Source organism: Onychostruthus taczanowskii, unplaced genomic scaffold (assembly GCF_017590055.1).
Source record: "Onychostruthus taczanowskii isolate IOZ18803 unplaced genomic scaffold, ASM1759005v1 scaffold24, whole genome shotgun sequence".
In the NCBI taxonomy this organism is placed as follows: Eukaryota; Metazoa; Chordata; class Aves; order Passeriformes; family Passeridae; genus Onychostruthus; species Onychostruthus taczanowskii.
Window position 1 is genome coordinate 1 of NW_024499684.1, and position 105945 is coordinate 105945.

Below are 105945 nucleotides of genomic sequence, written 5' to 3' on the forward strand. Positions count from 1 at the left end.
ACAAAATTCATGTTTGCACAGACACCTGCGTGGACACGCACGTAGTGTGCTAACAAAAATCCGCTTGCGTGGACCCACAAGAGCTTGCACAGACAGGTGTGCCCATGGACAGAGATCTCACAGCACAGCTACACAGATCACAACTAACCTGGCTGCTCCCAGGCTCTACCCATCAGGGCTGCAAGACAGCTCTCCTCTGAGAAGGCAGCTGGGTCTTATACATAGTTGCACTCGAATCTTTGGTCTTTGAAATGAGATTTATGAGGATAGATTCTGGTAGCAGCTTGTGACATCATCTTCATGTTCTACAGTCTGCTTTTTAGTCCAGCATCAAAATCTTGCTTGGGCTTCAACACAAAGCTTTGACAACTGATGTCATCTGAACCCAGCTAATGGAATCTGTCAACATTGCACACCAAATCCAATACACAAGGAATAAAGTTGAAGAAAAGAGTCAAATTCTAAATTTCTCAAAGCACGTGTTTCAATTCTTACAAGGAGTAATGGCTGGGGAAGTTCTGGAGTGGTCAAATGTGCTGTCCAGAACTGAATTGCCTCCTTTGCCTCCACATGGATGGACAGAAGTTACCCCTCTGCACGGGATACATTTTATACCTTGTGTGTAACTACAGGGTGGCTTGAAAGCACTTTTTTTTCCTGAATTCTTACAGTTCTAGAGGCCGCACTGTTATTGACACAGGAGAGCCTCCTCACCAAAATGAAAAAACAAATATTCAGTCCTCAGTAAAAGTACAATTTTAAAAGTGACTATGTCTGTGCATGTCAGTTTTCAGACCCATAGCTTGGCTGAGCAAATGAACACTTAGGAAAATCTAAGAAGAATTTTCAGATGTTTAAAAATTTATTTAGATATAGATAAGAGGCATACTTGTTTATTGTTATTTCAGCCATTAGAACAAGAAAGGTAATGTTATCTAAGTACTGAGGGTTTTTAACATCATGCTAAAAGCAAGTGCAATGTAAGATGTGCTGTATATAGACCCACCAATAATTGTTTCAGCTAATTCCATTCCTTTATTGGAAAATGAGAAGTAACTCTGTTAAGGAAAGATGGAGCAGAAAAATCTAATTGAAGCAAAGTGGGATGTACAGTATCGTGCAGCCTTAGTGGCTGTACGCCAGTCCAAGCAAAACTGCTGACTGTAACTCTCTCTTACATATCGCAGTCCAACGGGTTCCTAGCAAGGTCTTGCTATAAGGAGGCTCAGCTAATGCTCTTCTTGTTTTCCACAAGTCTTCAGGGCAGGTTTCAAGAAATACTGCCAAATATCCATACCTAAGAAAGCACTCTAACATGTCTTCAGACTTCTGCCCCAAATAATTTGTAGCTTTCTTATTCTCTCAGCATTGAAGCCTTTTAAAAATTCATCTCATTTACTGTCCCTGATTTACAGCCAAAGTCCCTGATTTTCTCTCCCCGCTTCACTAGGTCATTGTCATCTCCTTGCCAAGAACCCAGAAGAAACATTGTTTTTATTTTTGCAGGTTTCTTCCTATTCTAAAAACTCTTCAGAGCTGAAATTCTTTTCAGCCTTTTGTGCCTTTCAATTTCACTTATTCTCATTTATGCTATGGCCTTTTCCTTTTTTCTTTCAAGCTTTCCTGTCCTTTACAATCCTTTCCTTTACAGCTTTTCCTGCATTCTCCCTCACTATATAGATGCAGAGAGAATGGTTTTTGCCCCACCGCAAGCCCAGCAACTCTGCCCATGTAGTTCAGCTGAGCGCCATCATTATTTGGTCTGGCTACTCTCTTCCATTCCATAATAAAAGAAGTCAGGGAGCTAGGTGACAGCCTACAGCAACTATTATCTGCTGATTTTGTTCTCTGTCTGTTCTGAAAAGGAACATTGAGAAATCTAAATAGAGAGCTTCAGCTGGCACTGTAAGGGCTAAATGTACAGCAAGATGTATATCTCCCTGTGATTAAAACTGGGGTCACTTTTAAACCAATAATAAAAACTTTCCTGGTGCAATATCCTAACATCCTGAGTCATTCAAAGACTGCAACACAGCAATATAACAGATTCTGAGAGGCTTCAAAATAAGGAAACACTCCTGGTTTGATAATATAAAGGACACATTTATCATAAGTGTTTGTCAATGAATGTATTCTTAGCAGACTCAATTGAGTGAAACAAATTTTCAAAGAACTACAAGTCCTGCAGTGGAGTCCCAACAGAAAGTTGAGAAAAGCAGGTAGAAAAAAACAACATTGGATATCTATATGACTTACGCCTTTTGCCCACTTCACTGGTTTGGTCTGATACAAAAGGTCTGGCAACAAAGAAGGGCTGGAAACAATCTCAGTGGGGGCCCCCACATGGGCGCATGTGTTTAGTTGTCCAGGTTTATTCATAATGTACTTGAGAACCGAACTAGGGTCACCTAGCTGCTGCCAGGAGTTGGTGAGAAATGATCTGTACAAATACTGAGAGCCTGCCTGGTCAAATGTTAATAAAGGTTTGTTGTTTTACAGGAGGTTTACTCCTATAAATAGTGTGACTGAATAAACAGTACTTAGCTTTAGAAAACCTGGGATGGTCAATAACCTTGTTGCTGCAAAGGAGAGAAACAAAGCTGTAGAAATTGCACTAATTGCTCCTCTTATATCCCAGAACACTTCAGAAGACTGCATGATGGAAGGCAAAAAATACAAGCTTCAGTCCCGCTAAGCTCACCAGCATACAGCCAAAGGTCTAAGTATCAATGAATATGTGTAAGGAGACAAAAGGTGAGAAATGCACTTAGACCAGAAAGTGATACCAAGATCTGTCACAAAAGCTACATGGCCCTGGAAATGTTTCTGCCTTCACAATCTGCAGAGTAAGACATTCCTATATTAGGGGCTATGAAGATCAGCATTTCTGGCCTGCTTCCTTATATGGTAAGGAATTTTAAGGCTTTGAAGAGAAACATAAAATATAATAGCTTTTAAATCAGTAAAACTCATGTCACTGCTCTTTTCAGTACAGTGGATCCAGTATGCATTCAAGTTTTTCTTCATTCATGTTCTCATCCTTCAAAAATGAATTGTTAGATTTGCAGATTATCATAGAATGGCTTGGGTAGAAGAGATCTGAAAGATCATCTGGTTCCAACCCCTGCCTCGCTTCCACCACGGGCAGGGATGTCAGCCGCTAGAACAGGTTGCTTAGGGCCCCATCCAGCCTGGCCTGGGAACACTTACAGGACTGGGACATGGGGTATGCTGCATCAAACCAGTAGCTAAAAAAACCCCAAAAAAACAAAAAAACAAACCAAAAAAACCCCCAAGCTTTTTAAAACATTCAGAGGTCTAGAGGTCTTGATTGGGTTCAAAAATGATGTGGCAGACCTAAATAAAATTTGCTGACCTATATACAACTTGAAGGCAATTGCTCAGAGTTTCGCTAGGTATATATCAGCTACATCATCTCTGAAAGAAACAGAGCGGACAGCTTTGAAGTAAAGGAGGAGTTAGTAAGGGGATGACACTGGAGATAGTGTTAGGGAACAGAAACAGGTAGTTTGCCTTATTAACAGAGAAGTTTAAGAGGAGGTTTATTGTGATATGCCATAAAATGAGTAAGGCTACTACTGAGTCCATGGTTTTATTTGAGACTAAAGAATGTCTTGTGTCCAAAAGCTTGTCTATTTTCTTCTACTAAATCAGCTGATCTAGTAAAGACTAGAAATTGCACTGTGATTATTAATTGCACTAGAAATTGCACCTGTGATTTCTGTTTCTTGTGTCCTGCTGTATTGTCCATGGTCATGTTTCAATGTCACAGAGATCATATTGAAGTAAGGGGATTTCCACAGCTCGCTCCCCCATACACTGCAACTGGCACTAAAACTCTATTTGTACCAGCCATGATTAGCTGTGAAGACACACTTGGACACAGGTCTTTGAAGGATGTGATGAGCAACAAAACAAGAATTATAGAGATTTCCCTATGAGAGTTCTTTAATATAAGCAGCTCATAAAAAGCTATATTAAAAATTGGAAGACCCCTACTTCAATATACAGTTTGTGGTCCTGTCCATCTCCATTTATCATCTTAATACTTAATGGCCACATTCTCCAGCATGACTCTGCAGTGCATAAGAGCACTCTTACTGACTATCTGACATCTCCCAATCCTTTCACCTATCACAGATGTTCCAAGTTGCTACCACTGCTGCTGTGTCATTTCTTGCTCTTTTGCTCTTCTTTCACCTCTCATCTGAACCAATGCATAGCTTTGATCTGTCTTAACTCTCCAAGTGCAGTTAAGAAGCAATAAAAAACAGAAGAGCAGTGTATAAATAGTAATTTTTAGGAAAATGCAGTGCTTTTCCCATCGTTTCTATTACTTCAGAACAAAGCTCTGCCATCTCTAATACAAGTAATCACAGAAGGGTGTCATTACAAGTTTACATATAATATTTGAAGACTACCAGTGGCTCCACATATACCTAAGATGTTAGAAAGAAGAAACACATTACTTTAAGTGAACTTAAAAATATTAAATGTTCCAGGGATGAAGAAGATAATGGAACCAAAACATTTTCTACTATGCTATTCATAAAAGAGAGAGGTTTCCTCTTAAAATAAAGAGAGGTTTACTCTTTGCTGTACCCTTTTCTCAATGAAACACTTTTTCTCAACATGTATTGACATAAATGATTTTGTACTTTATCCAAATGGGCTTCTTGAACATAACCTTTATTGATGTTAAGTGCTTAATAACTACAAGCTAAATGTGATGGTCTCTCAGCTGGAGCATTATACCCATTAAACCTTTAAATAAAACAATTTTCAACTTAAGGACAAAGTGGGATGTTTGTAGCATTTTTTTTAAGCAAGAATCATGCCACAAATAATTCTGTAGTATAGCTTTTTTAAAAAGCAAAAAAAAAAAACCCAAAACATTTAAAAGAAAAATATTGTCTGGAGATTTCTACTACAAATTTTTTTTCCTTTTACAATAGAGAATACAGCAATGAAATCCAGAAACTTCGTAGCAGTCATCCCTATGTGATCTAAAATATTCAGAACATCCCTTGATAATGGCTATTAGAAGAATATATGGGATCCCTTAAAAAACAAAAAGTATGCCTTAAACTTTTCCTGAAACACTAAAATTTTCATTTTAATCAGGGCTTCTGTGGAAGATACTGGGGAATACAGAATGAGAAAGCTCTGTAGCCTTGACTTAGTGCTAACAAAATGTTAAAGTTAACCACTGAAGTTCACTTAATACCCAAGATGTTATAGTCAGAAGCATTGCAGGGCTTGTAGAAAATTTAAGTAATCATGGAAAATATAAATTCAGCCACAAAAATAGTACTGAAAAACTCTAAGGTTCAAAATGCACTCAAATCCACCTGCTTTGTATCTTAAGTGTCACCCAAAAGAACTATATCAGTGTGAACTGCTATACCAAACTGATCTTCATAGGCAATAGCTGCATCAAAATATAAACAGTCACTAGCAAAATTGTCAGAAAAAAAGCAAACAGAGCTTAGGCCTTCTTACTGTGTCAGTCATGGATTTTAGAACAACCAACCAAGTGTCCTTCCATTCCCAGTTTGTACTATTAAATTTGTCTTCCTATGAGCAACTAATGTAAAGAATGCAGGGCATGGGTAATGTGATTGCTGTTGCCCAGCCCAATGAACAGAACTGCTGCATCTGCATTGTGAACAATCTGGAAGCTGTGGGGAAACATTGATGAAAATCCTGATAAAAGACAATGAAAAAATAACCGGACTGTACAGTGAGAAAAGCATGAGTGTTGTTTCAATGTTTGCACAGGATAAATAATGCTATGGCCTGCATGAACTATGCTGCTGGAAAAATCATCACTGAGCCACACCTGATACACATGGATCAATTAATAAGAGAAGACATTGTCAAAATACTTATGTCCAGCTTCCTAACATAGTCCCAAAATATTTTTAAGAAACCCATTTCATACAGCATATACTGCAAGGCAGCTATATTTGACAGCTATTGTAACTATGAGAGAGTGTAAAACTAAGGCTTAATCTTTTAACATGTGCACATTTTCTTGGAATGATGCACCTGAGACAGCAAACATACCCAGCACAGCCAACATGACAGAGCAAGAAGTTGTTTTCCACAGAATTTCAACAGAAAAACAATTCTTTATCTCTTCTCTAAGTGAAATACTTCTTTCTCTAAGTGGAATTTACAGCACTACAGCACACAATCAGTGGGATTGAGGCACTCCTAAGACTGACTCAGCACTCCTTTAACAGTTCACCAAATACATTTTTTATGCCCAGCCTAAGTATTTTTTAGTACCGTGACAAAACCTCTGTCCTTTAGCACTTTTGACATCAGATTTAGCAGAGAGATGGGATTTCATACCTACAGATCATATTGTGCTATGATGGTTTTGACAACAAGGACTTCTGATCAGCATCTTATATCCTAGTCTAATGGCCTTTTTCTAATGCAAACCCACACATCTTAAGATAAATCTCTGCTTAAAGAAGACCTTACTAACTAACCCTTGAGCACACTTAGGCATTCTTAGGTCAAGAACCCAGGAATCTGTACCTCTAGATTCACATCATTCAGCTCTGATGTCAGTGAGGTCAGGTGCAGAACTTGTTTTACACCACAGATCTATACTGCTGATGTTCTGTAGAGTCCTGAGGAATTAGTGTAATAAAGACCAGCGTTACCCAAACTGATGGGGTCATGCTGAAACAATTTCTTTGACGTCAATTAAAATGACCCCTCCCAAGCAATGTTGCTGTTGCTTCATGCTAGCAGAAACTGCAAATTCTCTGCCCATTTAATCTGAAAAATTAGACCTATGATCACTTCAGTAAAAAAATAAATGTAGTAATGGTTAAATGCTCAGAGATGGGGAATACTTATGTAGGTTTTTGACAACTATAATTGATGAGCATTATTATCTCTATAGTAATAGTCTAGTCCTACACAAAGCCTCTGGCTTTGTCTAGTTCAAAGAGGAGACTGAGGAGCAACTTCGTTGCTCCCTGCAGGTTCCTGAGGAAGGGGTGTGGAGGGGAAGGTGCTAGGCTCTTCTGCCTGGGAGCTGGGGACAGAATGCCTGAGAATGGCTCAAAGCTTTTGCAGGGGAGATTCAGACTAGACATTATCTGAAAGCATTTCTTTACTAAGAGAGTGGTGAAACACTGGAACCAGCTTCCTAAAAGATGGTTGATGCCCCAGGTACGTCAGTGTTAAAAGGCACTTGGATTGTGCCCTTAATAATATACTTTAACAATGTTTCAGCCCTGAAGTGGTAAGGCAATTGAACTCGATGATCAGTGTTGATCCTTTCCAAATGAACTATTCTATTCTAGTCTAGTCTGGTCTAGTCTAGTCCTGATGTTATTACACTTCACCTAGGGAAGAGGTCAAAGCATCTCAACTTGGTGATACTAAGGTTTTTCAAAAGGGAGTAACTGTATTCACTTAATATTAATCATAAATGCCATTCCCAATATATCACCCTGGTTTTTAAAAAAAAAATTTAAGTTAATTGCTTGGCCTAGCCTGGAGGAAGTACTAGCTTGAAATTCAACAAAAATCTAGCATTTTTGAACAGAAGCACTGCTGTAAGTCAGAGTAACTTGGTGGAAGTACTGCCACTGCTTCTTCTCAAATCCCTGATGTAATTTCTCGAGAACTTTGCATCTCCAGGAATTCTAGCATCTGCTAGTTTTTTAAGTATTAGAAGTTTTAGCACTTCCTGTAGTAAGGAAGAACATGCATGTTCAGGTGAGATACTAGAATTTTCCTATTTTGAGAGTTTAAAACTCTGGTCTGTGGAGGTAAGAAATTGTAAGAGTTATTGTTTCCTACTGAGGTAGAATACAGCTAGAATTTGGATACATGATTTCAACTTCCCTGTACAAATATAGAGCAAGAGAGTGTTTACTGTTTCAAGTCAAGTGGTAAAGAGAGCAAACAAAGAGAAATACATAGCTGTCCTGCCTGTACTTATCACCATGGCAAATGACGAGTGGAACTGGTAATAAACCCATGCTTTCTGCTCTCAGCCACATGTCCTGGTCAGTAGGTCTTGTGGCCTCCCATCCCAAAAGAATCACTAGAAAAGGAGAGCAGGCAAAGATAAAGCAGAGGTTAAGTTAGAAGAAAAACACAACACACATCTGCCCTATTTAGCGTATTTGCCAAAGGAAAGGAGGCTCATAAATCAGTTGTACATGGTGTTCCTCAGTGATACTTAACCTTTTCATTAAGCATAGGAAAGCAGTGGGAGCTCTCAGCATCAGAACTTTTTAACAGTCTTGTAAAGAGAGGTGAGAGAGGTTACTATTGCTCCAATGCACCAGTTTTCTTTTTAATAGATGCCAAGTTAATCATTCAACCAGGAGAACAGCTTCTACTGTAGCTTGCTTGCATTGCCGATCACTGAGAATCCACCCAAAAGACAATACAAGAGTAGCTGAGATCTACTCACTTCCCTGCTTAGAGGAATGTTAATTTTATTGTGCTAGCTAGAAGAAATTACAAGAATTCCTCAATCCACTAAACCTCTGTTCACTGAAATGCATAAATAACATGAACCAAACAAATTACAGAGCCTAGCTTTTTAGAAAACTATCACATTTATCTAGCAGGTGAATATTTTTTTTTTTTTTTTTTTTTTAAGAAAACAAGGCCAGAACTATAATTGGCCCTGGGATGGGCAAAGAGAATATGGGAAGGCAGAATGTGAAAAGCTGAAATAAGTTAGAGTGACAACATAATATTTTGATTATTCAAATAGAAATGTGAAAGCCTTTTCAGTCCTATTGGAGAAAGTTACATTACATTGAAATCGTAGCAAATTTGTGCCACACTTTAAATTTTATGCAGAGTACTGTAAGTACTCAATAACTGCTCAGTCTAACTTCACAGTAAGGTCAAAGTGAGAAGGGCTTCAAAAAGAGGAGGGCATGACCCAGAACAGTTTTTGTCATCAGGGAAGTTTGTGACAACTTCAGGGCAAGAGAGAGATGGCTGGACAAAAATGAAATCAAATCTCTCAATACCGTGTTGAATTGGGCTACATTCTTTTCACCTATCCACACACTTCACACCATTGAGGCCTCTTTCCTAACCAGACAGATAACCATTTTGATGTTGTAAAAACTGAATTCTAACACTTTAAACTTGGACTGGATATGTCAAATTGATTCTTCTGGGTTGTTTTTTAAAATTTTTCCCCCTGGATTTTGCAGAGGCAGAAATAATGTTTAATTTTGAAACTGTCTCTACAATGTTTTATTAACTTAATGGTTGGACTAATTGTGCATGTTTGCAAAATTATAATTGTAATCAATCTAAGTGGCTAATCATGTACTTTAGAAGTTTACACTAAACAGTCCTGTTACAGGGATTGCAGTTTCTGTTAATGCTATGTAAATCCTAACTATATTTCAAAGCTACTCCTTAGTACTTGGTGTTTTGAAATGCCTTTTTAATTACACTATAAACAAGTTCCTATTAAAATAACACTATTAGTCATTAAAAATAGGACATTCTATAATGTATAAGGGTAATTGGACTTCTGTGACATGCACGGTGATCGAATTTTTTAATTGCATGATGACAGGATTGTTTTCCATAGGGCTTTCACTTGTTCAGTGTGCCAGTATTCACTTAATGAGCTGCTATGCAGCACTTAGTACATTCTTCCTGAATCCTGTCTCTTAATCCAGCAAAATCTATTCCTTCTCCCTTCTCACTAGGTTTTTATCAAGTCTTATTGTGTGCTGACAAGTAACAGTTTCCCTGGTTAGTTCCCATCCTCATATGTTATTTATCTTTTACCTACTCTTAAATTTATTTCCTTCCATAAACTGAGGCCTGGCTGGTTTTTTTTGCTCAGCCTAACCTAGGCGTAGATGCATTCCTATCCTAGTTATCATCTCAGAAGAGCTTTTCCTGAGCATTCTTCTATTTTCTGTGAGCTTTTTTCCATCTATCCTCATGATATTTTCTTACATTTGTACTGGAAGCCAATGAGATACCTGTTTCTCAGGTTCTTCTTGTGACTTTTCTGTTCAGGTTATAGAGAAAGAAGTATAAACAGTCAGTAAAAAGGCACAGATGTACATGCAATCAAGTCACTCAAGGGAAGCATAGAATTTACAGCCTGTTCAACCATGAACATTGGAAAAATCACAAAAGTGCATGTGCAAACAAGTATTAGCATAGGGGTGGATGCTGCACTTCTCTGTCACACTATCAAGCTGAACACTGGCAATCCTAGGGATTTTTTTTTTTCTGATTGTTTAATGTAGAAACCAGAAGGAATTATACTCTTTTGCTCCACTCTAACATAACACAAAGGAAGCAAGGGAAGGGGGAAGGGCAGTCATCAACAGTGGCTATGCTATTGTTTTCTCTTCAAAAACTTGGCAAAGCAACAAGCTAGACACAGCTGAAATGTGCTGGCTAAAAACTTCTCAAAACTTTCATCTGAGACAGACACAAACCATGCCTAATACCATCATAGGGAAAGTTTGTCAAAGCCACAGATACCTGAAAAAAGGGTTGCATTAAAAAAAAAAAAAAAAAGTAATCCCTATATACGTACAACATTACCAGCATTGCCTTCAATTCTGATTCACATGCTTTTATACATATGATGCTAATGCATGAATTGGAAATTAATGGTATGCTCTAAATGCATATTTTGGTTTGGGGTTGTAATTCTGTGGTTGGTCAAGGAACACTTTCTTGATTTTGGTATTTTTAGAAGTGAGTATTTTGATTTCGAAATAGGTCTACAAAAATTGTCTCAGCTCAAAAATGATCTCCCATACCGGGGAAGTTAGGAGTTGGACTACTCTTTGTTCATGAGCTTGCATTTGAGTTTTATTTTTTAAATCCGTTCATGGCTCATTTGCCAGTTCAAGTCAGAAAGAAATCCCCTTCCTAACGGTCTTCCCTCCATTTATTGTGACCAAAAAGCGGTTTTATTTCATTGTCTTGAGGAAGGTAACGGATCACAGGAAAGGATCTGGGCCTCCTGGGGGACACGAAATTAAACACAAGCCAAAAATGTGCCCTTGCTGAAAAGGTGAATGCTATCCTGGGCTGCACGAGGCAGATGGAGGGAGGGGACCCCTGCCCTCTGCTCAGCGCTGCTGAGGCCACACCTGCAGGGCTGTGCTGAGTTCTGGGCTCCCCAGTGTGGAAGACATGAACACACTGGAGAGAGGGCAACAAAGGGCCATGAGGATGATGAAGGGACAAGAAAGCATCTCTCCTAGGAGGAATGGCTCAGAGAGCTGGGACCGTTGAGCCTTGGAGAAGAGGCAGCTCGGCGGATCCCATACACCTGTACTAACGCCTGCAGGAGAGTGCCAAGAGGACGGGCCCAGGCTCTTCCCAGTAGTTTCAGTCCTTCTTCCCGCAGGGCTTAGCGGCCACAGCAGCAACGCTCCTCCAGTGTACCACCGCCGCTCCCAGCCTGACCCACAGCACCCTGACACGGTCCTACCCTCTACTGGCGCAGTGGGGCACTTTAAGCATTTTCAAGCTGCGCTTTACCCGAGGGGCACAGCCGCGGCCGGGCGCGGGGGTCGAAGCCTCCCGGAGAGGGCGCGATGCCGGCCCCGGAAGGAGGGGGGTGACGTGCCGCCGCCGCGGGAGGCCATGGCGGGGGCTCCGCCCGCGGCGCCGCGGGGATTCCTCGGGGAGGGGCCTCCTCCGGCCGCCACGGACGAGCCGCTGCTGGCCCCGCCCCTATATAAGGGGCGGCCTCGGCGCGGCCCCGACGGCGGCTGTCGCGTCTCCCGCACCGAGCTACGTTCGGGCACCATGGCAGGTCAGTGTGCGCCCGCCCGGCTCGCGCCGCCCTCCGCGAGGGCCGCGGTCCGAGCTCCCGGCCGCGGGATCGCCGCGCCCGCGCCTGTTTCTAGGCAGCCGTCCCGGCGGCGAGCTGGCTTCGACTGGCGGGAGCAGGGGCTGCTCGCGGGGGGTTCGGAGCCGTCCCGCCGGGCACCGCTGTGCGGTTTGAGAGAACGCGTACGGTACTGGCTCTTTCCGCGCCAGCTCGGTGCTCTGACCCGGGCTCCGTCCCCTAACGGGAGCGATGTCGCCGGCGTGGCGGGGAGCGGCATGGGCCGGAGAGGCCGCTGTAGGGGTACAGCTGCTCACCGGGGAAAACCCAGCCCTCTCCTGAAACGCCGCAGAGAGCTTGTGATTTCTGTGATTTTGATACTTTGCAGTGAGTAGGTCCTTACGGCTTTCCACTCCACGTACGTGTCATTTCTTTCTTCCGTTTTTTTGTTGTGGTTTGTTGTTTTGTTGTTTTGTTTTTGGTTTTTTTTTTTTTTTGGGGGGGGTTTTGGGTTTTTGGGGGGTTTTTTTTGTTTTGTTTTTGTGGGTTTTCTTTCTTTTTTTTCTTTTTTCTTTTTTCCCCCGTTTTTCACCTGAAGTTGTCAGCAGAGTCGGTTTCATTTTCAGGTCTGGAAGCCTGCAGGAAGTCTGCCCTCCGATGCATGTCTTGATAAGATGCTCCTGTCTCTCTAGGAATCCTGTGCTCAAAAAAAATCAGATATACTAGCACCTAACTCAGAGAACAGGAGAAAAGGCAAGCACCTGTGAACTCTGGCTATGCCTAGGATAAATCTTCCAGGGGAATTTTTAAATGATCTGGGGCAAGCACTCCAGTAACGTCCTGCACGCCATCAAATGAAAGATCGCTTCTAGCTCAGACTTCCAGGATGTTTGTGGGTGTGTAAGGGCTAGCACAAAAACTCTTGCAAAGAAATATTATAGCCTATGATCTGGGCAGCCAAAGAGTTCTCTGAAGTAGCATGGTTTTGTCTGGGTAAGTCAATTAGGAAGCTGTACAACTGCCTCTCATTCTACGTGGTTTTGAGGACATACTGTCACCAAGAGTTCATTATGTTTCAGGCCTAACAGTGGCTGCTGTGTAAACACAAGATTCTGTGAAGAAAGTGTTAACAGAGAAGGAGAAAAGGATGAGAAGGGAGAACCCACACAGCTGAAATACTTGATGTTTAGGTAGAATGGACTAGTCTTTTGCAGATGTAACTTCTATAGTAAGCACCAACTGGTCTTGCCCCAGTTGTAGTACGGGCTCATGTACTTACAAATTATATAGAATAGAACACTTAGATATGATATATAGAGGATATTGAACACAAATAGGATGATATAGAATAGATGCAATAGACACTTTAGATATAGAATAAAACATAGTTTAGTAGAAACTTTGGAAAATTATGCTGCCCTAGATGGTCTCCATGTCGGCAATATTCATCTCCTGTCAAGCAGTTGTGAAGTTTCCTCCTAGAGACGGAATGCAGTAGGGGGCTTCTTAGCCTTTATTCCATCATTAAATTGACCTTATTTCCCTTTGTGTGTGTGAATATTCAGTTTCAAGAAGATGCGACAGAGTAAAAGTGTACCTGCTAACAGGTACAGAAAAGATCTGTCTAAAGTGGCAAGGTCACTTTAAGAATTAGTGCTACACTGCTAGGGGAAAAAAAACCAAACCCAAACAACACTCAGATGAATATTGGGCACAATCCCACTTCATCTACAATGGAATTTTAGTGAGCTGTCTGAGAGCATAGTGTCAGACTTCCATGTATTGAATAGTAACATGCAAATTACCTAGTGAAAAACCCTGTCCTATTAGGAAGATGTTTACAGAACTTAAAATATTACATCCTTGCCCTTTCAAAGAAACAAAGTTGTTCTGCAGATTTGCTGAATATGAACTAGTACAAATAGGCAGCTGAAAGTGAATTGAAACAAAATATCTTTATTCCTGGCATTATAGAAGCTTTTTTGATCTTTGTGATTGACCACTATAATCTAAATCCCTTGGGACTAGTTGGTTTTGCTGCTAAGCAAAATACAAGGTTTTGTAGCTGGTCTATAGATCTTGCAGACCAGGTTTGCAGAGCTTATAGGCAATTACGGTACATGATTGTCTGTCATCAACTATTAAGCAGGAATTAAGTTAAAAAGATATTGATGATGGTTGCCTTGTGAGCTTAGGCGTTGTGTGAAGCAACAATTTTTCTGAAAGGAGTCAGTATTTTAATCTTACTACTAGGCTTGATAGTAAGCCTTTAAGTGGCCAGAACTGTCACTCTCATCTAACCTAGTTAACACCTTCTGTAAAGAAATCAAAGTTGCTAAAATAAATTTGACTCTTGAATTTCTTAGGAAGAAACTGTTTTGTTGATGGAGTGAAAATAGATTGGTAGAAAAGAGCATGCTTTGTGAAGTGGTGTAACTTTGAAAGGAGGGCTACTAACAGTGAACTGAAGAACTTTTATAAGTCACTTTGCTTTTGTGAGTCCCCTTCTGGCATGAGGAAGGCAACTCTTGTATAATATGGCTTCAATAAGTACTATAGGGCAAAACAATCTGTCTTAAGCTATATTTAAGATACAGCTGGAGCAGAAGATTATAGTACCTCTTTTTGCTAAAAAAGTAAAAATTGTTCCTGCAAGTTCAGGAACAATTGCTTTTTGTATTACTAGTTACTTCCCATTTAAATCTTGCATTCTTGTGACAGAGCTGCAATCATGGGTTGCAGAACAACTCATCTGCAAAATCCTGAGCTAGCAAAACTTAAAACTGTTGTCTAAGATATAATTCAATGCTTACTTTCATTTGAAAATGAATTGAAAGTTTTATGCTGCTTTAGTTTCAGGGCTGAGAGCTGAACCTAGAGAAACTCTAAAAAACCCTACTAACTTTAGGCCAAAAGCAAGCCCACAGACTCCAAACACTTTTTGCATAATAGCATATTAGTGGCCCAAGTACAGCTCTTTAGAATTTTGGACTGTCTCTACTTTTGGCATGACTTATTTAACCTGTGGGCAAATTTGAAACAGTCTTGATTTTGTGGGTCATTTTAATGCATTTTGCTATGTGTCAAGTTACCAATAGCAAATACAGCTATGCAAGCCATCTGCTTCATTGAGTCACATAGGAAGGCCCTATACACAGAATTAAAGGGCACATCTTAGAGGTCTCACAGCAAGATTACCTAACAATACTCAGTTTCTAATGTAGCTGTCTCAGAATAAAGTAGCGGATGGTGCTAACTTGACCACGTTGATTTCTTCCAGACCAGTCTTTTGTGACTCTAGCCACAAATGACTCCTATGTGAAAGGAGCACTGGTACTTGGTTCATCCTTGCAACAGCATAGAACGACAAGGAAGCTGACTGCACTCATAACTCCTCAGGTGTCAGATCTTATGAGGTAAGGTCACTTAAATGCTTTGGACTGCAACAGTTCCTGCTGATGTGCAGGTTGAAAAATGGAAGTTAACTTCCTTAATAGTAACCTTTTAAAACTCTGGAAGCTAAATAGCTAATTTCAGCAGAACTCACCTTATCTATACTATCTGAAGTTCTGTAAGTTCTTCAAACATGAAACTGTTTATGTTTTGGTGTGGTTTTTTTTTTCTTCCCTATGATGAGTTAAACAAGTAGTCTGCAGTTAGAGCTCTAAACCATGGCTTGATACTGATATTTCTGATGGATCTTTGCTCTTTTGTAGTCCTGCTTAAAATTGTCCAACAATGTGATATTCCCTGTGCATTTGTTAGTACTATGTGTATGCATGTGGAGGTGGGGGCAGCAAATTGGTATTTATTTGTTTTGCAGAAGTATTCCCAATTGACATAATATAACACAAGCTCTATTGAAATCTAGCAGACACTTCAAATTTTATCATGGGAGAAGCGAGCAGAACTGAAGTAGCACCAAGTATGTCAAATCAGCAGCTGAACAGAGGCATCTAACAAGGTCACCACAGTACATCAAATGAAATTAAGAGGCAACTGCTTCCTACAGCCTCCTTAGAATAGTCTCACTATGGAGTGGACTGGATTCTTTCCACATGTAAGAGGGTAAAAAAAAAAACCAACAAAAGAGTTGATAACTATGGGGAGCTACAGATGATAGGTCAGGATTCTCTGCATGGGGAAGTAATTCTGAAAAGAGTTATCAATATATAGACACAATAGAGAGGTGACTCAATAAAAAAATGCAGTGACTTTTTCTGGAGTCTCCTGGCAGCTAAACAGTTGTATCACTTATTAAAATGTTGCATATAGGAATATCCGTTTCAGCCTACTAGGTGAGTGTGCTCTTCTAAGATGAACCTTAAATGTACCTATGTGCTAGTGAAAGCCACCTAGTACTATGCCCTTAGACCAGTGATACCTATGTACCTAATGGTGTAATTGGAACTTGCATTTCTCACCCTGTCTCCACTAACAAAGTATGCCTGAAGTTCAGAAGCACTGACCCACCAACTGTCAATATAAAGACTGCTTTGCAAGGCAGAGTTCCAAAACTCATTTACAAGCTCTGTGGCTTAAATTGTACTGGCAATTGCTGAGCATTCAAGATATGCTGTAGAACAGTAAGACTTTACTGATGTTTCCTGTTTTAAGCAGCATGAACACCTTAATCTCTTGAAATAATGATAATGCTCTATTGATGATTAAGCAAAGGTTGGATATCTGCCACAAAATTTTACTACACTGCCTGTAAGTTTGTCACTCTTTAGTGAATATGATACTGGTTCAAAACATTTTGTACCCACAGCCATGACTAAGTCAGTCTTGAAAAGACCTTATGGGATAAAGAAAGCTTTAGCAACTAGGTCTAGTCAGACGTCTCAAATGTCCTAGACGTCACAAACCCCGAACAGTGTAAGTATTGCATAAAATTGTGTCTCAGCTGTTTTGGATTCAGATACTGTCCTGTTCAAGCTAGTCCAACAGCTTCGCATTTCTTAATTGTCTACTCAGAGTAGGCTGTTAGTTGCCAGAAATCGGAGTCTGGATGAAAAAAAAAGCTTAGTGTATGACTTACTGGACTTGATAGCAATCCCAACTAAAACTCTGTGTAGGAAGAAAGCAAACCCCAAAAGACTTCTTTGTTTCCCAAATGTGCACATGACAAACTTTACAGCAGACAGGTGTACTTGTGTGTTCCAAAATATGCAATCAGCTCTTACTACTTTTCAACAAGAAATGTTTCCTGGTCTCCTGTTATTCCACTCTCTTTATGGAATCTGTCATGTGGTCTGCTGTTGGAGTAACACTAGAACTAAATCTTGCCAATTGACTCTTCCCCAGGAGAGTGCTGGAAAAAGTCTTTGATGAAGTCATATTGGTAAATGTCTTGGACAGTGGGGATTCAGCACACTTGGCGTTAATGAAAAGACCTGAGTTGGGCATCACACTTACAAAGCTTCACTGCTGGGAACTGACACAGTTTTCAAAATGTGTTTTCATGGATGCAGACACAATGGTAAGTGGCTGTGTCTCATGGTACCTCTCGAAGACCTAGTATCAGGGCTGTTGGATTTTTTTGTGGGTTTTTTTTTTTTTTTTTTTAGAATAGGGCTATAAAATGGACTAGTAACAATAAGAATGTGTGTGCCTTTTAAACTAAATTAACTGTTATGAAGTCTGTGGGGACTATTTCTGTAAAGTACTGTCTTCTGTAAGATGAACACTTGGAGAACTTTTTTTCATGTCTTAGTGTTGATGCCAAAATCCATGAAAACATGATACCACAATTCCTAACCTAAAAGCATTTTTTTAAACTCCTTTACAATTAGGTTTTGTCAAATATAGATGAGCTTTTTGAGAGAGAAGAGCTATCTGCAGCACCAGATCCAGGCTGGCCTGACTGTTTTAATTCAGGAGTTTTTGTTTACCGACCTTCCACTGAAACATACAGGCAGCTGTTACAGTTTGCCACAGAGAAAGGCAGCTTTGATGGTATGTATTAATTTGTGTTTCAGTGTAAGTTAGACCAAAATGGTGACAGTACTTGGGATGGCTCAGTAACTACATATATCTCATGGGGACTCTGTATGATAGAATTCTCAATGTAGCTGTGCAAAAATTGTATCCTTCTCAGAAATAGAAGCTATCATTATAATATGTAGTAAAATTACTTTTTTCAGGCTTAATGAAATAAAAAGTAAGTTTGGCCTCCAGACTTACAGGTGTAGAATCATATAACAAGAAATGAAACTCCAGTACTATGCTTCAGACATTCTTAACACTCAAGGCTTGGATGTTCTATACTAACTCAGGCTGCTATAGAAAAATTAGTACTGGTCACCTTGAGCACAGCTTCAGAGAATCAAAAATTTGAAGATACAGCTATCTCTTCATATGCTATGTGATGGCTTCCTGTCTTTATAGGGTGTTGACTGTCTCTTTCCCAATATCAAGTGCATGTAGTAGCCTTGGCTGCTTCCCACTATAGGTTACTTGGGATCTGCCACTGTACCAGGGTTAAGCTTGAGAAGCCAAGTCGTGCTGTCTTGTAAGTCTACTAAATCTGTTACTGTTGCAGTAAAAGCATCTGTCCCTTGGAGATGGCTATAGTTAAAGGCTTCTGAGTATCACTGTCTCCTGTCACTTAATTTCACTATGTTACTACTGTGGTAGAAAACAAAGTCTAACTGAAAAAAAATACAGAAAACTATGTAAATAAGACTATAATATGAAACTCTCAGATAAAAAGTAATGAGCTAGCCTGTTGACTTACCTCTCAATACTTTGTGAACAGTAAAATATTCAGATGCCACTCCTGATCTGTAGAATAATCCTTGTTACTGTAGGGACACGTGTGTGGCCTTCTAAAGAACATTGGTTACAGTTGCATGCTCAATGCTACCCAATGAAAATGAACACTGCCATATAATGAAAGTCAAAGGTGCAAATTGATCACCAGATATGGCAAAATCTATAGCATAATTCTGAATTGTTGCATTAAAACAAACAAACAAAATCCCCCCAAAACCAACCAAACACCCTCTTCCTACCCCCCCAAAAAAACTCCCAACCCCTTCAAAAGACACCAATCAAAAAACCCCCAAACAAATAAAACTGTTTTTGCAATATGCTTTGACTTGAATGTTAAAGCCATGCAATGGTGAAACTTCCTCTGTCCTAAACGCAAAGCAATTGTTGCAGCACTTAACAGCAAAAATAGTGGGCTAATTGTTTAGTTATCAAATTTCTAGAACTGTAATTTGTACTTCAGCTTCAAAATCTGCCTAGTTTTTAGTAAATGGTAGCACTGATCTGATCTGAGTAATGATGCCATGGAGACCTAGACCATCTGTATAAGCTAGTGCTGAGCCCAGGAACTTGGTAGGGAGAAAGTTAATTGAAAATTAAATTGATCTGGAGTGTAATAAAAGGGCCTAGAAAACTTAAGAGAAACGTGTGAAGGGTCACTGCTTTTAATGGGACACAAGGATGCAAACTTAACAACCTACGAAACTATGTGTAGTTGAAGTCAAGTTGCAAGTACCTTGTCCACAGTAGGAGTAACTAGGGAATAGAAGACCTTCCAGAATACTTCTTGTATGTAACAGCAGACAGCTGCCTCCGGTGTAGTACTGTTGTCCAGAAATGGCAGAATGATGGCTACTTATGTAGACATCTACTTTGTCTGTCTAAACTTCACCTTTGCAGATAATAAAGAATATGTCATGCAACTACTCTAGATACCATCTAAAAGTAGTGGATACGAAAGAAAAGTTTTGTATTAGAAGAAATTTGGTAGTACTGCTACCTTAAGAATGTTGCTATTGCTCAGACAATCCTCTTGCTCTTTAGCCTCAGATCCAAAATAGTTGCTTTTTCAGTCTTGCTGTATTGTACCTTGATATGTATCTGTAAATATGTTGTTAATGTAAGTTCTGCCTGATTTTTCACCTTATGTGTGAGATCCTGTTTACATAACAATACCTGTTGAAGTCTCAATTAGGACAGGCTAGATGCTCCTTTCATTGTCTGCTTTGGCACAAATGCATGCAATCTGACAAAAGGCCAAGCATGTTAAACAATCCGAGCGAGAAAAACTCCTGTAGAGTAAGTTAAATACACTGTTGCTGCCCCTTCAGTTCTTTTATGATGGATACAAGTTTTTCAAAAGTGCTTTCCTTCCTTTATGGATTGAGAGGCAAGTCAGAGGTTTGAAATTGCTGGACTGAGTCTCCAGGCTGTTTCTCACTCTGCAATCTGCATGTATGCTGACAGCTGTAACAGGATACCTAGAATTTATATTTGTCAGTGTACTGTCTGTACATCTAAGTTTATGCCCAGCGTCTAGATATTTCAGCTGCAAAAAGCAAATTCTGCTCAAACAGTACTGAAGGTATAAACCTTAATACTGCCCTACATTGAATCATAGGCCACTAAAAGCCTTTTTGTGAGTCAGCAGAGTCTGAGTGCTTAAGAAAATGAAAGATTAAAATGAAACGTTGTCTACAAACTAAGCTATCCATTTACCTACCCCTCAAGTAATGCTACTTGTGAATGCAGTGATAGGTGAAAGAACACAGCAAGTGAAAGTCAGAGGACTCCCTTCAAGCTCCTTGATAAAAGGGATTATTGCCATTTAAAGACTAATCGATAAAGAATGAATGGATATAGATAAATAGATTTTTACTTCTCAGTTGCTGCTTATAAACTAGTCTACTCTGGCCTGAAGGCTATATTTATTTTTTTAGCTAATCTACTACTCAGATACCAAACAACTTCAGATTCATTTAACCTTGTAACAACCTCTACTTGCAAACTATGACATGATCCTTCTGAACACAGATTGTTATCCTCATTTAGTGGTTAGTCAGAAGCTTTTTAGTATAGCATTAGGAACACCTATTATCTGTTAAGGAATTTGATGGAGTTTTACTAGAATCGTCAATGAGACTACATGTGCTTTACTTATCAACTCAGTGGGAAGGTAGATGCGTTTGGGACTGCACGTCTAACAGGCAACTGATACCCTAACTTTGTCAGTGAGATTGTTGGTCATGCATTTGTAAGCATAAGTAATAAAACTAATTGTTGCCATTTGATCTTACAGCTGAGCAGTGCTCAGTTGTACTGTTTTATTGTGGGGTATTTTTGCTGCATTATACAGATTGAACTTAAGCTGCAAAAGAAACTGAATGGCAGAGTTTGTGAGCAGCTTCCTATCTTTTAACAAAAGTAACCCCATATAAATTATTTCATTCTCTGCATTTTTTGAATATTCAAAGGCTGCAAGGTTTACAGGGTTGTTCACAAATAGAACTGCAGTGCTCTGTGCCAGACTTCTACAGGACATGATAACTGCATTACCAACTCTTACTTAGTAAAGTGACTGAAAAAGATCCTCAAACAGCTGTCTGATGCTCGTAGCCTATTAATGCTTTCTCTTTTAGGTGCAGATCAGGGGTTATTAAACACCTTCTTCAGCAGCTGGGCAACAACAGACATGAGCAAACATCTACCGTTTATTTATAATTTGAGCAGCACTTCTGTATATTCCTACCTTCCAGCATTTAAAGCGTAAGTTGAAAACTTCGAGGAGACCTTCAGCGTTTACATAAACTAATTTCTTGTAACAGAATGAACAGGCATGATGTGAGCTTACACAGGTTTTCTAGAAGTGGACTGTTCCTGCCATTCAAAACATCATAATTTCTTCTCTTAAAAAAAAAAAAAAAAGGTTGAATTGATAAAAGTCAAATCCAGCTGTATCTGTAGCTTAAACCACTCATTCCTGGTGATAACACTGAAGTTGAGTAAGCACGTTTGACAGGTCACTTGCAAAAGGAAAAAACACTCCTCCAGTACAGGATACAGTCTAGAACAGTTCTAACCAATGGCAGCAGGGTCTTTAATCAACTTGAGCTGACCTTCAGCATGTCACTGGTGGTATCCTTCCCACTTAGATAACTTGCCCTTTCTTCACTCCAGTTACTTAGGGTATTTAACAACTTGTAGTTCCAGTTTCATCTAATCAACCTATACCATTCAAATAAGTGTGGTGAACAAAGATTTGTATCAAGCTAGAATTCTCTCCAAACAGTCTTTCTAGACATCTGTCAGTTCCTTAACTAACAGCAAGATGGAACAAATAATACAGCCAACCACATATCACTGCATGTTTCCTCTGTGACAAAGCCTGTATCCTCCCTAGCCTGCAGCGTCAGTGTGGCATGTGAGTAAACTGTATGTCAGAGGCAGGGTTGTTGAAAGTGTTATAACAGTCCAGGAGAAATGGGGGGGGGGGGGGGGGGGGGGAAGAAGAAGGGAAACACAGAAACTCTTTGTAAATTATGAGCTACAGAAGTTGGAGGCAAGGAAGAGGGAAACTGCCAAGTGCATAAAAACAATCTGATCTCTGAATGACATCAGGTTACTAGTGTCTAAAGCAGCAACTGGCATAAGCAGGGCTTGCTGGCTCAAGATCAAACTATGTCTTGTGATCAGAATACTATTTGGAATCTTGTCATGCTAAAAGTGGAACACTTATTTAAAGAAATATATGCAAGCCTCAGAATGACTAAGTAGCTGGATAGCATTTGATAAACTAACATCTATTGTAATGTATGCCCTCTTTCCATGGCTGGCTCTTAGTCACATGACCTTAATTTTACAAATTACTTTATTGCCACAGAACACTAATTGGATCTGGGAGCTCCTGACAAAAGTTATCTTTAACTGATTGAATCAGTTGCTTAACTGAATTCATCAGACCTTCAAAAATAGAATGCTGGAAGTGCAGCCCTCGTAAGTAACATTCCCTGCTCAAGAGGTGGAACAACTTCCCTTGGTTAGATCAGCAGTTACACTCCGGATAATCAACAGTTAGAATATAGTGAAATTTAAACCTACTGACAGCAATAGCTAAGTTTTTTGCAGCTTTGTACAGCGAGACTAGATTTCACAGCAGTCTCAGTAATCCTTTTTCCAAAGGAAAATGCCAATTCATGACAAATGCTCTCTAACTTCAAAACATTGATGAAGGACTTTTCTGGGAGATGTGGAAAGACAGATTAGTTGCTGAGGTCAGTGTGGACATAAAGCTTCCTAACAGTTGAGCTTAAATGCCAAAATAAAGTATTGCAGGTCCAGAAAATATCTAGAAAGCAGATATTGAAAACATTGTAGAAGCTTGGCATCTGTTGTTCTGACTGTAATTGGACAGGATACCAAGAGTATACTTCTCCATTTGCAACAAGTGTCATATGCTACTTCTTATGCATTCTATTCTCTAGCTTAACTTCCCTTGATTTTTGAACAATAAATTTCCTTAGAACAGCAGCAGCCTAAGATGAAGAAAACTCATGTTTAGTACTGACAGCTAATAAAACTAAGGTAATCCCCTTATGCTAAATCTTGACATTTGGGGTTTAAAGTTAAAGCCCAGTAACTGACCTCTTGAAGCCACTTTTTTTCATGCAGTCAAAGCAAATACTTGGCCTTTCACGCACACATAAGTCTTCATTCTGCAATAAGATCAGTTGTATTGAAAACATTGAACATGAACATTGAAATATAGTCAAGGACCTTAAAATAGTATGAAACCTACAACCCCATTCAAATGCATACTTGGTTTGAATATTCTATGGCTTTTGAAACACACGTGTATTGTCTCCATACACAAAACTCTTTAACACCCAAGTCCTGGTCAAAATGACCAGCATCTGCTTAATAAAACATTATGTAAACTACTTGCTGTTACTCTCTATTTCAGTCATATTATGTTGACAAGAAAGCCTAATGTGATACAAACTGAATTAGGTGAGATTGAGATAGGTGAGACTGTTAGCAGACAGAGTAGTATTGCTTGTTCACAAAACTGAATCAAGCTAAAACCCAGCTCTAGAACTGTAGGAGAGTGACATGAATGTTGGCTCTTTCAGTGTTAAGTTCCTTACTTGAGAAGAGGTGCATCTCATCTTTACTTTTAATACAGAAGAACATACTGATTACAGCTGGGAAAAAAGCTAGAAGTCCATATTGAAAATAGAGTTTAAATGGTTTCAAAAAGAAATGAAAACAATCCACTATCAAACCCACGCATGGTTGCCCTAAGGTTATTTAGGAAGTAAGGGCTGTCTAGCAAGACCGTGCTACACGAGATCAGGAGTCTTCTGAAATGCCTTGGTTATACAAAGTTATTATTTTGCAGGGACATGGTCTCCTTGCATCCAATGATCCATTTCTACAGGGCTGTAAACTGAAAGGGTAACTCTTAAGACTGACCTTTCTCCACACAGTACTTGTAATGCTTAACTCTCTGGCTTGCTGATTTTGGAGTAGAATATTTTTCACTTTTAAAACCAGTTCTGATTGCAACGGCTGCTTGAGACTGCTCTCCCCTGAGCTATGGACATCACCCTAAAGACTTGAGTTGTCTGTAAGTATTTAAATAGCCCAGGCCACTAAGTTTTGGCTGTATTCTGACTAGTGTAATGTAGAATTCAGCTTGCATTTTTCCCATTGTATCGCAATGCTTTCAGTCCCAATAGGCATTGGAAGTTTGATCATTTAGCATTTAGCCTCCTAAATATATTAATATTTCTGTTTTCTGGACAAATACGGAAATAACAGGTTAAAAAAAAGTTATGTCTGCCTGTCAAAACTTGTTTTCTAGAGACATGTACAAATTGACTTGTAAAATTTTTCCGCCCAACAGGTTTGGTGCAAATACTAAGGTGGTGCATTTCCTGGGAAGCACAAAGCCATGGAACTATACGTATGACTCCAGAACAAAAAGCATAAAGGGCAACATGGATGACCCTAAAATAGTTCACCCAGAATTCCTCAACATGTGGTGGGATACCTACATAGCTGATGTTTTACCATTACTAGAACAGCATGGAATTGTTAAAGAAATTACTACAGGGGTAAATATGGTACGTGCTCTAATAATCTTGTACATCCATACCTAAGTATGGATGACAGGTTATTTACCATTGCATCAATTTCCCTTCCCTCTGTCCATCTCAAAGCATGGGTGCAGTTTAGTTCGTGGGATAAAGGGTATTTTAGTTTTGTCCTTTTAAGCTTGGAATAAATAATACTACAAAAGAGAAGCATGCTAGACAGGTCTTGGACATGATGGTATGCTTACCTAAACCAAACTATGTACATAGTTAATGTAGCACCAGCTCTTACACTGTAGTAACTTCTTTGATGTAGTAACTTCTTTAATTTGTACAGAGAAGGGTCTAAGTCTTAATGTGTTGCAGCTAATAAGGTTCTCAAGCAGAAGAACCCCAGTTCAGCATGCAAATATATACATACAGATCTTGCATGGTGAATCACATTTAGATATGCCTAGGACAACCAAAGTAATGCTTCTAACTCTAGTTCTCATTCATAGAGTTTAGCAGCCTGCATCTGACTGCAGACTTCTTAGTCTTAGCTTAGTACATGGACCAGTTTAAGTTCTCAGCCTTTCTAAGACCAAAGTTATTGACCTCTTCAGATGTGCTTCTCTTGGTAATCTTGCATCTTTCTAACAAACTATTTGCAGCTATCGGGCTTGGTCTATACTCTGGCTTTCTCTTGTGGCTTCTGTAGAGAGGTATGAAGAACTTAAATTTTACTTTTTTCTTTTTTTTCCCTTGCTAACTTCTGTAACTCTGCTTTGTTATTTTGCTAGGAAAGCTGCACAATCCCTGCACATTGGCAATGCTTGCTACTGCGCATGATAACATCAACTTTGTTGTCCCATTCTATGACCTGTTGATTGCTTTAGCTGTACAAAGTATTTCTATATTTTTACTCTACCTTTCCTTTTAGGCAGAAGTTACAGAGGCAGTGTCCCACGTATCAGTATCACCACTATTACCAACTGAATCTTCAGAAGAACGCAAGGAACGGTGGGAACAGGGCCAAGCTGACTATATGGGAGTGGATTCCTTTGACAACATCAAGAAGAAACTTGACACCTACCTTCAGTAGAAGTGCCTGTCTCAAACAGTGGTGATGCAAGGACTTGCTCCAGAACTAACAGCTAGAAAGGTATAGATGGTGGTCAGTTACACTTGCTAGTAGCTTGAGGAAAAACTTCTTGGCTGAAGGTCTCTGCAGTGCTACAGATGAAGACTGAGCAAAAGCTAGGAAGCAGAATCCTTGGGCCACCTATTACTGCCCTATTTCCAATTCTCCATACTAGATAAAACCAGGCATTTTCAGCTTAAAATTTCTTCTGTTTTGATCAATTCGCTCAACATATTCTTTAAACTGGGTTTGTTACCTCACCTCATTAGGTGATTAGCATTGATTCCTTTGCTTGCTGTTTTAGATGTAAAATCTAATTCATGGGATTGCTCATACACTGGAGTGGTAGCCATTCTGCTTTACCATAAATGTATTAATGACACTGGGAAACATACAGTTGTAACAGTAATAGCACTGCTTTGCTCTTCCAGTCACAATTGCACTGAAATTTTGACCAGGTTCTTACGCACAGTGCCTGCAGCATGGCAGAATGCGTTTTTCAGTTCTGTATACTATGGGACTAGTAAACTGAGTTTTATCTGTTCCTTGCAATGTTGCACTTGATACAAAAATAAAAAGTTGTCATGCATTTCTGTCTTCCCTAAACTCTTGAGCAATTAAAAAAAGGAGATTCAAAGCAGTCTAACTAAAATATTCAACAGGTATAAATATCCCTTAAGCTTTGCTGATGCTACTCAAACTCTCATTAGCAAATGTCCAGCTTTTAGTACGTAATTATTTAGAAGTACTTAGTAATTTGCCAGGGAGTTGTTCAGGGCCAATCCCTGTATTAACTTGCCATAAATATAGGAGAGGGCACATGAGGAAGTACCTGATGAAGCTGTTTACATTAGTAACTTGAAGTTTGGGGAGAAGGCTAAAGAAACACCATCCCTAATGTAAGCCCTGTACACTGAACTTAGTCATAAAAATAACTGTGATACTACTTTGGAAAAGAAAGATTACATAGCTGCTTAAGTAACTGTATCTGCCTTGGTAAGGAAAACTACTCTTTCCTTGGTAAGGAAAACTACTCTTTCCACATATAAAGACAGCAAAAGAAAGTGCTTTTTTTTTGCCACACTCAGGCTACATGTACTCCAAGACACATGGAAAAGCAGTAAAAATAAAGTATGCTGATGACAGACAGAGATTGGCTGTCATCTGTACTAAGGTTTTCTATCAAAAGTCTTAACAGAACAAAAGTAGTGTTTTTTGACAGCTGTACCTTGCAGAAATCCAGAAACACTAAGAAAATATTACTTCCTTATTTCCTAGTAAAGGAGAATTTTGGCTGGAATTTAGTGATGGTGCTACACCATGAGCCTAGAGATAAATAATCAACAAGCTCTCACCATTTGCTGGTAAAGCAGAAGACATAATATAAGGGTTGGTCTATTTTAACTTGTTTTCACTACTTAATTCCTCTATGATTTAGTTGTTCACCATGTAGAAAAATGCTAAAAGATGAGGTCCAAACCAAAGTAGCTTGTAGCTACTTAAAAGAACATAGTATCTGAACTCCAGGTTGTAACTAGCCCTTTCCTGTATGGGTTTTTCTTTTGCTGTGTTTTGGTTTTTTGGGTTTTTTTAACAGATAAATTTGAAGTTGTGTGAAAGCATGAACGCAGGAGGGATTACTAGTTACAGTCTGTAATGACAAAGGTATACTTTATCAAACAAATATTGGAGAGTTCTGCGTACTCAAAGACTACTCTGTGGGAAATTATAAAATTCTCTTTTTGAGCCAAACAGTCTAAATTTTCCTCCCCTTGTCTGTATTCATACTGGAGAATAGGGACATTAGTTCTTTTTAAGCTTAGTTGGAGAGAACCAAGAAAGTATAAAAGTATGATACTTACTACCTGCCTAAAAATTTTGTTCAGCACGTATGTTTTGTTACGTTAATACAGTAAGATAAGGAGAGATGCTGAATAAGATGACAACCAGCATGTTTTGGGTTAACAAATACAGTCAGTGAAGAAAGATAACTTGTGAAAATAATTCTGTTGTAGCCTCTGTAATTCATACTACGATCAAGTGTTTACCACAGCCTCAGGAAAGGTATGACATCTATACCAAATTCTGTGCAGCTTATTTTCAATAAAATGACCTTTATGTCATTATTTACCACTATTTCCTTCACAATTGCTGTAGGCAGCTTTTGCAGAAAAGCAGAGATCCCTTTTTTCCCTTGCAATAGCATCACTTGATACATCAGGCAGTTTTCTGCTCTAATCTGAATGTACTCTAAACAGCACTATACTCTAAACATCATTATTCAGAAGAATCACAGCACTGCTTAGATTGCAACTCAAATACTGGAACTTTGTTTGCCATTTTGAACCCTATAATCTAAGGCCTTCCTTAAATGGTCACAACTCAGAGCAACTCTTAAAAGCTTAAGAAGCATTTTTTCCATATACATCTTTATTTTATGTATAGGGTAAGAAAGAAAAAAAAAGGAACAAAAAACCAAACCCCCCCCCCCAAACAAGAAACAAAACCCAACCAAAATCAGAGTGATAGACTACTAACTCAATCTTTGGAATTAAAAATAATTCCAAAAGCTTACTCATAGAACATACCATTGAAACTTCACTAAGGAGAATGCCAAAAGCCAAAGACTACTTACAGATCATGAAAAGCAGAAAAAAAAGCCCAAAGAGTCAGAACACCAAGGTGTTTGACCACTTGCTTACAGAACAGCTCAATCAAATCAGACAGAACTTTTCTGTGCTCAGCTTTTACCTCTTTTCTCTCAGATACATTAATGGCTTTCTTGGGAGGGACCATAAAGCTTACCTTTAGTAAGTTATATGTGGCTTTGAAACATGGAAATAATAATCTAATAGATGAAAAAAATACTAGTAATTGTTTTTAGTTATTTTCAAAATCATACTAGCCATTTTACAAAATGTCAGCATATGTTCATATAAGTAATGATGTAGCTTGACTAGCCATAGACATGGTTCTCTTGTCTGTGAAATTTGTACTTGGAAAATGGACATAACAAAAAAAGGTGAAATTGCCCCTACATAATTGCAAATTGTTTTTCCAGCTTATCTCTAAATATCAAAATTTGTACCAGCAAAACACAAAGAAAGTTTAACATACATAAACTCTATGAACCAAATCAAAACAAACAACAATGCACACAAAAAAAACCCCAAAAAGTGGCACTCAAAACCCAACTTCAATCAGGTTTAGCTGTTTTCTTGTTCTTTTTCAGCTTTCTAGTGGCAATCAGATACTGGGGTTCATGCTGTCTTCCACTGTTTGTGTCCTTGTAATTCTTTCTGTAACAGACTTAAAGTATGCCTTTCTCCATGGCTAAGGTGCTGGCTCTCCAAAAACGGCATCAGTTTGATAGTTTGCTTGTTTTTAATTCCTTTCTCACTCCTTTCATTACCTCACTTGCTCCAAATAGTAGATATCTTCCCTTTATTTCTCAGTCCTTTTCCACTGCCTATGTTTGCAATTCATCTTACAATCAGCAGGTTGATATTTTCAGATGTAAGAGGTGAAAGGCTTTACAAGCTTTATGGACTCCATTTCTCTGCTGCTACACTTCTCAAATCTAAACAGGACATGGATAGCAATCTATGACTCCAATTCAAAGTCTGAGCATCACAGTGAAGGGAGCAGAATGTTAGGTAAACACATATCAGAAGACAAGAATCAAATGGAAAGAAAGGAACAGACATAAATATTCAGCTAATGCTCAACTGAGATTCTTCAGTGCTTTCATTAGTGTATACAATAATCACCGTGTCAGGTAAACAAGAAATTTTGCTGAACACAAAGCAATACTGTAGCTGTTGCTACTTATACTTCGGATGTAACATTAAATGTGAGGATCTGTGAAATGCCAGGTCTGTGTTCTGCATTTTCCCAGCATGTTTCATCTATCTACAGGTACAGTGCTACTAGTTCTCAGAAAATACTTAAATCTACATCCACTGTAATAATGTTCTGTCCCTTGTAAGCAAGTCTCATGCAATGGGCTCGCCTTGTCATGTCACCCACATACTGCAGGTTGCCTAAGAATTCTTCTTAATGACTTGTTTTAGATTCTAAGAACCTCTGATACCTACAAACACTCAGAGACATCAAACTGCAAGATGAAAGCCAAACAGGTCTCGTTTCTCCAGCCTATGGTAGTAAGCAAAATAGTAACAAATTATGTATTTTTCACTGCGAGATGAACATTCCTGGAAGGCCATATATGGCAAACTGTTCTATTATTAATCTCACCATATGAGAACAACATGATGTCTGGAGGAAAGACCTAGCCCAAACATGCAGAAGTATGTTCCGTTCTATTTTTGCTGTAGTCAAGAAAGACTGAAGTGTACTACTTTCACTCTTCTCTCATCAATCCAGCACAGAAAAAGTGAATTACAGTACATCTGTACCTTTCTGCAGTATCTCATACAAAGGATACTGTATTTTACATTGGAAAATATTAAAAAACCTGAGCCTTAGAGAAACATCTGTACACTTGTGATATTCTCACATTAAAGGTTCGTATTTCTTCCTAAAGGTGAGAATTCTGCATCTATGAATGTATTTAAACAAACAAGCAATTTTAAAAAAGGGGAGAGGGAGAAAGTAATCTAGTTGGACAAATATTCCTCCCTTGCACCTCTCAGAGAAGGAATATGGCTCTCCAAGCTACAGTTCTACAATAAATCCACAGAATTTAAAAAACTGATTACTCCACTGGTATTTCTGCTTCTTAAATCCTATTATTGCCGCTAGTGCACTTCAAGGAATGCTAATGCATGAATGAATCTCATTTGGCACTGATTAGTCAAAAGTGAGATCACAAAGGATCATGTGGGTCCACTGCTCCTCCATCAAACACAAGCAGTCAACCACTGCTGCTTGGGCTGGCTACCATCACAGGATGGCTACCAGCAGGATGAGAAGTTGCTGTTCAATGGTCTATAAAGGCAGCAATTATATTTGGCTGGGGGTTGTTAGGTATACCTACAGACTGTAGATGACTCGGTGTTAGCAATGCTTAGCGTATTTTCTTACAGCTGCTTGCCACAATACAATGAATTCATTATACCTCATTCATTATCTTCACAGAAGATTAAAATGATTTTGCAGTTTCTACAATATTTCTGCAGTATTCAGAGAATTGTTGAAAAAAAAAGCAGTCAGACTTGATGGCATTATGGTAGTGTAGATCCCCTCCAACTGAATGGATCAATGTAGTCCATACACAGATAATATTTGTGAAGATGCATTGTGATTCATGAAAAAAATTCTTTCATGGCAACTTCTCCATACTCTTGTTCATACTTAATTTCTTTGATTTATTAAATAAATACCTTTTGTCTTCATACTGTTACTATCAATGACCTGATGTCCAAGCTAGTACTTTTTCTTTACAATTGGCAGTGATGGATGCCCACGTCCAAAGCTAAACTATTGTTTCAATTTACTCTCTTTCTTTCAAGTGCAGATTTTGTTACAGTTTCCAATTGCCAAAAAACTTGGGAATTACAGCAGAGGAGTAGACAGGGGAAGGCAGGAAGTTAATAGAAAACCCTTAATCTGGTACAATGACACAACACATGAATCAGTTTTGCTAAGGAAAGTATTTTGCTATCAATAAAGGTAATTTACATTTTTATTCTTTACAAATAATTCTGCATTTCTGAGTGCTTTAATGAAAGGAAAAAAAACTTCCTAAATGCAGGTATTACCAGTCTCCCATGGCCACAAAAAGTAACCTCAGACTAATGTCTTAATTTATAAATAAATTCTCAGTAATAGCAGAAGAGACTAGAGCAGACAAGTACTACATTAAATATATACTGTTCCTGAAATTGCACTTTATGGCTTTTGAAGTTCATAAACAACAAATAGAAAGCCTCATTCAAAAGTATCAGAAAGAAAGAGCGATATGAAGAATGAACAGATAGCATATGCTACACTGGAAGGTGTCATACCACTCTGTTAGTAGTACTACTAGCATTCTTTCCACTTACAGTAAATAAATGGACAGCACAAAAATATAGTGTTAAAAGAAGAAGATGCTAGGGAAACAAAAGTCCTATTTGTCTTTTAAACAGATACTCATTAGTGTCATTCTTTCTCAGACAGGTTTTCCTTCTGCCTCTTAGAAAAACACCAAAGAAGCTTCACCTAGATTAGGCCATATCATTATGAACAACCCATTACACACAGGATCCATTAAAAACACTAGGAAGGCTGCTGTCACATTTAATCCAACTCCACCCACTTCCAGAGACAAAAGCATTACAGTTCAGGACCCTGCTTGGTTGCTTTGGAAGCAACAAATTGCTTTCATTCTTTTCTTCTGTGCCATTGACCCATCCAATTGAAAAAATGCAAGCCCTGATTCTCTAAAGAGAAAGTAAAAATGTTGAATTTAACAATTCATTTTGGGTGACAACAGGAAATAAATACATTAAAATCCTGACCTCTGCATATTTGAAATTCCATTTTCTTTGAGAGATCCTTCTAAAACACCATAAAAGGACATGTTTATTAAAAAGAACATCAGTTCTACTTACTTCAAACAGTTTTCTATCAGTGACGAGAAAGTTGTGAACTGAGAAACGAGACATTTAGCAGCTGGACTTATCCCTCCATAGTTCTACTAAAGCATGCATAAGAGCGTTTATCTGAAATCAAATTAAGTATTTATCTGAAATGAAAGGAACTTATTTTGACTTGGCTAGAGTCCATTCCTACAGATGGCTTTGATAAAGTTCACATCAATTGAGAGAAATCACTGTTCAGTAATACCTTTTAAATGAACTAATCTTGAATTCTGTGAGTAGGCTTTCTTCTAATTTCCATAGGAAACTAAGGGTTCAGCATTTTTAATAGTCACAAACTACAGGGTGATTGAGAATGCTTTGGGAAGGAGAATTCACAACGAATTTTCCGGACATACTTCACATGGTCAAAAGTCTGCAAGTCCTCTATCTCCAGGGTATATGGAAAATAGAAAAAAAAGTACTGGAACTTGAGAGAACAAGGCTTAAGCAATGGACAGCCCCAAGGCAAGTGATCTACCACAGCAATACTCAAGAGAAAGGCTTCCCCCAGACATACTGAGACAAATAAGGTATGCAAGACCCTTGGCTAGGTATGACAGGGAATAAGGAGGCACCAGAAGCTCTTTTGGAACCGACATGAGAACAAAAGGAACAAGGAATGGGATTTGAGGCAGAAGAACGCTGCTAGTTTTCTCAGTAAGGTTTAGCTATGATGACATAAAGAACCACTAACTAGAGAATGAAAGTAACTGCACCAGCTAAAAAGAATAAAAATAATGATTTATTCTAGGGTATAATGTCTGAAACTAGCTCTTATGTCTCCACAAAAAGATTTTTAGAGAACAAATTTGTAACCAGCATTTGAAAGAACATTTTCTTCATTAGAAATTAAAAACTTAATGTTTCAGAAAAGCAATCTCAAAATAAAAAAATTAAAGTACAAGCAGAAATATAGAAATTCTGGCAGCAAATGAAAGTGAGACAAAGAAAAATTATGTGGCAGACCTTGAGAAACAAGTGTACAAAGTAAAATAACAATACTGCAATGTTTTTTCTGACAAGTGTTGTATTGAACATATGCCCATTTAGTTTCCCCCTCTAGAGCAGAATATATATTGCTTAAATAAGATTTAAGAAATTATTTATTTAGATTTTGTTTCCAAAAGTAAATTAAGATTAAAAAATTTCAATGTTTATAAAACTGCTCTATCTTCAGAAACTGAAACAAAAAGCAAAGCTCTTTACCTGAAGTTTTATTTAATTAATGCACATCTACGTACCGAACAATGACCAGCATCAATTTACAACTGGTATTCTTTTTGTCTTGTTTCCCTGCTGCAAGGGAATTGCAGTTTGTTTGTGGTGTGATTTTAGTTTGCATTTTCTTCTGTGCTGGCTAGACATGATGCACAGACTTCTAAATAATAACTTTAAGTAAGTTATCCATACTTATATGTTCAGTATATTTACACAATTATAAAGTATGCTCTACAAAAACGTAATGAAAGCTAAATGAAACATAATAGAATTCACCTTTGAGCTAGATATCCACTCCTGATCAGGCTTCTTTCCATAACTGGAGTCTACTTCCTCTTCTAGGCGACCATTCCACCAAGCTGTCTACTTGAAGCTCATTCCTACAGAGAGGGCATTTGGCTGTACAAAAGCCCAAACAACATTAAAAGAAATATATTAAATCTTTAAATCTAGTTATTTATAGTGAATGATAATTACCACCTTTACAAAGCACCTTTTATGCATTTATCATATTGATGTAAAAACATCCTCAAGGATTCATTCTTGTAACACACTTTCTCATTTCTGACGTGACAGTCAAAATATTTTATTTGCAAGAACATTAACATGACCTAAACACTGCACATTTTATAAATACTCAGCCTTCCTTAAAAGTGAATTGGTCTTCTTTCTGAGCATATTTATATTTAAATAAGTATCTTAAGGTTTTAAAGCAAGGATATATTTGGGCTATGAGAGTAAGATTATTTAAAATATGAGAAAAATAAACCATCTTTCAAAGCCAATATCTTTCTTAGTTACAAACAAAAGAATGACCTTTTAGCCTTTTTCTTCAAAGCCTGCACAGAAATAATAGCAGTCTGATGAAATATGCTTTGTCAGGACCAGACAAGGGGTATCTTCTCTTTTTCCCCAACAGACACATGAAATGAGACATAATTTAAGACCAAAAGCCTTTTTCTCTGAAGTACATTCTAGATAAAGCAAAATTTATACAATAGCACTTTCATAGGACTAGTCAGAAAATTTAATAATAGTCTGCGTGCACTGTACAAATAGACAACTTTGTGAGGCAAAAATGACAGCCATGAAAAACTTACGCCTAATGGAGCAACCCTTTAAAATTAGGTAACTGTTTATATAGAAATCTGGCCACAGAACCAAGGCATCTTTAGAGAGGCTACAAAGCAGACCTCACAAAGCACATGAATACTGGGGGCTGCTAATCTGGAATGAATTGCTAGCCAATTAGAGAGACTCGCAGTCATAGTCTGATACATTAATTTATTGCAGCAATAAAGATATCCTTTCAAGAGACAGACTCTTTAACACAAACAAATTGGAAATAACAGTTTTCCAAACATAGTGAATGAATGAGCCATTCCTGATTTGGCAGCAAACCCAAAATCCCCCAGTGGCAAGCCAAAATAAATGGCTGTTAAAGTCTATTACATCTGAAAAATGTTTTCTGGGAAAAACCCCACAACCTCCTAACAGTGCTCATAGACATTTTTTTCTTTTTTAATAAAAAGCTCACATCTTTATGCATCCCTTCTCCACTTTAGTGCTGTAATTATAAACAAAACACAAAAGCTGAACATTGCCAGCACAGATACTGAAAGACTTATGGCAAAAGCATATGAAAATGACAAAAAAGATCATTGTTCTCACAATTAACAACTAGAAGAAGAAAAAAGATGTTTGAATGCGTATCTGGTGAGCTTTTATTAGAATGCAGTTGATACACAAAGACAGATTACTATAGAGATCTTATAGCTATATTGTTCCTATATAATCCTATTCTGCATAGGATTTTTACTTACTTGCACAACTCTAAATTTAGTCTCAACAGAAGACTGAAATGAAGATAGTATTAACTCTCAAGCTGTTAAGTACCAAGTTTTTCCAATTCTGGTAAATGCTTTTAGGTTAACATTAGAAAGATAAAGTTATTTCCAAGTTTGTAACACCATGACATGCCAAACTTTTCACTCAGCAGTTTTGTGCTTGCAGCTTCACATCTCATTTGTGTTAATAATGCAAACCATTATCTTGCCTGGAAGAATCCTGCTTAAACCCAAGCTGCTTTGGGGAGAGGGTATGCAGTTTGTTGGTCTCCTTTGTTTTCAAGGTGATACCTAAAGTACTTTCCCATGTTATTTACTATGACAGAATTGCGTTGTATATTCAGGCACAGAAACTAACCAGATCAAATGCAGTACTAGTACAAATACCTATCATGTGGAAACAGTGAATTCCCTAACTTTGGAATTTAGATGCATGTCAGAGTCAACTTTGGAATTTATAGATGCATGTTTAGATATCAGAGTTTTGGCTAAAAGCTGCAAAAACTTCCTTGGCAATCAGGAATCATTTTGAAGGTAAGAAAGCTTATTCACTCACTGTTTTAGAAACTTATGATAGTTCAAAAGAGCAGAACCTGCACCCACCTCTGTTCAGACTTCACTACTGTGAAAGCAATCTATAGACCAACAAGGGATTGGACAAAGGTGGTAGTTCTGGAGATTCCATGATCCTTTCTTGGCAAAACAAAGTGAGTAACTTGACTTTACAGTCAAGTAGTATATAATGATGATAATTCCATCACATCATAACCCAGTTTATTTCTCTCCACGTTAAAAGCACCAGAAGGTTCAGTAGGGACACTGACTGCTACAAACACATCAAGAACCTCTGCACTGGAAAAAGGCCTCTGCAAGTGCTCTTCCTTCACAAGTTTCCCTCAAATTTACCAGAAACTCTAGAGAGTGGGATAGCTGCATCAGAATTTTGTGTATCAGGCAATGGAACAATGTCAGTCCAGAAGCCACACAGACTACCATTTCCACCTCTGTCTTCTTAGGTTGACTGACTGTGCACAAGCAGGGACTAACCTGTCCCTCCCTGCTTGTTCCTAATAAAGAGCACCATCTGGGTTTGTGCTAACATTTGCAGCTTTATTCTGAGGAGGAGTCAGAACAACTCCCAAGAGTAAATGCAGCAGAACTCGATGCAGATGGTGAGACTACCATGCCATTATATTGCCCTAGAAAGGGCAAACAAAAAGTATATCTTAGAAGCACACAAGAAAAAGAAATACTCTGGTTTTCAAAAGAGCAATCCAAGTATACTCATTCACAAGCTTTTTTCTGTATAGAGCCCAGAGAAGGGACATAAAGATGGTCCTTTATCAAGACAGTTATTTCACTGTCCAAGTTTATCAGCTTCGAAAAAGGAGCGCAGACATGACTTTAATTCAACAGTCAACTTCCAGTACACAGCTTTGGTCTCTTTTAAGCGCAATAATATATATGATTTGCATCACATCACATACAAGCAGTGAAGAGGCACCCAGTCATATGGAGGCATACAATGCTGCACACTTTTACCCCAGGGAAAAAGGTAAGAACTACAGAACAAGCTTTTGAAAATACTGAAAGACCTTACCACTGTTCAGTTTGACAGCTACTCTCTGCATAGACTGACTTCAGGCCATTAGTTTTTACAAGCCAGATGATAACTAGGTTTACACGCTTCACAATTTAAACGAACAATAGCTTCTGGTGATAGCAGTTCATTGCTTTCAAATTGCTATTACAATTACTTTTAACTATAGAACAACCAACCTCTCCATTTCTGAGGACTTCAAAAATACCCGCTTTACAAAACACATGCGCACAGTGTCTTATCACGGAAAGAGTCAGTGATTCTAAACAAACTGTGCATTCTTCATCTGAACCAGAGCTCAGAACCAACTTAATTTTACTCACTAATGTCTCGTGCAATTCTTCAGGAGTTTTATCATTTGCAAATACAGAAACATACTTAAACCCAGAGATTTCCATACAGGAAACATTCTGATCTCTCATGCTTCAAAACAGTTCCATTGATCAAAATGCAATCATAACACTTGATACACAGTGAGGATATAGCCTACAATACATAAAAACACAAGCTGCCCCATACAGAAAATTCTGGCCTAACATTTCAAAATACATTAAGAGTAATCCTACTTGGAAAAGTGGTACTTAGATCTTAAAGTACGCTCAGTGATAAGTATGTATGCAACACAATGCCTAATGGGAATAAGCAATTTTCCTGTGGCAGCTGTTTAAGTACCAATAATATTATGGACGTGACATTATTTATAGTAAAGATTGCTTTGTATTTTAAGTAAAGAAATTCAAGCCATACTTAGTTAGTAATTAAGCTCTAAATAATTATTGAGCCATTTAAAAATTTGTTTTCCATCCTGTATTCTTTAGGAAAATAAACAAAAACCTTCTAAAAAAGGTTCTGACCATATCTCATTGGTCTTCTGGATTCTGAAAATCAACAAGGGTGTCCTTCTTGTTGTCTTACAAAAACTGTAAATAACACTAATGTTCAAAGGGATCAAGATGTTATATTTTGACCTATTTCTTTGGAATACGCTAGTATTCTTATATTTCAAGAGCAATAAATCTCTTTATTTGACACTTCATTTGACATTCTTACTAATATTTCATTCTGAGCATATAAGCAAAAAGGCACCTGTCTCCTCCCTCTTCCTCAGCTGGTTTGAGGACTTAATGACACAATCTCCAGAAGTGCCAGAGTGAATCTGCCTAGTCAAAAGCAGGGAATGGAGAGTGCACTCACTACTCACAGAGTGGCACTGTAATTACAATACCACCTCAGTTTTGTATTTCTATTAAATAAATCTCCCTTGGGAAAGCAGATCTGTATCCTTTTACTATCAGGAGAGACTACAGGAACTTGTACCTGCCTTTCACCTCACCAGTACCGACCATGATGACATATGAAGACAACTGAGCACTGTGATACCACTCCACCGTTCCGGCAGGCCTCGGCGGCAGGCCTCGGCCGCCTCCCGCCCCCACAGGGCAGGCCGCGCGCGCCCGCTCCGGGCCGCTCAAACCCCGCCCCCAGACACGCCTCTGCCTCGTGGCGGTCTTCTCCCTCGCCGGGAGAAGAGCACCCTTGGCCAATCAGAGGCCTTCCCTCGCGCCCAGTCCGCGCGGGTAATGGCCAATGGGGAGGCAGCACCTGAGGCGAGGGGTTCGAGGCGGTTAACGGTTGGCAGTTGGTGCTGGTCGGTCGCGGCGGCGGACGTATTGTGGCGCAGTCGGAGTTCGTCACCTTAACGAGGCACCATGGTGGGAAATGGGATCCTTATGACTGCGGGAGGAGAAAGGGCGTTTGGGAGACGGGATCCTTGTGGCTGCGGGGGGAGAAAGGGCGTTTGGGACCGCGTCTGTTGCGGCATTTGAGGGGAGTTCGTGACTGTACGTGCTGCGGCAGGACTCGCAGGCAGTCTGCTTGAAGTCCCCGTGGTAGCTCTAAGGCAGAAAGGTTGGGGAGAAGGAGAGAAATTAGTATGAAAGCTTATTAGCTTTAGGGGAGGCGAGGCATAGAAACCGGCCGATAGCTAGCAAGACAAGATATGTGCAAAGGACGTCTGTTCGGAGCAGGCACCTCCCGCGCCAAAAGGCGAGAGTCGAACTGGAACCTCTATCCAGGCGGCGGGGAGATAGCGGGGCAGGGCATGGTGGCCGCCGGCTGGATCTGTATGCCGGTTTTGGGCTGCCTTGGCGCGTGAAGCCGTAGAGGGCACGGCGCGTGCTCGAGGGACGGGCCGGGCGGCGCGCGACGGGAGCCGCTCCATGGGCATAGCCAATCAGAGGAGGGGGCGTGGCCGACGGCGGTCAGGGCCGGGCCGGGCGGGGCGTGCCGTGGGCCAGTCGCTGGGGGTAGCCAATCAGGGGAAGGGGTGTGGCCGGCGGCGGTGAGGGCTCGGTGGTCGCCGCGAGTCTCGTGGCGGATATGCGGGGCTGGAGCGGAGACTGGAATTTGATGAAGCTACCAAGGAAACGGAAAGAGCAGCCGAAATAGCTTGCTTTTTCTTTTCCACCTCTGCTTTTTTCTAGATACACTCTAACAGTAAATTAGAAAACAGCTTGTTTTCCTTTCAGTTGTAAGGCAATTGAGGCATTGGGAGATTAAACATACATGCCACAGTTGCTTAGAATCAAAGGAGCTAGCTTAAAGGGGGCAGATTATGTGTGATTGGGATTCTTAAAACGATTTCATGTAGGAATATGTGTGAAAAAAAAAAGATGTACTAATTGCTAGGGCCTAGATACTGGTATGCCTATTATAAAGGAAAATGTACTGAATAGTCCTGTGCAGGAAAGATGCTTGCAACAGTTACCCAGTATATTGTGTGGTAACAAGTCAAGGAAATTGGGGGGATATTATATAAAGAGGTCTTCCAAAAACTAAAAGAAGAGTAAAAAGAAACTGGGCTGAATATTAAAGATGGAATATATATACAGCATTGTAAGGGATAATGAATTTGTGTTCCTAGAGGGACTATGTTGTCTTTAGGATCTTCCAATATTCACAGAGTCAGTGCAGGTCAGCAAAGGTGAGTAGTGTCTTGCCAGCAGCCAACAACTTGTTCTCCTAAATTGTCACTTAAGGGCAGCCAGGGAATATTGCAGCAAAGATCATGGAAGATACAACCCATGGGCAGGCAGCTCAATGTCTCATTATCATTCTCTTTTTACTTTGCAGCGTGAATGCATATCCATCCATGTTGGCCAGGCTGGTGTTCAGATTGGCAATGCATGTTGGGAATTGTATTGTCTTGAACATGGGATCCAGCCTGATGGTCAAGTGCCTAGTGATAATACTATGGGACGTGGAGATGATTCATTTAACACTTTCTTCAGTGAGACAGGAGCTGGTAAACATGTTCCGAGAGCGGTGTTTGTAGACCTAGAACCAACCGTAGTTGGTATGTACCCAACATTAAAGATCTTTAGTGAAAAAGTGAGGATCCGTTACAGATTCCCTACTGTCTTTTTTGTTTGTTTAGAACACTATAGATTTTAAAATGTGTGGATGCTGTTTTGACATTTATTGTTACTTGAAAGAAATTAAATAATGGTCTACCAGTAACAACATCTGGAAAACAAGAGAACTTTTTTATGATCTGGATCATCTTTTCAGACTGCTGCACTGCATACAGAGTTTTGCTTGAGAGCTATCCAGTATTGTGTCTGCACGTGTAATGTAGTTTTCTGAGTGATCTCTGTGTTCCTTGAGTACAAATACTGCTTTGTGTGTGCCTGATGTTTACCCTGAAACAAAGGGGCAGAAGTTGTGCCAATTTCTTAGACTAGTCAGACAAGCTGTGTGTAGTCAGAGATGCTGTCTACACTCTTCTGACACATGTACTTTGTGTGTAGTCACTAGGCAGCACACACAGAACTGAACAGATGAAATTTATGATGTGGTATTTTGGGGTTTTTTGTAGATGAAGTACGTACAGGCACATATAGGCAGTTATTCCATCCTGAGCAGCTCATTACTGGGAAAGAAGATGCAGCCAATAATTATGCCAGAGGCCATTATACCATTGGAAAAGAGATTGTTGATCTAGTGCTAGACCGCATTCGCAAACTGGTAAGGATTCGTGCTGCAAGTTAGTATTTAAAGTAATTGATACAGCTCTATAGCTAGCTGTATTGATGGTTTGCTGGTTTTTTGTTAACCATTTTGTGCATAGTTAATTGTTCAAAATAAACCTTTTACTTCCTGGTGTGCCCCATCCCGCCTTTAAATAAAGACTCAATCAGTTAAACCAGAACCTTTCAAGAACACTGTTTTCTAAATAATGGCAATGTAAAACCAGCAAACTTATGACAGAAATGCTTTTGAATGTTTATTTTAATACTGATTTCTCCAAAACCATTGATAACTTTTTTTCTCCCATTTTTTTCCACCTCGTTATAGGCTGACCTGTGCACAGGGCTGCAAGGCTTTCTTATCTTTCATAGTTTTGGTGGAGGCACTGGTTCAGGGTTTGCATCACTGCTCATGGAAAGGCTATCTGTTGACTATGGCAAGAAATCTAAACTGGAGTTTGCAATTTATCCAGCACCACAAGTTTCCACTGCTGTAGTGGAACCCTACAACTCAATTCTAACTACCCACACAACATTAGAGCATTCAGACTGTGCCTTTATGGTAGATAATGAAGCCATTTATGATATATGTCGTCGTAACCTGGACATTGGCCGTCCTACTTACACCAATTTGAACCGATTAATTGGGCAAATTGTTTCATCCATCACAGCTTCACTGCGTTTTGATGGAGCCCTCAATGTAGATCTGACAGAATTTCAAACTAACCTGGTTCCATACCCACGAATCCATTTCCCCTTGGTAACATATGCCCCTATCATCTCCGCTGAAAAAGCATATCATGAGCAGTTATCTGTGGCTGAAATTACCCATGCTTGCTTTGAACCAGCCAACCAGATGGTCAAGTGCGACCCTCGCCATGGCAAGTACATGGCCTGCTGCATGTTATACAGAGGCGATGTTGTGCCCAAAGATGTCAATGCAGCCATTGCCACTATCAAGACTAAACGTACCATTCAGTTTGTGGATTGGTGCCCAACTGGATTTAAGGTATGTAGCCTTTTAAGTATTCGATGCCTAAGTGATTAGGAATTGTGTAGTCTTCAGAGGTGACAGTTGTGCTACAATGTTGTAATGTCCCTGTTAAATATTTTGATAAAGTACAAAATTAACTAAGCTTTTTTATTTATTTGTAATCATTGTGATTTTTGTTAGCAGAAATGAGTCTTTAAGCCTTGGCATTCCTAAGGGAAGTTCTCTTTTTTTTTTTTCTTGAAGGTGGGCATTAACTACCAGCCTCCCACTGTGGTGCCAGGTGCTGATCTTGCCAAGGTGCAGCGGGCTGTGTGTATGCTGAGTAACACAACTGCTATTGCAGAAGCATGGGCTCGGCTCGACCACAAATTTGATCTCATGTATACTAAGCGTGCCTTTGTGCATTGGTATGTTGGGGAGGGGATGGAGGAAGGAGAATTTTCTGAAGCCCGGGAAGACCTGGCTGCCCTTGAGAAAGATTATGAAGAAGTTGGCCTAGACTCAGTAGAAGCAGAGGCTGAAGAAGGAGATGAATATTGAGAAAACTAAAGCCTGGAAAAATCTATTTACCAAAAAAAAATTGCAGAACCCTGTTTGTTTGTTTTCAAATGTGCTTCCAAATAAAGTTCTAAAGATTATACTGCTGCTTTTTTTTTTTTTTTCTTCACTATTAATGTGCATATTCGTGAAGGAAGGACAATTTGAGATTGCAGATTTTGGTAGCGGATCTGTTACCTGCTTTAAAAGTACATAGTAATTTTTACCTTCCTACATTAGCATAGTAAAAAAAATCTAATATTCTTTATTACTATGCTCACATGAACAGAGCTTTAGAGAAACATGGAAGCAGCTCTATCATAGGACATTTGGCTTGTGCAAAAAGTGCTGACCCAGCCAGTTACAGCATGGTGCTAACAACACCAAGGTTGTGGTATCAGTCCTCATACAGGCCATTTAGCTGACTGATCCTTGTGGGAATATTCTGTGAAAAAACTAGACTTTTGTTGGGGGGGGGGTTTGTTGGCTATTAAGAAAGAATGGCTGTAATTAAGTATGAAAAAGTCTGCTTTTGATGCTAGGAGACTGGAAGAACCCAAGTTTCAGTAGTCTAGTTCATTAGGCACGCTCCTGCTGGCAGTCAGCAGCTCCAAGCAGTGCCCAAGTGAAAGCTGCTCTGCACACAAACCACCGACAAGGTCTTCCATTTATGAGCCACCGTTCCCAGTCCTCCGTCTCACTCCTCATGGATCACTTCCAGTTTCTCTTCCCACTGGACAGCTCCACCAGTGTACGGCTCTGCTCTGCCATGACGGAAGATTCCCGGGGGTGTCATCCAGCCACTGAGTCACGCCAAGGCCACGCGGAACCTCGTACGAGGGAACCTCTGCCGAGGCAGCCACGCTCTGCCGCCTGAGCCCGCCCCGCACGGCGCCGCGCGGAGGCGGCTCTGCCCACCGCGGAAGTGCCGGGCGCCGCCCCGGCAGGCTGCGGCTGCTCTCTCCGCTGCTGCGGCGGAACTTTTCGGGACCATGGTGCAGCTTTACAACCTGCACCCGTTCGGGTCGCAGCGAGTAGTGCCCTGCAAGCAAGAACCGGCGCACTTCTGCTGTGGTCAAGACGTGCTGTTCGTTGCCAGCACGGCGGCCAACTGCAGGGTGGAGGTGTTTACCGTGCGCGAGCAGGGCCGCTGCGAGGCCCTGGGCTCCTTCGCCACGCTGGGTCAGGTTCTGCGTATGGCGCACAGCTCGGCAGGTCAGTCCCGGCCATCGCTGGGACCGTGAGTGCTCGGCCGGGGAGACCGGGACGCGTCAGGTCTGAGTGCGTGGAGCGGCCCTGGGGCTCCGCCGGGTGGGGATGGAGGGCCAGCCGGGCTGAGGGCGGGGGGCTGCGGGAGGCGAAGCAAGCCGCTCGGGTTCTGCCGCGGAAGGAGGGCCTGGCCCTCCCACCCGCGTCTGCCTGGGGCTCTTTCTCAGGCTACTTCCGGGCCGGAGGTGGGGCGCGCCTGTGGGAGCGGGCCGGCCGGGCCGAGAAGTGCGGGCCGGTGCCAGCACCGGCAGCGCTCGGGCCTGCCCGGAGGGTGGGAGCCGCAGCTCCCTCGTCTGCCTCCGCCTCGGCTGCGGTCTGTGCTCCTGCCCTGCTTGCTTTGTTGTTTGTTTGTTTGTTTGTTTGTTTGTTTCGGGGTTTTTAAAATTGTTTTTTGTATTTTGTTTTTAGAGCACGGAGTGGGTTGGTTGCTCCAGCCCATTCCACAGCTCTTCGTGAGTTCATTGGTCCATTGCTTTCCGTGGTCTGTAGAGAACAAAACGTTTCCTCATTAAAGGGTATAAGAAGGCGGGCAGGTGGGGGGAACCTTGTATGCAATCAAATTCACACAGGAGTTACTCTGGACCTTGTATGCAATCAAATTCACACAGGAGTTACTCTGGACCTACATCTGTAAGTCTTTGCTTTTAGTGGTGTGTGAAGTGTGTGCCACCCAGCAAAGAAATTTGCACTTTGTGTTCAATTAGAGGAATATTGGTGAAAACTGGTTTTGGAATTTTTTGTAAGAGTTGAGACTTGAAGATGGTCTTTGTAGTGTACTACATCAGATAAAGAGCTCAGAAACTGTAATCTATTTTTAAATTATTATCAGTATGACTGCTTTCTTTTAAGGAGACTATCTGGTGACAATTGAAGAAAAAAGCAAAGCAACTTTCCTAAGAGCATATATGAACTGGAGATGCATGTCTGCAGGGAATTCTCGCGTGTGTGTCCGTATGGTTGGTCACAAGATGGAAGAGTCATACAGTGAAGCCTTAAAAGAGCAGATGTCAGTTGTTGAAATGCCACTTTCAGATCCTCCGCTGTGCATTTCATGTTGTCCTGTGAATGGAGATCTACTTGTGGGCTGCAAGAATAAATTAGTCATGTTCTGTTTGAAACACTGTGTCATAAACCAGAATTTGACTGTGTTAGATTTTGAACGCTCCTTAATTTTGCACATTGATAACCTCATTCCTGCTGAAGTTGCATTTTGTGCCAGACATATAGCCATAACAACAGAGCTGGATGTTCTAATCCTGAAACTGGAACTGGTCCAGCAAAGTGCAGACAGGACAGAGCAATATGCTCAGGGAGTCAGTGCACCAGAAAAGGCTGTGGATGGAGGTAGGTGCTGAAATAAATTTTAATTTTTTTTTAATCTCCAAGGATCTGCTAATTGATTCCCATTGTTCTGAAAGTAGTCTTGAACAAGGTCTTTGCCCTTCAGAAAATATTTTCAGATTGTCCTGTCACTATCAGCTGAATATTGTAGAGCATGAAAAGTTGTACTAACCTGCAGTTGGAGGTAACATTTCAAACAAATGTGCCATCATGCTCCATCTTTAGAGGATAGTACAGCCTCTGCAGACACAGAATTAAGTCCCTGTTTTAGGGTGCCACAATGGGCCAAGTTAAAGTAGTAGTAGTTCAGTGTGCTATGTTCAGAAAAATTATTCTGTCAGTGTCACTGCCTAAGTAACTGGCTTACACAATGAAGAATGTTTCTGGTGTGATGTCTGTGTATTTTTTTAACTGTTAGGCTCAGAACCTGCCATAATCAAGCAAATTCTCCTTTTTCAGTCCTTTATATTATTCAGGAGATTGTCTTAGAATTATAAAATCCCAGAAATAGATGTACTCAGGAGGTATCATTCCTGTGTATTGCAAGATATCAATCCATATGTAATCAATTATCAATCCCCACTTTTCCAAAAATACATGTATCAGATCAACACCAACAAACCTTAGGAAGGTCCTTTCTTTATAATTGAAGAAACTTAAAAGGAGGATCATTTAGAAAAGAAAACTGTAGCTAGAAAAAATTACAAGAAAAGAAGACTTCAGATAGGGACAATACAAATGCAGTGTTCTTCGCTGAGTGATGATGGGTCTTTACTCAGGTAATGGTGTCCTCCCCCTAGATTTTTTAATTACTAAAAACTACACAGAAAAGTTCTAGTTACTTTCTGAGTGTTATTAGGATTTGCTTTCCAGGACTTAAGTGAGCTGAAGATAAGCTATCACAGCTTCTTGTGATAGCTGCCTTTGCCTTCTCAAAACCTCTTCAGCCAAAAGTCAACATTTTTTGAGGACCAGCCATTTGTGGCACCCGTTGTCTTTGACTCACCTTCTATGAACAGTTTACCTGTTAGGGGTTTTTTCCCCAGAAATCTTGACTCTTAAATATTCAGAGTGTTGAGGCTTAAACAGGAATTGTTCCCATCTTGTAGTATGGCTGTTTTCAAAATCTTGTGATTTGAGGAAGCCAGTGCTAGCAGGGTAGCTGTAATTGGAGTATTTAATTGATATTGTCATACTGTTTTCTTACTGCTGCATGGAATGGTTTGAACAATTAAGATAGCATTTTCATTGCTCAGGTGTGAAAGATGAAAGTCCTTCAACACATCCTTTACAGCTTGAATTAGATGAGTTCATCATATGTCAGAAGCCAGTGGAACTGCGTGGGGAAGAAAGTAAGCTATGTGAGATACCTGTCACACTGGAATCTACAGAGTTACCTACAGAAGACACAAAGCACTTCCAAGTGCAGTATTTGCTTTTCAGGTATTACAGACACGTTTTCCCTTTTATGGGTTAATTTAATACAAAAAACCAAACTGTGTTGTGTGTTTTGTCTCTTTGAAAGGAAACTCCTGATATTTTGACTTCTGGGGTTTTTATAAGGTTTGGTGTTTCTTTTGAACTGAGAAAATCATGGGATACTGAGGAAAGTCCATTTTTCAGTATCTTGGAATATTTCACTTGGAAGGGGATCTGCAACAATCATCTAGTGCAATTGCCTGACCACTTCAGGAGTGAGCCACTGTTGAAGTGTATTGTTAAAGGCACAGTCCAAACGCCGCTTAAACAGTGACAGGTCTAGGGCATCAACCATCTCTCTAGGAAGCCTATTCGGTGTTTCACCATTCTTGGTAAGAAAATGGTTCCTCATGTCAAGTGTATACCTCCCCTGGCAAAGCTTTGAGCCTTTCCCAGGATCCCATGGAGAAGAGTTCAGCACCTGCATCTCCAGGTCCTCTCCTCAGAAAGCCGATTTAGTCTTCCTTTTTCACCAAAATTTCTGTCAAAAGCTAAGGAAAAAAAATAGTGTTGGACATGGTATGGTGTTCCATATAGCTCAGTGAAGTAAAAAGAAAGAGGAAAAAAAAGGTTAAATTGATGTCAAAATCAGTTGTGGGATTTCTTCAGTGATGCCAAACTTTGACATGCATCTTGCAGACAAGTGAAGAGAGAGGATTTCGGTTGCTGGAACTCTTATTAATAGATTTCTATCTAGCTGTGCCATGTGCTTCTTGGCATTGGTATTAATGGCATTGGTAGTAGGAGTGTGCATTGTTGTTGAGTGTTAAAACATGAGCTTTGCCTCTTGTAGCCAGTGCTGTTTACTTGTCCAAAGTATATAATCATAATTTTTCACTGCAGTCCGTGGGTTTTTTTTTCTTTTTTCCTAGACGTTTTGCACCCGACCAGTCGCCTTTTGGGTTTTGTGAAGAGATGAAGTTGCACTCTGTTCAACTGCTTCCTGTATACCAGACAGGTAAATGCATATGCATGAGTACACCGTGGAGTGTGTCACAGAAGGCTTGTGAAAGGAAGGAGCTTCCTTGTGTATCCTTTCATACACTGTGTAATTTCTGTATTATTTGCTTTTAAATTGAGATGTTTTCTCCCTTTTCAATGATTTAAACTGAGCTTCTGTTAACAAAAAAGTATTTTAATTCCTCCAAGTTCTACATAAACCTCAAACTAAAATATCAGTTCAACGCACCGTGTGACTAAATCAGCTTTTATCAGTTCTTTACCAATACATTTTGTGTTGCAAAACAGTTACTCGTTACATTACATTAATAAAATTCTTCTTAGTGTTACAAGACTGCCACTCAGCCAACCGAGGAAATCAGAGTAGTAAACCTTAATAATCACTGAGATACTGGTTACCTTTCTGAAGGGCCTTAATTAAAACTGGAAAGGATGAATGCAGATTTTAGGGGTTCACTAGCTCAAGCCCCAAAAGACCCATGGAAGAATTTAATGCTGTATGTTTGCAGTCAGATTTCGTAGAATCATAGAATGTACTGAGTTGGAAGGGACTTGCAAGAACCCTACTCCTGGCCCTGTGCAGGAGAACCCTAAGAATCCCACCAAGTGCCTGGGAGCATTTTCCAAATGCTCCTTGAGCTCTGGCAGGCTTGGGCCATGACCACTGCCCTGAGGAGCCTGTTTCAATGCCTGAAAACCCTCTGGGAAAAGAGCCTTTTCCTAATAGCCAACCTAAACCTCCCCTGACACAGCTTCATTCTCTCAGGAACTGCATGTGGAGTGCTCTTAGATCTCTGCTTAACCTCCAGGCTGAACAAACCAAGTGTCCTCAGCCACTCCTCCTATGACCTCCACTCCAGACTCTTCACCATCTTTTCAGCCCTCCCTTATTCTCTTGTCTAATAGGTTTATATCCTTCTTGTATCATAGTGCCCCCAGGACTCAAGCTAATGCTGCCCCAGTGCAGAGCAGAGTGGGACAATCCCATCCCTGCACCCCCAGCAATGCTGTGCCTGATGCATCCTAGGATATGGTTGGCCCTTGACTTTTACTGACTCCTCACTCAGTTTGAGATGGTTTACTGTCTGCTAAGTAGCAATGCCTCATTTAACTTGCAGCTGACTGAAAAGAATGAGCTACTTGCTGTTTAACTCCAGCTGTCTTATGCTCTTGTGTGATTTACAGGCTTTGATAAGAGGGTCTGTAGAATATGATCACAGCTGTTACCTGCTAAAGTGGCATCCTAATAAATTCTGCAATTTCTGGCCTTTCCTTCCCTTAAGAAATACCTACTTTTTTGTGAGCTGCAGCTCTGGATGAGCATTCATTCCAACTCAAAAGTAATTGTCTAAGATCGGGCTTTCAGTCCATGGATGCTTAGTTCTGGTGACTTTAGAACTCTCTAATGCTGTTACGTCTATAGAATTTCTTCACTAGGTGCTACATTCATATTTTTGTGAAACTGCTTCCAAATGAGGTTACATGTCATACAATTTTTTGACACTGAGCTTCTTATAAAACTTCTTTTTACTAGCTACTAAGAAAACTAGTCTGCAGCTTGGGCAGGTTTGATTCTGTCTCTTAGGCATCAGGCTTGGAATGGAATTGCCAGGTTTTTATTTATGAAGTACATAAAATGCCTTTCTCACTGTTACATTTAGGAATTTCTGCAGCAGCCTATGAGGAAACTGAGAACAAGAGAAAACTTCTGAGTCTCTTCTGCTTTTTCTCTTTACCTCATGTTGGATATCTCTACTCTCTTGGGAAGTTAGTAGAACTAATTTCTACTTACCAATATTCAGAGAAGTCAGAGCAGGCAGTCCTCACTCCACAGTTTCTGCACGTCATTACAAGGTACTAGGCTTATGGTTTTACTGATAGTATTACTGTGTTTCTCTGTGCTGCTGTCTGATACATCCTTCTTAGTCTCCTGGAAATCTCTGGGCAGGCTCATCTGCTACTTCAGCATACCCTCCTGCTTGGGCTTTTAAGCCCATTTCTTCAAAGGAAAAATAACTGATTAACTGTAGTCTTGGCTACCTGACTTTTGCAAATCTTAATTTCTTTTCTTCATTGTTGTGTTTTCTTCTTTTCCTCTAGTCAGAACCTGCAGTGCTTCACAGTGCGATGCAGTGCAGCAGCAGCTCGTGGTGAGGATCCATATATTGACACAACCGTGAAGGTACACCTCTCATTACCTCACTAATAGAATGGGGGCAGTGGTACGGCACTTAGTTGACTTAAGGTTTGAAATCCTGTTCGTTTCTGGTGGCTGAACCAATAAAATAACATCCAAAATGAATGGCATTTGTATTCTGGTGATCTGCAGATGTCTCTCAATGAAACAATCTGTTATTGCCATGTGAAATTTTAAACGTTATAGAATGTTTTCAAAAACATGAAAAGCTATAAAATAACTTATTTTTAAAACTAAATTCCATGCTTTTCTGTGTAAAATTGAACGAAGAGTGCAGAGTTTTATTGTATGATGTTTCTCTCTCTTAGGTGTCCTTGAAAAACCAGTTTTTCTAAGAGGCCTGTAGGCAATCGAGCAAGTCTGCTACCAGATACTTAGAGCATGTTTTTTAGGAGGAGGGCTTTTGATTCTTGGAGGTCTTAACTTTTCCCCTTCCTTAAATTGCTTATCAGTAAAAATCTATTGAATGTAAAGATTGTGATACACATTAATAAAAGTAGTAGGAAAGACAGATGGAGGTATATTTTAAGGTAGCATTTAAGGATTTCTTCTGAGCATGTAGACAGCAGATATAAAGAAACCATAGGACAGCAGAAGTTTTATAAAATTTTCAAGAGCCAAACATGTATTCTCTGCTCTAGATAGCTAATACCAGCACGTGACACAATCTCTCCTGTCCATTCTCTAGCCTCAGCTTTCTGCATTTTCACTGTGGGTTACATTCAAATCCATCACAGTTCCTCCAGTCAGTCAACAGTCCTGTGTCTGTAGGAGTTTTGGAGAGGTGTGAAGGCTGCAGTCCTACACAGATTTCCGTGCTGCAGCTTACCATCCACAGTGTGCCCGTCAGCTTTGGCATAGATCCTTCCACAGGCTACAGTCCCTCAGGGGCGTCCCTGCGCTGGTGTGAGTCCTTCATGGGCCAGTTCCCTCGTGGGTGTCCCTGCCCTAGTGTGGAGTTTGAAGTGTCATGGTGGTTATTTTTATTATTTGCCATTACTATTTTTCCTGCTGTTTTTTTAAACCAGGTTTAGAGCTGCCTCATTCTGGGTCTCACTGGCCCAGGGCAGTCCAGAGCCTCCAGGTCACCACTGTAGGCCTCCATGTCTTACAAGAAATGTTGAGGTGTCTTCAAAAAGCAGGTTACTCATGTAGCACTGTGTTGTCTTGTTTCACTATGTATGTTAATTTGTAAGTGTAGTATTTTATCTTTTTAAAGCTGTAAATTTAAAAATATTTCTGTGCAAATGAGGCTGCATTTTTCAATTTTTAGTGCAGTATAGATGATAGCATATGTTTTAGGTGAAAAGTGTATATAGAACAAATCGGGAAAATAATACTGGCTATGTAAGGTAACAATAGACAAGCAAATATAATACTTCTATCTGTAATTGCTTTTTGTAAGCAACTGAAATCAAGACTTTTATAACTAGTGGCCAAATTCAAACTAATCGGGGTAAAGTTTTCTGCTTTAGGCATCTACCTGAGGTTCAGTTATTTTAAGAAACATAGCCGAAACTGTGCAGTTGTTTTGAAGAGTGAAATAATTTTTTTTTTCACTCATTATTAAATGATTCTTGTCAGGCCTGTATGAGTATTTTTATTCTTGCTTAAATGAAGCACTCAAAGTTAGGCAAGCTAATGAATGTTTTTAATGTCAGATCATTGTACAAAGGTTACTTTTTTTCTGATTTATTTAAAAACTCAATGTACATACCAAGTGAAATTACAAAACAGTCACTTTCCTTTATAGGCTTGTCCACCTGTCACACTGGATGTCTGTACGTTAAGAATGCAGCTTTTTATAGGACCAAGAGCTATCTGTCATTTCAAAAACCATATAATTCTTTTGACTAAGGCAGACACAGAAGATATTACTGAAAGAAGAAAGCCTACAAGAAGGATGCTGTAAGGATTCGTGTCTTTTAGGGAGCTGGTACTTACAGATCTGTGTACAGTGCTGAACTTGTGGATATTGCAATTTAGGAGTGGTTCCTCTGCTGAAAACTATTGAGAAATAATTGCCTTCTAAGTGACTGAGAAGAGCAATCAAGGTTTTTTGGTTTTTTTTTTTTTTTTTCAATTCTATTTTTATATTTACTGACATAGAAGAAATAATGTAAGTAAAAATTGTAGAGTACCAAAAATATGTAGTGCCAAAGCTACAGGTTACAAAATACGTTGCAGCACAAAATTTAATGTCTTATCTTTGCCTAAGGGTTCTTGCCAAGAAAGTTGTGAACGTCACTGTAGTTATCCATCCATGACAAAAGTTGGTCAGACTTTGCCCCAAGTTAGAGTTGTAGAATGTGTTTAGCCAGAGGTATATGTGACTTTTTACAAGTTTCCAGGGAAACTGCTATTGCCTTTCCATTTTTGAAGGCTTTTCATAAAACAGCTAAGCAGTTATTCTAAGCAGTTATTCAGAAACCACATTTATTAAACTCAGTTTAAGTTAATTAACAAGAGTGGGACAGCTTTAGTTGATTAAGGAGTTAGTTGACCCAGTATTTCCTAAAGTCCAGAGCAGACATTATTCAGAAGAAGATAAGGAGAAGCCTGTCAGGAAAAATGACTATTCAAAATACTATAGTTTTCTTGTGTAAAGCACATTTTCTGCCTGTTGCATTGTTTCAAGTATTCAAATATTCTATCAAATTGGCATTTGAAGAATATATACCTTTTGCCTTCTGTAAAGAATATAATGGACCAACACTAAGCTACATAGCACAATCATTTGAAAATAAAGATGTAAACATCTTTACATCTGCACAGTTAAAATAAAATTTAAAAACAGAACAAAAAGAGTGCTTTCTTATAGTGTTTTTAACCTTAGGGCTTTATTTACCAAACAAAAGTTTTAGAATAAAAGTATTCTGATACCTCTTTATGCTATGTGTTGGCAAACACTTTGATAGAGCTGCGGGGGCAACCATGCACTAAGTCCTTACGGGAGATTAAACAGCTAATTTAATTTACTTAACTGTTCGAGGTCTGACCTGTTCAGTGGGTGGAATCCCACGCCTATGATCGGGAGGTTAGAACTAGATGATCTTTAAGGTCCAAGCCAAGCCATTTGATGATTCTATGGTTCCTGATACTCTCTGGTGTTAAGCACAGGAGAAGGTGTAATGGACAGTTCTGATGATGACTCTTATGTGTTAACATGCCTATCCCTGGTCTGTTACTAGCCAGTATGACTTAAATTCACAGCTTTACTCTCCAGCACTGGTCTGCAGACATACCTATTTATGCATTTGAATTACAAAATTAGTGGGGTTTTTTTTTGGTTGCATAGTGTTTATTTCAACACTGACAACTCTTTTCTCTAGTTCCAGAAAGGCTGACAGCATCAAATCCAGAACAAATTCTGAGTCAGAGCCTGGTTGGAATTTATATATTATAAACACTGTTTCAACAATTCAGCTTTACAGAGAAATGGTATTGCCCAACTCCTGCTTTTGTTATTTGCTAACTAAAAATAAGTACTGCTAGTTAATCTCTGATGTATGTCATTGCTGAATATGGTGTAATATATTTCTTGTAAATAGCCCATAATCTTATTTCAAACACATGCTGTCCTCATTAAAATTATTCCTGTATATTCTCAATTTTTGTCAGCAGCCTAAGTATATGCTGTGTCTGTCCTAGGTAGAATATAGTAGAACTTATGAAAATGTTAAAACTGAGAGCTGCATCCATCTTCTAAGTGAGGCTCACTTACTGGTCAGAGCAGCTATAATGGACCCTCATTTCCTTAAATCAGATGAGAAGGAAGATCTTCTAAGAGCATTCAGAGAAAGTTGTGCCTTCTTAGGAGACTGCTACAGCAGGTATGTTTTGGATATCAAAGTGGCATAGGCGTGTGTTTCCAGTGGTGTAACCTTAAAATGAAAATCCTTAATTCTTTGCTATTTTACATTAGTATTGCATATGTCATACAAACTTTCTGTTTTACAAAACCAGCTTAGTCTTGTCTTCTCTTCTGGTTGTCTTTATTGTCATTAAACAGAATTCAATTATTCAGAATTCTGTTGAATTCAACAGAATTATGTTGAATATGACCAATATGTGCAGATAACTATGTGCCTGCGACTTCGTTTGATGTACTTTTAGTTCTTACAAAGAGTGATGGCAAAAGCATTGCCCTTAGTTGTTTTGTTTTTTTTTTCCTTCCTCTGTATTTCCTTCAGGTTTGACACAAAGGATTACCACCTTGCTTTGCCATACTACAGAATGTCAGGTTTATCCATGACTGAAGTTTTAAAGAGACTAGTTGCAGAAGGTGATGAAATACAGACATATGAGAGAGGATTTATATTTTACTTAACTCATTCTCTTAATGAAGACTCAAATGAAGAATTAAGTAAGGTAGAAATAAGTTGGTTTATTTGTAGTCTGCTAATTTAGTTCTGATTTTAAGAATTATGTGTCAAATACTAATCACTTTCCCTTTGAAAATGCTGAGCTGCTTTTTTAGTATTTACAGGGGTTTTTTTCCACATTATTTTTATTTTCCCACTGTTGTTGAATAGCAAGCAGCACCTGTGATGCTTTGGACTGCATTCAAGTAACACCTTACAGGTTTGGCTATCATGATGCATGTTGCAATGATGTGGTTCCCACTTGCACAGATACACTTCTGTTTTAGGAAAGCCCTGCCTCAAATTTCTGTCATCTCCCATTTCTGTAGCAAAACAAGCTGTTTCTTTGATCATTGCTAAATTGTACAGATTGCTAAAAACAATTAATTTTGTTGGTAGATGTTCTCCTACCAGAATATGCCAGAATATGGGTTGAATCACTACCAGTTGTAAATCCTTTACTTTTACCAGTAGGGGAGACAGGCAGGAAAGGTGCTGTGATTTGATACCTAAGCTGAACTTGTCAGTTTTTTTAAAATATAAACAAACCTGCCACAAAAAACAAAATAACACAACTGCACTACTTTCATATGCCATAGAAGAATGTACATCTGCAAAGGTCTAAACTGTCAAATGGCTTTTATTTCAATAGGAATCAGGAAATAAAGTTCTCCAGATATTCTATCTCGCGGACCCTGTGCAGCTGCCTGATATCCTTTGCAGTCCCAGCATGAGAAACATATGTCCTTTGACAGCTGTGAAGTATCTTCAGAAAGTAGAAAAGATGATGCCATCAGTGGTCCTGACACTTACTAAGGCTTTCTTGGCTCTGAAAATGGGAGACCTGGCAATGTATGAACATGAAATGCACTCCTATAAGGAGGTAAAGTATGCCAAGAGCATGAGCAGTTCATGCTTTACAAAGTCCAGGGCAATAGTTTGACTTGTAGTTGCATTTTACAGTAAAAGAAGCTTCCAGTCACTACTCTTTCTCCTGATAGGCTGTGTAGGCTCCAATAAATGTCTGCAGTAACAGTAGAATGGAGGGCTGACATACACTGGGACTGTACAGTTTGCCCTGCAGATAGAGTAGTCTTGTCTTGGCAAAGACTTACAAAATAGGCAAGTTTTGAAGCTCTTTATTCTTGATCAGTTAGATGTTGTTTTACTGGGAGGTAACCAACTCTGCCAGTGCTCTTCAGCTGCATGGGAGGATTGTATAGTAGCATTTCTACACTTCTCTACCTGAAATTAAATGTCATGTGCCCATCAAAACACCATCTCTATGCAAACAGCCATTAGAAAATTTTTCTTGAACAGAATATTTATCCATTGTGCTTACAAACTAAAGTTTCTGAATACAGTTTCACATTTTATGTGGAATCAAAGCACTTAACTCTTATTAAGACCAGATCAGAACCTACTTCAGAGCTATCAAAGTAAGAATTCATCATCATTGGGGGCAAAAATGTTAGTGGAGCTGTCTCTGCCACAGATGTTCACATTGTGTGAGACCAGTCTGTAAATTACTTCTTGTTGAGTTTGATCAAGACTGTGGAATATTAAAAGGTGATAGAGTTTGAAACAGAGACTTTTTCTTGTAGTGGAATATTGGGAGTCTAAACATTTTTGAAATAAATGGATAGCTGATTCAAAGTTAGATATCGTGCTTTGGTGGAAAAAGTCCTGCAGAGTTTTTAAAGGTGGCTGGTTTTGAGTTGCAGGGTTGGAACTGTGAGGAGCTGTTTCAAAAATTATATTCAGTACCACCTGCTTTTGCAGCACGATCAAGTGAAATTGCCATGTTGTGAGCAAACACATTGCATGGATGTTATTTTGAGAATAAGGTGGCTTAGGCTTGAGTGGTTTTGGTTGGATTTTCTTTCTTTCTAATCTGATCTGTTAAATATGTTCTATTGCTCTTCACCTTTAAAAAAGCATTTTATTTCAAAGTAGGAAAAAACCACTTTCAGAAAGCTAAACTTAGTATTTCTTCTAGGTCTGCCTTATATGTCTTGTGTAATTAATTTAATTTACTTAGGCATTATTTTTCCACTGTCTTTAAAATAGGAATAATATATTATACTTATCTTCATAAGCACTCATATAACTCAAAATAGCTTCTTGTTGCACAAAGTGAAGCACATTTTGATCATTGTTTCAGGGGTATTTTCAAAATAAAAATCACACTTCTGCAAAGTAGCCTCTTGAAAAGTCAGCCAGTGATTTTCCAAACCCCTCTGTATATCAAATGTCTTGGATTACTTAGTGAAATCCAGTTTATGTGCACACTAACTCCATCTTTCAACTGCATATTACTTTCACTGCTTAGGCACAAGGCCTGTTTTTCAGGAGTCGCTGCTCCAGAATGTGGTTTGGATCTCTGTCTCTGGAGAGCTACTCTATGAATTGCAGAAAGGATTTGCTTTCTTCCCTGACTACTTCCATCTAAATTTCACTGCCTGAGGAAATACTGAGTTTGCTGAGTAGAATAATCTGTATATTGACTTCTTTACCTGATTTATGTCTATTTATGTTTGTAGACAACACTTGCTTGCGGCTTCATTGGGCAGCCACGGCTCCTGCAGCAGCGTAAGGAAGGAATTGTTATGCCAACTGAGTTTGCTGTTCACCTGAAGGAGATGCAGCCTGGTTTACTGGTGGCTGCCACTGTGGCTTTACATGAGAACAGTAAAATTGAACTAGAAGAAGCAGATACCTTTTTCAAGGTTGGCCTGTGATCATGGTTTTGCTTCTATTTTTTTCATAGTGACATTGTTGTGGGAAAGAAAAGCAGCCTCAATTGCTCCTTCACTCACATTTCAGCATTTCTTCAGAAAAAGCAAGATGAGGGGTGGAGATAGTCTAGTCTTGATAGATGGTTACAGAGTCAGAAACTGGACCTGCTGGAATGAAATACTGGTTAAGTGAAGCAAAAGAAAGCAAAGGAAATAACCCATTAAGTTCTTTGCTTTTAACCTGTCATTTGAATGGAAAATACCCTGATCTCAGAACGCTTTCACTGGTTTCCTAGTAACTGAGCTTCCTAAGGCCATGGAAATGTAACAGAATTTAGATAAATTAATTCCATAATCTCCTTTTGAAGAAATCTTCAGAATTAAAACATTATTCTAAAGAATCTGGCTTAAATACATAACAGATATATAATGTTCTGATGATCTGTATAAATTGGTGAAAGAAAAGTACGTGTCTGCAGTTTATAGGAAGAAATACTAATAGTTTTTCTAGTGTCCCTGACGTTTTCTTTCTTTCAGCTGGGACAGACATTTTTTTCTTTTATCTACAATGAACAGCAACACTTGGGTTGAAACATGTTCTTCAATGTACGTGTGTTGCAGTCTTACCTGTCACTGTGAAAGACCTGTATCAAAAAAAGCAAGTCATGAAGTTCCAATTAGAACAAGTCTTGTCATTTAAAACCATTTGGAAACCAAGTAAAAATTCTTTTTGCTAGCACAGCAGATCTTAAAACATCTTCCTTGTGGGTCATACCATGATACCCAGCTGAACTACACAGCAGATCGTATCATATAGAGACAAAACACTTATTTGTCTATCAGCATCTGTAAAAACTCTCCTCATTAGCAGTCTGTAAATACTTGCTGACAGTTATACTGACATTTCTAGCTGTAGAGTAAATCTTGAAGAAGAAATCAAATCTGTTGGTCAGAATTGATTACCTTAAAATCACCTGATGAACTTTTTACTTTGCATAGGAGTGTATTACGTAGAATCACAAAAATGAAATCAAAATTCTGCTTCTAGTAAAAGTGAAAAACTGTTCCTCCTGTCTTTTCTAACTTTTTCTACTGATAATCACCATAGTCTAACTTGATGTCTTTTATTATATTTGTTCTTAGATGCTGTGTAGTAGCAGTGAAAACACTGTTCCCCAGCTCTTGGTGGATTTCTGGGAAGCTCTTCTTGTAGTGTCCTCTCAGGAAAAAATACTTCAGGAGCTGCTATTGAGGGTTACTTCTCAATATGTTTGGAGAATATCAGAGAAGCAACTTCCTGAGACTAAGCCATTGAAAACAACAGAGGATCTAGTAAGTTGTAAACCACACGAAGGAAGTTTTAGGACTGCGCTATTCCTCCACAATCTATCCAAGTACCATCCTTAGTATTTTAATTCTAGACGGTTTATCTCTTAAAAGGAGCAAGACTGAAATAAAATAAGGTGATGTGCAGTTACAAATTAGTATTTCTGTCTTTGGCCAGTCTTGCTCCTTGGGGATGTTTGCAAATATATTCCAACAGGAGTCAGCTCTGCATAGAAATAAGGGTTAAAATGAAACAGTTAGAATTTGTCAGGTGGATTATTTACAATTTTATAAAGCTAACTAAATGAGGAAATCTTGTGAATGATGAATTATAAAGAATTATGAACAGGAAAGCTAAAATACAGAACTAAATAGAAGTTTCCAGTTTATTTGTTATTAAATTGCATGAACCAGGAATGAAGGGGTAGGTGCTCTTCTAAATTATGCTATTTGAGATTAAAATTTTCTTTAGTCGCAATGAGTTTCATATGGAACTGTCACTAACAGAAATGTTTATTTTACTGCAACTTAATTCTGTCTTGTATAGATAAATTCCTGTAGTCATTTCGGGTTGATTGTCCCATGGGTAGCTTCCATAATGTCAGTGGGATGTTCATCTGACAAAGATTACCATGAAGATATCTCAAGACTACAGGTATGAAACGTGCTACATCTTACTGCTTTATATCTTAGATCCATTCTGCAAATATTCGTGTTTGTGTGAACAACTTTCTTCAGCAGACTCCCCTTCTTCCCCCCTAAGCCATCCAAGTCAAAATAAAAGGTTGACTGAAATGATGGAAGAAGAAAATACTGAAGAGTTCTGTTAATAACAGTATTTACATTTGCATCTACTCTAAACTCGCTTTCCCAGTTTTCAGCAATATTTATTAAAGGAAGTATTATTTCAGGATTATTCCAACAAGTAAGGGCTTTTTTTCTAAGGTTATGTGTAGCATTTTTGGCCATGTTTGTCCTAAACCCAAGCAATACTTCTTGTCTTCAGTCTCTTTTGTGCGGTCAGTCAATCAATATAGCTTCAGCTCTGCCTGTTTTGGAGCCCCTGGCAGAGGCTGACGACGTCGGCCTCACCGTCCGTGTTCTCTGCAACACCCGTCTGGGCAAGTATGAGGAAGCCATTGACCAGCTGCTCACAAGGTGTCCTGATGCAGCTGTGTTCTACGCTCAGCATGAGCTGAAAGGTGACAATCAGGTGGGCTACTTTCAGTACAGTTGTTCACTATCATTTGGGGTTTTTCCCAAACTGAAATGCTGTGTGTACAGGTGGACTCTGGATGGATCACGTAGCCTAGCTTTGAGGCAAAGTAAATTGCTTAGCTTCCACCTCTTCCTTGGTGTTTTAATTTCTTAACTCAGTCCCCAGTAATTGTAATGGAATATTTTTTCCTCCAGTTTCTTTTGCCACTTACCCTATTCATTGTGGTAAACGTAAAGCATAGTCTTTTAAATGGCAGAGTTCTTCAGAATAAAGAATAATATGTTCTTTTTCTGTTGTAAATGAAAAGCTATCTAGTTTCTCACTAACTGACTATGTTCTGAATTGTTTGTCAAGGTGTATATTGTGAAATCTTAGTAATAAGCTAACTGACAAAAGAACATGGTCCCTTGAATAAAATTGCACTTAAATATGTTCTTCCTGTGTTCTAGTGACACCTTCTGACCTTCTAGCCATCAGAATGGTGCCAGTACACTAGCAGAAAGATTATGTCTTTGTGTCCCATTTTCCCATTAGGCCTCTGTACACTTCTAGTGTTGGAACTGATTTTATTGTAGTGTTCCAGGACTACAGGAGTTTATTTCCACTTCCCAGCACAGCAGCTCAATTAATTGCACGGAGCTCTGCTGACCAGGGTCAGGAAATGTGGTCTCTGTCAGACAGATGTACTAGAACTCTATTCAGAACCAGATTTGAGCTTTTTATTCAGGTCTGAAAATAGTTTCTGTGATTTGTTCTCGCTTTAGAGTGGAATGTGAGGTTGCAGTACTGCATCTGAACACAAGTGAAAGAAAATAGTTACCAGTTTTAAAGGAGGAAAGAAATCCTTTTCCTTTTCTCTATTCTTATCTACAAAATTGTGCACAAAGCCTAATTTACTACTACAGCTGTTGGAATGAGACAGACCACATCAGGAGTCAGAGCAGTGCTCTTCACCACTTTCAATCAAGCTGTTTTGAGAGAAAAAACAATTCTCTGACTGCATTGGTATTGCTAATTAGGTGGCTGTTTTTGTCTTCTAAACTTTTTTCTATACAGATATGAGGGACGCTCTATAAAGATTTTTGGGCAGAAAAAAAGTTACACTGAAGATTGAAAAGCAAAACGTATGCAAAATCACTGCATTTCAAAGCATGATATAAAATAAACAAATTATTGAGTTCATAATAACTGACCTGTATTGGTACACATCTGAGCTTAGTTCAGGTTATTTTTAGCAGGTCTTTCATACTCTTAATTTCAGTCCTTGCTTATTTATACGTTTGATGTTGGGTTTTGTGGATTAGGCTCTGTGGTGGAACAAGCTGCTTCCTGAACTTTGCAAGAGAACTAGACTTACTGGAAATGGCTGCCCTGTTCTTATTTCTTCACTCAAAGGTAAATCAATTGGTTGTAACTCAACTCCAGAAGGCTTTGTTCATCAGCTAATATTGTTAATAACTGTTCAGACTAAGGACTATTGAGATGATAATTTGAAAAAAAATAAGGGGCTCTTTTTCTTCAGTTAAAGCTATTGCAGTTTAGCAACCTTTTTGGTCATTAGCACAGAATTCTGCAATGTAGGCAGTGTAGCTTCATAAAAATCAGGACATTAATTTTGTATTGAAAACAGGTATATTGTTGTAATCATACTCTTTCTGTATAGGTAAGGAATAGACACCATTAAAAAACCTACTAAAAAGAACTAATTGTGATTGGTTCTTTTCTAGGCTAAATGACTATATGGTTCTTAGGTAATAGGCTGTTAGTGATAATACAGAGGAGGCTTAAGTGTGTATTGATGATTAAGTCATAGACTAAAAAAAACAGTATGCTAATACTAGAAGTAGAGAAATCCACCTTAGTTCTGTAGTCCTATCATTACATGTTTGTAAGAAATTATAATATTGTGTATAGCTGAGGGGCCAGTGTGATTGTTTTGACAAATTAGGAATATTAAATAAAGCACATATATTGTACAAAGAACGCCATTGGAATGCCTGAGAAAAACAGCATTGTGGGATTGCATTCTGCAGCACAGTTCTTACAAAGTTCTAGTTTCGGGTGCCAGCAGTTTTTCTTTGGATTTATTTTCATGCAGTAACTGTGTTGTAATTGCATAAAGAACATAACATTACACAGCTTGGTCTGAGATGCTTCTTGCAAAGCATCCAGTTTTACAGATAGTGTTGAATGAGGGTACTAATAAGATTTCTAGGGCTTGCTTTGCATTTCATACAAAACTTGTGAAATACTAGATCAGACTTCATTGATGTTAGTGCCATGTGTAAACCCAATATGTCAAGGTAGAGGCTTGTTTTTGGTTGAAGTCATAATTTCAGTTTCCTTTTTAGATTTCCCATAGTTGTGTTTGCACACAAATGGCTATGTCTCAAATGTTATTCCAGTTGCAATATTTAAATAATTTGATGACTTTAATTAATAATTACATTGTTAATGCTTTGGGTTTTTTTCTTTGTTCTAAACTCAAAATACCTAAACTATATTTTCTCCCCTGCTCTGAGCAGAAACTTTATCAATTGTTGCAAGGGAACTGGAGCTAAGGGATTTCCTCAGTCTTCTACCAGAAGATGGAACTGCAGCATTTTTTCTGCCACATCTTCTTCACTGCAGCCAGAGGAAGCTGCTGACCTAAAACAATGACCTGTGGACCTGCTGTGCACTCAACTACAATGTGCTGTAATGAAAAAGTAAATGAAACAAGCAGTAGAACTCCTTATAAGGTACTGCAGGCCTCCCTTCACATACATCTTGTGATGTCAGCTGCTAAAGGGCAGCTGTTACTGAGGCAAGGCATCTGTTTTGAAGCTAATTCTGGTGCCTAAGCAGCTAGGAAATACAGACTCTACAGTACAACTGAACGCACAGTGTTCACTGAAAGTGAAGTAGAAAGTCAGTCTTCAGTCTTTGTTAGTTGGATCACTGACTTAGGGAGGAATTCAGGCTCAGGTATGTGTCAGCTGTACAAGTGAAAGTGAGTACCTTACTCTTCCAAGCGCAATTGGGCCCAACTGACTTGATATTGCAACACAGACATTTCCTTGAATTTCTTCTAGGGTTTTTGGTAAGCATCTCAGGTGTTTGTGCATGTGTGTACTGATGTTTGTCTGTCTTGTGAGCAGAAAGCACCTTTCTGCTCCTTCAGAGCTGGAATTCAGTCATAATAAGCAGTCACAATGTTTATAACGTCCTTATGAATGTAGTTTGTGGTTTTTGACAATTACCAAAAATACGACGACTCCCATGATCCCATAACCATCTAAACCATCTAAAGGCCTAATTAGCTGACAGTGACTCTATAAAAATGTTTTCACTGGAGTTGCAATGTTATTTAAACCTGTAGAAGTCAGTCAGAAGAGACTATCTATATTTCAGCTAAAATACGTTAACAAAAAAAAAAGATAAATCAAAAGTAGTTTAACTTACTCACATAGCATTCCTGCTACAGGTAAAATGAATTATCTGATTTACTGATAGGTATTATGCTGTTTCAGTGTAACCTTTAAAAAAGACTAAAGCAATTTAGGCTTGTTAAAGAGAAGCAATTTCATTCTTGCAGGCATAAAGCCTAGATGTCTTGCTTTCCTTGCCTGTCCCATACATCTTTCCTTCTCATTTGGCACAGATCTAACATGAGGAGTTGGGTTATTGAAACACAACCATATTGCTCTTACTGTTTTCATTTTTGAGTAGCATCAGCCATGCTCTAACACTGATGCTTCCACCTGTCAGGAAGCTTTCCTTCACCAAGAGCTGCAACAGCAAAATGATTCCACTGCAGGAGTTGTCAGAGCAAAGCTTTTCAAATTTTTACCAAATTTTGGCCTTCACTGTCTGCATTTCATCAGGCTTATTTCAGCCTAATTTTGCGTTGGAATTATTTTCATAACAGAAAACCAAATCTTTTAAATGCATATTCTTGAGAGGTACTACTGATAAAATTGTAAAGTAATTCAATAGAAATAATATAACTATTTTTTTAACTGCTCATTTATACAATACTATATATCTTTTCAGTGTGAACCTGTGGATAAAGTGATAACCAAATTCCTGTTTTCTAAGCATTTACTACAGACATGCTAGTAAAATGTGGCAGTATGATGACTGATACCCCAAATTTTGATGTTACTCAGGGTTATTTGCAAACTTAAAAAAAAAGTACATTTCATTAGTTCTTCATGTTCCTCAGCTGCTAAAAAACATGCAGTAGCCATCACCTAGAATATGTTTCATTTGCAAGATACTATTTTCATTTACAGAAACACATTTATAAGCTGTAACATCCATTCATCTGTCTTAGTCTGTGGTTCTTTTCTCAGCCATGGCCACTATGTGAAATCTTCCAAACTGTGTAGAGATGAGTGGTCCAGAAGAATATTTTCCAAGAAATTAAGGTAGACTTAGGAGGATCGCTGTGTTAAAATGCTTTCATCATTCTTGAGTGCCTGGCATGCCTTTACGCTTGAACTGATTGAATAATCTTGGGAACAGAGACTGTTTGTCTAGAAGGAGAAAAATAGCTTTATTGTACATTTCATCAAAAGAATAGTCTGTGCATGCGGCCAGTAGAGTCCAAAATGAGCACAGAGGATCCAAGTACGTTCTGGACATTGTGAGTTAGATTTAAAAACAACTTTAAGATGCAATGAAGGTTACATTTTAATGCAGTCTAGATGGTTAATAATAAAAAATGCGATGTACTGCTGATCCAAGTTGAAAGTCTGTTTTTGCATGTCTTTCTGTGTACTCTTAAATTAGCCTTGTTATTGTCTGGACATCTGGTATAACACTCTGTAAATCAGTTTTAGTGTTTATAAAATTGAATTAGGTTCTGTTTCATATTCCAGTGCTTTATCAAATAGAATTAGATTTTTTGTTTAACACTGCATTCTGTATTTTTTAGTATAGCTAAAATGTAAATTGTATAGTTGTATATATATATATACATACATCACATATTTTGAATTATTTCTACTGTTCTGTTTCTCTCAATACCTGTTATGCTCTGTCTTTTGAATACTGAAAAATGTTGGTTTTAAAATTGTATTAACTTTTTAGAAATAAGAACTTTTCTTCAAAATTCAAGATTTTTCACTGGTGGTATTGCAAGTGCAAGGTAATAGTGTCCATAAAGCTACAACATGCCCTTGAGAAAGTAAACACTATTTTAGTTTTTCAGTACTTCAGCTGTATGGGGATCATGAATTCAGCTGTATTTATCAGCTGTGCTTGTTTTCAACAAAGATTGAAATGAAGTCTCGATCACTACTGACACTTCTTGGGTACAGAAATACTCTGCCTCATGAAGAATTCGTTTTAAATAAAAAAAATCTGTCACTTAGATTTCATGGATGGTAAGTTGAAGGAATAGTTAGTTATCATCCAGTCCTTTAATTGCTTCATTTTCCTGAGCAGTGCTGAGGGAAGCGTGACCAGATTGCCTGCTACATCTTGACTTCTAGACATGGAATATTGCTGGGTGCCTAAACTGGTTCAAAGTGTGCTGGACTGTCTGTGAGCCCCATTGTGCATCCTAAAACATAACAGACATTACTAAGCTGGGTGGCTCTTACCTTCCTTTGGGAGCACAGTGTAGGTCGCTTCCATGCCTGCGTGGATGTGGTCAGTAACGTGACAGTGTAACAGCCAGGTTCCAGGGTTCTGTGGGGTCATTTCCACAGTTTGGGATGTCCCAGGGAACAGGTCAAAGACATCTGCCCGGTAAATCCCTGTTTGCTTCAAGACAAAAAGAAGCAACAGTTAAACTGTGTTAAACACATTTTCTGTGTATCATTTCTACTGAAGCATCATTTTGTACATCCACTTCATGCTCCAAAGTTTTATAAACTAGCAACTAAGTGGAAATGAAGGAAAACTATAGCTTTTGTCTTACCACAGCCACGAAAAATTCACAGCTATCTTGTTGAAGTAACTTCTGAGGTTACTAGTGAGTGAATGCTACTGGCAGATATTCTCTGGTTCTTGTATGTTGATCAAATACAGGTTTGAGGCATAAAACCCTTATGGTCGAAGTACAAGCCCTGCTTAATATTGCAAGATGACTTTTCACCATAGATAACAGTCCTTGATACTTTACTTACCTCATTCTTAACACAGCAAGAAATAAGTGAAAAAGACCTGATACCTTGTAGTCAAAGCTGTGGCCATGGAAGTGTACTGTGTGAATGTCTATCTCATTGCCCATTCCCATCAGATACCAGCTGACATTATCTCCAACATGCATAGTCAGGCCATGCAGATTTCCAAACACCTTTCCATTAATGGCTAAAAAGAAGGAAAGTAAGACAGAGAAAACAAATAAGATTTTGTGTATTTTGTATTGTTATCTCTAATATAATAGCCATTGAAAGATTTGAAAGCCAATGCCAAACAAAAGTAATGGTTTTGGATGGTACGTGATGAATGGTTGTGTTTATATTCCACATTAAACTAGAAATAAAGACAAAATTTCTTTGCTGTACATTATTGCTAATATTGCAATTTTAAAAGAGCTGTGGGAATTGCAGATCTTTTTTTAAAGATCTGAAATTCCTGTCAATCTTTGTAAAAGAATAGGCTTTACAAAGACATGCTTTCAGGATGCACATAGCCCTTCCAAAATATCCAGAGCAGTTGCTTACTGACATCAAATCAGAACTTCAAATTTCATTTTTATTCTTTCTGTACTAAAACTTCAACGTGAGAATATTCCATGGGGGTTTTGTTGTTGTTAAAGGCTTTTTAACTTGTGAAAAAAATGTCATTCACTGGCATGAGCAGTGTTTTCAAACAGTTTGAGTAAAGCTTTTCAGGCCTTCTGTCCTGGAATTCAAAGGGCTGAGAAAGTTGAATTTATATGTGCTACTTTCAAATACATATTTTTGTAAAACTCACAGAGCTATATGAACTAAATTGGGAAACATACCATGCATTTTATTACTTTCAAGGAATCCCTCTTCCTCTTTGTCAACAAGGTGTGGGTTGGTAGAATACGTTTTAATGTTTTCATCCAAGTACCATGACTCATTTTCATCAAAAACCATAAAGAGAAGAGCAAACTGAACTTTCTTTTTAGTATGGAATGATGGCAGGTAATGTCTATGACACACAATAAGTGTGCCTATTAATCCGCTGTAAGTGTCCTGAAATGACAAATGAAAACTCACAGATTTGTAAGATGTAATTAAACAGAAGTACTTTTAATGGCATAAAGGAATCCTTTTACTATCTTCACAGCTGTCAGTATCTGGGAAGAAGGACAGCCAGTGTCAAACAAAGTTAATTCTCTGCTGTTATATGCTACCCTGGAATCAAGTTCAATGAAGACTATGTCATTTTCATCTCTTGTTATAAGCATTTCTTCCATATTAATTTACTGCTCTTTTTTCAAACTATTTTTATAATTTTGAGCTTGATTTCCATTCAAAATATACTTCTTGACACTATTTGTATTTGTTGAGACAGTGGCAAGAATATTTTCATTTCCATAAAAATACTATGTTAAGCTAATTCATGCTTGGTAAAAAATGACAGAGTTGTATTTCACAGTTGCATTTTAGTTTTCCCACAAGTGGCTGATTAGATATTGAGCCAGCTATAAAGTGTTAGCTTCTCACATTAGGGAATGTGAGAAGATCTATACCAAAAGCAAAACCATGAATGTCTAGCATTGAATTTTTGCCCTGATGTTCTTGCAACTTGCCTTCAAGAAACATATAAATTGGAAGGTATTGTAATAGAGGAAATAACTTGGCAGAGAAAGCAGAAAGAGTTTCAAACTCATCTCCTTTGACTATATCTATGTTGGAGACACAAACAAAACTGATATCAATAATGTACCTTAACAATGTCCACTGTTGAATGGTATGCCCATGCAATACAATGTGAATCTCCTCTCCCAGGACTAGATCTCTCTGGGATTTTCCAGACATATATTTTTGTATCACCTGAATTAAATAAGTATCAATTAATTTTTGAAGTTTTCAGTGTGCTGGCCTACAGATGGTCATCATGAAGCACATGTTATTTCCATTTACAGCTGGTATTTGTCTTGGGAGTTCCCCTTCCCATTTACTGCTCTGGCTAGCTGATGGCCCCTTCTGCAGATCCCTGATTCTTCTTGACAATGGTTTTGGGTGTGTGAGCGTGTCTGCACTGTCCAGTTCACCATACTTAACAGTTGATTGTATATTTTGTACAGATCACAGAGGAAATTGAGAAGTAATAGCATAAGCTATGCTTTCCCAATGGAGGCAAATCTGTTTGCTTTCATGAAAGGTGCAGCCACATTGTGTCAAAAAATTACTGATAAGTCAAGGACTAGGATACACAGCAATAATTAGGAGGGGCATTTGAACTGTAGAAATATTTGTCATAATCAGCATCAAAAATTTAAGAATTTGAGGCAAGATGAACAAAAATTATGTTTTTTCCTGCTGTCTGGAAGCCTGCTAAATCTTTCCAGACATCTTGATGTTACCTGCTGGAAATAAAAAAGGGTGGTTTGATACCTGGGTTAGTTACAGCAACAACAGAACTGTCTGTTTTCACTCCATGGGCATGGATAGAATAAGGTCTTGATGCTAAGTTCTTAAAAACTATTATAATTTTATCTCCAATATTTGACACAAGCAGTGGCCCTGTTGGATTGAAAAGAAAGATTAACTTGGTTTTACAAAACATCAGAACACTCATAGAGCCAGCTTGTTGTGTTCAAATTCACAGCATTAACTTATAAGTCAGATGCAAACTGGATAATGTTCACTATGACATGCCAACTTGAGATGTTAAAGTTAGGCCTCTACGTCTCAAGTTCTGAGCACCTACTGAAGTCAGTTTGGATGTTGCTGCCCAGTTTTATGCTGACTTAGAATCTCTGACCAAGCAGCAAACCAAAAGTTTTTTTTTTTTTTCGCTTGTAGAGCAAGCAATGTTATCTTGCAGGGAAAGCACTACAGTAAAAGTAGCAGTTCCAAGTAGGTTTTCCATTTAGATTGAGGGAATTTTTTGTGGGTAGAACTGTACTCAATATTATTCAAATAGTATCTTTTGATTTGCGTGACTGCATTTTTTTTCATTTTCAAAACTGAACATGATGTCTTTACCTTGAATTTCCAGGTGCTGCTGCTCCTTTGCTCTGTTTTTGGGAGTACTGAAAGTCTGATCGGTGTACTCACGATATACTACCTTTTTGTACTTTGAGCCAATGAATTTGTCATCTTTATTTAAAAATGGATTGCCAGGGCTGCCAAAAGAAGAAAGAAATGCATTCCTTCATGTACTTTAGAACATCTTTTGCAGGTATTGCAATTAACTATCAAGCAAGAATCTGGCTCAAAAGAAGAAGTAATCTCATAAACTGAAAGAGTAATCTCATAAACTGCTAGTATCTTCAACATGAAAACACTCTTGTTAAGGTGGGAGGTTCCCCTTTAGGAGGTTTAGAACCCTACTATAAATAGATCAAGTCTATGGTACTTGGAAAAAATGCTGACTGTTTGGCCTGGCAAATGCAGCAGATTGCACGAAGACACACAGCAACTTGCACAAACAGCCTTTGGCAACTTCAGTGTACGTCTGAAATGAAGCCTAAAACTTGTAAAGCTGAAGTGCCTTGCTGACATTAAATGGGAGGGATTCTCTGTTGAGATCATGGGGGCAGGACACAATATGGGGGGGGGGGAAAGTCTGGTAACAGCATAGTCCATATTACTTGTGCTTAGAATTACATCAGAGTCCACTGGTACACAGGGCAAGGAAATGTACTATCAACGGAGGAAAAAAGAAAATACAATTAAGTTAATATCAAAATAGAGTTATAATCTGCTACTCAAGTTATTCAGGTGGAACACAGAAATTAATCATTCTTGTTTAGCCTTTGCTGCTAATTGGCATGAATTAGTTTATCCAATCAGTTCTCTCTCACTGAGATTCAAATACTGGAAATAAAACACCAAGACAACGAGCTTCATAGTAAGTGAATTCAATCATGAACATATCTTGTGTAAGCTCATGAAATTGAGAGGGGTCAAAAAGGACTTACTTAGACTACAAATAAACATGAGACAAAGACCTTGTTTATCGGGACATAGTCATCATAGATAAGATGACAATGAATATTTTAAGCTTTCCGCATCAAAGACTACCAACATCAGTAAATAACAAATGCACATGCATTATCCAGGATCCATTAAAATCTACACCTGTCCCACAGAAGATCTGTGTGATTTCTCAACCATTGTGCTGTCTGGCTCAGTTACATGGCAGCACTGCTGGGGAAGGAGAAATTCAAGTAAGCCCAAAATATATTTGTGAAAAGAAAGTGTGTCTAGAAATGTCTGGAAGAGGAAAAGGTTCAGAGAGAAGCAACAGGAGTTGTTCCTTTGCTTTTTTTGCATTTTTTTCCCCTGTGTGTATTCCGAAGTACCTTTCCTTATGGTATTGATGCCGCTCGAATTCCCATGTCCTGTTAGGAGAATAGTCCCATTCAACTTCCACTGCAGCAATGTAGTAAATCTTTTCATGCAAATACATAGACAAATCTACATTCCACGAGTGGCATTTTTTCACTTTGTAGTTCTGTTTCATGCCCCCAGTGTAGTGGTCTGCTGTCAGGCAGGACACTTCAAATACTCCTAGGGGTCATATAAGAAACAAAGACTTGAGGAGACTGTGACACAGGTTATTGCTCATATAAGGTCCAAAATCTTTGAGCAGTATGGCTACTTGTAGTAATAAAATTCAGCATACAGAGGAGCTAGGAAAATCAAGAATTTAGCATTAAGAACATATGTTCTTACAGTTTGCTGCCCTTCAAACACACCTGTACACAGTTTTAGCACCAGGATCAATATACCAACTACTTAAAGCTTGTCTCTGCACAAAGCATTCATAGGTAACAGTTTCTGCATTAGTAACAGGATTTTTAAATAAGACATTTACCTTCAGAATCAGGCTTCATAATAGCTGTAAGAACTGTATGTGGAAATAGATTTGCTGTATCCCTTCTTGTTCCTTTAGTTACAAATGTGTTTTCTGAGAAGTATATCCCATGGACATCAACTTCTGAACCCAAGCCCATCAAATGCCAGGAAACAACGCTTCCTTTACACATCTCAAGACCAGGCTGGTTTCCATACATATAACCATTAATGGCTGTAGATTTGAGAAAGCAAAAGCCACCTTGGTTAGTATATTACTTAATTCTGCAATAGAGATTAATTAATAAACACTTCAGATGTAATGTCATGTCTTAGACTGACAGAAATATCAATGATAAAACACTTTATCACATCAAGAAAACTAAGGAATCAATTCAAGCAAAACAACTTTTAAACCCCAGTGTTTAAAAATAATTTCCAGCTGTTTCCCTTTTCAATATCCACAGCACATATTGCTACCTTGGCCAACTGGAAATTTCCCTGCTTTCTACTTGTCACGTATACAGGATGCATAAAAAATCCTGTTTTGTATCTAGCAACACCCTCCAGGTGTACAGTGAAGGCAATCAGGAGGGTTTTTTTAGTTTGAGTTACTAACCCTTTCTAGATAGTCCTTTGCAAAACTTTCAAATCGTGGGCTTCTCAGGTACCACTCAATGCTCAGTACCAAGAGTCTGTAAACAGGGATGGTCCTGAAGGGAAATTTTTTCAAAATGCATAAAACAAATATGCTTAAAAATTAGTACTTACTGGCAGAGTTAGGGCCTGAGGGTAAAAACGTCTTTTTCACATGAAACTTGGAAAACATTTGTGCAGTACTAAAACACAAACAGTGTGAAACTCAGTTCTGCCCTATTAAAGAAGCAAAGAGCCATTCTGAGGCAAAGTTCAGCTGGCAGATGGAGGGAGGGGACCCCTGCCCTCTGCTCAGCGCTGCTGAGGCCACACCTGCAGGGCTGTGCTGAGTTCTGGGCTCCCCAGTGTGGAAGACATGAACACACTGGAGAGAGGGCAACAAAGGGCCATGAGGATGATGAAGGGACAAGAAAGCATTTCTTCCTGCAGGGAAAGGCTGAGGGAGCTGTGATAACCCTTCAGCCTGAAGAAGGGGCAGCTTGGGGGATCTCACCCACCTGTACAAACACCTTCAGAGAAAGTGCCAAGAGGATGGAGCCAGGCTCTTCCCAGTGGTACCCAGTCATAGGGACAGAAGCCCTGCTGACACTAACAGACACCAAGTGACACACAGGAGGCTCCCTACAAATGTCAGGAAGCACTGTGAGGCTGACCAAGCACTGGCAGAGGCTGCCCAGAGAGATGGTGGAGTCTCCATCCTTGGAGGTGTTCAAAAGTCATCAGGACATGGTCTTGAGCAAGTGGCTCTGGGTGGCCCTACTCGAGCAGGCTGTTGGAACAGGTGACCTCCAGAGGTCCCATCCCACCTCAACTTCTCTGTAACTCTCTGAAAAACTTCCTTTCAGCTACACCATCTGCAAAGCAGAGGTCAGTTTCGTCTTGCTGGCTGGTTGCACTCATAGTGGTTGCATACAGGCTGAAGACCTAACTCCTCCTTCTCTCTGCTCAAAGTTGTACGTAACCATGCTAAATCCTCAACTGCCATGCAACACATTGAACAGCCGACATTATACTTTGAACTACCACATTTGGTTGAAACTGAATTGCACTGAAATATTTGGGGTTTTTTTCCACTGGAAAGTAATGAAATGTCTCTGCACTATACAGCTTTCCTGCCCCAAACATGAAACAATTAAAGTAAAAACCTTACTGCAGAAATTAATATTTCACTAACTAATAGCTTTCTTACAGTGCATTTTGTTAGATTCTTGGAAGTCTTCATCATCTTTGTCAATTTTATCAGGACTTAGTGTAAACATCAAAATATTATCATCCAAATACCAGCTCAGATTTTCATCAAATACTGTGGCAAGTAGAAAAAACTCCATGTTCACATTTTTCTGTTGAGAATAAATAGAAGGGAAAATAAAAATGAATGAGCAGAAAATGTCAGGGGACAAAAATCCTATGTTGTAATAATTTATCAATACAAGACACAAAATAGAGTAAATGCATACATTGATACTTCATTCTTATGATCTCCAAGATCTGTAATTGCTGTATCTGGTAACTAAGTATCTACAAATGTTCATTCTATCAGCAGGGACCACCTCTGGAAACGAGTTTGTATTTGATCTTTAAAATCTCTACATTTTCCTAGAGATTCTCATCATAGCTGATACTTGAATGCCAGCAGCTGCTCATGACAATGGTGTTTTCACATAGCAGTATCTGTCTGTCTGGAGCCAGATACTGGAAACCCACTTTCTTCATGTTGTTTATTCCCCTTAGGACATCGGTGAAACTGTGATGTGGAGAGGAGGTGGTGCAGTCTGGGAAGAGAAAGCAGATTCAGCTGTGACAATGCACGTTTCCATTTTTCTTCTTTGACTGACCTGTTTCCCAGAAGAAAGCAGAGCTCCTTTCCTGCACACTAGGAGAGGACCCACAAGGCCAGAACTGGTGTCTCTGACTGCATCCACAGCTGAGTAATAAAGCCAGGTTAAACAGTCTGGGTCTTGCTCTGTGGGACCCACATCTTCTGGCACATCCCATTCATATGTAAATGTGGTGCCGGGATTCACGTGAGAGGCTGGAGATTCGGCACCTATTACAGAAATCAGCATTGAGAATTCTGCCAAGCGCACATTCTTTCTTTTCTCGCCTGTACCACGCGGGCAGGTGGGAGGGCGGCTGCTCGGGGCTGCGGCTCACCCGCGGGCGCGGTGCCGAAGCGCGCCCCGGCCCCGCTCCTGCGGTAGCTCACGCCGTGCGGCTGGATGCTGAACGGGCGGCTGGCGTTGTTCCGGAAGGTCACCCTGATGCGCTCACCCACTTCAGCCCTGATCACAGGTCCTGGAAAAGCGTACACGGTCTAATTAGGGGATATTTCTATTAAATGGTCACCACGAATTTATGGCATTCAGTGGCTGGCTGCTTTTTCCCTTGCGTGAGGAATGCCCCTGGGCCCCTGTGGCCGCAGACCGGGTCCCTGGCACACGGCCTGAATCGCACAACAGCCCAGCAGCAACCAATCCCTGTTCACATGGAGGCCCAGTGACTTTCAGGATAGTTTCCTCCCTTTGGAAAGGGATTTACAGACATTAGCACCAACCCATGCCAGGAGCAGCAAGGTTGTCAATAGAACTAGATCTGCCTAGCCTGGCCTTGTAATTAAGAGCCTGACCTTTGGAGACCATGGCATGCTCCTACAGGGAAGCTGGATACCATGACAGTGTTGCATTCAAGAGCTTCATAACACCCTGGGGGAAACCACAGGCACTAGCGACTGCTGGAGGCAGGGAGAGCTAAGGGCTTCTCCTTGGAGGGCAGGGCACTGCTCACTAACCAGTGGAAGTGACTATTTACTCTCATAAATCTTTGACATGAAAAAATTTTGACTCTCTTACCTAGGAGTCCAAGGTGTGCTTCCTCTGCAAGCCTTTTTTTATATTCAGTGAAAGACCCATCTGTGTATTCTTTGTACATTGCTTTTTTGTAGGAGCCACCAATCCTTGTCTCACTTTGTTCAAAAAATATGTGAGATTCACTGTGTAAAAGAAATTGCAATAGATACAAACGTTTCAAATCAAAATGCTCAGTTGTAAAAAAGCAGTCAGACCTCAACCCTGTTTTCAGAGCTATGGCATGCTGAGTTTGTCTTTTGGGTTTCTTTCCAGTGGTTTGGTCACACACTTACATGCAGTGATGGAGAAGATGTGCAGGAATCCATTAACCTTCACTATCTTCTCATTAAGAAAAATCCACTGTGCTGAGCTGCCCCTTACAAAGCCAGTATGCTTAGAGGCTCTTTAACAATGATTTCTAGTCAACATTTCATAAACTTGAATTTACTCTTCTTCTAATTAGAAGGCACAAAAATTCAACAGGAGCAGATACGAATACCAAGAATATGTAACATCTATATACAAAGTGAGAGGACTCAGTCAACACTTCTACTCTTTAAGAAAGGACCTTTCAGTGTTTTCCAAGCACTATTCAAACATTGAACTGTGCCTCATTGCTTGCGGAAGAGCAAGCAGATGAAAAACTTGAGGAATCAATGTATTCAGCATATCCAGGTCTTAAATATGTAAACACAGTGTGAAGAGCAAAGCTATCTCATGCAATCTGTTTCCTAGATGAGATATGGTTAGCATGAATTTCATCATCTAAGGCAATGGTCACGATCTCCTGATTTGTTCCCTAACTCAGAATAATCAACCATCTTGAATAATCGGGAGTCACAGCCTATACATGACATAACAATTAATCTTAATCCCAGTGAAATGACTAACATAGCAGCAAAATTTAAGGAAAGATTACAAGGAAAACAAATGACCTAATTTGGTCTGATATTTATTCTAGCACTAATATTTAATCACAGATGAGGACAATGAGCAATTATGCTTAAAAATCAGCTCTACCATATGGCTTACCTTAATTAGCATGCTTAAATCAATTCTTCTTGGAAAATAAAACTTCTTTAATTAGAGGTATTTACCTGTCAACAATTAATTCTTGTCCTGTAAAATGGTTCACTGCAGATGGGCCATAATTCCAGATGATCTCTTCAGCAGCAAGGAAGTACTGTCTTATCTTTGTACTCTCACTGTGACCTGGTGTGGATTTCTTACAATCTTCTACTTTAAAAAGGGCCTGCATACCACCTGGGAAAAAAGAGGTAGAGAAACCTAGGGAGAGGGAACTGCATTTTGTTATCTCTTTCCCTGCGTCCAACAGCTCTTCTGTTGTCTGGAGAATTCCCACACCATTGATGGATATGCAAATCACAAAGTGGAAGATAAATGCTATAAAAGGAGGTGTGCCAGCTGAGCTAGGATATAGAAACACAGCCGTGGTATCCACAGCAGGCAGACAGGTGTGGTAAAGGGCGTTCTGCTCGTGAAGCTGCGGCTGGCATGGTAGAGAAGATTAGGGTAGAGTGGACACAGTGCTGTCCGTGAGCCATCAGCCAAGGAAGGATGTTACCAGACTGACTATTCTCTATCTAAATATAATCAGCAACTTACTTGTGGAACTCCCAAGTCTGCATCCTAAGGGAAGCAGTTGGTAAATCTGCTTGCTGGAGACACAATATAGTGAAGAGAGCCCTTTTACCACTATAAATCAGGCCAATTTGTGGGGTTTAAGTCTTGGCCAGAATGCCTCAGCCATATCAGGATATTGCTTGATCTGATAAAGCTTGGAACCTCTGTGTAATTGAATCTGTAGGTTACACACTTCTTTTTATTTTGGAGTTTTCAAATCATGGAGAATGATTTTCAGTTCCATGTTCTTTCCCACTTCTGTGACAAATGACTTCTCTCACTTACATTCAAAAGCCTGGAATTAGCTTCTAAGTATTTAATATGGCTGTTACAACCGAAAATACAGGATAATACAGGAAAGATAAATGAACACCTCTGCTTATTCATGAATGCACTCTCCAGAACTTGTATTTCTCAACAGCCAAGTTAGCCTGCCTGTTCTGTGCCCTTTGTCAAAGATGGAATAAGGCCCATCTTTTTTGTTGTCAAACAGAAAATTGTGGTTAGTTATCTCCAGCAGGAGGCAAATGACATGCTGGTTTTTTTGCCCAAAGGCAAGGCTTGCAAAAATGCAGCTGGGCTAATTGCTGCCAGCTGCTGCTGATGTCCACTGGAGAAAAGAATCCCTTGATTCTCATGGCTACAGGTTCAAACACATCTAATGCACTTGTAGGCATTTCAATTACTCTGAGAGGTTTTTTACCTAGAGGAGAATACTGCCTGGCATATCACCAGGTCAAGAGCCCTGCAAAAGTGACTCAGTAAACTCTTAACTCAAGCTAAAAAAATTCTGATCACTGAAATTTATACTGTACCTTCAATGTGGTCATTCACTTGGCAGCTGAGCAGCCATTCCCCAGGGCTCCTTGGTACCATGACAGCATCAATGAATGTGGCTGGGAAGAGGCTGATGGTATCAACTCGATGATGTCTTTCTATTAAAGTCTGTCCATGAAAGTAGGCTGAATGGATATCAGCTTCATTACCCATGCCAAAAAGATGCCATTTTATCTTATCTTCCACACACATTGTGAGGTTTGGGAGGTATCCATACATGTACCCATTGATTGCTAAAAGAAATGTTATTTTTACAGTTAACTTCACAGACCTTAGGATGTTTCCTTCAAATGCAGGTATCATACAACCAATTTATCTATTCTTCAAAATAGAAAGAGTTTCAAAAGACAGCTCCACACTTTTGAAAATCACTGCCAGTATCAGACACATGCTTCCTCTACATAGATATGATTCTGGAATACATGCTGGAGCCAGAGGTATCTTATTTGTTTACACTAACAGTAAGAACTGTTTTTCTAAACTATGAAATTATAGTACAGAGCTCAGGACTGAGAAGCAGAACAAAGTAACACAACTGTGTTTAGAATGCCTGGGAAAATTACACTGGCAAAGAGCTTCTTGGCCCTAAGAATTTTATATCACAGCTCCAAAGATTTGATTGTACAATGCTTGCCATCACTTTTTAATTTTTTAATTTTTATTTAAAAGAATCTGTCTTAATCCTCTAAGAAAAATCCCTGATTAAAAAAAAAAAAAAAGAATTCTACAATTCATCTTTAAAAGAGACAAGACAGAAAAATATTACTTCACGAGATCAGTGACAAACAACATTTATATAATGTTCTCTCACAGTGCATTTTATTGCTTTCCTGGAAGTCCTCATCATCTTTGTCCACTTTGGAAGGCTCAAAACAATATGTTCTGATATTGTCCTCGAGATACCAACTGAGATTTTCATCCACCACAGAAAACATAAGGATAAATTCAGCATCAAAGTGTTGATCAGCGTCCCTATTCATTGTATCTGAAAAATAAAGCGGTATATTCAAAATCTTTGGTAACTTTGATATTAATTTTTTTTGTCAGTTTTGACTCTAGTCTCAGTAGGGTTGGACCCTTTTTACTTCATATTTTGACACTTTTCTTGAGTGTGACTGTATACATAAACTTACAGACACACTTAAGAAACAAAAAATCCCCTTTGATAGATTCTATAAAATTACTGAAAATAAATAGTGCATATTAATCTCTTTCCTACATAAGTATTTATGATTCCTTGCACATTGCTAGCATAGCACATCTCATTCATACAGATTTGTGAACAAAGTATTCTGCAAATTATATTCATTCTCATACACAAAATCAAACTACTTCCTACACTATTGAAGGCAGCTGATTGAGAAGACCAAAACCAGTTATTTCAAAATCAATTGTAATCTTCTCCTCTTCCAGGAAGTAATTTCACTGATATTAATCAATGATAATTATCAATCACCTTGCATATGTATTTATTTACTCATTTATTTATGGTTTACCTTTCCTGCAAATTATTAAAGGCCCAACAAGCCCTGAGGCAACATCTCTTGGAGCATCTATGTGGGAGTGGTAAGCCCTGGTTATGCAGTCTGCATCTGCTTTAGCTGGACCTTGATCTTCTGTCACATCCCATGTGTAAGTGTACTGGCCTCCAGGCTCCACAGCATCATCTTGCTTTTGCAAATCTTTGGTAGTGTCAGGATAAAAAGCTCCTGAAGAATTCCACACAATCAACATTAGCACAACACTTTCACAAGAGGGTGTTAGGATAGCACCTGCCATGCTGAAAGTTGACTACATGCTGCAGCAAAATGGACTGAACATCTGAATACAGGTTAAAAATCCACAACTTTTAAATCAGATGAGTAGATGTTTTCTTTCTCTTTGGGAATCTTTACATTTGCTTTTGAGGTCCATAGGAGTACTTCGATTAATGGCCCATTAATGTTAGTCCTTAATTTATTCAGAGGGGACTATGTGCTTCTTGCAAAAAGATAACAATTCAAATTTTGTAAAACATTTGTTAAATATCAATCTTGGAAACTGTTCTAAAAAATTGCATATGCCCTGAAGGAATATAGGTGTTACTGGAATGATAGCAACAGAAAAAAATTCTGAAAAGTGTACATACTGCTACATAATCACTGTTTTGATCTGACAGAGTGCATCTATATCAAGGCACATACTAATTGTAATGAAAACAAATTACTAAGCAATATCTGTTTACCCATTTTAAGAAATTCTTATGTATCTTATATACCATATACATAAATTTAGTGTTAAGAATTTGGAGCAGTACATTATTACTGTTAACAATGTCTTCCTCACAGCATCACATTTTTATATATCCTTCATACCTGAATCTCTTATACCTTTATACCCTTATTTCGGTTGAAACACAAATGTTCTTATTTCAGGTAAAATGTTGGTCTAAAATTTCCTCCTTCAAAAATTCCACTTTTGTCTTTGTATTCTACTCTTGAAAAATTACCCAACTTAGCTCCTATTTTAAATTGATTGTGTCCCAGTTTAAATCTCTTTTTACTTGACCAGTCTTCTCTCTGATGGAAGAATACCACTTACATTCAGAGGGACGATTATCTTTTGATAAATTCTGGTCCAGAATGGAATCAAGCTTACCTTCATTTTCTTTTGTGTATCTTACACCATGTGGATGCAGTGTGTAGTTTCTGGAAGCAAAGTTTTTCAAGTGAATAGTAATGGAATCTCCAACTTCTCCCTTAATTATAGGACCTAAAAAACCCAGCCAGGAAGGTTTCTCAACTATCACGTCATATAAATGATTGGTATACTGAATGTAGATAGCCTTCTTGTAAGTGTTTCCTATCCTGTGTGGTCCTCTTTTGAGAAAGACTTCAGCCTGCCTGTAAAGAAAATACACAAATGCATCAGCCTCGTGGTTTTTAATTAATAGTCTCAAATAAAGACCAGGTCTCTGCACTGCTGTGCGCAACTACATGCAAGCCTTGTGGTGAAATAAATTAATACTGCCCAAAAATGCAAAGCATTTTCTACAAGGTGGAGTATTGTTTGAGCACATGGGGAAGGAACTGTAGAAGAAGGTGCCTTGGCAAGTGCAGGTCTGAAGTGTAATTCAAATGCAAGTCCAGAGCTCCACTTGGAGAGGAAAGGCTCAGTTACTATAATTCTGAGTGCATGAGGCTCTTGAGCTGCAGCCTAAATCAAACATGTATGGTATGGCTCTTCCTGGACCATTTAAACAGCTACCATTTCGTTGCAGATTATTCCTTCTGCACTGTGTTTTTCCCTGCTCCTATCAGCATCAATCTCTACGCAAGTACACCCTCAAAAAGCATCCAGGAGGAGAAGGGGAATCAGAGAAGCAGAAACTGAAAAGTAGAATGCAAGGGACTGGCTCCATTGCAGGCATACAACCACTGAAAACCTGAAATTAATGTAGCATGCTGCACGTCACCACAGACCAGGGGAAAGCAGTGAAAGTGCAGTGAACAGCAGTGGTTTGTTGTATTATAACACAGCTCTGCAATCCTCGGACAGGATGCCCTGTTTCCACCCCCGATCAGAATAACTAGCCTGTTGAATCCCTGGCGATGTCTTACACCTCACGAAGTGTGTGAGTGGAAAAAATGAAAAGCTAACTGCTTAATCTCACACCTGATTGAGTGGCAGGTTATGGCTGAGGCTCTTACTACAGAAAACAAACCACAGGAAATCTTGTAATCCCTCATCCACAGACTAAATGAGAACTGCATTTTTGAGATTTCTGATTTTCTAATTTCCGATTTCTCTCATCATTGTTTTTGCTTTGATATAGTCCTATGTAATTTTAAAGGCACTGAAAAAAAGAGAAGAAAGGAACAATTTTCTTCTCTCAAATATTTTTCTGATGCCTTTTATATCCAGATTTTCTCTATTGATTATTCAGACCTCCAGAATTCTTCCCCCCTCCTCACCCTACGTATCTTCAGCCTACTTACTGCTCTCACTCTGCTCAGGACCCTTTTTGCCTTGTAACAAGCAACGCAGCTCCTCCACTGTGGGTGGAAGTACCCAGCTGTGCTTCTGCACCAGTGAAAACCATCCCTGCTGACAATGAATAACTAAAAAGAAAACCTGTGCTCAGTAGGAAAGTTTTAAATTTATAATTTGTTTTTAAATTTGTCAATTCTGCATTTAAAAACAAAAATCATTTCTTCAGCACTAGCACCTGAGACATTCAAAATTAAACACCATTAGACATTCAGGCTCTTATTCTAGTCTCTACTTAATAAATATTTCATTACAACAAATTCACACTCTCCTGCATATTCAAATACTTTGAATTAGCAGAACATTGGAATGCAATTCTCAAGCAAGCCAGGAAAAAAAAATCAGAATTCCCTTATATGTTTGACAGAAAATCCACTGACACCAACATTAATTTCACTGCCTTCACCAGGTTTTCAGCCCTGGTGTCTAAACCAGATGAAGTCGTCAAATAAAACTCAACCAGTGACATTGCTTTACTCACTCTTCTTCTGCAAAAAGCTGTCCAGAGATGGCACTGACATTGCCAGGTGCATAGTTCCAGGCAGTCTCTGTGATGCCAATATAGTACTCCCGGTTCACTGCCCCAGCGTGACAACAGCAAGAAACCAGCAGGCAGATTAGGAGGAATAGCTTCATTTTGCATTCATGGACCTTGTGGAAAACATGAAATAAAAACACATAACAGGCACATGCAATTTCCTTTTATATGTTCCTATCTCTCCTACTCTCCACATCCTTACCTACCCCTCCCTGCTCCTGTTTGCTTTTGTGGAAACAATAAAAGCAATTGCACAATGTCTGTGTGTCAAGAGCAAACAAAAGATTCTGGTAACTTCATCAGTTCAGAAAAGCAAAGAAATTTTTTCTATTTCTGCCAACATACAATCACACAAAATAGCATTCAGATTGCCTTGGAGTGCAAACTTTGCCACTGAAGTGAAAGCAGATTTAAATGGATTTACAGATTTAAGCTTCATTACATTCTTCACTATCTTCATCGCTCTCTCTACAGCTTGTTTACTACTGAGAAAATAATCCTATGATATGTGGCAGAAGAACACAATGAAAAATTCTAGGTGAAAATTCTATGTTTCTGTTCTGCATCGACGCAGGGAGCCCAGGCTGTGCCTACACCACCAGCCTGGTGTGGCACAAGCAGCAAAGGGAGGACTGAGGTCACTGGCACCAGTGTGCCCAGCGGGCGTGCTTGGGGTAGCTCTGCTGCCCACCACGGCTCCCTTGGAGCTGCGCCTTTGGCACAGTGTGGCACATAGTGCTGGAGAGGGAAAGCACCAGCTATTCGTGCATGGAGGTAGGGAGGTTTGCATCCCCTTTCCAAGCAGTTTTAGTATTGCAGAGATGAGGCTCAGAAATTCCACAAAATGACCCCGCTGTGTTGTCTTCCTCCTAGTCTGCTGCTGGACAGGATAAGTCCCATTCTCCAATGATTAAAACATAATATCCAGATAATCTTAACTGTTACCATTACCTAAATGCACTACCCAGTGCCAAAGGCTTCTCTTGCTTTATTCAAGTTCTGTAAATGTTTTGAATTGGTCTCACTGAAAAATAAGAACAAAATCGGATCTTAAACATGGAACAATTAAAAAACACCTAAGTAAAGTTTGCAACGGCACTTTTTTTGAGTGTACATCCATCACAAGGTGGTTATGTCTGAAGCTTTAGGCATACAAAGCCACCTGCAAACTCCTATTAAAAAATATATGTTTTCAGTCACTTGGGAATTCTTAAAAAATGTCATCTGCAGTCTGAGCACTGACACAATTACACTCATTCTAAATTAAAATTGCAATTTTCCATTGTATGGCAACTTAAAATTATCTGTAATAAGCAGGATATCCTTTACAGCTATTCTAATACTGGGCAGAAAAAATATTAATATTTTGGATAGAAGACTAAGATTCAGAATATAACCAAAATATAACAGTTTTCCTTTAATGACATAAAAATCTAAGTCTTGTTCACCAGGACTACAGTATAAGATAATTCACAAATTTTAATCACTATTCTTATCAGTCACCATCAGAATATTTGATTTCTTCATATTTCTACATATCTGGATTAAATGAAGGATTCTACTTCTCTCTAAATGACAAAGCCAAAGCTGAGGTTTTGAAATCTGTCCAAATCTGTGATGAAATTCTGGAGTTTCACAGGTTGATGTCCCATGTTCAAAATTATTTCTGTAGGGACTTTTTTTCCTTTGCCACAGATGAAGATAAGTAGTGCAGTGTAAATATCAGCTTATTGGGGTTGCATATACCCCATCTGTAAATTAAGTGAGGCAAAAATGAGACAACTTTTACCTCCTGTTAAAATACTTTAATTCAAAGTCATTCCTTCATAAATAAATTGTTCATGAGTGTGTAGGTTTTTGATATATTTTTGTTCAGATTTCCATTTGATTGAGGAAGAGAAAAAACAGCACAAGCAATACCCTTGAAATCTCCACATTTGAGGGTAAAAATATGTGCTTAACTTTGCCTTACATCCCTGAATATTCTAAATTACTCTTCCTTGATTTGCAAAAGAACTTAATATTTTTCTTATGTAAAAATATAACAAAAACTTCTGACAGGCAATATTTTCCACTCCTGCTTTTAATCGCACCTCCCCCAAACTTTCAGATTATCTGTATGCTCAAACACACTCCTCTTATCTGTTTCTTAAGGAAATCAAAAGTACCTCAGCTTCTGAAGTCTGTATTATCTTCAGAAGATGTCTGAAAAGCAGGAACTTCTCTCAGGACCTAAATAAAAAGACCCTATTTAATTTCTTAAATTATGAGTCTGCAGTTTCATGTCATTAATATTCCTTAGTTGTTTTAAACCATAGTACCTCATTTCTCATATTGAGGATGCTAAAATACTCTGGCTGTTTTTGAAATCCCCAAAATTGCATTGAAAAGATAAAGCAAATATTTTACTTCTAAAATTATCCTTGAAATAAAAGAATAAATAAACCCCCAAATGGAATATTCTGACAAAAGGTCACACATATATTCATAAGATATGCATATCATATATATGATATATATATAATTCATGAGATCACACAGTGAGGCTGAACTGAACCCCCACTGTTTCACAATTCCCGCATGTGAGTGATGTGTGTCTGTTGCCCATGCTGCTGCTCTGGCTGCCTGTAAACCTCTGCAGTTAAACACCATTTAAAGAGCTGGTGCAGCTTCATTTGTCCTTTGCCACTCTGTGTGGAAAGCCCCTCTATCCATAATGGGGACAATCAGGAAATTGTAGTTGAGCAAGAGTCACCTTCACCTACACAAATATTAATATACCCTGAAATGCAAAGGTGTGGATGTGGCTCCGCAGTATTTTACTACAAAAACCGAATATCTACTGTGATTTCCACCAGCAGTCTTTTAAATGAATGGCATTACTGTCCCAGACACAGAACCCTGATACTCTGGCAAAATGCACTGGCTCTGGGGAGCAAATAATGCTTGAACTCTACTGCAGATTCAGCACTAATTCCTCTGTGCCAGGAGTTGATGAACTCATATCCGCAGCTTGCTTTCTCCTGTGCCTGGGGTGTTTTACGTGGGGATTTCAGCAGGCAGGATCTGCATTCCATGTCCAGGAACTCTTGCGCAAAGAAGGGTTTCTCCACGCTCCAGCACACGGCCCGAGGGCCCTGTTGTTGAGCGAGGTCTGTGTTCTGCAGCTGGACAGCCACCTCGCCTCAAACCCCACCCTCAGGAGCATTGTTATGCCTAGATTTCGAGCCAGTTAATTAAAATTCTTTGCAGGAATCTTGGTTCTGCTACCAGACACAGCTCACAGCACCACTTTTTAAAGACAAAATACTTAGGATTGAATCAGGACTTAAACTGATTAGATCAAGGTTAACTTTGCCTTACATCCAAAAGCCTTGTGTGAAACTGGCTGTTAAATTTGGAAATGCAGCACACTGTTATCCTTTAGTATTCTTAACAATTTCAAGTCAATAAACTGCACCTTCAAAAGAAGAACCACCAAGTTGCAGTTGAAGCTGGCTATGATAATGAAGATGCCAGATTCTGGATTATGGGTAAAAAGAGTTGCAGGATCAGGAAGCCAAACAAGAACTACATTACATGTCTCTTTATTTAATTTAAGGCCCAAAATTAAGAGATGTCTGTGACAGAGTGGAAATGTAAATTTACCAGACACAATCATACAAAAAAATGATAAAGACAGATTCAGAGTTTGTAGGCAAGAAATTAGCAAGATTCTCTGAGATGTTTGGTAGGTTGACTTTTAAGTTTTCTTTCTTTTCCTTCTGTCCACAAACAACATCCACAAATCCATAAAAATTCAGGATTATAATTTAAGGTAAATGATATGTTACATGTTTAAATCTAGAGAAAAACAAGTGTGCAATGACACAGTCCTCATTTTATCATCATGCCTTTGTATCATGCATGCCCGATAATCCATGCCACTTTGAACCATCTCCCAGAAGACTAGCCCCATTCTTACATATTATTTACTACTTTATACTTCTTGCAACTTAAAAGAAACTAAGCAATTAAAATTTTAGACGCATTCTTGAAATCCTACAGGAAGAAATCAGCTATTCAAAACCATCTAACAAAGGAATGTGAAGGCAAAACCTCAATGTTGTCTTGAACTAAATGACTGATATATTCTATTTTTTTCTAAATAATTTACCCAAAGCTGACATTTATTGTATAGTTTGCATTTCTAACAGTATTTAGTATTTGAAGACAATGCACCTGAGTTGCACTAGTTCTGATGTAATAGGCATACATGCATTACTGCAAGTCCAAAGTACATATTTCTCTTTCCTCTTAGTGTTCAGAGGAAAAAACTAAAACAACAAAAAAAAACAAAACAAAAAAACAAAAAAAAAAAAAAAAAAAAAAACAAAAACAAGAGTGCTAAATACAGCCAAATGCTGCCATTGCAACTGCAAATGAGCCAGGTGTCCACTTCATTATGAATCCCTGATTTTTCACTGAGAATGAAAAAATAATTCTCTGAGAAAGTAACAACACCTTTTAGCTGCTAATTTAAAACAGATTATTCTTTTTCATCTAATCATTATTGTCAAGAATGTTAGCCTTTCATTGTAGCAAGGTCAGGATACTTGGAAGAATATTAATAAGCTAGCACTAGGTGCTCACAAAGTTCCCTCATTTATTCCCTAAAGTCACATCATACTTGACTAAAAGAAAAAAAATTGTCTCTAAGTGTAAAGAAACCCAGTGCAGCTATTAACATGTACCAATTAGCACAGCTGAGTTCAGACCTGTGTGTCTAATATATCAATCAGGCCCAGGTGCCTTTTTACCACAGAAAGACTTGCTTTTTGCAGTTATGAACTTCTAAGATGGAAGGAGGAGGGTAGGCTCTGCCTACCTCCTTCCATGGTTGCCATCATGGTCTGTAACTAAAATTCATTCATTTAGAAATCATGGCTTCACTCAGTGCACTAATAACCCCTCTTGATGTACCAGGCTTTGAACCAGGCCCTTTCAAAACAAATGACAAGGGAGTACATAAGCAGTTCTACAGCAGCGTATTAAGAAAAAACAATAAGGTGATTTCAATACAAAAGCAGTTCCATTATATTAAAACATCCCTACTGTCACAACAAGCTGAAGGGTAAAAAAATGAAGTGTCCCTGCCAGGTGCAACAGGACAGGTGAAGAAAAATGCAGATGTCAGACAGTTCAAATATACTTCATCCAAAACAGAGAAGTTTGATGGACAGAGATTTAGGACAAGGGTATAATTTTTCTTTGTAGCACTCAAATCTGCTGCTATGGATTATGGAGAGGCCATTTCTCTCTTCTTCTGGGGATGGGGAGAAGCAGCAACAATTTCTTCACCATTTTCAGAGAATCCCAGCCTGCAAGAAAAAAAAAAATTGCTAATCTTTCTCATCCTTGCTGTGAAAGCCACACTTTAATAAGAATGTCTGTAAATTGAATATTAGAATAAAGGTGTTCAACCTCTGCTGACATGATAGTAATGGACTTGGCATCTATGTTAATTTCCTAACACTTTTGTTTCTTCTCAGTCCTAGTCTTAAAGGTCAGAGTGAGCAGCCACCAGCCTCTGTATACCACAAGAAATTAGTGGATGAATCAAAACAAACAAATGCATTATCAGTACATATTCTCTGGAAAAAATATGCTGTAGCATAGAGAATGCATAAATCAAAAGGGTAGGTCCCCAACTGAGAGAAATTGCTGAAGCTACAATGACAAGGAGATGCTGAAGAAATAAACCTCAGATGTTTTGTTACCTGCACAAAAACAGAATAGGTCCCACAGAGCGTTCGTTTCAACTCAGCAGCTACCTTGAGAATGCAGATGATCAACTGCAATCCACTGAGAGCTATCAAAATGGAGATTAAAATAATATTCCACTCCACTATGTTAGCAGGTTCTGTGCACTTAGACCAGGAAGGGTAATCTGTGAGGTACCTGTTAGAGAAATAAGGCTGAAGTAAGAAGAATGTTTCTGACTACTGATTTGGTAAACAATTTCTTCCAGAAGAGTTACACCAATGTTTCTTACCCCCCAGCAGTGTCTTTGAAAATATAATTCCATCCACTTGATGAATTGCAGAAAGGGCCTTGAATCAAATGCAGGGTAAAAATGATGCAACTGTATCCTGAGAAAGCAATTCCAAGCAGGGCTAGCACAATAGAAATAAAACTCTGAAGTGAAGAGAGAGAGAAGTATTACCTTGTGGGGATAGTGTCAACAGCAAATATGATCATTCAGTCTGTCTAGCTACTTCCTTGGGGCTGAATTTCACATTTGATTTTCCCAGTCTTCAAAACTCAGAAAGAAAAATAGCAGGTAAAAATTAGTAAGAATACACATACAAAATAAAGATGAAGACAGAGTTTAAGACAGTTCTACAACTATAAATTATATATTATTTGGGTGGGGTTTTTAAACTTATGTTTCTGTAAAGTTGTTTCCCAAAATACCAGAGGAATGCACCTGTGTATTAAATATGTTGGCATCCCAGATAGAGTGTATTGAGTGATTTTTGAAAAAAAAAAAACACTTCCAAATAATACAGGCAAAGGGATGAAGCTATTTAGCTTGTATGCTTCATTCTATGTTCTTATTTTATTTTACAAGGATTTGGGGAAAGGGTGTGCCTAATTTTCTTTCATCCTGCTTATGCTTCAGATGAAAGAAGCTACATTTTCTGTGACCTTGCAACCCAATTTAGAATCATCTGTGAAAGGAAGTGAAAGCAGAGCAGTGGAGAGGGCAGGAGGATGTGCTGGAGCAGGAAGGCATTGGAAACAAACAGTAAGGTGATGCACAGAAATAAAACACACTCACCCTGTAGGTTTTGTTACAGCTCTCACTCTGGCAGCACCGATAGAACACACTACACTCCAGTGTTATTAGAATTACTGCCAAAAGAAGGATCTGTAAGAGGACATCATAAGGTCAGTGAGATAACTGCAGATACTAAGCCAAAGTCTCCTTCACCTTTGGAAGGCAGGAACTGGCCTCTCTTCTGCTGTCTTGATATTTTAAAGCTGATCCATAGCACAGCACAATTACTTAGGGCATACATGGAACTGGAGTGGTTTTAGTAGGCTGGTGCAGTACTTGTGTCTTGTACTTGAAAGACAAGAGTGCAGCCTCTGCCATCACAGTGCAGTGCTATGACCTGGGGCACAGCTACACCAGTGAAGCTGAAACTGTAACACCAAGGTCACAAACAAAAGAATCAATACCAACGAAAAGAAGGATATTTTATTGATGCAAACACATCAGTTCAACACCTTCTTGCTGACACAGGCACACAAATCAGAGTATCACCTTCCTTACCAGCACATTCACTCTAGAAAAAGTCAGTAATGCAAACTTTTGATTAAATTCACCCGGACTTTCATTTGTCAAGTATCCATACTGATTTCTCCAGACTATTGGATTATTTAAGCCTGATCCTAGAATAATTTTGATAAATAGGATCTGGACTCCAGAACCACAAACTGCCATTCAGAGAGGCATGGGTTTGAAAAGGGAAGTATGAGAAGAGAATATTCCTGAATCACAACACTATCCTCTCATATGCTGCTGACTGGTTTGTAACAGAACAATACCTGCATTTTGGAATTGGTAATAATCTTAAGGCAAAAAAATGCTTCAAAATATCACTGCCATTGTTGTAGTTAACTTTTTAAAATAAATTTGCAACTGTTTTTCTGTTTGAATCCTCTGTCTGGTAGTTTTTTTCTTCTGCTAGAACTGAAGGTTTTTCTTCTGCTTTAAAGAGAATATACAATTTCAAAAGAATGTCTAATGTTTTAATAATAGTTCAGCACCTTCATATAAACCCCTCACTTATGCAGATAAACCCTTTGAAGTGCTGGCTGTGTGCAATGCACTCTGATCACATAACTGCCTTCTGTTCCTGATGCTACAGCGCTTTACGAACAGGGTAAAGAGCATGAACAGCAGGCAACTCCAGGCAGTTTATTACTGCAGACGAGCATATTACAAATGTAACAGAGAAAATCCTACTATGCTAATCACAATGAGGCAATTCTCTCTATTTAGTCTGACAACAGTAGTATCTGATGCACTGTGAATTCTATTCAGTCTTCTAAATTCAGTGGACTGCATACAGCTCTTAAAAACAATTGAACCATTATGAGAAGCTCTTTTTTTTTTTCATTTGGGTAAAAGAGCTCTAGTTCAACCTTCACAGGTGATTAAATCAACATACTCTTTGCCTCCATAATACAAGCATAAATTACATATAAACAAAAAGACAGCAGAAAAAAAACCTCAACACACCCTGCAAAATCATTTGCATTTAATAACATACATAACTTGTTATTCGGTATACTAACTTTTTTTTTGTTTGATTGAGTTTTCTGCCTGCAGGGGTTTTTGTTGAAGTAATCCATACGGTCTTTTTTGAAAGCAATTACCTTACTGAAGAGTAATCCACTATGATCTGCAGTAGAATGCAATTCATTAAAAATCCATAGACTGAGCACTTACCATCACACCTGAGAAGCAGATGCCTTCAAAATACCACTCATGGTTGGGGAGCTGGTAACTGGCAGCATGCAGAGCTTTCCCATTTGGAAAGTATAGGAGGATGTTCACAACAATACTCCAAAGTGCAAGAGGTACCAGCAGGCAACTCAAACAGCTTCCACATGTCTCCAAAGCCATCTCTCAAGAACTCTGGAAGTTTTGTTCTTCTAAGCTAATAGAAGTTTACAAGACCTTCAATATAAGAAATGTTTTGACCTCCCCAGCTAGATTCAGTCATTTCATATTCACAGGAACCAGTGACTGGGGTGTGATTCCAGGAACAGAAGTGCTTAACAGTTAGCAGAACAACACATGAATATCACTGTGCAAACTCACTGTCCTGTGTTAAGCACGTCTTTATGTAGTCATTTCCCTTCCAAAAGATCCTCCTTTGTGATCTTCCAAATGAAATATGTCTAGGAATCAGATTCAGGAAGGAACTTCAAAGCTCTCATTTCCTAGTGACTGCTGAAAAATGTCCTCCTCCATAAAACACAAACTACAACATAGTTTGTGACAGAAGCAAGGTTTTTCAACCTTACTGCAGCATGGGGAAGGGGGCTGTAAGAATGTAAATATGCCCAGTCTCTGTACAAAAGACCACACTTTGCCTTATAGTACAGAGATTTATTAAGAGGACCCTAAGGGGGAAACAGTGAGTTACTGACTTGCAGCAGCAGGCTGAGTCTGGGCCATCTTGCAGAGACTGTAGAAGCCCAAATAACACTGGTTAGAAACTGCAAGGCAAACTTATTTTCACACTTTTAATCAACTGCTCTTTCTCACGGCATTATGTGGCTCCAGTGCTTTGCAAATTAAATCCTGCTATTTCTCCAATTGTTTCATTCTGTGCTTACAGCTGAGCTTGCACAGCTACAAGCCTGACCTATGTACACGTGACTTCTTGTGCAGGACAAAAGGTCTGGCTCTTGTTTTGAAATGCCTGTTGTTTGCACTGTGCAAAGCCAAAGTCAGACAGCTTTCCCATAGTCAATGTCATCATTCCCCAACCTCTGAGCATCTAAACACTATCCCAGTAACACAGAGCAGGGCAGTTTGAACACTTGCAAGCACAACCCAAGAACCCAAGCCTTCAGTCTTACACCCCTTTGAGTGACCAGAAAAGTAACTCGAGAATGACCTTATGCTTTACTCAATAGTAAAGTTGCAGCCAGAGGGAAAAAAAAAAATCACCACAAAACAAACAAAAAAAGGGCCTCTGTCAAAAGCAGGAAGGCTGTTTTTAGAAGCAATGACATCCCATTATTTTCCTTATGTTTCCTTGTGAGCTGTTTCAGGTTCTTCACACATGAGGCTTCTCTCATCCTCTCATAAAAGCTGTTTTTATTGCATGTTGTAACTAATTCCATACTATTGCTTAATATGAGATCATACAAGGAAATGGGCAGGGTGGTACTCACACAATTACACCATTTTTCTACCCGTTCTCTGCTGTGACTCTCCTCTTTTCCTAGGAGGCTTCATTTTGAAGTCCTAATTCTTGATATTCTCATGTTTCCTGTTTTACTCCCTCACCACCATGGATACTTTTTTTCAGGTCTTCCTCTAATCAGAATTAGTAGCAAAACTGCCTTTCCAGACTCATGGGCAGAGACAGAACTCATGTCATCAACACTATGCCACAGAGAGCAGAGAAAACAGCTGCATTAAAATCACGCACATCCAATCCCCATGACTGATTTTTTTACTACAGAACTCAAAGATCATAGAATTGGCTGAAATATTTTCTTAAAAGCAAAGGCCAAAATTAGTAGCAAGCATCTTATTTTATAATCAAATTTGATGCCATTTCCATTATAACCTGTTCTGATTAGAAGAAGCTAACTTGAGAAATTATGACTGAAGCAGCATTTGTTCTACAGTACAGCAGTCTGCTTCCTGACTTTTTTTTTTAAACTGAGCTCTGCAAATACCAGATTACAGTGTGGTTATTTTTCTGGCACACAATGCCACTAGAACAGGAAACAACTACTTTATACTAAGAATTAAGCAAACCTGTAAGCCAGTTTCTCAAGCATCTTGCCAAATGTCGCAAACACTACTTTTCCACTGCTGTCATTATTCATGAACTGACTCCAAGCCTGTTACCGAAAAGTCATGTTTACTCTGTGTCACTTCTCTGCCAGCTGATATGAATACAACCTAAAGCAATCACTTCTTCACAATGTAACTGACAAATCTCTCAAAACACTGTCTTATGCACCAGACGACAAAATAATCCAGCAGGCCATTTTTTTACATGACAGTATAAATAGTGAGCAGTAATGCTGTGCATTAGGGCTACAGGGATCTATTGATGCTGCATGCATTTGTGCTGAAGTTTCAAGTCTAAACCCTAGCCTAATCATTCTATATATCAGAATTCTATATATTGCAAAATTGTTTCAGTTCTTTAAGTAATTGTGTGTACCAGAAAAACAAATAACAATTATGCAAGAATAAAAGCGAAAAACCTTAAGTTACATGTAGTTATACATTATTCCATTGAGGACTTTCTTTTCCACTTTCTCTCCTTCCACACCCCATTTAAACTCGCAGATATTTTTTTCAAAACTGCATCTTCACACACAAAGACACTGTATCACACAGCTGCAAGGAATTGTGTGTGTATACATATGTGCATGCACACACTCTCCTTCCTCCCTCCCACAGCAGGGCAGGAACAGGGATAGACACTACAAAGAAATGGCATTAAATGACATTAAAGTCCTTCAACTACTTCTATGTATTTAGGTATGAATAAGTACTCATGCAAAATTCAGGTATCCTGAGATTCTAGATACAAACTCTTTTCACCTGAGAATTGTTTTGCTGGTGTAGATATACATAGACAATTTTGCTTTCATAGTTCACTTCTTTTTTCAGGTATGTATTTGTACAGGCCAGACTTAACTGTGCAGACAGCCTGAGATACACCTGAAGTTTCTGGCTATCTTTAAGGACCACTCTCCTAGTTACAAACAGCCTAAGCATGCACTGGCACCCATTTTGACACCTTTTTCTCCCATGAATAGAAACTAACTTGCTCATTTTCAAAGACAATAAGAACAGCTAAATTCCAAAACGGAGCCTCATTTCTTTGAAATAAAGATCATGTCACATTTTGGTTTTCACTTGAAAAATGCCATTGCCAGCAGCAATGCTGCCATGCTGGCTTTGTCAGCAATGCTGCTGGCAGCACATTATTCAGATGTACTTGTGGTGAAACATTCACTCTAATGTGCAACAAGCTACACTTCAGAGGTTCTTACCCAGGACCGTACAGTAATGCCTTCAGGCTGATAACTGGTAAAGTCAGGTATTTCAGATTAATCTGTCTTTACTGACCTGAATTTGGACTGTATTCCTTGAAGGCTGCGAGTCCTGAGGGTAGCTGAGGCAAAAAAACAAGAGTCATGCCCACATCTTGTTTTATCTCAGGCCTGTCATGGAGCAATCAGGAGGTGATCCCCCTTGGGAGGGCAGGAGGGGCTAAGCTGGGCTCAGGTGTGCAGGGACCCACTCAGCTCCCTGGCTGAGAGCTACCAGCCCTGACCCAGGACTAAATCTCCACATGTGCTGCTGTATCTGACCAGAGCTGTTGTTGAACCCTTATTGATGAACAAACACCTGTTTCAGTTAAATGAGCCAAACCAAGCAAGGAAGAAGTTCCCACTCTGGCAGAGCCTGCTGGAGAGGAAAAACAGGTTATAACCTGACTGCATTAAATCCATGTCCTCATGTCACCACTGTCCTTTACTCCAAGACCAGGCCAGCAGTGTTTCAGCATGGGCAGGGAAGGAATCACTGACACCTCCTGGGTATTTTTAATACAAATCTTTATTTGTGAAATAGAAGGGAAGTTCAGAAAAATCCTGAAAACCCTCAATCATCCACATTTTACTGCTGCTTTGATTTTGGTCCAGCAGACCAAAACCTTTTATCCAGGCTAGGCTGGATTTGGTTTGTATCCATTCCAAGATCGGAATGAAAGAACAACTTTATTGGGAAAACAAGACAAAGTACAGAACTGTTGTGTCAGTAGAAAGAGAAAAATAAATAAAGCCACTTTAGTGACGTGTTAAGGAAGTTGCCTGTACCAATGTGAAATGAACCAAAGATGTTCAGGATACATTTTGCTTTTCAGTTCAGGCAGGTTAGTGGAAAACCTGCATATGACTCCAACAACAAAGGCCCCAAGTCAGTTAAATTCGTGGCAACAGCAGAGTTTGACAACAATGTGTATTTCAGTTTCCCTGGAATATTTAAAAAAAATCCACAGGATATTCATTACAGCACACACATGCACCGATGTCAATACATTGTCAGGTTTCTAGCAAACATATGTCTGTGGTGGGAACAAAAAGAAAGAAACATATTAATGGAAAGAATGCTAATAGTGTTTCCAACTAAAAATGCAAAATTAACCTGACCATATTTAGAAAACCATAGCATAGCTCTTTTATACTGGAGTTAGAGCAAGGAAGACAGGAGGAAGAAAGCAGCAATAGCTTTGAAAGAGCCCCAGCACTGAACTGTGTCAATTAAAAACATGAAATTCATGCTTACCTATTGTGTGTTATATAAATTATATCTGGTTCATACTTTAAGCCATGGTTATTCCAACACTAGCACTCTGATACTGATTTTGGAATATGTCCAAACTATTTAACAAGGCTTTAAAGAAATTTGGAGAAAATTTCCTTTCCTCACTCAAAAAGAAAAGGAAAAAAAAAAAAAAAGAAAAAAAAAAAAGAAAAAAAAATTCACCTTCAAAAACTGGCCAGATCTGTCTGCAAATTTTGTTAGCTGTGGACAAAAGCCAAGGCTAACACAATATAGTTAGAACAAGCGCCACACAACACCACAATGGTTTAGGCAAAGACCACAACCACCAGGAGATCCATATCTCAGTTATACCACCTATGCAATGTGGTGATGATCACACATGTCATTGGACAGACAAAAGCCCTCTAGCTCCTAGCTCTCAGGCAGATTAACAGCACTGTGACAGCTGAAGAATCAGCTGAAAGCATGTGATCAAACACTACATGAAAATTCTAATCACAACAGGGCTATAGAAACAGCTGTACAGGGAATTGTTGATTAAAATACCTATAAAGTAACTGCTGAGTAAAACTCCACAGTAGTGTAAGTAACAAGTTACATGCTCATCTAAGAAGCATGGGTATATCTGCAAACTACTTACCTCCTCATGACTGCAGCACAACCCACACAGTCCTCCAAGAATGCCATTGATTATCTGTATGAAGCACAGAATGAATTCTATTCCTCCCAAAACAAGGAGGATGGAAAAGAGGGTGACATTCCACTGCACGATGTTTTGAGGTTCCTGACATTCAGACCACTTGTTATACTCAAACAAGTACCTGTACACAGCAATTAAGAGCATATTAACATTGTGTCAGAAGAGGATACCTACCATATACTATAACCATATTATGTCTAGTCTGTAACTGCATTGAGGATATTCACTCGGTGGAGTCCTAATAGGCTAGGTTCCCTTAGAAATACATCCTTAAGGGAATAGAAAAAGCAATGGTTTACTCCATGCAAGGTTTTTTTTGGTTTAGGAAGATGCTGAAATATCAACCACACATTTTTGCTAAATCTTAATTTCTTTTTAAAAAAGTAATCTAAGTTATAAAGGCAGAATTTCCAATTGCTGGTTAAAGCGAGACACAAACTCAAGAAAGCTGAAAGAGCAAAGGTTTTTCTCAAAATGATCACAAGAGCTTTGCAGGACTGGGCCTTTTTTCTAAAGATAGCAGTCACCAGTGTGAGGCAAATGGGTCACTTTCTCTCCTGTGTTGCTGTCTTTGGGTCCTCATATGCTCACTTGGATGAGAACAAATTTGGTGAAGTGCTGCAGTGTTTCAGCTGTTACTGCCCACTTACATCTTGAGAACACCAGCACTTGCCTTCAGCAAGGACTTAGACTAGTTCTTCTACACTCAGTCGCAGTCAGGAGGATGGAGAAGGAGGAATGATACGAGTGAAATACAAGACATGCAAGAGATACAAGTGAAATATGAAATTCAAACTCTGCTGCAAAGAGCTTTATGTGGCTTCTTAGTACTCCAGCTTCCTCTAGTCTGGCATCAGCCATAACCTGTTGCTAGATACACCCTCGAGGTTGCCAGCCATACAGACACTTTAAAAGCAAGCCATGATAGGATCCACATCAGGATTTATGTGCATTAATGGAGAATAGCACACTGAGACTTTTTGCAGGGGAGCCTTAATTAGGGATAATTAGGAGCTTCTTGTCCTCTCTGCTCTGCAGTATACAAAGATTCTTATAAATCTTCTCAAGTTTCATTTATGAGATTCTATGCCATTGTCACTAATGTGAGCATTGTGCCACTTTATGCTGGTGCAAAGCATCTTCAGAAGCAAGACTGAAAAAACTGACACACAAACAATAAGACAAATATCTTAACAACCACTATTCCTAGTCTGTAAATCCTTCAAAGTCCTAAAACTTTATGTTTTGTTAGAGATGTTCGTGGACATGAACAGTAGTATATGATGTATCGATTTAATCACCTATATATTTTTTTATGGCTTTGGTTTTATACTCTAGCAGTGAGGGTAATTGATGCCATTTGTTAAGTTCTAAGTGGGAAGGATAAAGTTATTAATAGATTTTGGTATATGGTTCCTGAACATTGCTGAAAGGTACGGGAATAAAGCCCATGTGTACATAGGGAAGAGAGAACATCCTCATGAACAGATGACTTACCCTCCAGATGAGTCAGTGAAAGGATAGATCCAGTTTCTTTCTAGGCGGGTAAGACAATACGGTCCTTGAGACAAGCCCAGTGCTGAAATGATTATACAGTATCCAGAGCCAAGGATCCCAACAAAGGCTGCCAGAACTGAGGACAGCATCTGCAGAGCAGACATAAACATGAACTCTCAGCACAGCCATTGCCTTGTCTTTACCTGGGATTACCTGGGACTGGGATGTACAGGCTCACTTACCGCACAGCTCTTTCCACAGCCCTCATGGCCAAAGCACCCACAGCAGTCGTCATTGTGAAGCCCAATGAACACTGCAGCTGGAATGAGTACCTGGGTATGGAGAAAAAACCCACACTGTTCCTTTTGGTTGCAAAGAGAGGGCACATATAATACAGTCTTCAAATTGCATTCATTAATGTTGCTTGTTGGCAGTCAGCTGTACAGGTGATTCAGCTTTACTCCTATTTAACACATCTCACTACTGACATCACCAACCCCAGACAGGTACATTTCTATTGCCACTGTGGCAATGTTGCACTTAAGCACAGCAAGAGACTGTTGGGGTATTGCTACATTTAAAGTATTTCAGCTTTAAAATTTTCTCTTTTCATTAAAGGCTGTATTTGCAAATAAAATGCTTTGCAAAAAAAAAAAAAAATAAGAAAAAGAAAGGCAATAACTTTATTCCAAAGAGGACTACAAAATAAATATTTTTGAAAAACAGCTGCTGCCAATATACTTGTTACTTAAGAGCAATCATCATTACTTTTGTGACAAACCAGTCTGACTAGAGTAGAAAGTCTAGTAAAATTTTGCTCAATTCAGAAAAACATCTCATTATAGACATCTACTTTTTGTCCAAGATTTCACAACCAGTGACAGAAATGCAAAGTAGCAAAGAAGAAGCTATCCACGAGAAGCATAAACCATCCATACTCCAGAGTTTTTAGCATAAAATCAAGAATGAACTGAAGGAGCTGAATGAACAAGAAGGTGTTGATTAAAAAGAGGATCCTCCCACCAGCAATAATAGCCCTTAACATTAACATAAGTGCCCACTTATAAAGACTCTACACCCAAGAGTACTCCATAAAAAAAGTAAAGAAAGGATAGAGAGTTATTTGCAAATGCCACAGACTTACTTAACATGAAACTAGAATAATAACTATCCTGTTGAACAGACACATGCTTGTCAACCCTTACTCAAACCCGATGCTGAGCCTCAGTGCTTCAAGTCCAGAAGAGGTTGTACAAGTGCACTGCAGGAGAAGTTCCATTGGTTCCATTTCTATTATTCTGTGTGTAAAGCCCAGACTTTGAAAGTCCCACTCTAGGTCCCAATGGGACTGTAATACAGCTGTAAGTACCTCTCACAATACAAAACACCTTAGCATGCAATTGTTTTCAACCTGTGATTTGCAGACACCCTGAGATCATAAAATTATAGAGTGTTAAGAATTGGAAGGGACCTATAACCTATTTCTAAGAGGACTTCTAAAAGAAGATGAAAAGAGAAGCCTGGAGTTAGGGGTCTTAAATATGCTGCAGTGTGGTCTACAAAACTAAAAAGATAGAAAATAAGAGCTTCACATTAATGACATCCTATAATGAACACACTCAGTCCTTGAATCCTGTTACTCAAATGCAAACCTTTGACAACTACCACTCAACTCCTCTGAATAAACAGCTAAGGCAGAGAAATGCCTGTCAGCATGTCAGATAATAGAAATTAAGGAATTGTATCTAAATGCTCATTATTTAGGGACATTTAAAAGGAAAGTGGTTCAATAATATAACAAAAATTTAAGATTTAACCCTTTACGCAAACTGTGACCTGCTGAGAGGTTTGGTTTCACTTTTGCATTTGGATTCTGTGATTTTTTCAGCTTTAAAGTGACATAATGTTGTAGATAAGATAACCAATAATAATTAATTGTAGCTATGGGATAGTAAAACTCTTTTTTTTTATACAACTCCAGAGACACCTGTTGACAAGACATTTGATGAATAAATTCAGGTAACCAGAAGAGAAAGAGCAGTACCAAGTACCTCCAAAATAAACTTAAAAGAAGACACTAGGTTGTTACTTACCAGAAAGCCTCCACCTAGAATGCCATGAAGGCACTCCACGTATTTGCTGAGGTGATGCTCTGAAGCAAATCTTGTTTCGCCATTGGGAAAATAAAGTAAAGTGTTGGCCACAATGCAGAGGAGAGCAAGGATGAGCAACTTACAACCAACACATCTAGCACACCTTCCAAAACACATATTTTCAACTTTAAAAATCCTCCTTCAACTTGTCCAATTCAATCTATCTCACACCTGTCCACACCTAAAAGAAAATCAGTGTTTGTTCTCACCTCCTTAAATACCAGGAGTTACCTAATTACCTAGATGACGTTTACAACCCTTCCTAACCACCATGCCCAATTGCAGAGGGAGAGAGCAGGGATGGCAGGACACCACCACCCTTTTAAAATGCATTAATTGTAGATTAACTGGATGCAATGAAGGAAATACTGAATACTAGGGAATTTCACACAAACATATGATGCTTGGAATAATCACTGGTGAGCATGATTAGATGTGAACAACAGGCTTAAACCACAACACAAGTTCTGTTAGGAACTGAAGGAAAAATGCTTTGTTTTCTTTGTTAGAAGCAGCTTTGAATTTTAGGTTTATAGGCTGATTCAGAACACCTGAAGCCAGGGTGAGACTTGGCTGACTTCAATAGCACTGAGTCACAGTTTTGGGTATAAACAGAAAAAGGTCTACAGCAATGAGAAGTATGTAGAGCAACCTCTCACTTTGCTATCCTGTTGATGGAAAAACAGAAAACCTCACCAGGAGGTTGGAAAACAAATAAAAGGAACAGGTAAGCTTCTTAGGAGTATCCTTGTTCTTTCCATTATAAGACAACAAGATTTTAGATTAACAGTCAATTAGTAAATGGTTTGGTAACAGCTAAACCAAGCAAACACTTGTGAAAAATACTGCTTAAAACAAGGACTATAAAAGAGAGTCCTTGCATTGAAATATCATGTATAGAAACACACACAAAAAGAAAAATGCCAAGAAAGAAACAGATTATATCCAAGTTTTCCAAATGGCTTCATGTACCAGTAACATTAATTTCCATAGTAAATGGTGACAGAAAGTGCGCTATAAAAATTAAGATTTAGTCTTTTCTCTTTTCCCTCACAAATTTTTCTAAACGAGCCCAGGGCGTTTTTCTTCAGATACAGCTCAACACAAAGGTGTGAGCTGCCATGCCTCCTGCCATCACATGACAGGAGGTAAGTAAAATGCACAGGCCCAGACTAGATCTAGGTGGTGCTGCTGCTGCCATCATCACAGTACAATGTAATTCTCGTTGCAAAACCAGAAGCTAGACAAATGGAGTTTGGGAATGCACAGGATATTAGAAGACTATAACGAAACTTTAAAAGAACCACTCAGGTTTCGTTTTTGAAGGTGGGGTGGGGTGTGTTTAATAGCTAAATAACACAGTAGACACAAGCCCAAGTCAAAACCACGGTATTCTTGCAAAAGATGTGTGGAACGCTTAAGCTGAGAAAGAGTGTGCAAAAATAAAAGTGGGGGGTGAAGCAGGGGCAGAGAGCAGGCTGGTGCAGCTGTGGCTTTGTGATGTAACTTCTCCGGGTATTGTAGATGCTGACCTTGGACACTTCCTTCATCATGAGAAATATCCTCCAATTGTACACACATAGGCTGGCCATTATTGTGTGCTCCACCTCTAATGACTAAAACAACCCTAAACATCATTCTGCAAGTTTCCTCTGCAGAAGAAGACGGACGCTTAACTGAAAACTTCCTTTATTTTGTTGGGCTAAAAGCCCAAACCACTCCTTCCCCAAAACTCACCACACAATACACTTCCCCCCACCTCAACAACCACACCAACATATCGCCTGTGGGACATGGATTTAAAACCCTAGCCCTAACAAATTATTTGAAAACTTGTGAATTTGTTCTACTTGCAACTTATACAATGGTTTTCTAAATATTTCATTTAAAAAATTACATCATCAGGAACTCCCTATATTTAAAATCAATTCTATATTTAAAATGTCTTCTAATAACCTTGAAAACAGTGTAAAGAAAGAAACAAAACAAACATTGTATTTGATGCAAATACAATTTTTTTACTTTGAAATATCTGGTCAGGTGTGAATCAAGGAGGCTTCAATAATGTCACTGCCATTTGGACACCCTATGGTACAGCTTCTACCAGAAAGTCTAACCAGAATATAACTTTTCTTTGCAGAATTTGTGGTGGTCCCACCCACCATCAGAAAAAGGTTAATGGAGGAAAGTGACTCTCATGGAAGTACTGACAGGATGTGGTAACTGTATGGCATCTGCAGGTGAGACACAGCAAAGGAAATAATGGCATGGGCTTCACAGACTTATTTGGAAAAATTGAGCAACACAACATATGTATTTACACAAGTTATTAATTCCCACTTGTATTCTCTGGTAAGCTGTTCTCCTTTGGTCTTTTACTGTTTAATAGGCTGCTGCTCATGGAGGCCAATGCTAGCTCAGATAATAGTTGGGAAGATAGTGGGAATGTGTGGTCACCTGTTGGCTAAACTAAGGGCAGACTCTTGGCCAGCTGTGCAGACAGAGCTCCTGGTGACCTTAGGACAACTCCAACTCCCTTGGACCCATCCATGCTGCCATCCATTTCTCAATGTCCAAATGGTGCATTACCCATGTTTTCCAGTAATCATCCACAAAAACACCGTGATGCAGCTGTAACTGTCCTCACCACCTCTCAAGTGTACGTTGGTTGACAAACTTGACCTGGACAGTCACAAGAGGAAACTGCTCATAATGAAGCCCTTAGTGCCTATGGTCTCCTCCCCACAGACAGAAGAAAGTCTCCAGATTACTTTTATTAATTAGATCGCAACACCTCAGATGAACTAATGAGCTACTTATGAGCACAAGCAACTACCTGTTGTTATGAGAGCAATTGCTCCTAACACAGCTGTAACACACATGCACGTGCTTTGCTTGCTTGTTATCTCTGTCATCACTTTGAGACAGAAATCTGATCTGAACCATAGAAGTCAGAGTGGAGTGAGTGCTCACACTTCTATGTAACAACACACACTGACACACACAGAGAACATTTCATTTATTAGTAATAATGCTGACCTAAGAAGGAGTCAGCAACTGTGCAACAAAAGTAGTTTTTCCATTTAACCTACCAGTCTGGAGACTGAAAAGCTTACAATCAGGGCAGAGCTACCACTAAATGAGTGTACAGAAATCTGTCTCTTTAAAGAAGAGCCCATAAACCTTACTTAAGAACAACTATTACTGACCCTGGACTTGCAATACCACAATCAAATAAACCACTTCAAACACTGTTTTCTGGTGACATACAAAAACCATGCTGTAGCCTCCATTCATTAATTCTTCCAACAGTGTTATTAAGATAAAAGTAGGACATAGGACAAACAAATTCTTTTTCTATTTCTGCAACAGCCTGTAGGTGAAACCTTGGCCTTGCAAAAATGGCCAGAAAAAGTTTGTTTCCCTTGGACTGTACTATTTACACACAGGTTTGCATTTTAGATTTCTAGTCTATCCCTAAAAGTGTGATGATCTTGCAAAAGTTAAACAAGCACGAGGCATTAGCATCACTATACTATAAGTATCCTCTCTTCTACATTGTGTGTTTGCAATGACTGTATGGATCAGAAAACTGGCATCAGCTTAGCCTATAAAGTCTGCAGTGTGTCTCTGATGACTCCCCTCCCTTGCAGCAACCACAAAAAACAGATGTTGAAAACATGGAACAAAAATTACCAGAGTTATGGTTTTGGGTCTTGTGGTGCAAAAGGCAGTCATTAACTACCTTTGTGTTTTTCATAAAGTGATCCTGTTTGTAGTGAACTTCTAATGGAGAAGAAAAAAACCAAAAAGACTACCTCTATCATACCATGTATTTTAGACCTGTAAGCTCAAAAAAAGAATAGAAAATTGAAAAGCACCAAATTATTTGCCTGGTTTTTTCCTTAGCATATGCTTCATACATTGCTCATGCAATCTTGCATCTGGAATTAGCCATTAGCAAGTTCATGTCAATGAAATATTTTAATTATACTTGCTGAACAATCCCACAACTGTTGCTTTGGCTGGGAACAGTCTACATATTGATTCCATAGCAGCAGGATGGGAAAGGAATGTTTAAATTTAACATGTCTTTCACATTAGCATGACTGATTTTCCAGCATGTTGTCTTTACTTGCATATCTTTCAGCATCAGTAGCTGTTGAATCAGACATCACAACCAGAAAAGCATATCAGACATGATCACAAGACTCTTAAAAGATGATTTCCTAAACTGCAATCCCACCTTTCCATCAATCTTTGCTATAATTATTCAAACTGGAATCCTGAAATCCATTTAACAATATACACTCAGCACACAGAATCTTTGTTACAAGATGTTCCTTAAAATGGCTGTCAATGATAAAACCAACTATTTAACAGTCATGTTCCTCCAGCGGGTCTCAAAAATATTATACAAAGGTAGCACACATTTTTAGTAGGATGGAATTTTTAGGAAAACCTCCAAAGCATTCTTTTTAAAATATTTTTAAAAACAATTAAAAAGAACCAATTAAAAACCATTATTAAAAACCAAATTAGTCTACAGAGGATCCTTTTTCATGTAAGCAACATTTAAGGGAGAAAAGTAGAAGAAAATAACATTTAATGTTGATTATCATTTAATCAATTCTTAGCCTTTTTTTAAGGTAACATACTGGAATAACACAACGGAGACCATATGCTCTGTAAATCTACAAAACACATCTACCATGTGGTACTAGATACAGCACTCTACTACAGCTGCTCCATTCACAAGGGCTTTGAAACTCACAGACATGGTGCCTTTCCAATGAACTGTAATTGGCTTGGAGGATGGGGAAATACTTATTTCCTGAATTAGAACTTTTCTATTCTTTTGTACTATAATTACAGCTAAAAGCAGCTGTGTCGTTTGCGTACCAAAACGTGGAATTTGGTGCTGCAGAAATACAGATATGTTCATTCCAGAGCAGCATTCTGCCCCGCAGCCTGGTCTGAGCCCAGGGGTCAGATCCTGCCCGTGGGACTTTGTGCCGGCGCTCAGAAGAGGGACCAGCCCAAGGATTCCAGCGGCTCCCTCTGGTGACAATCGGGCTGTCACCAAACAGGTTCTGCTGGGCCCGTTGGCAGGCCTTGGCCTTCGTGACCTCGAGCTCAGGGCTCCCACAGCGGCACCCGAAATGCCATCTGCACATGAGAGGCGTCTGCCTCTGCTGGAAGACAGCAATGCTCAGGAACAGCTCCTGCTGGCACGGGAGCCAGGCACAGGGCACTCTCACGGGAAGAGGAACTCAACTACGGCATCATGCCCACCAAGGCACACCCTGAGGCTTCGACAGGACCGGTGGGATTTGGTGTTAGCTAGAAAAGAGAGCTCTTCCAAGAACAGACTTATAAACGTTAAGCTAAAAAAGAAAATAAACCAACTTTCCTCTTTTACAGAAAAGTAGTCCTGCTCTCTGCTCTCCATAAGCACAAAGACAAAGGAAACAAAACAAACCAGAAGTTTCCTCTAAAGGTGAGGGGAAAAAAACCCTCAAAAAATCAAAATGCCACAGTCCTTCCCCAGCGTCTGCACTCAATCAGATAGAATTTCCCTCCAAAAAGGCAGGCACCGTCAGGCAGAGGAAACTGCAACCATGTCAACAATAGTATTTGCCTGTCTGGCAAAACGTCCTGGGCTTTTGTGTGTTATACTCCATTGACTCCCAGGATTTTGATAAATTACACTCTGCTCTAAGATGAAGACATAGGGTTACTAAAGGAGCACTACTTAGAGACATACAAAGGGCTCAAGGAAAATTAAGATGTGTCCTGTGAAATCATTACAATTACAAAGCCATTACAGCATTCTTCACATGCAGACTTTTAAAGTAGGTTGCTGATTAATCCAGCCTATGATTAATGTGCAATGAATAAAAATATTATCCCAACAGAAATTAGTTTACTGTCCATTTTCATTACAATTTATTATTATTTTAATTATTAAACTCTTTTTATCTCAACCCATCAGTTTTCTCACTATAAAACCCCATCCCATCAAGGGCAGAGTCAGCAAGAAGCTCTGTGCTGGCTGGGTTACACCATGACAAGTGTCTGAACAGTACATTCCTAAGTAATGTCAACAACAAGGTTCTATTAAATTTTATTGCTAGTAACTCAATTCTGATAACACTAGGATCATGAATGAATGAATGAATATTGCCAAGACAGAATCTGGATTTTGCTTTTAATTATTTAAGATTGTAAAACAGTAATCTGAAAAACATAAGACATTTCTACTTTTCTATCAAAATAAAATGAAGACCTAAAATTTACAAGCTCATCTTGCAAAGACCTCAAAGATCATCCTCACCATTGGAAATTATACTCACAAAGAGGAAAAAGAAAAGTAATCACCATTGGTTAGAGAGCACAGAGTTGTCAGGGCCATATAACTTTGCACTGCTAATGGAGTCATTTTATCTTAATGATAAGGAGTCCCAGTACCTTAGAAGTCATGAGAGATACTTCTATCTTTCCTTGCCTTAAAGAAAAAAAAGGCTCACCTATGGTCACAGCACTGCAAGAATAACTCCACCAACATTGCATTTACATAGTTCTGCATGGAACTAAGGCACAAGGTGGAACTTAGACTGTGAACTATAGACAAAAAGCTGAGCAGCTGAGGCTAGTGAAGGTGCACAACACCCTCACCTCCTAGACTCAGCCAACACACCTCTGACAGTCTGTCCTCTCCTGGAATTTCACATCTGCTCTGCAGAATGAGAAAACAGGCAGAAGAGGCTAGAACTCCATTCCTGTTCTCCTTTTGCATTAAGAAGGCTTTGTGTGAAACAAAAATAAGTTCCTTTAGTTAGGCAGAACTTAACATAAATAGAAAATACATATTTTTAAAAATCTGAAAATTACCTGTCCTGTCATGTAAGAGTAGTATAGTTTGGACTCTATTAACATCTTCTCAAACAGTCTTTGCCAGCACTAGAACATGTTTTATTGGTAAGGACTTTCTCATTTGTGGTCTAAGTTCTTAGCTGTCTGGAACCAGTCCTGTTCCAAAGCCCATTTTGCATTTGACTAGAGAGCAGACCTCAAGGCATTAGCTCGAGGATCCACCACAGTAAAGCAGTTAATCTCAATTCTAACGACAATACATTTTCAGAGCTAGATTTCCTACTGCTTGGAACACAGAAAACTTAGCACACATAAAAGTTCTGTCTCAGCTAAAAATTAACTACTATATACCTATAAGACAAAACTTTCCCCCGTATTGTAAACTGTCCTACTGGAACCAAAGGATGTATTCATACAGGCAAATGACAAAAATAGGATCCTAATCCATACCCACTTTCTTAAAGCAAAGGACTGTATTAGGCTAGATGTCTCACACTAGTACAGCACTGGAGAACTTTAAGGAGAGCAATTCCAGATTAGTATAAGCCATAAGGTGGCGGTCTCATGTTGTGC

General features: G+C 39.1%; 6 protein-coding genes across 15 annotated transcripts; 3 read left to right on the top strand and 3 right to left on the bottom strand.

The window, feature by feature from the left end:
• The first annotated feature begins 11661 nt into the window (after window positions 1-11661).
• GYG1 (glycogenin 1) lies at window positions 11662-26432 on the top strand. 2 transcript variants are annotated; one of them, XM_041405654.1, is made up of 8 exons: window positions 11662-11836; window positions 15132-15267; window positions 17159-17333; window positions 17647-17809; window positions 21265-21391; window positions 24531-24750; window positions 25374-25424; window positions 25643-26432. In XM_041405654.1, the coding sequence occupies exons 1-8, from the start codon at window positions 11665-11667 to the stop codon at window positions 25802-25804; spliced, it is 1206 nt and encodes a 401-aa protein (XP_041261588.1). In that variant the 5' UTR covers window positions 11662-11664; the 3' UTR covers window positions 25805-26432. The 2 variants fall into 2 exon arrangements, with proteins under 2 accessions (XP_041261588.1, XP_041261589.1); XM_041405655.1 differs by lacking the exon at window positions 25374-25424.
• A 508-nt stretch (window positions 26433-26940) lies between these two features.
• On the top strand, window positions 26941-42755 carry LOC121336480 (tubulin alpha-3 chain-like). 4 transcript variants are annotated; one of them, XM_041405650.1, is made up of 5 exons: window positions 26941-40078; window positions 40228-40450; window positions 40973-41121; window positions 41452-42132; window positions 42361-42755. In XM_041405650.1, exons 2-5 carry the CDS (start codon window positions 40348-40350, stop codon window positions 42655-42657), a joined length of 1230 nt encoding a protein of 409 aa, XP_041261584.1. In that variant the 5' UTR covers window positions 26941-40078; window positions 40228-40347; the 3' UTR covers window positions 42658-42755. The 4 variants fall into 4 exon arrangements, with proteins under 4 accessions (XP_041261584.1, XP_041261585.1, XP_041261587.1 ...); XM_041405651.1 differs by having other exon boundaries at window positions 26941-39625; XM_041405653.1 differs by having other exon boundaries at window positions 26941-39591.
• A 126-nt stretch (window positions 42756-42881) lies between these two features.
• HPS3 (HPS3 biogenesis of lysosomal organelles complex 2 subunit 1) lies at window positions 42882-68806 on the top strand. Of its 5 annotated transcripts, XR_005952775.1 has the most exons (18): window positions 42882-43869; window positions 44773-45267; window positions 46521-46707; window positions 47616-47701; window positions 49365-49557; window positions 49804-49885; window positions 51654-51808; window positions 53233-53341; window positions 53552-53733; window positions 54094-54271; window positions 54917-55147; window positions 56808-56993; window positions 58146-58334; window positions 58876-58983; window positions 59335-59541; window positions 60852-60942; window positions 62073-62288; window positions 68683-68806. XR_005952775.1 is itself a non-coding variant. In XM_041405645.1 (17 exons), exons 1-17 carry the CDS (start codon window positions 43647-43649, stop codon window positions 62198-62200), a joined length of 3030 nt encoding a protein of 1009 aa, XP_041261579.1. In that variant the 5' UTR covers window positions 42882-43646; the 3' UTR covers window positions 62201-65099. The 5 variants fall into 5 exon arrangements, 4 of the variants coding, with proteins under 4 accessions (XP_041261579.1, XP_041261581.1, XP_041261580.1 ...); XM_041405645.1 differs by lacking the exon at window positions 68683-68806 and having other exon boundaries at window positions 62073-65099; XM_041405647.1 differs by lacking the exon at window positions 68683-68806 and having other exon boundaries at window positions 43729-43929; window positions 62073-65099.
• On the bottom strand, window positions 63884-81237 carry LOC121336478 (ceruloplasmin). The gene is made up of 19 exons (XM_041405644.1): window positions 80979-81237; window positions 79106-79350; window positions 77965-78177; window positions 77280-77453; window positions 76447-76701; window positions 75085-75250; window positions 73991-74130; window positions 73296-73436; window positions 72977-73188; window positions 72331-72481; window positions 70507-70719; window positions 69992-70199; window positions 68670-68809; window positions 68076-68204; window positions 67405-67511; window positions 66491-66707; window positions 65711-65850; window positions 65139-65301; window positions 63884-64067 (listed from the first exon to the last, which is right to left on the bottom strand). Exons 1-19 carry the CDS (start codon window positions 81131-81133, stop codon window positions 63997-63999), a joined length of 3240 nt encoding a protein of 1079 aa, XP_041261578.1. The 5' UTR covers window positions 81134-81237; the 3' UTR covers window positions 63884-63996.
• Window positions 81238-86050: 4813 nt separating this feature from the next.
• Window positions 86051-89931, bottom strand: TM4SF18 (transmembrane 4 L six family member 18). Of its 2 annotated transcripts, none has more exons than XM_041406007.1 (5): window positions 89539-89931; window positions 87859-87948; window positions 87070-87212; window positions 86849-86975; window positions 86051-86395 (listed from the first exon to the last, which is right to left on the bottom strand). In XM_041406007.1, exons 1-5 carry the CDS (start codon window positions 89713-89715, stop codon window positions 86381-86383), a joined length of 552 nt encoding a protein of 183 aa, XP_041261941.1. In that variant the 5' UTR covers window positions 89716-89931; the 3' UTR covers window positions 86051-86380. The 2 variants fall into 2 exon arrangements, with proteins under 2 accessions (XP_041261941.1, XP_041261940.1); XM_041406006.1 differs by having other exon boundaries at window positions 86795-86975.
• A 3736-nt stretch (window positions 89932-93667) lies between these two features.
• Window positions 93668-98673, bottom strand: TM4SF1 (transmembrane 4 L six family member 1). The gene is made up of 5 exons (XM_041405913.1): window positions 98437-98673; window positions 96586-96675; window positions 96344-96492; window positions 94787-94967; window positions 93668-93925 (listed from the first exon to the last, which is right to left on the bottom strand). The coding sequence occupies exons 1-5, from the start codon at window positions 98611-98613 to the stop codon at window positions 93911-93913; spliced, it is 612 nt and encodes a 203-aa protein (XP_041261847.1). The 5' UTR covers window positions 98614-98673; the 3' UTR covers window positions 93668-93910.
• Window positions 98674-105945: the final 7272 nt, after the last annotated feature.

Excerpts from the sequence above, each read along its gene's own strand:
- HPS3 (XM_041405645.1), top strand. The coding sequence starts at position 43,647 with ATGGTGCAGCTTTACAACCTGCACCCGTTCGGGTCGCAGCGAGTAGTG. Across the intron at positions 51,809-53,232 it reads AAGCCTACAAGAAGGATGCT|TTCCAGAAAGGCTGACAGCA; the intron begins GTAAGGATTCGT and ends TCTTTTCTCTAG. Across the intron at positions 56,994-58,145 it reads AAGCAGATACCTTTTTCAAG|ATGCTGTGTAGTAGCAGTGA; the intron begins GTTGGCCTGTGA and ends ATTTGTTCTTAG.
- TM4SF18 (XM_041406006.1), bottom strand. The coding sequence starts at position 89,715 with ATGGCTTTGGAGACATGTGGAAGCTGTTTGAGTTGCCTGCTGGTACCT. Across the intron at positions 87,213-87,858 it reads GCTGTAACAAAACCTACAGG|AGTTTTATTTCTATTGTGCT; the intron begins GTGAGTGTGTTT and ends TCTTCACTTCAG. Across the intron at positions 86,976-87,069 it reads TTCAAAGACACTGCTGGGGG|GTACCTCACAGATTACCCTT; the intron begins GTAAGAAACATT and ends TTTCTCTAACAG.
- LOC121336478 (XM_041405644.1), bottom strand. The coding sequence starts at position 81,133 with ATGAAGCTATTCCTCCTAATCTGCCTGCTGGTTTCTTGCTGTTGTCAC. Across the intron at positions 76,702-77,279 it reads GGAAAGCAATAAAATGCACT|CAATCAATGGGTACATGTAT; the intron begins GTGAGAGAACAT and ends CATTTCTTTTAG. Across the intron at positions 68,810-69,991 it reads CATCAATACCATAAGGAAAG|CCCTGGCAATCCATTTTTAA; the intron begins GTACTTCGGAAT and ends TTCTTTTGGCAG.
- LOC121336480 (XM_041405649.1), top strand. The coding sequence starts at position 40,195 with ATGTCTCATTATCATTCTCTTTTTACTTTGCAGCGTGAATGCATATCC. Across the intron at positions 40,451-40,972 it reads CCTAGAACCAACCGTAGTTG|ATGAAGTACGTACAGGCACA; the intron begins GTATGTACCCAA and ends GGTTTTTTGTAG. Across the intron at positions 41,122-41,451 it reads TAGACCGCATTCGCAAACTG|GCTGACCTGTGCACAGGGCT; the intron begins GTAAGGATTCGT and ends ACCTCGTTATAG.
- GYG1 (XM_041405654.1), top strand. The coding sequence starts at position 11,665 with ATGGCGGGGGCTCCGCCCGCGGCGCCGCGGGGATTCCTCGGGGAGGGG. Across the intron at positions 17,334-17,646 it reads TCATGGATGCAGACACAATG|GTTTTGTCAAATATAGATGA; the intron begins GTAAGTGGCTGT and ends CTTTACAATTAG. Across the intron at positions 21,392-24,530 it reads TACCTTCCAGCATTTAAAGC|GTTTGGTGCAAATACTAAGG; the intron begins GTAAGTTGAAAA and ends TCCGCCCAACAG.
- TM4SF1 (XM_041405913.1), bottom strand. The coding sequence starts at position 98,613 with ATGTGTTTTGGAAGGTGTGCTAGATGTGTTGGTTGTAAGTTGCTCATC. Across the intron at positions 96,493-96,585 it reads GCTGTGGAAAGAGCTGTGCG|ATGCTGTCCTCAGTTCTGGC; the intron begins GTAAGTGAGCCT and ends TCTGCTCTGCAG. Across the intron at positions 94,968-96,343 it reads TTCACTGACTCATCTGGAGG|GTACTTGTTTGAGTATAACA; the intron begins GTAAGTCATCTG and ends TGCTGTGTACAG.